The sequence below is a fragment of the Poecile atricapillus genome, chromosome 1 (assembly GCF_030490865.1).
Source record: "Poecile atricapillus isolate bPoeAtr1 chromosome 1, bPoeAtr1.hap1, whole genome shotgun sequence".
NCBI classification, from domain to species: Eukaryota; Metazoa; Chordata; class Aves; order Passeriformes; family Paridae; genus Poecile; species Poecile atricapillus.
In genome coordinates, this window is record NC_081249.1 from 122,616,224 (window position 1) to 122,760,402 (window position 144,179).

Here is a 144,179-nt window from a genome sequence, read left to right on the forward strand (position 1 = left end):
GAAAGAGAAGAGATGCTGACAGGAGAGAAATAGAACCTATAAAGGGAAAAACTCAACAAATTATATACTGTCATGGCTGTGCAACTCCAACCTAAAGCCAAATAAAAGCCTCATTTTCCTAAATGAGGGAGGGCATTTACACAACTTGGTATAGTTCAATTATCCTAAGAAACTGTGCCTCTGAATTTAGGTGTTAGAAGTGTAGATGTTAAACATTATTTTAAGCATAAGGAATTTTAATGCTTTCCTATAATTTCTGAGGTACTAATTCTGCTATAACTGGATGATCTTTCCCTGAAGTGTGTCCTGAACAATGCACAGCAGGGCACTACAACTCTTCTAAGCCTATGCTGGAGGCACAATTTTTCAAATCTACAATTGAAATACATTTCAGTATGAAATCTTAGCTAAAAATAACCTTAGCTATTTATATTTAATGTTTGCACGAAAAAAATGTCTATTTAGGGTACATTCTGTTGTCCCAAAGATGACAAGAGTAAGTAATATTATTTGAAGTGGAATGTTTTATTTAAGCAGCATGTATAATGAAGCTAGTGGAAAAATATTGAAATTTCAGGAAAGAATGAAATGTCCATCACCATTTAGCTGTTATTTCAGATTAGTGATAGATGTTATCATCTATAACTATATATAACATATATATATATTATATATTATATATATTAAGATATATAATTATATATAATATATTATATATATTATATATATATAAGAATACATTATATGACTTACCTCTATCAAGGAATTAAACAATATCCAGCTATTTCACTATATTGAATATTAGACAGTGAACCTAAATATCAGCTTGCTTCAATATGACCCAAAAAACTGTGAAGTAATCAACACAAAAGAGGGTTCTTGATGAAAATCAAGTTCAGAATGATCCTGTCAGTTGTTCAGAAGCCAGTGTAGTAGTCACTCAGCTGAGTCAGAAATTGCATTTTTTTTTATTCTACCAACCAAGTTTCAGACATCACAAATGAAATCTTGGTACCAATTTGATTATCTAAATTAAGACTTTTTCCTGAAGAGATGAGTCAGAGGTCAAAGAAGTTGAAACTTATACTATTTTCCATTCATCTGTAGCAGATAAAACTAGGAAACCAGTGGTCTTTTAAGATAAAATATAAACCCCAAAATTAAATTAAATTCATAGTAACTAGAAAAGAAATTATGTTAAATGTTCTACAACCTAGTATAGAACCCAAACAGAAAGGTAGTATTACGAGTTATTCCTAAAATAATTTAATACCTCTTAATAAACCATCACCACCAAAGGAGAATACTTCATAAGACCCACAATACTGCTTTTTTGATGGGTTAATTCTAATTCCATCGACACCTAGAAGTTGTAGTGGATCTATGCACAGAAGTTCTGGTTGCAGGAAGAAATTCGGATGACCAAGTACAAATCTGACTGCTTTACTGCAGTGTCCAAGTGTCAACAGTGGTTTTTAAGAACCCTTTTCTTCTCCCAAGATACATTTATTATTTAAAATCATTAATCATTAAATAACCAGGTGATCACTTATATATATAAGTATAATAAATGCTTATTTTAAAAAAGGTGAGAGTGCATTTAGAAACTCCTGGATAGAACATGGCATACTGATGTCACTTTAGTTAAGAATTAGCTTTTGTCCCATAGGCATTCATCCAAGTTAGCTGGGATACAGAGACATGAATTCTTAGGTTAGTTTAAACTTAATCTAGACTAAACCACACATCTGAATTAGGTATGTGAAATTCACCCCCATAAAAATATGTCTCAATTAGCTACTGAATTTAGACTGTTAATGTCAGGATCTTGAAATTAATCTAAGGGGAATACTCAAATACATCAAACCTGCAATTTTTATAAACTTGGTGTTTTATGCTCTTTTAAAAAAAATATGTCTTTTTTGTATAATTAGTGACACCCACTTATATGCATTTATTTTGCATTTTCATGCTCTATACTACTTCATAATCAAAAAAGAAGCACAAAGGTAAGAGAGAAATATTCTCCAATAACCTTCATTTTATTTTTTCAGTTTGATACTATCTGTCCAGTTAGCATTCTGGAAAACAGAATTTAAGGAAATTATACAATCATGTAATCATGTATTTTGCTTTAGAGTTTAATAGCAGCTCTTAGTTTGGCCGACCTTCCTCTTGGGTTTGTTTGAATATCCTTGGCCTGGGGTGTGAGAACTTTTTTCTGTATCAAAATCCACTTTGAGTTGGATTTTCCATGGGGAGATTCCTGTGCATCTTCTCCTCTGGAGGAATTTTTCAGAGCCTGTCTTATCTTCTGCTTTGAGCCAAGATTGTACTTCTCTGTCATGTCAATTCCATGAAGAAAACGTTTGATAATACGATCTTCCAGCGAATGAAAGGAGAGGGCTACAAGGCGACCTCCTGATTTTAGAAACTTCTCAGCTGTCCTCAGTCCTACGAAGAGTTCATGGAGCTCATCATTTACAAATATTCGCAGGCCTTGGAAAGTTTTAGTAGCCACGTGCACAGGTCTGTGAAGAAGGTCCCTTCGTGCATAGAGTGCTGAGGCTGGAAAAGCACCTGTCATACAATTTAAAAGATGCAGTTAATAGTTAAATAAAAGTTAATAACTCAGTATTTCTGCATCTTGACATCCCCTCATGCAAGATGACTTTGAAGGAAAGCACAGTCAAAACTGGAACTTGAGTAGTGAGCTTACTTCTTTGTAGTATATCTTTATTTTATGTTTTGAATTCACATCTCTGAATGTAAACCCTATTAAACTAAGATGGTTCATGGTTAAGTGTTGGGTTTTTTTCCCTAGAATTCCTTCTCCAAAAGCATCATAAATTTAAACTGAAAAATAATGGCTGAAATCAAGATAAAGAAAGAAAAGATAGGATAGATAAGTCTGACAGCTCAGTGTAATCAATGCCAATTTGGTATTTGTGGCTGTGTTAGGCTTTAAAGGAAAAAAAATAGTATAAAAATAAAAATTAATAAAAATAAAAATTAATAAAAATATAAATAAATACTATAATAAATAAATATATATAGAATATATGCAATATATATAATATATTGTATATATAAATATATATACACACTATATATATATAATATATACAATATATATATATAAAATGGCCACAATTTTACCTCTTGCCTTCCAGATAATTGCATTTCCTCACAGACAGAAATAATTGAAGACAATGTCTGCCTGGTAATAACTACCTTTCAATGAATTACTTGAAGTTTAAAAGAGGTATCCTTGTTTGGGAATAGCAATTGTTGAACACTACACCTGTTTTTCTTCAAATGTTCACAAAAATACCTTGAGAAATTTAAAAAATGCAGCTGTTGTGTTTTCCTGAGTGTACAGCATAATGTGTCAGACCTAAAATCACCACAATAAATATTTTTTATTAGATGCACAAAACTCCCTCTTCCTTTCCCCAAAATTCTTATGAGCCAAACAAGTTTTTGTAGAAACCGAAATTTTGATAGAAATTTTAATATATCAATATTTAATACTTTTCAGGCTTGAACTTTTATTACATGGGTACAGAACAAAAAGCTAGAGAAGCCTTATTTGATGGATCAGAGGGACTACAATGCAAGAATCCTGTAAGATCTGTGAAACCCAAGTAAATTTACAATCTATTATGGAAGTGATCACAGGAGTCTGGGAAAAACAAATAGAATAAATAATGCTAGCACATAACTGGACAATTATTTTTCTACAAAATTGGTATGTATGTATTAGAATGCCCTAATTTCAGTGCTAAGCTATAACATAATGAAGGAAAGAGTTTGAAGTAAATGCAGTTCATAATCAAGTAATTGATATTCTACATAGTGAAGTAAAAGAGGGGAATATTGTACCTCTAAAATTAGTTGTTTAAATTCAAATTTGCATGGTGATTGAAAAAGAATGAATAAATATCATTATCCATAATATGCTTGCACAGAAGAATTGATTAGTAGATTTCTTGGGAGTTTTAAAGGTAAGATTTTTCTTATGTCAAAAAGCCTAAGTGTTCACTAAGTGTATCTCACACACACAAGCAATCTCAGTGCTCAGCAAAGACAGAGAAAAATAATGGGACTTTAAAATCCAATCATTATTAACAAAGCTGTTATCATATATGCTAGGTCCCTAAGATACATTTCTGCATAACTGATTTTCCTAACTACCTTCCCTACCTCCTCTGATCCTCTGATCTCCAAAGCTAACAGCTCCTAAATTCACTGCAGAGACCCATTCTAGCTTTGGCTGCTTCCAATCCTTATAGTCTGAATCCTACAAGACACAAAGTGGCAACAGGATTGACTTCTCCCAACAAATTTGTGGCTTGAAGCTGTTTCACAAAACAGAGGAAACAGATGTAGCCTGCAGGAGATAGGCTTCTCATCATTTACAAACTGTGGAAAAAGCTACACTAGCTAGATAATATAATTTCTGTCCTTGAGAATAGAACCTTCTATATTTACTATTAATCATAAAAAGAATGTATACTCTCATTGTAGAAGTCACAAAGCTCATTTTGATGAGAGACCTCAATTAAAAGGAGAACTAAAAATCACAGAGCATAAGTTATCCCAAGAAACAGACACCAAACTTGTACTAACTGGCACAATATCTGTTTCCATATTTCTTAACTTACCTATAGAAAGATTCTTTGAAAACTGAACCCTTGGAACAGCCACTGAGTGCCAACTGTGTGTGATGGAAACTGTCTCTTAATGTAAATTGTAAATTTACTGTCTCTTAATGTAAATTCCTTCATAACATGAAGGAATTTTATGCTAGGCAAAATAAACACAACTTTCTTTACAGGTCAAGTAACAACTACAAGCACTAGTAGAATGTTCAGAATTACTGAGTGGATTAGAGGTTGGAAGAAATTCTTCCCTTTGAGGGTGGTGAGGCACTGGAACAGGCTGCTCAGAGAAGCTGTAGATTCCCCATTCCTGCAAATGCCCAAGGCCAGGCTGGATGAGGCTTTGAGCAGCTTGGTCCAGTGGAAGGTGTCCCTGTCCATGGCAGGGCAGCTGGAACTGGATGGCCTTTAACGTCCCTTCCAACCCAAACCATTCTAGGAATCTAAATTCAACTTGAAAAGACTTTTTAAAAATGTAAATGGACACAGTATGCTGATATCTGGGCAGATTTTCCCTGGCCTGATCATGAACACTGATATTTTGCAATTGCAATGCTGAATAGATAAATAAAAGAGCAATGACACTGAGGCCATCAGCATGTCTAGGACACTAACAGGTCTTTGAAAAGTTCTTCCACTTATCCTGCCATGGCTATTGAGTGCAGCTTTTTCCTGCAATAACTTTCTATGACAATTACTGTGACATTAATTTATTACTATCAATAATTTATCACTGAAGAAAAATTAATTAAAGCCCAGTAATATTCTGTAAGTATAATACAACCTTACATGCCTCAGTTGAACATGCACAAAGAGCAGTGCAGGTCCTATAACAAAGAACAGAATACTAATATTATAATAATATTATAATATTATATATATATACCATATATTATAGTATAATATAATATACTAATATTATTAATAATACTAATATTCAGGATATTGGTAAATGCAGCCACTTTGCAGTTTTATGCAATAGAACCTCCCAGACTAGAAACAAAACCACACTGTCTACATGTTCCAAGACTTACTGGTCTATTCTCAAAGACTGGGATTAACTAACAAACATAATCTCTGGTAGTTATTTCTGTCACACTAGCCATCAGCTTTTTAGTAGAGGCAATAGATTCTGATCTATGTTCCATGGGTGAAAAAATTCTCCTATCACTCTGACTCCTCTAGTTTAGTTAAATAAAAATCTATTTGTGCTTTCTCCTCAGGCACATCACTTTTCACCCAGGCCCCTCCAGTTACCAAGACATTGAAAGAAAAACTTTCCTGGTAACTGGCTGTTCAATGTACAAAAACATTAAAAAAAAAAATCATCTGTATGGGATGCTTGTGAAATGAATTTCATTCATAAAAAACACCACGCTTCTGGCTAGATGACTGGTTTGAAATCCCAGTGAGAGAAATAACCATTTTTAGTTTTAGGATGCCCTGATGATACTTACACTTTAAAAAAAAATCAAATAGGTTCACATGTTGAAATCTATTGAAATTTTAAAAGCTTGTGAATGAAATTAGCAATGTGCTGTGCCTGTCAATATGAACTATTAAAGTCTCCAGAGTGTAAGAGAGTGGGAGAGTTTAAAAATTAATTCAGATCGTGCACCTGTTTGCAGGAATTCGTCTGTTGAATTAGCACTGCATTTAATAAGTTTCTGTGACGCAACTAATGTCCTTTTGTCTAGGCTCCCTCAGTACAGTGTTAATTCTCACCCATCTGAAACTCAGGCAACATTACAAATTCCAAACTGATAATTAAAGTCTATAAAAGTGAACCAGTCTGAATGAAATTGGCTTTCCCGACTAAAGTGCTTTTTAAACTTTTAAAATTTCTTTAACATGTCATTATCAACTCCTTTCAAGTTGAGGCCAAATGATTACATGATCTCAAAATTATCTGTTAATAGATTATGTATCTAAATAGCGCCCAGAAAAAATAAATTTTGAACAAAAATTAATAGATAAAAAGGTCCATTTCCCCCTGAAAATAACTCAAAATAGACCCTTAGTTGTACAGGAAAAGCATATGAAAATTACATTCCAAAAATTTCACCAATTTTAATGAGTTTTCCTGCACATGCAGTTAGACCTATTGTTTCCAAACAACTCAATGAGATACAACAAAAGACATCAGGAAGTGCTTCTTAATCAACTTTAACACATCTATTCACAACCTTCAGTTGAGAACTACTGATTCTTAGTATTTTCAGAGCATTCAATGCTGCAAATAGCTCTGTGAAAATTATAAATAGTGAGAAGACTTTGACTGTGCCACAGGGAGAGATGCTGTTCCCAAGACTGAACCAAAAACTCCTCCTAATGCAGATTCCATAGCTTGTAGAGATCTCATTTAAACAGATCAGAAACCTTTTGGATAATATTTATAACCACATTTTTTTTAATGTTGTTTTGTTTCCTTAGGTTTTTTTAAACTACATCCTTCACTTTTATCTTCTAATCAATCAGGAACTGCAATACATGTTCTAACCTTTTGGGAGGTGGTAGGAAAGACCAGAAGTCTAGCATTCTATAAAAAGAAATTAAATTTTCCAAGTTCAGGTTAGTCCAGATCTAGATTCAATGTGGTTCTGATTATCAGCTAGACCTTAAGATAAAACCTGGGAGCTCTAGAAAATCTGAAGCCATTGTAATCAATAAGAGGAGAAAGAAATAGAGACACTACACAAACTCTCAGATGCTGACACCCAGCTTCATTGGCTAGATGTTTTTGCTTGTGTTCTGGTTCCTAAACTAGGCAAAAATAATGACCCTGCTCTGGAAGATAATCATCAGGCTTGCAAAGAATCTGCAAAACCTGAAATGCAAGATTTTATAATTCTTATTAATATTTTATGTTTTAAAGGACATAACATTTAACTAATAGGTCATAAATCTGACTCTGGTAAAGTCCTGAATTAGTCAGTGGTTTTTTTTGGGCTGTGCCATCAAGAGGTTCCTGCAGCTGTGGTCTCTGGCACTTTAGCTCTGGTTTATCCCAATAACTTCACCAATATAATTTAATGTAAGAATATATATTAATGATAGATGATAAATGAGTCAGAATATATCACAATTAGGAAAATTTTCCTTCAGGTTTTCTTAATCAGTTCAAAAACCAATAGGATCCACCACAGTGCTTCCTTACTTTCCTTACTTTTAATCAAATTAAAACTGGAAGAAGTTTTATGCAAACAGGGATCAGTGCAACAGCTCTAAAATTGCTATAACTACTAGTGTACTCCAGAAAAAGCACAAAAAAATACATATTTATTCTCTTGGCAGATGTTTGCTGGACTCATTGTTTTTGGCATGTACACCACCTGATGCATTCCTGACTCGTAGATCAAGAAGCTCCTCAAATATAGCAGAGAATTTAGAGTGAGAACAAAAAAATCCTTCTCAGTGTCACAGAAAGTGACCATTAACTGATGACTCACATGCAGCACATTAAACATGAAGGGATCTTCAATCTCTATCTTTTATACACTAGTATTTTCATTTCCTTAGTTTGAGCTACGGCACAAAATTATTTCAGAATTACTGAGTTGCTTGTCTACAACACGTAACATGTTGTATCTTTATCACAGTGACACGTTTTCTTCACACTCAATAGTGGTACACTGTCTTAATCAACAGATTTTTTTTAAAAAAAGTATGAGATAGATTTGACAAAGCCCAAAATTATTATTTCAGAATATTTCTAATGATGATATTAAAAATGTAAGGTTTATAAAAGTCACATAGTGCTTAATCTCTGGGGTTTTTTTATTGCTATATTCACTGTATTTACAGCAGCGGCTTACAACAGCAAGCAGTGTCTTCAGGTCCTTTTATCATATCAGCTAAACTTTGGGCCTTGGTTGACTGGACATTTTGCTAAAGTACCCTGACTTCTACAAACACAAACAATTAATTTCTCCATCGTTAAATTTAAGTGCCTCGGACTTCCAGTTTAAGTAATACAAATCTTTAAGAATATAATAAATTTTTTAATAGTCTTCAGGATACTGATACAAATATTTTACATTCTTCTTTAGCAAATGTTAAATTTGGACTAGAATTTTATAGGTCTCTATTCAAAGTCAGCAGTTTAGACTTATTTGTGACAAGACGTAGTGATTTTCATCATTTGGTTAAAAAAATAAAAACATCCTGATGCCACATATTAGAATACTAATGAGCAGGATTTGTGCCTTGTATTTTTCCTTGAAATTTTTTATTTGAGAACACAAACGTAAAGGTTCTTGATGTAAGCACTGTTCCTGCCTAACTGCATTTTCTTCAAGTTGTTTACAGTGAGGAGCACGGAAGATGAAGTGTTTCAATAGTCTCTTCAGGCTGATCTGTGCACAAGGTGAAGCAAGCCACGTATTGCTTTCTGCTTCCTGATTCTTTAAAAAGACAGAAATTATCTGATTTAACTCATAATTGGAAACTGCCATGGTACCTCCCCTTAAAATATTAAAATACAGAAATTTAAAACTAAGATGTGACATATCTGATACTTGAAAGTTTATCAATAGCCAGGATAAAGAATACCCAAGGCTGCTGTTATTCTGTGGTTCAACTTGGTTGACAAAATGATAAATCACTTCATGTTAAATCTATTATTAAAGTAATTGTCAAACTACAGTACAAAAAATGGGAGCTTATAAAAAAAAAGAAACAGAGAGCTGACATCAGAGCAGAACAGGCAGGATTAGATCCTGCATGATTTCAAGTACAAATAGATCCCTCTGGGACTTTGGGGATTAATTTTTTTTTTTTTTTTTCCCCTCTCTCCTCAGCAGCCACTGTGAAGAATTAATGAGGGTACCTGCAACAATGCTTGCAAGCTGCTGAGTTCTGGTGATGGGGTATATGCTGCGTGCCTGAACGATGGCTGAAGCGATTTTCCTAGCGTGCCTCTCCTCCCCGTACGTTCTCAGGATGGACGCAAGCGCCTGTTGATCTAAAGCGTTCACAACATCAGCAGCAGTGGGCATGTCAGGGTACCTACGCAGGAGAAGAGATAATTAGTTCACTGACGTCAGTTTTCATTGACAAGAGGTGAAGCTTCATGGCGTTGAGACATAAAGTCAAACACACACACACACACACACACTGCATACAAGTGCCTTTGAGGTTTTCGAATAGGAGATGGCAGCTCTGTGAAAACAGCTTGCACCTTTGAAATCCTTTTTCTTGCTGGTCTAAATGGAGTTTGTTCCTTAACTTCAATTACAACAGTTTTAACTTCCAAGTATTACCATAAACTATGCTTAATAGGGTGACAAGAATAAATATATTCCAGTATCGTGCCAGGATGGAAATTATGTGTGACCTTTCTATTTAGCCAGCTTTAGAATATAAACTTGCCTCTTATGGGTTCGTTTTAGCCACCTTGCATCACCTGTTGTTTTTTAGCCAGAATTGATTTCAAAGATCTTTTCTTTCACATCTCCTGCTATGAAACCAATTGCTAATGAAGATAATTAAACATTACTTTTCACTAAAAGGCATAAGAATTTATATATACATACTCTCCTCAGATAATAGAAATTACCTAGTCATATAAATTACAGGACTTACTACAATTTAAACAGTGTAAGTCTTTAATCTATGTATCTCTATCTCTGTCACTTCACTACTGAAATAGCTCAAGGTATTTTATGAACATCATCTATTGTGTTTACTAATCAGAGAAAACATACAAACTACTTAATAAATTCTCTTCTAAATTCTCTTCCTTTCTTTCAGGCATTTTTTACTCCCCTGCAGTATCTTACAGAAGATAACAAACTTAGAGGCAAGTAGTATCATAGCAACAACCATAGTGTAAGGAGTGTAAGGCTTTTGTTATGCCTCAGGTATCCTTTGTTCTTATGCTCCTGTTCTGTGTCTGTTTTCTCATGATGCATCAGACTTAAATATAAGTCTGGAGTTCAGATTCTTGAAATCTGAGGACTGAATCCCAGGAGAATCATGGGAGCATTCTGCACAGAACCAGAAAAAGCAAGTATCATGAAATTTGCTGTTCAGACTTAATATTAATATGGTAAGTGAATTCCTTAGAAATTGAGGCTTCCCATTGGCTCTTGTGAGCAATGAAAGTACAAATGGCCTTTCTTAAGACTCTATGTTCATCAAAACACCAAGAAAAAATTGTCATTCTCTGTCATGTAATGCACCATGCAATTACAGCCTTCATCCATACAAGACAGACCTTTGGCTGCTCACACAAAAAGCAAAATGCTGCAGAAATACATCAGGTTGTCTGAAGATGAAAAATGCTGCATAAGTGGAAATTATCGTTCCATGAGTGATTCTCATGCTCTTGAAAGTACTAAACACCAATTCAAATTTAAATACAGGTGATTAACTCAATAACCATTAAATTGACAATTAAGTAAGCCTGATGTGCCTCCTACACAAAAAGAAAGGAAGCTTATAATTTTGCTAAGTAAAACTTACAACAAATATATGAGCATGGAAGACAACATCATACTAACATGTCAAAAGCAATGTAGCTATCTGATTTAAACTAGCAAATATAATGGGCAGGATTTTATTTATTTATTTTTATTATGTTCCTTTTACAGAGAAGCAACTCTATCAGACGGTCATTGCTCCTTTCCTGAGGGACCCACTGAACCTGCTCAAGTGCAGTTTCCACAAATAGCAAGTGTGGCAGAAAAGGAAAGGGACTGCAGAAAGAAGTTGTGAGCCTCCAGATCAAGTACAGGCAGAGAAAGAGAAATGTTCCTGTGACTGTATACCATACACTCCAAAAATGTTACAATTTAAAGGTACAGTTAATAAAACATGACTGGTTTAATTACTCATCACTGGAACTTTCCTCTTATTTCACAGAAGGCAAAGACAATAACCAGGGCTGAGCACTGATAGAAAAAAGCATTCAGCAAAAGAAAGACAGGATATTCATGCAAAATTAGATGTTGTTTGAGGGTAAGAATTCTTAATTTTAAGAGGAAAGAAAATGCACAGAGGTTGTGAGCAGACAGTTTTTGATGTTCAAGAAGAAATAATCTATTGTAATGTACCTGTCACAGTCCATCCTCATGTCCAAAGGTCCATCCTTCTGCAGGGAAAAACCTCTTTCAGGTGTATCAAACTGCATAGAAGAACAGCCAACATCCAGGAGAACACCATCCAGAGTCCCTTGCTCAATCCCAGAGGAGATTAACAAAGCCTCTAACTGGCTAAACTGTCCTAGAAGAGGTTGAATCTGTTTCCTGTAAGAAAGTAACAAATAAATAGCCTCAAGTTTAATTACAACCATGCCATCTCTCCCCCTTTCATAGCAGAAATTAAATAATAGCACTTAACTTGTCTCAGAAGCAATACAGCTATTCCCCAAGTATTAGTTTATTTATTTTCATATGTCAACATTGAAAACTGGTACAAACCACCCACCCTTCACTAGCTACTCCAGCTTTAACTCTCTACTCCCTTCCTGCTTGAACTTAAAGAAATGGAAAACTGACAGAAATAGGTTTTTTTCAGTATGTCAGAACTCAAGAGGACACCTTCAGCAGGAATGTCCTCATTATCAAAGTACCTGCCCTGCTTAGCAGGGGTTCTTTGTCAACAAGGCCAAGGTGCAGAAAAAAAAAGAATAGATCTTGGACCTAGAGAAGCAGACAAAATGGAACAAGAGTGCACAACCTTGTGGTTAATATTTTCCTGCCAGGAAAAGAATTCCAAGTTCCTGCACTGGACCAAACACATTTTAAGTGGCATTTGTAATTTTAAAAATAACTGGGAGAATGAGGTGCACTGAATCATAAACAGGTAAAACACTTAGTGCATTTTGGATTTAGGCACCTGATCACTGGAGAGAGTAGTTTAACATGCACTTTTGTGCTTACTGTTCTTTCTTCAATTTAAAGTGGTTGTTTGTTAATATTCCCATACAGAGAAGGAAAAGAGGAATGGAAAGGGAGAAGATAACACATCTTCTTCACAGGTTCCAGTGTCCAACCACACAGAGCTCAACCTCACAATTACACAATTTATTTTATCTGTCTCTCAAAATTTCAGTGAATTTCACAGACTTACAAAGATTAATCAACTTATTTCTGCATTTTTAAGTATTACCTGCAAAACAGAACATATTTCTGCCCATACCAGGAAGCCACTGCCTCCACGTGGGGAGAAAAAGCTCCATTAAAAGGAAGACACTTATGAATCCAACCACATGGAAGAACATTCAGCTACACAATGTTCTCCTTGTTAGAGCAGAACAAATCCACCTACTAAACACAGCACAGAACCTGGGAAACAGTGTGAATGAACAATTTCCATGAGGGATATCATGATTGCACAGACAATTTTGAATTGATTTCCGTCTAGCCCACAACTAAATACAACTATTCAGCATAATAAGAACTGACAGTTCCTGAAAAGCACAATGATCCACTAAAGATATTTAAGCCAATTTAAGCTACATAGTTATATAGCTTTGAGATTGTATTTCCTCAATATAATGAGGGAAATTTTCTTGAAAATATGAACCACTTTTTCCAACTGGGCAGTGTCTCTACCTTCATGACTCATGCAAATGAATGAACTTTAAAATTCCATATGTGGGAGATGAGAACAAATGAGACCTGGATAACACTGTAAATTGCCATTGTCCAGTTCCACAGTACACATTAATCCATGTCAATGGCTGTGAAGTACAATCTGAAAAATTACTCTGAACAGAATTTATTTATTGCTAAAGATTTTCTTACATTTCTTTAAACAAGTCATAAATATGTGGATAGCTAAGATGTTTGTGACAGCCTTTGATTTGTGATCTGCCAAACTTTTGTGATTAGAAAAGGTTAATCAAAAAAAGAAGTAAATTTCAAGTAGAAATTTACTCTTTGGTAGAGAGAGATGCTTCAGCTGGAAAACATTCTGGAGTTTGCAAATAAATAATAAAAAAAAAAGATTGAAAAATGATTAGGTTGACATTTGATGTCAGTCTTTCAGCTGTGTGAAATTATAGCTTCTGTTTGTTATGTTTGTTATGCATTGCCTTGTGTGTACCAATGGTGGATATAGACATCTTGTTGAATATAAATTCTCACTAAAACCAGATGCTTTTTATGAGGTTATAATGACTATATTATAATGTTCAGGCCAGTTCTCTGAATTCCTGTTTCTTTGTGGAACAAAAGACACAATTTTAAGCATCTTGGCTATCTCATTCACTTCAATTAATAAAACCGAATACAGAGCAATGGAAGATTTATTACCTTATGAAAGGAAATACAAATATCAACTCTTTTTTTTATACCATAGTAACAATGATGATAATGATGACAAGGACTAATCTATTAGATTATAAGCATGACACATTTATTTAAATATAATATTTTACTGAGGATTCAGAACATTCATTTGAAGATACTCTTCCCTAGTCTATCAGTTTTTATGCCTGTACTCAAATAAAAACTGCCTGTTACACACAGGATTTCTCAAAATATTCTTAATTTACCCACAACTTTCCTTTAACTTCAGGTTTTTATTTACATGATCTCTAACTCCACTTTCCATAAAAATCTCAAATAAATAATAATGAACTGTTAAATAATAAACTGTTAAAAAATTCATTTCCTACAGTCACACATCTTCTGCTCTACCCAGGTATGCAGAATTCTTTCCACTTTCTTTTTCAGTCTTCCAATGTTTTCTTTGGTCAATAGAGGATTTATGTTCTAGGACCATACTTAGCTAGTGTGAAAATCTATTACCCTTTCTGTCTAATATATTGCAAAAACAGTGCTTAGTGGAAAAAGCAGGAAAGGTAAACCAGGGGACATCCGTAAATACCAAGAAAAACAACCAAGCTTATAGTTCTAAGAAACCCGAGATGAGAGAGCATCTCAAAACATTACATAGCAAGGGTGAATGGGGATTTTCATCAGGTCTTGGTGAAACTTCTGAAAGCTGCTAAGACTGCAAAGGGCCATACAGAGATACTGTAATCATTTTAGGCACTCTTAGAAGGTTAAAATTTACAAAACCAAGTTGTCTTGCTTAAGAGAAAATATTTAAACTTAGTACTTGAACAGCATTTTTTATATTCAGATTATTTTGGAAACATTAAAAAAACTACTGAGAGCTTTTAGCTCCTCTCTTTAAAATGGAGAAATAAGACTTGTAGGGTTTAATATTTAATGGCTTGAAGATACCACATAGAAAGCTAATACAATTTCAGAGACTATGTCTGAGGATGTAAAAAAGCTGAAAATAGTCATATTAGCTCTCATTTGGGGGGTGTCTATGGGGTAATAGCATGGTAATTTTTTGATAGATTTACAACTGCTACAGACAAGCCATCTCTATCTTCTCAAAATACTCAACATGTGCACTCCCTCTTTAGTAATCTTGACATTCTGCAAGAAAAACATATATAAGACTTTAAAAAAACGCTGGGAATGTGGACAAACTAGCCTATTTTAAAAAGAATGAGAAGTTATTTACAGCAACTAAGGTTGTGGGGCCTTAATAGATTTTCTTGTCCAACAACTTCAAAAGCTTGCAGAATTCTTGGGAAATAACACAGTTGGAAAATAATACAGAACCTTGGGTTCAAGTCCTTTGTTCAGGTCATAACACAGTATTTTATTATATTATGACACACAGCATAGTAATTCTGCTAGACAGGACTTGATCCGCAATTCTCAACTACATGAAAGAGCAGAATGAGAAAGAGTTCAATGTCTCCTGAAGTATTTCAGGCTCTGCAGGTTTCAGTTAATCTCTGGTATTCTGCAATGCTTTATAAAAATATTTAATTTTTTATTTTACTCAGTTGAGAGGGATTCACACAGGAAAACAAAGTAAAGCACAGCTTCAATAAAATAAATAGAATCTTTTCTCTCATCTAATTTCTCTCAATTGTCACAGACATTGACATGACATCAATCATTCAAGTAATTTGACAGAGATATACAATGATGCCTTGATGGTGCTTCAGCATTTTTTTATGTATACATAATAATACTTGCTCTTGATGTTTCACTGTTGCTCCACTTAAAAATTCTATGTATAAACACATGAAGATCCCTTGTCAGCAGTGAAAACTACATTTTACTCAACCAGAATAAATGGTTTCTTCGGGAGAACAGAAAACAAAGTTTTTCAGCTAACTCTTGGCACTGCACATCAAACAAGGAGCCCAAGCTGGTGCTTTGATTCAGTAACTCCGCTGGGATTGCCATCAGGGGTGCCAAGTAGCACCAGCTGTAATGAGGATAGTGGTACAGACCTGGTTTGACACTGACTCACCTCTCTGAGGTCACTCACAGCTGTCAGATAGCTGCAATTTTCACTCATGGCTGCACTGCTTCAGGCACACCTAGAAGCAAACTATGAAGTTTTCTAGCCATAAATCCCTGGAACTTTCAGTATCCTACCTGGAAACTGTTGTGTGTTACTACGCCCCAGTGTAACATTCCTCTCAAAAAAGGTATTTGAATATTCTGTAAAATTTTTTACATTACCTTTGTCAAATGGAAATTCGGCATGATTTCCATGCTTGCCAAGTGTATTGGTTTTGCATGCCCTGGTTTTTGACAACAGAGGGGGCTCACAGAGGTGGCTTCTGTGAGAAGCTGCTGGAAACTTCCACCATGTCCAGCTCCGATGGCTCACACAATGGACATGCCACTGGCCAAGGCTGGGCCAGTTAGGGATGATGGTAACACCTCTGGGATAACATTTAAGAAGAAATCAAAGTAAAGGTTGCAGTGTAGTTTTAATTCCAGCCAGAGAAGAGGAGGAGGTGAGAACATGTGAGGGAAAGAACATGGAGACACCAAGGGCAGTGGGGAAGGAGGGGCAGGAGGTGCTCCAGGCACCAGAGCTGAGATTCCTCTGCAGGCCGTGGTGAGACCAGGGTGAAGCAGCTGTGCCCCTGCAGCCCATGGACCCATGGGGGATGCAGAGATCCACCCACAGCCCCTGGGGATCCATGGGGGATGCAGAGATCCACCCACAGCCCCTGGGGATCCATGGGGGATGCAGAGATCCACCCACAGCCCCTGGGATCCATGGGGGATGCAGAGATCCACCCACAGCCCCTGGGGATCCATGGGGGATGCAGAGATCCACCCACAGCCCCTGGGGATCCATGGGGGATGCAGAGATCCACCCACAGCCCCTGGGGATCCATGGGGGATGCAGAGATCCACCCACAGCCCCTGGGGATCCATGGGGGATGCAGAGATCCACCCACAGCCCCTGGGGATCCATGGGGGATGCAGAGATCCACCCACAGCCCCTGGGGAAGGTGCCCATGCCAGAGCAGGGGGATGCCTGGAGGAGCTGTGATCTGCTGGGAAACCAGGTGGAGAGAGGGGGCCCTGCTTCCCGGCTGGAGCAGCCTGTCCTTGGGGGACTGCACCCCATGGAAGAGTGACCCCACCACAGCAGGTCTGGGAGGACTGTGTGCCCGTGGGAGGGACTCAGGCTGCAGCAGTTTTGGGAGAAGTGCTGCTGGTGAGATTGGAACATCATTGGAGAAGTTCACAGAGAAATGTCTCCTGTGGGAGGGACCCCACGGTGCAGCAGGGGAATAACAACTCTCTTTGAGCAGTGGGAGAACCCACAGCTGATGGACTGACCAAAACCCCATTCCCTGTCTCCCTGCACTGCTGGGGTAGGTGGTAGAGCTGGGAAGGAGGGAAGGGTGGAAGAAAGGTGTTTTTACAGGATTATTTTATTCCTCATTATCCTCCTCTTATTTTGTTGGTAATGAATTTACTTTGTATCTCTAAGTTGAGCCTGCTCTTGATGGTTGGTATCTGATGAGTGATTTCTCCTGGTTCTTATCTCAATCCATGAGCCTTTTGTAAAATTTTCTCTCCTCTGTCCAGCTGCAGAGAGGAAGGAGTGAGTGAGTGGCTTTTGTGGGTGCCTGGCATCCAGCCAGGGTCAACCCACAACACCAAGAAAAAAAGTAAAACCAAAAATTGTGACATCTATCACCTTATAAACAAACTGTGTCATTATATTTCTAGTTTCATAAAAAAATAGATTTTAGATCTATGAAAAGCCCAGTCTCTACTTGACAACTAACAACTCAGTCTAGGCTGAGTTTTGTGCAATAAAATTACAAACTGAAATCTCAGCTACTGATTAACAAAGACCTGAAAACTGGAAGAAGCAAATGTAAAAAGCAATTTCCGTAGAAACAAGTTAAGCTCTTCAAATTTGAGGGCTATAACAATGACTGTACTCTGTGTGAAGATCACTGAAATGTCATGTTAAGTATTTTTAAATTGGTAAACTTTTATGTGCCATGTATTCCCACTTAACAGCAGAGGACATCTAAAAGGTATGGATACATTTGAAAAGTCAACTACTTCTCTCCATATAACCTGAATACATCACACCAAGAAAACCCCAACCAACCTCCCTTTTTGCATTGACTTGTAGAACACTGAGTATCTTACAATGTCAGAAATGCTATCCCAAGGGTGCCTTTTTCTGCCTCCTCTTGCCAACCGTGTATCTCTCTTATACAAACCCTCGTGGAACTAGTTATTTCGTGCTTCAGTTGTTCTCCTCTAGCCTCCAGTAAAACTTCCTCTTCTCCTAACTCTGCCACATTCTTAAAATGATGCAATCCTTTCCTCCTCCTGTCATTGACACCACGCCCCCAAAACTGTTTCTAACAACCTCTCAAGCATAGCTGCTCAAAACAGATTGCTCACTATTTAAATGTTCATTTTTATTTCTGTATGAAGTATCCACTCCACTATTCTGTCCACTAACACAATTTCAGCAAAATCTACTGGAGAAGACACTGTTTCAACCAAAGGAAAAGATGCAATTTTTAAACCAAAAGCAGAAATATCAAAGACGGTTTTGAGGACATCCAAAATCTTATTAGACGTTTTCCATAGCAGGTATACTTGATCTCATTAAAACAAATATGAAAATTTAAGTTCCTAATGAACAATGTTTCCTGCTGAATTACAGATTGAAAAGGCAAATCTTTTCCCTTTTCTGAGAAAACAAAAGACTAACAGAGTAAGACCAGTGATTGAGGCAAATTTCAAAATTACATCCCACCAAAATTTGAATAAATGTATTTTTTAGTTTTCTAAGTAACACAAAGTTTTTTCTGCATAATAAGAGCAAATTTTATGCAATTGCATCTAGCCATTAAAGCCTTTGCTATAAAATATGTAACATCATTATGCATGACACCTTTATTACATAATATATGTAGAATATGTATATGCTGTCATCATTCAGATGTGCAAAGAAAACCAAGCTGTCAGAATGTCACTAATAAGACATAATAGTTCAGAAGGTAAGACACCACCCTCAGAAAAGTCATAGTTTCTCTGACTTTACACTGCCCCATCTAGGGATTTCATTTGGAGGTATATATATCTTAGTTTTGCCTTAGAGCATGAGACAGGACAAACCAGTCTTACAGTGGACATAAGCAGGGACAGCTGAGTACATTTTTACATCAGGACTTTCAAACATTCATCATGACCCTCAGCTTTATTACCAATTTTAACTGTCCTAGCACAACCAGTAGGTATGTATCACTTATTTCACCTCTCCTAATAAACATTACTATCACTTTAACAATTACTGCAAGAAGTTTGGTTGGATTTTTGTTGGACATTTCTGCTGACCCTTGGCAGAACCACTTTTTAAGGGTGAATGTCCAACTCATCCTTCAAGCTTTAAGATAATTTCTTCACTGTAAGAAAACACAGCAAAGCAAGTTTAGAGTTGATAAATCTTAATAATTATATCCTTATTCCTTTTCTACTAGCATCTTAAAAGACAGCTTGACAAAAACTGCCTCTCCAGTCCACAACAACTCATAAAAATTCACAATTTCATTAAAGACACAGTGGTACTTTACTGAACTCAAAAGAAATGTTGCTACTGGCCACAGAAGGAAGAAAAGATCTGTTTAAATCAGTTGCCAAAAGCCAGTAGAATACAGAAAGAAATTCTGGATATACACCAGCAAGTTGAAAAGTACAAATTAACATCAGGAACACAAAAGCTGCATATGAACAATTTCAGTCTGTGAATATAAGAATACTAAAATCTGTAGCAACAATCATTGTAGACAGAATTTTTTTCAACATGCAGGAAAGGGGCAGATCACGTTTTTCAAGTGTTAACACACAGACTCAGAGGAATCTGAAATTGTACTGCAGACTGGAGACAAGGCATAAAATCAGATTTATCATTCAATCAGCTTTACTGATCAATTACTGATTGTGATCAGGTATGTACAATGACCAAAATACTGTATATAAAATATCACACTTTAAAAAGACAAGAACTTGCCTCTCCTTTGTCTCATTTGTTAAATGAACAAAAGAAAGTGTATTTCTCTAGTACCTACTTTCCCCCACTGCAACATATTGGTTTCTGAATATGTTTCTGTCTAACTTAAATCAGTAATTAACTATTCTATCTTTGACAAACCATTTCCTTGTTTGAAACAGTAGTTAAACTTTAGAACACTGAGGATAAATACATCTGGCATCGAGAATTTATTACAAATGAAACAAGTAACTTTTTCTTCCTTCCTGTTATTCTTTTCTAAGCTATGTCACAGAAGAACACAATTTTACAAATCTACAGTTTTAATTGACTCTCACCTCAAGCATTAAACCCTCTGCCCACCACATGGACAACATCACATCTCCCAGCTTTATGCTCCTTATTGTGGGGAGGAGAAATAAGAGAAGCAGAACACAAGTATGCAAGATAAGGACAAAAGTGAAATAGGGGCATCACTCAGCTACAAGTTACAGTTTGCTCTTCTGTACCTTTGCTCATACCAGGTCTTACACTTTTTGAGACAAGGGAACGTGAACTCTGCATAGAATCAACAATTCAATCATATAACGGGTTTAAAATGCTACTATTCAGTATTTTGTTCTCTATTTATTTCCCAGTAGTTTTTAGCATGCTCTTCTAACCATCAGTGTGCATTAAGTTTCCAAGAACAAGCCCAGTATTTCAGTAGTCACTGGGCAGCTCGTAGCCTACAGAAGTGAACCTAATGTGTTTTGCCACACCACTTAGCACATGTCTTTTCACCTGCTGCCTTGCAAGGCTCTGCTGTTCCCCAGAATAAGATTCATTTTTGCTCTATTAGGTAACATAGCCTAACCAAAAATCAACAGCAATTGTGCCAGCAGTTTACTGGTTTGTTTTGGTAATTTATGAATAACTAAGTTGCATGCTCTATCCACATATCCTTGTGGTACTCCACTGGTGAGCTCACAGCTTTGAAAGGAGATCAGAATGACTCCTATAACCAGGCAAAAAATCTACACCAGAAGATTGCTTTGCTTCTACTACTCACTCTCTACTCAATTTTACTTTGTTAAATAGTACTTGTTACTTCTCTATTTACAAACCCTGAAAATTTGTTCCAAACTATGAAACACTTAAAATCAAAATTAAATCTGTATTTGCTTCTCAGAACATTGCAATCCAATCTTGGAAAGAAAGTAATGTGCTTAATCCCACTGAAGATTATAACACGTATACACACAATTTAAGGCAGAATTTTACTAGTACATCAAATAAAAACCTCAAGAAAGTAATGATTTCCAAATACTGCACTTGCAAAGTTAGGTATATCCCTTAAGAAAATTTTAATTACATTAGGAAGCATTAAATTTTGGAAAACTACTGAGGCTACACAAAAGAATACAATATTACCAATTTTAAGAATGCTTTTGATGTAAAATGCTGCCTTAAAACATAAGCTGGCAGCAATTCACTTTCCCAGTGACCCTGGTCTTTTTTCTACATAAAAAAAATTTAATTTCAGAAAGCAATCATAAAAATAAAACTAGTTTGCTCAGGAACCATGAACATCTTGCTGCTCTTTAGACACCACCAATTAGTATCCATGTAGAATTATACAGACCATTCTATATTAAATTCTAATTCTGTTACTTCATTTATTAAGTGTCTTGTAATAAGAGCTGAGAAATTTAAATGCATTTCACCAGATCTATCCTGACATTGAGTGTTTCCTGTAGTGACATTTTTACTCCATACAAGTCATGAAATGCTGCATTCAAATGAACCTCCTTCCTACAAAGTGAACATACAGAAATTGTGCAAATTTTAAGTAAATTTACTTTTAAGTAAATATCAGAAATAACAATGTTTTTACTGAAATACCCCAGTCTCAATAACATCATTTTTTACTCACAGAGACTACATGCAGTCTAATTACTTGCCACTTCAGATTACAACAAAATCTGAGGCTGTAACTCTTTGGAGAAGTAACAGAACTTTCAATTGAATAATGTTTGCTCCTGAAAGTACACATACTATTTTAAATTATTGCTGTTTTTCTCTCTACTGGGAAAATATATTCAGTTGAGATACACTGAAAAAAAAAAAAAAAAAGCAAAAAAAAAAGCACCCCATTTGGAAAACAAGGCAAAATCCTAAGGTAAAAAAAAAATGCTGTGAGTTAGCTCTAGCAAATATGAAAGTTAATGAAACAGGTACATAATCAACAGTTAAAAAGATACCATATAGAAGAAATAATATGGAAGTACAGAAATGTGGCAGACTGTGAGAATAGAAGCTGTTGCATAACTCCATCTAAAGTATCATGAGACATGATCCTTACAAATCCATAAACAAAAATACCACTTGTAGCAGGTTTCTAACCTAGAAGGGGCAATGTCAAAGGTACATTGTTGCATGTACCCCAGTAAAGGATGGCAAAGTTCCTAAAATATTACCAGAGAGAAATGTGACGAGTTCAAAGCACCATGTGTGAAAATATGTACTAAAGCACCTGAAAAAAACCCTTGCATGAGCTGGAAGCTCATCATCTGGATATAACCATGAAGAAAAGGACCAGGAAGCTTTATTTGACCATATGACCATTTGAACAGTAAACAGAAGCAGGAAACAGCTGTGAAAAGGGAAACAAAACCCTACAATATACAAGTCAGAAGACTTAATTGGAATAGAAAAGTATGAATGCTAAGAACTGTTATCCAGAGTGTGGTATGTCATTATGGGAGCCTTGTCTGAAAGAGAACAACTCAGAGTGGAACTGGCAGAGAGGAGCTAGAACAGGATGAGTAGAAATGAGAGAATATGAGATGAGAGGATAAAAAAAATCCCAGACTTGTTTTGCCTACAAAATAGAAGGTCAAGAATATATGTCAATATTCTAGTGTTTTAAATTCCAAGGAGAGAAAAGAGCTAAGAGATATTAATAAACTATTAGTTAATTTACTTCAATTAAAATTAAATTAGGTAACTACTTTAACTGGAAATTTAAAAAAAAAAGTTTCATTTAATGAAAAATTAGACTCTGGAATAGCTGAAACACTGCATATGGAACTCCTAATTACTTTTAAGATAGAGCACAGTGAAGGAGATTAAATTATGCAGTGGCTTATAATACCATGCAATTGGATTCAGTGATGTAGAAGTCTCTTACAGCATGTTTATATTTGAACAGCTATTGTAATTCCCCATTGAAAAGTTCAACCTGAAAATGTTTATGTAAACTTATCAAGACATATACACATTACACATTTTACATGTGTATAAACATACTCCAACCTAATAACTTACCCCTTAGGTATAAACTATTCCTTTTATTTTTAGAAACCCCTAAACTGAATGCATAAATACAATATTGGCATTGAAAAGGCTTCTTTCTCTTAATTTTTCCCAAAGCAGTTACTGGGGATTTTTTAACCAAACATAACATTGATATTGACTGGCAAGTGCTATTTTCTAATAGCAAACTCAAAAAATACACTGCTCTCAGATAAAATTATTTTTAGCCCTTTTTTATTTCTTAATTCAGAAGACTTCCAAATCCATTTGCTGCCACCAAAGGATAATTAGGAACCCAAGATCAACAACTTAAGATCAGTTTTGAAGGAAAAGTTCAATAGTTCAAAAGTTCAGGTGTCAGCTTTTCCATAGGGTGCAATAAAATAGTCTAAAGGCATTAATTTAATGTGATATAAAACAAGATAAAAATGAAACCCCCAAACAAAACTCAACTTACTTCAGTGCTATTTTTAAGTATAATTCTATCCAACTAGAAGAAGGATGGGCACATCTAAGAACATTTTAACCTTCTGCTCCATGGCTTGGGACTGTATGTTTAAGAGCAGTTTTCCATCTGTTTTGTATATAGTAGCTGATTCCTCAATTAGACAAGTACTTTCTATTAATTTACTAGTTTTTTTAAAAGGTTAAGATCTTATAAATAAAATAGTTCCAGGTAATTTTCACATTAAGATGAATGCTGTTCCTGGTGCTAGAAAATACACAACATGATCTTGACAGCCTTCAGAAAACAACTACAGTCTACTTCAGCATTTCTTTAAACTGAAGTTTTCCCAAACTGGAATTAGGCAAGTATACATTTGATCCAAAAATGCTCAGACTGTTACAGAGAATTTTTTTTTTAAAGAGGCATCTTTTTACCCAGGAACCACAGAATTAGATAACAATTTGCAAAAGAGACCTCCAGAGGTCTTCTAGTCCAAAACTCAGTGCACACCTAATTAGATGGGTTCCTCAAGGCCAGGTCCAGTTGAGCCTTGAACGCCTCCAAAGATACTCCACAAGTTCTCCAGGAAACCTCTACAATCCTTATGGCCATTTTTTTTTCACTGTAACATCTAATTGGAATTTCCTGCCTTTTAATTCGAGTCTCAGAAACTCCAGAAGACTCCAGCTCGATTGCAGCCCTTCAGGTAGGTGAAAAGTTTTCATGCAAATTGCTCATAAAGTTGGCAAAGAGTTTTCAATTACTTAAGTCTTCAAAAATACTACAAGATCACTGATCCTCTTTTTCATTTTTTTTCTAGAATTACCAAGACAAACTTGAAATTAAGATACAGCAACTGTGTATTTTATCAAATAATAAAACAAGAGCAGCTTGACATACCTCTGGAAGATTCATTCTTAGTTGCATTTTGTCACTTAGAAAGCTAAACAGTTACTCCTGAATCATTTACATGTACACTACAAGCAGGCCTCATTTTCCATATCAGGTTACTAATTTATGACGTAAGAGTTTTTGATGTTGGACTCTTGGCAGGATATAAAACAATTGCTCATGGTTACCTGATGACATGAAAAATTTAAGAATCAAGCTCTAAACACAAGCTGGTTTACATCTCAGTATTTTTGCACATTCTCAAAACAGCTGATTTTTCAGATCTATTATGGTTTTCTTTGTAAGTGACAGTAAATTGAATTTCATTGCTCTCCATTTGCTACAATACTCTTTAGTAAAAAATATTCATTATTGAGTAGAATAACTCTCACTGGAAGAAAATCTCATTTTTGTTACTATACAAATGTATTTCATTCACAAGCTGAACTACTGAAATCATTATAAATGCCAATACCAGCACTTCAAGTGAAAAGAATAACCTTTTATTTGGAATAAATGTCCCTTTGTCAATGCATAACCATGGGTAATCCACTAAATTCTTCAAAATACTGTAGATGGCTCCACTGGTGCTCCTACAATGTGCCCTGGTAACATTTCAAATCACCCATGGGAGATGCTAAAGAAACACCTTTCTATTTCATTTTGGCAGTATAATGCCTTACCTAAAGTATCTCTTCCCTAAGGTGGCATACCATGAGAGTAAGCATAATTCCATTTGAAAAACTTCTTTAAAAGAACTTTGGAAGACACCATGTTTTCAATAACAAAATATCAAATAAAATCAAACAGAATTCAATAGATCCATCCACTGGAAGTCGTTAATGTCAGGACAAGCAAACCTTTGGTTCCATTCTGCAAAGCACTGCCATGAACTTGGTGCAGTAAATTTCATCCCCACACACCACCTGCAATACCAATGACTCCTGTGTTATATTCACAGTATGGTTATTAGATTTGTTACAAAGTGTATAGCTCAATTTGATTTATAAAAGTAATCCTCAAGTGATCCCAGAGCTATTGTTCTGTCTTAAAAAAGAATCCAAAAAAGTGTCGCCCAGAAACCTTCCACTGTGAGTCTGATTGCTCAACATTCATGCATTTGTGCTGACTTCTCCACATAAAGCAGTCCTGACATCATAGTCTTTTTCCCCATAAAACGAGTGAATTATCTGATACACAGATTACCACTTTATGGAAGACACTGTCTGCCAAAAAGATTATCAGAGAGTTCTGGTGCTATTAGATGGGGGGATAAAAGGCATGTTCACTTCATTATAGCTGTTTTGCATCACGCATCTTACAAAGAAAGAGCTGAGCCAAACAATTCAGGCAAAGGCTTAAATAATGTCAAAACCACATTGGGGTCTTCTCAAAATATGCAGATCACTCTGACAACTACTCAACTCAAACATCAGGGTTGGTTTGAAATGAAGAAAGAGTAGAATCACACTCTGCACAAAAAGGATCTGGCACAGCTTCTTTATCAATGCATCCACTAGTCTGATAAAAGTCTGATAATCAAAATTAAGAGTCAATTAACTTTGATTTTGAACTAATTAGGTATTATCAGAAGAATTGGGCCAAATCTTACAGCAAGTGCTTTAAAACAAGCAGTCAATAAACTGAAAGAGATCCACAGACCAACAAAAAAGTGGGTAGAAAACGTGAGTCATATGGAAACACTGGAAGTTGTGCTTTGTTTTTCTTTATGAATAAGAAGGCTGGAGGGGATCTGATGGTTATTTCTGTAAGAAGTTATTAAAAAGGCATCAGTATTCAGCCATTCTGCATGCCAAGCCATATTATTTATGCAATTCCTGTTATTATGGAATGTTTCTAGGAAGAGGAAAGGCAAACAGTGTTCAGTAATTCCAAAAGTACATTAGATTCTGTTTTAATTTTACAATTTATTGACAGTGCTTAAACCCCTTGATTCTAACATCCATGATTTATTTTATTTGAATTTTCTTTTGGAAATCATTCAGGGTTGAAGCTGTTTCATTGCTAAGCTTGATCAGGAAAACTGCAGTTAAATTTCAAGTGGGTAACATCTGATTTCACATCTTTGAAGAAGTGACTGATCAAATTTTTGCCTATATCATTCTGGTCTTTCTTCTGTCTTATCTCCTGATACTCCTCTAACTGCATCAGGGGGTTCTTTACCTTACCAGTATTTTATTTCTTTGTACTAGAAATACAGGCAGAATAGTTCTCCTCATGCTTTTTTCCCTGCAGTCAATAGTATCCCAAACAGGACTTCTGAAAGGCAGAGATCATAATGCTGGCTCTGTTCAGTCTATTGCAATTAACTACACAGATTTTGGATATACAAAAACCTTTCTGCTTGAGTCTGCAAAAGTCACCTTTGACATTTCACCTTTCAGTATCGTGAATGCCAGTATCCCTCTAATAAGCTGCAGTTTATATAAAACAAACCATATTTATATAAAAATATATACTTATTATACAAATATTTATATAATATTACTATATTATATAAGGTTCCCTTCCAACCAAAACTGTTTTATGAGTTATTATTAGGGTTTTTTAAAAGAAACAGGCATAATATAGAGAACCCATAATTTCTTTTGGAAATTGAAACTTTTAGCTCAAAGCTGATCATATGAACACAAATGTTACAAAAAAAAAAAAGTGGGTAATTTCCACTCAAGTCTGAAGGCACCAGTGTACACTCAGAAGCATTTTCAGTGATTGATTTCATGCTGAAGTGGACAGAGAGGTGCAAAGCCACAGTACTTTCCATGGCAACTCTAAGACATGCCATATATGCTTTTGTAGAGTAGAAAATGAAGCTAGGCTGAAATGCACAACCATGCACAGTTTTGGTTTTTTCCCCCTCTATACCAAAGACCAAAATCTGTCCTTCACTCAATACATCCACCTTGAACTAGACATCCTGCAGATGTACCCTGAAGGTCATATAAAGCTCTTTTTTGGCTGTCTCTGACTTAACCATAAATTTTAACTGCTGCTGTAGAATGGTCAGCTGTTATTTAATTTGTGTCCTTTGTATTTTGCCTGTCATATTCCATATTTTCATCTCTTCCATTCATTTTATCTCTAACTCATAATATTCCTTTCAATCATGAATTATTCAAACCACTTGTCTTCTTGGAACTTTTCTGATGCTCCATTTTTCTCATCAGAACTTACATATAGCTTTTGTCCTCTAGACTTGCTTTTTACCTTTCAATTGCTGTATTTTCCCAGCTGTCCACATCTTCATTCATTTCCTGCTCTCTTCCATATTTCTCCCCCCTGCTTTTCTACAAGTATCAAGGCAATCCCATAGGTATTCTTGCTACATAATTATTTCCATAGTCTGTGGATATTGAAGAGGTGTTTATCACAGAAAACATCACATAGAAAATGTTTCCTACTTCCTAGGGGTAAGAAATTTTGTCTTTACTTAGGATGCTTATTTCTTGCTATTATTTATCATTTTCCAACATGTAATGCAAATAGTTATGAACAAACAGTGATCAAATTGAATATGTTCATGTTCATTACAAATAAATTCCACCTAAATGTTATGAAATCACCAAAATTTTACAATTCTGCACAAATGAAAAACAACCTCTTAAGCTCATTACACTTATACCAAGTTCTACCAAGCAACAATTGGAGTTAGAGGGCTGAAACACTATCTTGTAAGTATGATTCAGTTCCTCTCAAAAAGCTTTCCACTACAATGCCTCATCAACTGGACTTTAAATAATCACTCGTGAATCTTGCATGTCTAGTTTAATCTAGTTTCTGATTAAACAGCAAATGTTAAGAAAATACAGTCCATCTGAAATTGGTTTGTGTATTATCACTTTCATATACTGCTTTCCTGTTACATACTTTGTTCATTCCTGTGACAATGAGAATACATGGTAGCTGAATTACAGATATTTTCCTATAAAGGGTACTATAGTGTATTGAAAGAGATTAATTTTCTCCAGCATATTAATCTAAAAACCTAGCATTTGTGATAAAAGTACCTGTTGTGGGGAGAGGGGGAAAATAATGAAGGAATGCTGAAAAAAACCCCAGGAATTAAAACTACAGTGAAGCTGTGCAACTATTGCCTGTATTGTAACAACATATGAGAAAGGAAATTACTGGTTTTGGTGGTTTAGGCTTTTCACAAATACATGTTGTACTTACAGGCAGTTCCTGCACTGAAAATTTCTTCAATCAAGAACCTTAGCTCATGATCTAAAAAACTTGCATATTAGGGATATCCACATAGTAGCTATCTAGATTTTGCAGGTTGTAATAGCCTAACTACAAATTAATTTTGAACAGTTACTTCAGAATGTTACAAATAATTACTCTGATTCACTTTTTTATAAAACATTCTCCAACAGATGTTTTCTTTGATTTTTGCATGTGTAGTAACAGGAGAAATTCTACAATCACTATTCAAATATCCAAAAGTTACTGTTCCAAATATTGCCTAAATACCTGTAAGCACTCAGGAAAATGCAGGTAAAGTATTTAATTGTAATCCTAAAACTGGATTAACATAAGAGTGTAATTCTTAAATCTGAGATTTAAAGCAGTTTTTCATCTTTCAGAAGTAGTCAGTCTTGTATTCACATTCCCACTCAGGCACCAAAAGCAGACAGCTAACAGCTTCAAAAGGTGCATATTCCAAGAACCAAAGGCTCTTCATGAAACCCAAAAGCATAAACAAGTGGTGTCTCCACCAGAAAATTTCTTTAAAGAAAATATTGAAAGGATCATACAGAAAGAAAACTTGAGTTTTTTGACGTGACTAACTTTCACATGTCACAGCACTGACTACACAGTGAAGATTTGGACAGATGCAAAACAAATGAGCAGACAGAAGTAACCAACAAGGCCACTCAATTTCTGGAAGACTTAATGTCTCCTTCATAAAATTAGTAGGCAATTAAATCCTGTCTCTCTCTCTCTACTGCCTTCCTGTTTTTCCCACAGAAACTGAAAACACTTCCTGCAGTTTTCCTTCTCTTCTAGAATCAAGCATAGCTTTTCTCCTTTTTGTTTCAATGGTCTCCAAATTCTGTCACCTCCTAGGCAGTCTTCCCATTCAAACAACTCCTTCTTTCTCAAGCCTCACAACTACTTTTTTCTACCTGGCAAGCTTCAATAATTTTCTCAGTCACTACTCTGCAAAAAAAAAAAAGTTTGTCTCCATTGGTAAAGACACTAAAACAGATTGGTAAAAGGCAGCAGAGCCTCTGATGTGCTGCACCCAGAACAAATATCCAAATTACAGGAGATAGCAGTGAGGGATATCAAAGGTTCCACACATGTGAAATACAAGAACTAGAAACAGAATATCCAGAAAGTTTCCCTCTCATGGTTGCTCAAAAAAATGATTGCTCACCTGGAAATCATATTACAACTAAATTACACATAAATGCAGATAGCTGATACTTTAAGATCAAGCAGCTTCTGCTTATATGGAAAATCAGGATGTAGCTGCCAAATTCAGATTGCAGCCACAACCTTTTACGCAACACATTAAAGTCGTCCTATTACAATAAAGATCAGAGCCTTAAAGAGAAGTATTTTTCTGCAGGAAACAACCTATGACAAAAGCTGGCAATATTTTCACTACTGATATAAAGAACACAAAATCATTAATAAAGTGCAGGAATGAAATAATAACTTTATATAAAAGAGCATTCTCTTCAAAACAAATCCACAGTACACTAGTAAAGTAACACGTACAAACAAGCATTTTGTAACTTTTGTTGACAGGCAACTCCAAATTCATGCCTGAATACACAGTGCACATTACCAAGCCCTCAGGAGAAGATCACCAAAAATTACACAGAAGGAAAACATATCTGTTGTAGGTTCTGTTTGTAGACTCTGGCATTTCTTACTGCCAGAATACAGACAGTGAACCAACGAGGAATCACATATTCCTCGGAATTCCATTGCACCCTCTCATGCAGCTGCTCCATCCCACTTTGTACGAGGTGCCTACAAATCTGCACTCCTAAGTCTGGTGTTGCTTAAGGTTAGCTTTTTGAGGAAAAAGGCAGCAAGATAAACCTCCACTGAAATTGCTCACCATTTGTTCTTGACAAGCCCACCCCTCCAGGAAAAGCAAGATTTTCCTCCACACCTCCTTTACCTCCCCAATTCTCTCTACCTGAAGTCACTGGCTCCTCTAACATCCTACTGAAGCTCCCAGGCTGACCTGAGAGGATGACTCAGCTGTAATTACATTAAATTCTAATACAGGCTCATGCATTTGACAAGGCAGCCTAGCTTAACCCCTGCGTCTCAAAGACACGTGTACAGCAAGCAGGCAAGCCAAGGTGTGGCTCAACAGAATGTTTTGGGAACTCTGAGTGCAATAATTTGTATTTTTATTATGTTGTTTCTGGAAAGCTACATTTAGCAAGTTATAAAAAAGATCTCTTCCCTTAATTCTATCTTGAGAAAGAATCCTAATTGGCTAGACCCAGTCATAAAAATTTAACCGTGTTTCCGAAAACACGAGTGCCAAAGGGTAATGCATCGCTAATGGTTGCCAGTGGAATAAATAGCACTTCTGACGTCAAAACTTTGTTACACTCCAATAACTGGCTCACTTGGGGTTTCAGGTACAGCAAGTTACATGTCAGTTTTAAATAAAGTTATAAAAATAGAACACACAGTGAACCATATTGCCACTATGCAGCCTGAAACTACATGATTTATGTCTAATAAAATGTTAACAAAGGTGACAGAGGGTATAAAAATAGTATTTTCTACCTCATGATATCGTTTTACTTAGATTTGAGAGGGCTCAACAAGGCAGAAATAATTTTTCTTTTGTTTTTCAAAACATATGGCCAAAACCAGAGTAAGCAATTCTGAGTGGAAGTGACATTTTAAAAATATTTACAGTACCTTTACCCAAAAGAGAGTATAGTAAAATTCAAGTTGTAAAAATCTGCATTACAATGCATCTCTGAATCCCACTTGAATAAACACATTAAGTAGCAAGAAGCTTTGTCTTTCAATGCCTTCTGTAGTGGAGCTATTAAACAAAATATCTTTTCATTCTGTAAAAGATGAAACCTTGGGCTGTGCTTGTATAACTAAAAGTTTAATGGTTCAGTGATTCAGCCACCCAGATGATGGACAAAACTGTGGTGCATGTATGGAGGTGAACATTTGAATTTAGGAACACATAATGATTAACACTTGAATTTAGGAACATGGTGGACCTGGCAGCACTGGGTTAACACTTGGACTTTGAGTTCTTTTCCAACCTAAGTAATCCCATAATCCTTCCTCTACCAAAAAAAAATAAAAAAATTAGAAGTTTTGGATGTGCAAATATGGCTGCATTCACAAGGAAGGGAAAGGACAATACTCTTAACACAGAGGGCTAGAAAGAAGTTTGAAGAAACAACATTAACTTCAGTGTAGTGTAGGAATAGGGATAATTGTCATTTTGACCTGTAGGCTCTACAGTGTTTAGTTCAAGAATATTAAGACATTTATACCATTACATACAGTTTCCAAAGCAAAGGGAATTCAAAGAGCTTCCAGCACTGCAGATCAAAGATCACATACATGAAATCCCATCCTTATAAAAGGCTGCTGAAGGATTTACAAGTTACCTACACTGTCTAAACTTTGAGCAGGAAAGATTAAAGAATTATAAGAGCCTCTAGAAGGATGGGAGTAAACTGTGGCACCAACTAAAACAATCTATATTATGTAAGTATTAGTGTAGAAAGTCTATGATGAAAATTTTGGAATGAGAATGGAAATTTTCTCACAAGTCTTGTTCAAAAAAAACCATTTGCCTACATATAAGTGAATGCAGTCAAGTAACCTGGAGGGGACTGTGGCAAAAGGAAAAAAAAAAATCCCCTTGTTTCACATTCAACAAAGTTTTGTCGCTTTCAAAGGCACTAGCTATCATTATTTAAATGTTTACTAAAGATTTACTTGTATTTGAAAGGATCACAAGGTTTAAGAGAGAGAGAGACCAGAAGAAACTCTACCCATTAGTCAGAAACCTTCAATAGGTCATAGAAATGGATGAGCTCTTCTAGTCCTGAAATATTTTAAGGTAACTGCTTTCCTGCTGCAATAGCAATCTCCAGAGTGAATTAGAAATAAAAAGAAAAAAGAAAAAAGAAAAAAAGAAAAAAGAAGAAAAAAGGAAAAAAATACTACATAATACTGACATCCCTTTGAGTGAATGTTCTTGAGCAAAAGCAATGCAGTAACATTTGATAAATTGAATAATCATTGCATTAAATATAAAGAGGAAGGTTTAGATTCTACATAAAACTAAACAAAAAAAAATGTTTATTTGAATTGGTTCTTTGTATTCCTTACAAAAAAACAATTTTTTATAGTATTAAGTGCAACCAATGATACTTATTTTCACTTTATAATTTATTTTCTTTGTTCATCAGCATCAACTGCACCACAGCCTCCTGCTGCTTATTGTCCTGGTCAATTTTAAGCCCTCAGGTGACTTGTTAGCAAACAATTTGGAAATAAAAAGTGACACAAAGGCCACGTAAATCCTTATTAATTATTAATTCACTCAACCTCCAAACCACCTGCAGTACCTCCTAAAGTTGATTATGGGGCAGAAAGACGTCAGAAAGCCAAAACAATAAGAACATTGTGGCTCTAGGTAAAAGGAGCACATTCTTTTTCATAAAAACTTTTACTGAAATTGTCACTCAAGATTAAAATATCCAAAGACAAAAATGCTTTAGATATGTATTAAACTTGTAGTAAGTTGTGACTGGGTTGAGCATAGCAGATGAACCTCGTTGACTTAGGATATGAGCTAAACCAGTAAATTAAAATTCTCTTTTCTCTTTAAATCATTTAATTCTAGAATAAAGTCAAATGTAAGTATTGAATCCCCTCTTGGCTTAGGTAAGAGCATATACCAAGACCACGTGCTACTTTTAGAGAGGGGCTTCACTCCCCCTCAGCAATGCTTACTAAGAATCACTGAACCTTGAACCACATCTCTTTTTTTCAAACCTTATCACAGGTAGTGAAGAAACAAACTTCGAAGATGCCATTCACTCTCTGCTTTACTTTTACATGAGAACCTCCCAAAAATCCCCCCAGTGATTCACAGAAAAAAAATCTTATAATCTGTTGTTTGAAAAAATTATTTTCAACTTATAATAAAGTTGCTTATTATTTACAGTACAGGTTTTGTGTTTCATGGGTTTGTTGTTTCTTTTTTCTTTAAAGGGCATATTCAAACAGCTCCAGGTCAGTCATAATTATTAGAAGGTTTGCCAGCATTTATATTCACAATATAACCAATATTTTTAAAAGAAACAGAAGCTAAATCCAACTTCATCTCTAACAAAGTTGTCAGTGACACAACTGACTTAAATTAATCTTGAGAGATCATTTTAGTAATTGATGTGCTATGCAAGTTACGTCTCTCCTCTGCAGTATATTTCAAAGACAAGCAAATAAATTACAACTTCTATTCCTCAAAAGCAATTCAAACTTTTCAGTACTAAGAGTATCAGGAACTATATTCATTTTATAACTTAAAAATGTAATTAAATAAGAAATTAATCAGAAAGGGTCTTTCACATGCATTTATTAACAGAGAACCTACATGCCACAGTGATGCTGGTGAAGGCTCTGAAACAGAGACCTTATCACTCCCTAAAACTGCCTAAAAGGAGGGTGTGGTAAAGTGGGGGTTAGTAGCTTCTTCTAAGCAGTAACCAATAGGATGAAAAGAAATTATCTCCAGTTATGTCAAGGAAGGCTTTTATTGGATATGAAGAATATTTTCTTCACCAAAAGTGTTGTCAAGCACCGGAACCGGCTGCTCAGGGAGGTGGTTGAGTCACCATGCCTGGAGGTGTTTAAAAGACATGTCGATGTGGCACTTAAAACATGGTTTACTGGTGAACTTGGCAGTGTTTGATTTAATGCTTGGAACCAATGATCTTAGAAATCTTTTGCAAACTAAATTATTCTTTTTTGCAACCTAAATGATTCTATGATTTTAACTGCCTTTTGAGAATCAGCAACCCTTCCACAAGGGAAAAAAAAGACAACAAATACAGAAGTACATGAAAACTGGATTAATGCTGTATGTTTACGTAGTAAGAAAGTTCTAGGCCAGTTTAATATAGGACCAGAGGGAATACTTGTTGTAAACTATACAATACCCATAGCAACAAAAATAAAGAATTGGTAAAAACCTTCTGGTATAAGAAACAAATATTCCACAAATATTTGACCTCAGGTGTCACAGCTCCTGACACAGCCTCAGATTTTGGAGGAATAACAGTGAAGGGTGCATTAACAGATGCTTTTTCATGAAAGTAATACAAGCACCTAATAATAATACTTTTCAACACTGATCCTAGATCTAAGCTACTCAGTGTCACTCTGCAGTCTAAGTCTTTAGGCAAAATTGCTGATGATGGTAGCAAAGGAGACAACAAACTAAAAATCACAGGATTCAGGAGACCTCAACCTTTTTAGGGAATGGGTAAACAGGAGGCTCTCCTGACATGAGAAGCAACTCAGGACAACAGGTCAAATCCCATGAACAATTTCTGCAAAGTGCAAGGGAATCCGTACCTGTATGAAAACAGCAAGATGCCAACTTGCTTGAACAGGGAAATACTGACTATGCCAAAGAGAAGAGGGCCAAGAGGAAGAAGCAAGGAGAAATACTGAGCTGTATTGCACTGGGCTAGAATCAAGAATACCTAAATCTGTCTGAAGCAAAAACTGGAAAGGGATATGCCATGAAAACATGGAAGACTGAAGAATGGCACAGGTGACCCAGTAATAAACTTCACTAAAAAGGCTGTGGCAATTAAAGCCTTTGCCTAAGTATTTACTGGTAAAATCTGCCCCAAATTCCCATTGTCACAGACTAGAAGGGAAATGTGCTAACACCACAGTCCAGGAGGATGAAATGGTTATATGGAGCAGGTGGACGTGTACACAGATACGTGATCAGATGGTACATACTGGAATGTGTCCAGCAAATCAGCCAAGAGAGCTGGCTGATGTTACCAGGAAGCTCCTTTGTCAGCTTTAAGGCAACTTCCTGATGACTGTGACAAACTCAATGCCATGATAACTTCAAAAAAATGTCAAGAAGGATTTTCCAGAGAACTACAGGCTGGCAGACCTTCCTTCATCATTATGGAATTTACACATGAAGTCCACATGAAAACTATTACCCAGCCCTTGAAGAGCAAGGTGAGAACAGATAACACAGATTTATTTAAGGTAAAACACTCCTGGATCAACCTCATTTATTTCTAAGACGAAGTATCTGGCTCTGTAGATAACAAGTAAACAGTATATTTCATTTCATTTTAATACAACTTTTGGGTTTTCACTTCTATTACCTTGGCAGGCAATATTAGAGCTATGAACAATTAATAGGCAAGAAACTGGATTCAAGGTTGCAATGGATCAATGTGTGACTTGTACCTGAAAGTCTAGCAGAAGAGAGCTTCCTTCCAGACACAAAAACCTGTCCAACCTGCCAGGGGGATCAAATTTTGTGTAGAAAACTCAGAAGTATTCAGTAATTAAAGGCTTTACACAGCACATCTGAATGCAGAATTGATGCATAAACAATTTTATGTACCATAATTTTATCATGTATTTATCTATTTCTATTAAATGTGCAACACCAAATCATTGAGAAGCTTCCAGACTGGCACCCAAATACTAACATTTCTTCCTGTAGCAATGGTTAGAGATAGGGGAGAACATGACATTTTTAGTTCTGCACACTTCCATTTTTCAATGTTTAGTATCTTATTAATTATGATAATTAAAAATGGAAACATATTCCTTTGAAAGCAAGAAATTCCCCTGATGATACAATGAGATTCAGTTCTTGTTTTAAGCCATGAAGTCATTGCACAAAAGGAGTATTGAGTTTTAAGTTTTTAAAATTCAATAACATTTTAAAATTCATAATTCTTGCTACAATAGATCTGAATTTATAATAAACTAGTATCTCAAATAAAGGGCTATGAAAAAAGACATCAAATTAACATCAAAAGCCTACAGAGATTTCTTTTTCACTCCTTTTTTCATCTGCAAAATATCCAAGGAAACAGAATTCAAGGTTTTCTTCAGACATAGTTTTGGTGCCCTATCCATCAAGTATGTAACCATGCAAAACAAAGAAACAAATGAGACGAAGAAAACCAATGTCTTCCATGTCTGCTGCTTTATTCTGCTAAATTCCCTATCAACCCATAGAAGTCCAAATACCTGGAAAGAGCAAGAAGGAAATAAGCAGTAGATACTGTCTACCTAGACTTGAGCAAAGCTTTCAACAGCCTCTCACAATATCCTCATCAGGAAACTCGGGGAGTGTGGACTGGACGAGCAGCCCTTCCAGTGGATGGAGAAAAGGCTGACCAGCAGATCCCAGAGGGCTGTGACTAGTGGCACAGGGTCCAGCTGGAGGCCTGTCACTGCTGGTGTCCCCCAAGGATTCAGGTTCCAGGATTGTTTAACTCCCTCATCAGGGACTTGGGCAAAGGGACAGATGCCCCCTCAGCAAGTTTGCTGATGACACAAAGATGGGAGAAGTGGCCAGAACCCCAGAGTGCTGTGCATCCCTTCAGAGGGACCTCCACAGGTTGGACAGATGGACAGGGAAGAACTGTCTCAAATTCAACAAAGGGAAATAAATGCAAGGTCCTGCAGCTGGGGGGGAACAACCCCATGCACCAGTACAGGCTGAGGAGTGACCTGCTGGAAAGCAGCTTGGTGGAAAAGGAGCTGGGGGTCCTGGTGGATGACAAATTGTCCATGAGCCAGCAGTGTGCTCTGTGGGCAAGAAGGCCAAGGGTGTCCTGTGGTGCATTTGGGAGAGCATTGCCAGCAGGTCCAGGCCGGTGATCCTGCCCCTCTGCTCAGCCCTGGGGAGGCACATCTGGAGTGCTGGGCCCTGTCCTGGGCTCCACAGCACAGGAGAGACGAGGAGCTCCTGGAACAGATCCAGTGGAGGGTAACAAAGGTGATGAAGGGACTGGAGCATCTCTTATGAGGATGGACTGAGGGAGCTGGGTCTGCTCAGCCTCCAGAAGACAGGACTGAGAGGAGACCCTGCCAGTGTCTGTCAGTATTTGGAGGGAGGTGTCAGAGGATGGAGCCGGGCTCTGCCCGGTGATGTCGAAACAGGACACAAAGCAACGGGCAGAAACTGATGCACAGCAAGTTCCACCAGAATATGAGTAAGAACTTCTTCCCTGTGCAGGTGGCACTGGAACAGATTGTCCAGAGAGGGTGTGGAGTCTCCTCACTGGAGATATTTCAGAACCATCTGGACACAATCCTGTGCAATGACCCTGCATGAGCAGGGAGGTTGGCAGATGACCCACTGTGGTGCCTTCCAACCTGACCTATTCTGTGATTCTGTGGAATTTTCTGTCACAAGAATGACTTGAGACTTCTCATCTACTTTGTTCTATACAGCAAATATTACAACCAGCTCAAAGTCTGGTTTTATGACCAGTCATGTATTTTCTCATTATTACCATCCATTTTAGCCAATATTATTGTTAATCTATTTGAATGTTTATAATGGGTTATTTAGAAGGCTAAAAAGGAAAGTATTTTGAGTTTTACTTTGGGAAATCTAAATATTTTTCATGGCACAGTATGCTTTTCAAACAGGCAGAAGTAAGTTCATTTGAAGTACACAAGTCATACACCACAACACAGAAATTCTACCTTAAGCACACTGTAAAAGTAGACCCATTTGTGGGGTTCCCCCTCAGTACCATGATAAAGAATACCACAATAGCATTAACCTTTGTATTCAGCCTTTCCTTAGCTGCTGGTATTGATGTATATAATTTTAAGGATGTAAATTTCTGCATTAAAAAGTTTCACCTCACATACCCAGATTTTGTTAGCCTGAAATAAGAAGTTGCCCTTTATACTATCGAAGCAGTATCCAAGATGGTCAGTTCACTCAAACTGTTGAGATTTGCTGCAACATAAAACTTAACAAAGTGACAGTATTGATTATTCAAAATTCCACACATTTTTGGTCCTACTAGTTGGAAAAGTAAAAAATTACAAATTGAATTCTCTTGTAACACATCATTTTTACTTATTTGTTGAAAATTAATTTAAATTATTTATTTTTAGAATATGAAAATGTACTAGCATAATTTCATGCATTATCAGTTTTTGGCTTAAACACTACTAAATTGTGGGAGCTGAGCTGCCCAAAGACCTTGGGAAATTGGCTTGTAGTCAGCCAGACCCACACTTAATTTAGGGTGAGCAAGATTCCTGCATCACTGCCTCATGGGAGAAAATATGTTAGTAGAGTTTCCTTGATAAGGTTCCCGTTCTAGAAAGTTCACAGTTCTCTTTATTCCCATTGGTTGTGTTGCCCTTGTAATGCTTTACATATTCCTAATCCCCGCTTTCTATTGGATCCTCACCCTCAGGTTCCACCCTTTACCCTACTCTATAAATATATCCTACCCCATTTTGGGGTCTTTGGAGTGTCCCATTGTGTGGTTCAGCTTTTACTCTGCTATTTTCATCATTAAACCCTTTTCCTTTTCAGACTACTCCATCAACCTGTACTTTTATTTAACACCAATATATCTTTGGCCATCTTGGTGGCAGGTCAGACAGTCACACAAAATACCAGAAGGTCCCATCTTAATATTGCACTCACTAGGTGCTAACATCCACTGCAAAGCAGACTTCAGAATGGATTGAATCCATTTAAATGCTGGATGCCACACACCACTCCAGCCTTATCTAGATTGTATTGCAAGGAACCAAAACTCATTCTAATACTCAGCCAGGTGAATGAGATTTTTGTCTTGCCTTTTGCTGCCAATTACTCTGTTCATTAGGAAGAGATGGTAGTCATGAATAAACTACTACCTTAAACTGATAGAAGATAATGCCAGTACGTGTCATCCAAAAAGGTGGGCAGCGACAATGCAGCAGTGGATTAAACCTGCCCCGACACAGAAAATTTGGGGGTTTTAGCAGCTGGCCTCCAAGCTTTGCAAAAGCACTTCTTAGTTTTTTGGAAAGGCAAAGATGCTGGTTTTCAGGGGAAAAAACAAAAAAGGTGGTTTCCCACAGAAGGCTTGGGGGAAAGGAGGAGTGCTCCTTATCTTCCTCTTTCCTTTCCCAGCCAGGCAGGTGGCATAGATCTTCTTGAAGTTGAATAGCCAATCTAGATATCATTATCAGAAAGAATTTGGTTCTGTTTTTCTAATTTATATTTAAATATTTAAATTGCAGCAGCCTCTGTTTTCTCATGACCGCAGTAGGACTGACAGTATAAACAGTATCAATAATACAGATTGTGCTGCTGAGATATGACACTTGTATTATTTCTTATAAATCTGTGTGTGTCAAGGCCACTTAGTAGTCAACATTGGTCTCAAACCTTTGCACCATTCAGAGGTGACAATGCCACAGGCAATTTCCATTCCAAATTACTTTTTTTTTTTCCACTGAGGTTTTACGCAGAAATTATCTGAAATCTCTCTATCCAAATCTTTCTTGATCAAGCTAAGTCGATGAATTTATCAGGCATCCAAATACAAAGCAGCAATTAACTGCCTGATTTTGCTTTCAGTCCTTTCAATATTCTGTACAATACTTGGCACAGCTGAGTCACAAAGACTAAAATCAAATTAAAATGCAAATTATGTTTATTATCATGACAAGAAAAAAAATAGAATTATGTAGTCAAAGTATTTCATTTTTATGGTCTATGTCACCTATATGCATAATCTTAATGCATCTAAGAATAACAGTATTTGAAGCCCAATGACTCAATCATAAAAATAATCTGAATTTCTCTGTACATTTTTATATTTCATAGTGAAGTGTGAAGCTCAGTTCTGATACAAAAATGTGTTTACAAATATTTTCATTTAGTTACCTGTTTTGCTTTTCATCAAAGTAGAAAAAATAAGATTATGAATCAGAGACTATCAGCTTTTTTTTTGTTTAATTTAGCCACTTAGTAAATTATGTTTATCTTAATTACCAACAAGTCTTGACCTTTTCTTAGTAAGTGACAAGTATCTTTTTGTCTACACATTTATATAATTTCCATCTTCATTGAAAACTGCTAGTGTCTTCTATCCTCAACAATTATCATCTATCTACTGATCAAATAAACTTTCATCTGTATTGTTTGATACAAGGAGTATTTTAATACAGTTTATGCCAGCTTGATTTGTGCAGAGAGCCTTAATGTAAATGTAAGTGCCCCATTGTAAATGTGAACAAAAATTAGCTAAATATACAGCCTAGTACAAACTTGCTATGGAATATGAAAATACTATCCTCTTATCAAGACAAAAAAGATCTGTAGACAACCAGCTACAAGGTACAAAAACCTTCTGATTAGAAATTACTATATTCCCCTCCTCCTTCTCATCAGAAGGAGTTGTTATTATGAAAAACTAGATTTTAGAAAATATATTATCCTGTATCATTATCCTTTATGAAACACCGATTATTTTTTAAAAATCAAACTGCAAGCTCTTGTTACTGTAATGAAAATATACCCAGACCTCTACTGTTCATCTGCAAAAAAAAAAAACTTTAACTGTTTATAAAAGATATTTCTAAGTATTTTTGAAACATACTTTATAAAAAGCTAATAATTAGAATTTAAGTTCTACAATCATTTATATGCAATTTAGTAATGAGATGGTTACAAAAGCGATATGAAAGTCCTTAAGTCATCTAAACACCCGTAAGAAACTTTATCATCAAAACCAAGAAGGAAAACTGGCTGAAAGAAAAAGCTGATGTCTCCTTAACAGATAATAAAAGTTCAAAGATTATTTCAGTATGAGAATTATTTACTTGATGGGTATTGAAACATTATTTTCCTTTTAGAAAAAAAAAATCTACAACCCAAACTAAGCTTCAAAGCTTAATTCTTAGAAATACTCTTTGTTTAAAAACTGTAACAGTAAACTTTAAAGATATTCTGAGCACTTTTACACCACACTGATATAGATGAATTTTAAAAAGAGTAAGAACATAATTAACATGTCTGAAACTACTACTGATTAAAGTAACACTTGATATTGCGTTCCATGAAATTGAGCTAACAGGTCCTTAAAAATAAATTAAGGATCTGGACTGTTGGAGTCTGAGATACAGACTGTGTGCCCTTGCTTTTAATATTTAGTTCCAGGATTCAAAGAAACACTGAATTTCATATAATATGAAATTCATGTGCATGTTTTCATGGTGATACATGAAAACAAATGTTAAAGTTAGATAGGAAATGTGTAAATGTGTAGATTAGAAAGTTTCTTAAATCACTGGGTGAAAAAGTAGTTTAGAGAACAGGAGACAAGATGGAGGATTTAGGGTGTTGTCTCTTGTCCTTCTTCTTTCTTCTTCATCTTCTCCTCCTAGGGGTTTTTAGGTAGTAGTAGGTGATTGGGTAGAAAATATCACAGTGCAGCACACAAGTGTTGGGTCATTGGGTCACTAAGAAAAATAATTTAGTTGGCATCTGTTAATTGGGTAAATGGACATATAAAAGACCTTGAAGAAGATCTTTGTTAGCCATTTTACCCCTTTTCTATCATAGTGCACATAGCTCCTTGTACCTTGTAATGCTGATAAGAAAAAATAAACAACTGAGACCGAACGAGAGAAAAAACCGCCTCCCTCTCATCAATCTTCAGTTCAAAGGGAAAAAGAACCCAAATCAAAAAGTCCATAAACGGACACTGGACATTTGTATTAAAAAGGAATTCAAATCACCCACATTCAGCTCCATCTCCTTAACCAATACATAGGCGGGTTTGCACTTGTTTGAAATTATTTCAGAAGCTTCTTATCCCTCTCTATCAACTTAAATGATGGTCCTCTCATTCTGTAAGGAGTTAGCATTTTAGAATATTCCTAGAAACACTGATGGAAAACTGTGATAGAAGAAAGCCAACACAGCTGGCCAACACAGCCAACAGAAGTGTCTTTGTTTCTTGATCTGCATCTATGGTCTAAAAGGTGTAGCTTCTTCAGCCAGAAAGGAATTAAGGTGCTTAACCTACACTTCCATTGTCTAAGGATGTCTAAAGTTGTCTAAGATAATTCATATACATGAGTAGATGGATAATACTGACTGTCTGATATGTTTGAAGGCATCCTGAGATCTCTTACAATGGGAATGTTTTAAATATTGTGTCACAGTTTGGGAATGGTACTCCCCGGTGTTCCAAACCACGTACCGGTTGCTTACTTCCCCTTCTGCCACTCCCTCCCCCTGCAGTGGGATGGAAAGGAGAACTGGAGGCACAAAAGATAAAATTCACAGGTTGAGATAAAAACAATTTACCGGAAATAGCAAATTAAATAAGAAAACAAACAGCAGTAGCAGAATATTAGTAACAGAGCATACAAGAGAGGTGAACAATTCACACACAAGTGCTCATCATGAGGAACTGAACACTATCATGACCACCCATCCACGCCCAGCACAACTGGAGGAGACCCCTTCCCCCCAGCCCCTGCCCATGATGTGGTGTGGTACAGAATAACATCCAGGTCCTGGCCATGCCCCTCATGGCTACTGTAAAAATTAACCATCCTGGTTAACCAAGATATATTGTAAGAGAAACTGCCTAAACCAAAACTAATTTCAAAACTGATAAATGTCAGTTATCCACAAAATGCTAAACTTCATTTAATGTAGAATATATCTCTTCTAGGATCTTCCTACTAAAATAATATGATTAAGCAGTTTATTCAAGAGCACTCAGATCAAAATTACATCACTTTGATTTCCTAACTTGTAAAAGGGATGTCCTCTCTGATTTGTCTGTAAATTTTATTAAATCTGGAGAACTGATTACTATTTAATCCTTGTCCAAATGTATCTACTGCTATAGAAAAGCTTTACTGGGAATGTCAGCATAACCACACGCCTTGAAATTAATACTATCATGTATATAAAGGCCATATTCCAGCACAGTGTCTTGAAATACACTTTACTACTTCTAGATCTAAACAGTGCTTAAATTATTACAATTATTATTGTAATTATAGTGCTATTATATCCCATCACTGGGGTAATTAAGGTTCCTGTTCAAAGATTCTCTGGGGTGGATGAGGGGGCAATGACACTGAATGACTGTGTTTATATATATATGTATGTATCTCTCTATAAAGGAAGGGGAAGGGGAAGGGGAAGGGGAAGGGGAAAGGGAAGGGAAAGGGAAAGGGAAAGGGAAAGGGAAAGGGAAAGGGAAAGGGAAAGGGAAAGGGAAAGGGAAAGGGAAAGGGAAAGGGAAAGGGAAAGGGAAAGGGAAAGGGAAAGGGAAAGGGAAAGGGAAAGGGAAAGGGAAAGGGAAAGGGAAAGGGAAAGGGAAAGGGAAAGGGAAAGGGAAAGAAAGAAGGAAGTTAGTTCACCACCATGGATTCAGCTACAAGACTTGATTGTTGAAATTCAGATGTGTGTTGGTTGAAATGATGGTCCCTGTCTTGCTCTGTCATGGTGGGGGAAGCCCATGAAACAGAGTTCAACAGGTTAATACATGTTCAGGTTGAGGTGGGAATGCCCAAGTACCTCCCCTGTGGGGTTGTTTTAACACTGTGGATCATGCACAGTCCTCTGATGGAATCCCACAGAAATGAATCTGGGGGTATTTTGGTGGTCACTGATGGCCACAGATGCCATCTGTCCCTTAACTTGGGGTGATCTTGTTTGACTGGTGATATGTGTATGAGCAGTTGCTTCCTTTCCTAGTTTGCCACAGTGGGAATTTTTGTCTGGATGCATTAACCAGGATATGCTAACCAGATCTCACCTCCACCAGGGCTGGAATTAGCACCTTCCTGTCAAAAATTACTCCCTTCTGTGCTTATCCCAAGTTCCTGCTGTGGTGGCTCTGTGGCTTTGACACTGTTTGAGACAGGCAACTCTACCCTTTAAGTTATTTTAAGTGCAAATGAGGACTTGTCTATTATGTAACCAGTATACGAAAAGTAAACTCAACTAATATTGGAAACGGTCTGTAGTCATCCCAATACAAAGTGGTAGAAACACTTTCTGAACTTGAACTTACTAGACTACAGGCTACAGGTAAAGATTTTGCAGCCCACACAACGAATCAAAATTCATTAAATCTGCAATGAAAAGAAAATTAAGACGTGCACATACAAATTATTCAATTACAGTTTCAAACGATGTAATGTTGGAGTGAAATTTCTGTAATTATGCTATGTAGGAGAAGCCTGATACTCAAATCAGCATCAGTTAGGTTGGAAAAAACCTCTAAGATGGAGTCCAACCATTAGCTCAGCACAGCCAAGTTCACCACTAAACCATGTCACAAATCCCTCCAGGTATGACGAGTTCACCACCTCATTGGTGGAATGGACAGCCCATTTCAGTGCTTGACAGCTCTTTCCATGACAAAATTTTTCCTAATATCCAATCTAAATCTCTGCTGGTGCAACTTGAGGCTCTTTACACTTGTCCTATGGTTATTACCTGGGAAAACAGATTGACACAACTTCAGACAGTTGTAGAAAGGAAGAAGGTCCTCTCTTAGTCTCCTTTTCTCTAGGCTGAACACCCCCATCTCTCTTTGCCACTCCTCATAGGATTTTCTCTCTAGATCCCTCCCCAGCTCCATCCCCTTCTCTGGACATGATTCATCACCTCAATGTCTTTGTTGTAGTGAGGGGCCCAAAACTGACCTGAGGTGCAGCTTCATCAGTGCCGAATGTGGCGGGACAATCGCTTCCCAGGTTCTGCTGACCACGCAATTTCTGGATGTGCAACCAGCGCCGGAGCCAAGGCTGAACACTAAGACCTCTGCCCCTTGTAAGAGGAGATCAAAGAACTACTCCCTTCCTAAGAAGAAAATCAAAAACTGGAAGAGACTGAACAAAAAAACCTTTATGTTCTTATTAACTACCACCACTGCTTGATTTTCCCAGTTGCCGGCCGAGTCCTAAGTGTGTCTTTGGTTTTGTTCCTTTTGTGTTTGTTTGCTTAATGTGTTTTGTTGTTGGGTGCTAGTGTTTTTGGTGTCCCACAGGTGCTTTGTGGGGAGCTTAGGTTTTCCACTGTGTACATTTTAGAAACATTCTAAGTTCCTAATCAAAGTTTCATTTTAAAAAGGGGCAGTTGTGAGGTGCCCCCGCACAGGGAGGCAAAGATTTAGTTTCAGATAAGCATTGTTCAAGTGAGAGGCATGACTTTAAAGCCAGGGAAGTGCAAACTCCATCCCTCTGCCCCAGGGGATGTGCCCTGTGAGCTCAGGAAGAGTTGTCCCACCCCGGACCCTCCCGGGGTGGCAGCCCAGGGTATTGGGATCGCGTTAGAGCCTCTGGGGTTTCTCCCTTGCTGTGTCCCTATTAGACTCTGACCTTAAACTGTCCCATAAAACCCAACCCCCTGCTCCTGTTTGGGGCTCTCTCTCTCTCTCTGGATCTGAGTTTGTTCCTGTGTTGAATAAATGGTTTCCTGAGCAGAAGCCCATCTTGTTGGAGTCCCATGCTGGTCACCAGTAACTGCAGCCTCCCTGGCCATGATCCTGCAACCCCAGAACGCTACACCCCAGAGCATACAATGCACAGCTGATCTATCGCGTTTTTTCTGCAAACTTTGTGTAACTCTGAAAGCAAAATCCACAAGCACCCCCACACCTCAAAATCACTTTAAAACTATAATAAAATGGTATTTAAATTGTATGAGGAATTCTACACTATTTATCCATACTCTTGGGGTACAATTTCTTATTCTGCTCAGAGAATTACAAAGCATTTATTTTTTCCTCTACATTGGCTTTGCATGAGTTTCTCATACTTAAAATTTTCCATGATATTGCTTAATTAATAACAGATTTCAGCCACCTCTCTACCCTCTTCCCTTCAGTGGGTGTGAAAGGGTTTACTTGTAATATATATTGCTACTGACTGAATTTTATCTTGTTCTCCTGGATTCTCAGCAGCAATTCCCAAGTTAGTGGCTTCCCCAGAAAGCACGTCAAAGGATTCCCACCCACACACTGAATATCTAACAGACCCTGACCCATTTTCTCCTTATTAAAGCAGCACTACATATTTTTAAAAATAAAAATAATAAACAGCGAAACTAAATGAATGTGAGAGCTGCAGCTGGAACTCTATCCTCTTCAGATTTCTGATAAAATTGTTATCAAAAAATAGAGACACATTTAAAATACAAACATCAAATGTATTTTTCCTCAGTTTTCTCCTCCAGTGACTTATTACTGCAGCTATCTTTCAGTTAAATACATGGAGGATTTCATTTATAAGATCTGAATATAGAAAAATTCTTTCATTTAGCCATATTTATCTCCTCTTGCCACAATATCTTTGGGCACATTTCACAGAATCACAGAATTGTTAGGGTTAGATGGACCTCTGGAGATTTAATTTATAAGTTCTGAATATACAACTTACATAGCTTAACTTAGCCATATTTATCTCCTCTTCCCACAGTACCTTTGGGCATATTTCACAGAATTGTTAGGGTTGGAGGGACCTCTGGAGATCATCCAGTTCAACTGCCCTGCCAAGACAGGGTCACCTGAAGCAGGTGTTACAGGAACTCATCCATGCATATTTTGAATGTCTCCAGAGGGAGACTCCAAGACTTCCCTGGGCAATCTGTTGCAGTGCTCTGCCACCCTTAACACAAAGAAGTTCTTCCTCATGTTGAAGTGGAACTTTCTGTGGTTTAGTTTATGGCCATTGCTCCTTGTCTGGTCACTGGCCACCACTGAAAAATCTGGCACCACCCTCCTCACACCTGCATATTTACATGCATTGATGAAATCACCTCTCAGTCTTCCCTAGACCTCACAGGCCCAGCTCCCAGTGTCTTTCCTGGGCACCTGGGCTGTTACCACAGATATCATCAGCAAAGCACCTACTAACTCCACAAATGGCCGATTGTTTTGACTCATTCACCACTAACATTTTAGTCCCTCACACAACCCGTGTGAAACTTCATATGATTGGTGATTGCCCAGCTCTAATTTGTCCAGGTTTCTCTGCAGAGCCTCTCTGCCTTCCAGGGAATCAGCAGCTCCTTCCAGTTTTGCATCATCTGCAAAATTATTTAGTATCCTGTCAAGTCCTGCACCCAAGCCCTTCACCAAGATGCTGAAGACCAGAGGGCTGAAGATGGAGCCCTGTGGAGCCCCTCTATTGACCATTCTCCAGTCTGATGTCACCCTATTCAGCTTAGCTCCTTGTCCCCAACCTGTGAACCTGTTGCTCACCCACAATGCACAATGATGTGTTTGTCCAGCTGTGGAATGGGCATTTTGTCCAGAAGAATATGGAAAGAGACAGAATCAAAAATTTTTCTGAAATCCAGAAAGATTACATTAAAAAACAAAGCCACATCGTGGCTTTATCAGAACTATATCATTTATCAGAACTATATCTTTATCAGAACTATATGACTTTACTATTATTGTCATCTAACCAGAATAAGCAGTAACAATTAACACATGTGGTATTCTAGTTTAAGTAGGAAAAAAATGGCAACAGAAAATTCAGTTGAAGTATGACTTTCAGTTTGCCCATTGCATTCAGAGTCTCAGACAGTGGAAATCAGGTTTTAATGGTTATGAATGCACAACAGCCTCTTCCCCAACTCTGTGCAGCTGCCTCCAAAGCAAATGAACCACTTCAGCAAGTCAAATAACCTCTCCCTAAACAGCAGTGCTAAACAGAAGACATGGGGAAAACCTAGAACAGAAAAAATTGGAGGATGTTTATCCTTCTGTATTGCAGTTACTCAGCGAGGTACATCTAAGGCTGTGCTTCTTACAGAAGGGATAGCCCTACATTTCTCTTAGACTGCAACTGCATGCTGCCACTGCCATTTTTAAGATAGAACAACTATTTCTGTGGCTCCCTGGTCAGCCAGGCAACTGTTTAATCTGAGAATAGATCTGCCCAGATACAGATGTCAACTGGATGAATTTCCTGAGCTTTTGATGCCTACACAGATTTGAATTGAACTGATACAAGGCTTATTTCTAACACAGTGCAGGAAATAGACAATAAAATCCCATAATTTTAGACCAACTATCTTTTAATGAATACTGAAAAAAAAATCCGTTTATGAAAGCTCCATATCTCGGAAGTAAATCCCTTATACTCAACTGATTTGTAAGCAAACACTAGTGTTACCTGTTTATAAATTACATCCTTATACTTCCTTTCTCCTTTAAATTTGACAATGGTTTATGCAACTGACTTCCAGGAAAATCAGATTAATAATTAGCACATATAGAACATTCTTTTGCCATAAATTTTAACATAAACTATTATAAGAAAAGATAATATTTATCTTGTGAAAACGGACTCACCTGTTCTTTCTAATAGGAAAGACAGGAAATGAAGGAAAACACCAGAGCAAATAAGAATATGGCTCTGTATCCTACAATACAAATCCAGGTGATGCAATCATCTTTCAATGATTGAGACTTTTCACCAACAACACTATGTTATTTAAGGATCCACTTCATTCTAAGGATAACTTGCATCCACAAATGTAGACACCACTATCAAAAATAAGAACTAGGAGACCTCCTTTGTCTCTTAAACCATAATAAGTTACATCAACTGCTATACAAAGTTCATCTTTTCTAAACAAGCAGAAAATTATTGATGTCAATTATTGGCAGAAGAGCAGCCAGCACTTGTAGAATCTCTTAATCTATCTGGAAAATAAACTTTTCACATCCAGGTTTGCACAGGATACTTTCAGATAAACTTACATTGATTCAGACTGTTCATTGTTGTTTTATGTTGTGTGAATGTTTCTAAAAGACTGGGTTTTTTCTATGACACAAAGAACAAAAGACTTTACAGCTCCCCTGACATTTGGCAGAATGTGTTTGCAGGCTTTGTTTAAAAGAAAATGGACTTTCCTTGACAATATTCTTCAGAGCATTCTATCAAAAAGAGCATTCTCTGGAGAAGTAACAGTGGAGAGAGGAATTCCACAAATTTGTAAGTATACATTGCATGTCACTTCAGCCCAAAAAGAACTGAAAATTTAAAGAAAAATATGTAAGTGGTCTTGCAGAGTAGAAACTTAGCTATGTTATCTTGACATACGCTTGCATTTCTCCCACTGGCTCTCTGTCAAACACACATGAAGACAGGAATGCACAGTCTAGCCTTTTATCTTAGAAAACTTGAGGAACACCTTCTGCATTGCTTGAGTATTACTGCTGCCTTAGAACTTTGTTTTATGGGGGAAAACATGACAGAACAACCAGGTGTTTTTTCATCCGCCTCTTCCAGATTTCTTCTTACTAGAAATAATTGCTTTTATTCATGTTAAAGCTCTTTTGAAATAATGTTTTCAACCTGACAGAGAGTATCTCCTCACTACCTTACCTAAATTTCTTAAGTCTTGATTACTTTGTATTATTTTATTTTGTATCTACATATTTTTACTTCTTGGTCAGATCTGAAAATTCGACTTTCTGAACAGCTCATATTCAACTCTATAAATTTCACACTTTTGCATGAATGCACTGATGTTCTGACTGGGTTCCTTCTTGAATTAAATAAAGCAACAAGAACTCTGCACAACTAAAAAAGATGTAAAAATTTGCACTTAGCAATTGTTCATTTAGGAAATTCAGCACCCTTATTTAAAAAGAAAATTGAAGTATAAGCTATACACAGAAACCGTAGCTTATTAAATTGTTCAGTAGTTTTTGAAGCCAGTGGCAACACTTAGCAAACCTAATAATGAATTACAATTATTTTGGGTTTTTTTAATTAAAATATTCATAATCCATATTTAAGTTACCTAATTATTTTAAAACATATTATTCCATAATTTTTTGTGAAATAAGTACCACAAAGATATGTTTTTGTAGTCCTTTGCAATCTGAATCATCTCAGGGCAAGCAGAACACATGAATCTTTTTTAAATCTATTTTTAAATACAAAATTAACTACTTGATGCACACTTAAAATTAGAACTACAAAATACACATTTAACTCCAAAAACCTAAGAAGCAGCTGCATGCAAATACTCATAAACAAGCTGAACTGGATCTCCTGTTCAACAGGGCACATACAGCATAGAATGCTATTCCACAATAAGATATTAAAAACCATAGAAATACATTAGATTATGTATAAAATACCTGAGTACCAACCTTATTGTAACCATATGTAAGACAGGAGGAGACAACTTACGGGTAAGCTTCTGAAAGCTGCTGAGCTATTTTATAAGCTGTGGGATCCCTGTCCAGTGCATACACGGTGATGTTGTTGGCTTTCTCCAGAAGAGCTGTTGTGTGACCGCCGGCTCCAAATGTCATATCAAGGAAGCGCTGTTGAGTGAAAACACAAACACCTTTTACCTCACAGCAGTGATAAACTGATGGTTGATTTAAAACTTATTTTTATAATCCCCCTCGTGTACTAGAGGAAAATTTACCACTGCCTTTTTGGAAATATTTTTTGTATTTTGTGAAGAATTGCAATTATGTCAGAATAATCTTTTACTGGCCCCCTCCCCCCCTCAAAAAAAGAGCCAAGCAAAAAACGAACACTCACAAACAAACAAATAAAAACACCAAACCAAACAACACCAAAACAACAAAAAAATCATTGTCTCATATTTGGGAAGGGTGATTGTGACATCAAACTTGATATTGAGATAAAGTGACTGGAAAAGGCTGCTGACTCCCAGCCACATCATGGAGGAGAATGCCTGGAATAAACAGTTTATCTGCAAAGACAGGAGACTAAGGAACTGAGCAGGTTCCAATTGGTCCCAGCTTGAGTGAGAAAGCAACAAGAAGAAAGGCAGCTGAGACTGTGGAAAGGTGAACACTGCTCTCCTGACAGCTCTGCAGTTTCTGTAGATTCATTCTAGAGAGGTTTCTGAGTCAGCATCTGTATGACCAACAGGCTGACCAGGAGGCTTTGCTCCTGAGACCTTCCAAAGAAACAGTGACTTGGGACACACCCACCTTAGATCAGGACAGGTTGGGCTACAAAATTAGTAGAACTTCATGCCGTGTCAAGTCTTCTTTCACCTATAAACAAGCAGTAGTGCTTCTAGGAGCTGCCCTATGCCCCTTCTTTCTTTAATCTAACATTGGTACTTGACTGACTAAAATTCAGGAACTATTTTTGTTGACAGAAATACCTGTCTCTTCACTTAGCAATGCAGTGCTTGTACAATTGCAATTCCACTTAGGAAATACTTTCTTTTCAAATTACTAAGTAACTATCTATAATTCTACAGTCTAGGGAAAGCATACTGGAGCAGAGAAAGAAAAGGATTTTTATTGCTTTTTTTGACAATGTATCTAAACCAAAGTACAAAACGTGAATTACTCTCTGTATCTTGGTATTCCATAGGTCTTTTCTCTCAGCTGATTGAACTGACCTCTGTTGACTGGGGGAAACTCAAACTAAACTCAATAAACAAATTCTCCATTTACTTCCATATTAATATCTGCATGGGGGCTTTTTCCCACTTCTCAGATTATCTTTTACGTGAAAGAGGTTTTGAAGACTACTTATCAGCTACAATCGTATTAAACAGAAATTAATATGAACTAAACTTATTCTCACAAATTATACATCCCAAGGGTAAGCACATTTTAAGTGAAATTTTTCAGTTTAACTCTTTAAAGAACTAAGATTCAACCAGAAATTGCTTTGGATTAGAACAGAAATTCAGAAGCAATGAAGACCTGAACATTTTTCAAGAAACATTTTTTAGAAAACATAAAGACTTACATATGAAAATCCCCTAAAAAATAAAACAAAAAAAACCCAAACACCCAAAGAAACAAAAAAATCACATTTAATAATACACAGACTAATAATATAACTCTACTTGGGCTAAAAGTAAGAGCAAATATCTTTTAAGATCTTTAGGCTGCATTATTTAACACAATTTCTTTGTGCTATACTATCATGTTTCCTAAATTTATGCTCTAGAAGCGAAAGTTTCCTACAATATTTTACAAAGTTAATGAAGGAAACAGAATTTAGTTGGGTGATCATCCAATATTAAATTGCATAACTCATATGAAAAAATAAAGCACCGACCCAGAATTATTTTGTAAGCAGTATCTAGAAGACAAAATTGTTACAAAGGTCATACCATCCATGGTATATAAATGCTCCTACAATCTATTTAAGCATTCTGATTTATCTTCCACCCTAACAAAAATAAAAGTATACTCACTGAAACCAATTTATAAACACAAAACTGAAACAGTTAAAAAATGTGTTTGTTTCTTTTACACAACTGAACATAAGAATTTAGCTAGATTGCAAATATACTTGCATATGCTGAAAATTCCAAGCATGTTCTCTCTAAGTTCTCACATGCCACTAAGATTCAGAGAAGCTCCCTTATGACAAAAATTCCAATCCATTTAGGTTTTCTTTGCATTGTACTGTTACTTCCACTACGCCTGTAAAAATCTATAAAAACAACTGGCTATTGAGTGGGATATTAAACTAATTAGCTACTTTTTTATTATCTCTTCAATGAAAATTATTAATATAAAAATGTAATTTTTAACTCTGCATTTAGCTTAGAAACTTGCAAAAATGAACATGAATTCTAGAAAGGATACAAATCCTCCTAAATTACTTTTAAAATTTCCAGGGTATATCTGTTATGCTTTGATTTCCACTCAGGTTATTTCCATATAATCTTTACCAGCAATAATGTACATAAGCAATAAACAGACCTCTAACTTTTATATTCTAGTTCTGTAGGCAAATCCATTTAGAAAAATCCCTTTAGAAATATGTGGAGGAGCAACAGAAAATTAAAACCACCTTTTTCTTTTTACTGCATAAGATTAACCCACTCAGAAATGCACTCAAAAAACTTAATCACAGGAGTCCCAAGTGTGATTTAGGATTGCACTTATTCTACAGCAACACATTACAGTCAAAACCAATCCAAATTACATCATAATTCCTCTTGGAAAAAAAAAAAGTTTAATCAGCATGAGTCACGTCTTCATGGTTGGGTTTGGTTGTTTTGTTTTGTTTAAAAAACAAACAAATGCTCTTATTGTTTATCATAGCTAGAAAATTAGGATGAAAATTTTCAAAAACATCAGTACTGTCTTTCCTGAAACAGACTTACAATGCTGGCAGGAAGAATCATGGAAGGTATAGGAAGCATCAGAAGAGCTACTTCTATCCTTAAAATACTTTGCAAAAATAATTTTATTCCACTTAAACTCATTAATAACATGAATTTCCAGAAAATAGTCTTTTCCCACTAATATGTTTAACTACTTGTTTATTTCTAGTATGCCTCTTTGTCTTCTAAACATCTAGACACCTAACATGTCTTCTTTGGTCATCTCCAGAAAGTACTGAACAGATTTGATCCTTATTTCACCAACACTTCTGTCTTACAGAGAATGTCCTTTGTTTCATCACATTTGAACAGCAAAATACGGAAAGATAAATTAGGTACCTTTTTGCCAAATCCAGACAATTTTGCTTTATTAAGCAAAACCTCGGTAACCCTGAGGTTTTTATTTCCAGATGAATTTTTGAAGATCTTATAGCTCATTCAAGAATACTTATGTTTTAACAGTTCCACCTTTCCTCATGGATATCTCCTTCTGCTTTCATTCATTTTAAATTTGATAAAACTTTTAGCTTGACAAGCCCCTTATACATGCTGCTTATTAATACAGAAGATCTTAAAAATAAACCAAAAATAAATATTAGCAATGCAAAGCAGAGGAGATAAAGGATAGGGGTCATTGTACCGTGACAAAGTGGCAAACTCTCAATATTGTGACAGCACTGAAAAGCTTTAGTTCAGAATCCATGCAAGCACCTACTGTGAATGAACACATGCCCACTGAATTCCACTGCCCTTTCTGAAAGAACCAACACAGACCAAACAAACTTCTAAGCAACAGTAGACATGATCTGTAATCTGAGAGCACTAGATACAGGAGGATACAGCTCTGATTCAATTCACATTCAATTCCTCATTATCTAGCTGTTCCACTCAAAAGCTACACCTTGCATCTAGAACCTAAAAAAAAAAACACCTATTACCTTACGTTATCAAATAGAATGATTATGATATTAACATGACCATTTTGGAGCATTGATCAGATTTGAAATTAATCACTGTAATATCCTGCTTTATAATATACTTATTTATATATTCCATCCATCTTTCACGTCTGAAATAAAAGATGCTTCACCTTTTTCTTCCTCTTTCTCTCTTGCCTACTAGTTTTTAATCAAATAAAATTAAATGACATTTTATCCTCCCGGTCCTATAAATACTGGAAAAGATTATTACATTAATTCTCCTGCAGTGACTCACCATTCCATTGTTATGATAGTCACATCAGAGTCCACTTGGGAATTTTATAATCAGTTTGTGACTGTATGTTTTAGAAACCATTTGGCTCTTTCATGACATACAGATAGCAACAAACAAAAATTTCACAGCTTTCATTTTACAACTAGCTCTAGTACAGTTAGAGAGACACAAAGAGTTTGAGTTTATCACTTTAGTATACAAGACTTTTTACTGAAAAGCCCTCATATAAATACCTTTTAAGCATTTCATTTTCCTATCACTGATCCATAATTCCACTATTGTTCCACATGTAATAAAGTTTACTCCACAACATTTAACAGTCTTCATAATTGTTTTTCCTTTGCTGTGTAACAAAATGAGATTGCAGAACTTACACAACATTGAAACTCAAAAATGACACATAAATTGAAACTACATAATAATTATTTTTAAAAACTCACTATTCCAGTATTTTCCACTTTCCTCTTTCTTTTTTAAAGGCAGGAGCTTTATACCCTTTTTTAAGTAATCTGATCCTTTAGATGTACAACTTTATTTTCCCCTACTAACCTCAATTATTTCAAGAACTCCATCAGATGATCTTCCAAAAAATGTTTTTTTTCTTCCTCTCACAACCCTGGTATTGTCTGAAAAAGGACTTCAACATATTGGACAACGGCTGCAAGGGACTTTGGCAAATTGTACAAAATATCTAAGACATACTGAGTTGGAATAGAGGACACGAAGATTTATGCCAAAAAAATCTTCTATCCTGGGTATCAGTATTTCATGAGCAATCCCTCTCTTTTCCATTGCTGACCATGTGACAAACTCCTGCCATTTACCTTTTTGTCTAGACAAACTGTCTCAACTTGTTCACACTTACATCATACCAAAAGATCATTAATGTTATGATAAACTTGCACACATAAGGCATTTTCCTGACTCTTTCCAACACATAAAATTAATTTCTTCTAAAAACAGAAAGATTGTTATTCCGGCGAAAAGTGACCTTGCACTGCATAATTATTTAATCAATCCCCAGTCCTATTTATCCATTTTTTCTGTTTACAAAAAAAAAAAATTAAAAATCTGAATCATTGATAATGACCATCTTGCATGTCTTCAGCAAGTGTAATCACCTAAACCATCTTACCTCCAAGTTCTCTGGTTAAAAATAAAATAAAAATCAGCCTCAAAACAACCTTCCCAGGAAAAAGCTGTTCCTTCCCCCAGTCCTGTTTTGCACTTCCTTCAATGATTTAATACACAACCACACAATTATTCCCTTCTGATACCCTTGTATCCTGTTGTTGGCATTTGTTCCCTTCTTGTCTAAAGAAACTTTTCATTGAATGGCATCCATTCAAGTATAGCAAGCAGAACATTTTTGCAGTACTCCTTCCAAATTAAATGCTCATAAGAATCATCAAACTTAGAAGGTAATGAAGACAGCTTTCATGTCATGGAACAAAACTTACACTACATAAATTATATTGCATGATCTCTATATAATGTAAAACTCATTAAATTTTGCCATTTGCAGTCTTATGTGTTAAAATCAGTCCAGATGTAGTTTTTAGAGGAAAATGTTACTCAAAGCCTACTTAATAGCCAAAAAAAGGAAAAAGAATCCTCCCTAATCAGTTACCTCTTTTACCTAATGGGAAAGACATACTTCCTGAGGTGCAAAAAAACAAGTAATGCTGTTTTCAGAATAGAAAAATAATACGAATGACAAGTTTAAAACATGAGCAGAAGAAAAATTAACTTGTAGAAATCACACACTTTGCCAGTACCACAGCAATACTATATATAACATTTTAACAGTGATACATGCCTAATGGAGGAGTTTCCACCCAAAACCGGGTTTCACAAATGATGAACTAGAATCACAGAACTTTCCTGTGGGAGAAAGGAAATAGATCCACAAACCCTGCTGCAACAGCCAAGAACACAGCCCCAATACCTCACAATTCAAGTTTCATCTTCCGTAAGATAAAAAAAAGTTACAAAGAATTACAAAATTAGTATATTTTCAGTTTTATCAATTATGATGTTAGAATATTTTTAAGAAACTTGTGTAACACATTTGTTTTGAAAATGGCACTCTTTCCACTTTTTACAGGCTTGGGGAGAAAAAAAAACCAACAAAACATACTACAATGAAAAACTGAAGAACAGCTACCCAGCATCCAAGCTACGCTGCCTAACATTTTAGCCCACTAGAAGAAAAGGAAACACCTGGAAACCACTGCCTGAAGAAAGAAAAATAAAATGGAGACTCTTTCATGTAATTGACATTCATGCAAATGTCAAAGTAACAATATTTTTTCTTAGAGTATTATTATACTGAATAGTCTAACAAAACTAAGTTCACAAAAATGAATGGTTACATGATGAGAATATGGTTACATGATGAGAGAAATAGGTTCTGTAATAATTCTGTAATATTAAAACCACCGTCAACTAGTATATTCCAAGCCAATCAAAGCTAGATCACAGCAGTTCTCTCCGTTTTTACTAATCTTTCTCAGAGGGATGTCAAGCCAACATTTTTCACAATAAGATTTTTCATACTTGAAGTGAGAGTTAGCATTTGCTTGAAAATGCAAAGAAGGTCAAAATACTAGGATGTTTGTTAAAGCTAACAATAAATATTTATTACTGCATTGCCAGGCACTGTTGGCCTGTATCAAAGTATTTATTCTCATTTTATTTGTATCTATTCCATCTTTTTGTGGGGAAAAGAAAAATCCTGAGAACAGAAAAGTAATATAAACAAAATAATCAACACATTGCAAGATGCTTTTTGCTACTTCATTCTTCTGGTATTGTTATTCACAACAGAAAATGTTCATTGTCACAACAGAACTTGTTTTCCACTTTGCTTTATTTTTCAAATATCAACTCTTAGTGCAATAAAATACATCTGACCTCTTGTTCAAACACCTTGAATTTTCTACAGCTTATTATTTTAAGACACTCAACTAATTAATATACACTAAGTAGAACAAGCTGAACTGAAGTGGGGAGCAGTGACAACAAATTCTATAGGAATCTTTTTCTAGCAGTGATATTTTTTTTTTCCCCAAAACACAAGTGATCCGCTTTATCCTTTTATTACCACATCTTTCACAGTTAATCACTGCAAAAGTATGAATAGAGACATTTTAAAAATAGTTACTGTTGTCAGTGTTTGTTGAATGAAGTACAGACTCTTGCTTGAGCACATATTTTGAAGTCCATTGTGAGAAAAGACCATCTCTTCGTAGTTCCACAGTATTTTGTTTTCCTTCTGCAAATCTCAAAATTGAGAATTAATGTTTACAGAATTAATTAATGAGTTAATTAATTAATGAATTAAAACCAACCTCACGGAATTATATTTTCAATAAACAGATAAAATTCAAGAGAAGGACAAACAAAATCTCTAATAATTTCCGTCCAAAAGGAAGGAAAAATACGTCCGAACTTCAAACTTATTTTTTTCCAATCATCCTAATACAGGGATTCTGTTAAACAACAACATGAAACAAAACTTATACCACAGGGCACCACCAAACAGACTTCCAAACCTATTCCAGCCAACAGGCGGGACTTACAACACCCAAAATCCTAAACAGGCATCTGGTAGGAGATACTGGCAAACACTGCTTTAAGAAGGAAATCTTCCCAAAATCACAGTTAGCTCCACAACCAGTCTCCACACAGAATTACAAATGGTAAGACTGATATGCATGGAAAAGAAAGGAAAACCTCAGGGAGGAAATACACCAGGTTTGACACCACCAGACTACCAGTAAGAACTCAGCTAGTGCATGCATAAATTCACACAAATGCACAAAATATTACTAGCTGGAAAAACTACCCTTTGAAAAAGTTAGTGCTTAAAAAAACAAACTTAACAACCTAGAATTGTTCTGATTTGCTGCCTCCTTCTTCCCAGCTAGCAGTAGTAATTAAGGACAATAAAAAATATGTCTCATGATATTCTGACTAGTTTTCTGAATATCAGTAGAAGACCAATTACAACATCGGTGGATGAGCAAGGATTTGAAAAGAAAATGCATCTGGTTTATATGGCAGAAGATAGGAAAGTAAGTTTTGTTGCTTTAAAATCCATAATATTTATCCAAATTAAGTTACTAACATTTAATTCAGTCCCAACAGCTATTTAGACATTCTCTGGGATACAGACAAAGGTACCAAGATTTGTATATTTTTGAGGTTTTTTCTTTAATTACACTCCTTTATTACTTCATCAAAATGCATTGAATTCACCATGATTCCCCTTAAAAATCAGGAATCTATGGAGATATTGAAGAGCTTTAATTTTAAGGTAATTGTCCAAGTGGACAGAGAAACAAAAATGTTTTCAGAAAAAAACTTCCCATATCACAGCATGCAACAACATGCTGCACGGTAATTCCAGGAAGAGAAAAATATAATTATTTTATTTTTTATTACTATTTTTAATGCACAAGGAAACTATAGATCTATAATTCCATTCTGTACATGCAAACCAATGAACACTAAAATCATCGTATTTCAGTAACTTTACTATATAATACTAGGCAATGATACTACTAGCTTTCTGTAACAAACAAAAAGTAGACAGAACCATTTTGCCAAATTATTACAATCTCCAAAAACTGAAGTTAACGTTTTCTGACACAGTGCTGGAGTCCCAGGCTAGCTCACCACCACCACAGCACCATGCGGAGAGTGGGACACACTCCAGGAGCAGCATGACCTGGAGTGCAGTTCAGAGCTATTGCTCCACAGCACGTCCTGAGAGCTGGCACTGTGTGTGGAGACACGGATTGAGGAGGGGGCTCTTTGTACGGGTTCCAGGAACAGGTTTATTGTCCAAAGGAGTCAGGGACAAAGAGCAGGGAACAAGCGTGTGCAAGGTTCTTATACTGGGAAGGATCAGGGGGAGGTTACAATCTCTTAGCTAATCAGGGAAAACTAGGGGAGGATCAGAGGGCGGGAGTCACGAAGTTCCAACAAATGGGGACACACAAGGAAGGGACACAAACTGACAAGCAGGTGAACAATCCACTGGGGTGTCCTGGTTTAGGGGAATTCCAAGGCAGGGGTTGGCACAAGGACAGGGAACTCACTGGAACAGGGGCAGGGATCAGGGTGGATTGACACTCAAGGGGGAAGCCATAACACAGGATTGACACCCCAGGGGGGAGGGACAGAGAACATTCTGGATGAGGAGGAGGGGCTGTGACAGGGAGGAGGCACAACCTGGGGCAAAGTGACTGAACTGAGGGTGACAGGACATACCAACAGAACATAATATCTACAACACAACGAGCATAGATGCACTGCAACAGCTTTTCACTAACATTAAACTGTACATATATGCATCATATGCTGTACAATGAAAATTAATTCAGGCTGCAGAAGCTGGACAACCAAGTACCATGGAGCTCTAAAATTTATTTCATCCCAGTGCTTTAACGTGGCAAGGTGTTAGTTCCATGTGACAGCAGAAATAGGTGTTAATATCTTCACAAATGACTCAGTCTGAAAGGACCAGTTGGGCCCTGGAAGATCAGCTGTGGGGGTCTTTATGAACATGGAGCCAAGCAAGTTTCTTGCAGAGCCCAGCACCCTGAATTTCTGAACTTTAGGGAGAAAGTGCACAGGTTTAATAGACTCATGAATATTAACTTCTCTGCTGAGGGTGGGCTGAAAGCTCATTTTAATGGTCACACAATGCACCATGTGTGGAGGATACATGTTCAAGGGGGAATAACTGGTAGGCAGTTCGGGAAGGTTTCACCTTCCCAGTCCCTCAGCCAACAGGGAAAGGAGGAGAGCAACATGTGGCTGGGAGCTTAGGATAAAAGGAGATGTGTCCTCCAAAATCTTGAGAGAGACCCCACAGGGTTATTGCCTCTCTCACTTTATTTGGATAAAGTTGACTTGCAGGACTCCTTCGTCTCCTTTCTGGACACTGGCCTTTCACAGTGTGATTCTCCATACTCAGATAAGCCAGTTAAGCTGTTTCTGAGACCAACATGATTTAAAGCATTCTCACACTACCTGCTCCAGAAAATGGATTTTAATTAACAGAAAATATAACTATTCTGAGAGGATGTTATGCTTTAATGCAAATGCTTTTGTAAAAAACTGAATGAAAGGAAAACAACCTGTTCTGTAGCAAAGTGAAAATGAAAGCAAAAGTGTTGGTTTATGTATTTTCACCATAATATCTGATCTAAACCTCATTTACTGCTGAAATCGTTGTCCAACAAAATAAACACGACCTTTCTCCTACCCTCTTTCTCCAGGCCACCTCCAAGGCATGCACAACTCAAGCCTACAATCAAGATTTCCACAAACTGTTGATTTTGAATCAAATTATGTCAGTATAGATTATCCCCTGGAGCTCTCTAACATGGCAAACATATTAAAAGTATTGTTTAGATATGCTGAAAACAGTAATTGAAAAGCCAAGCCTTTTACATAAAAAAAAAAAAAAAAAATTGCCCAAACACTTACCATGTATTCAATATTTGCATTTCTTACAGCACTATATATGCACTACATATAATTCTGTCAAAAATTTCCCATTAAAGCACGCAATCACTATTTCATCATTTCATCTTCTTTCTGACATGGACTATAAGCTTTTTCAAAGAAATTTTACTATTAGTTTTTGCAAGGTACAGCAAAACATATGAGTCTAAAATTATTATGTGAGATATATGCAGAAAATCTTTGTTCTGCAGCTCATCCCTTTTGAAGCCATGTGTCTTGGAGCAGTTTGGACAGATCATGACCAAATATACCAGAAAAGAAAAAAAAAACTTAGAACTATCTTTTCTTAACACACATTCTGAACAACAAGTCCAGAAGATGACAATAACCAACAGGAAGCTAAATTATAATTCTGTAATAATTTTAAAGGCACTGTTTAGGTATAATTTTGTCAGAGATAAAAAGGAAATAATTCCAAATCTCTTTACACAGAATCTATTTCAGGCATCATTTTGCATTTTAATTTGCTTACAATTATTTCTGAACAAACTATGATGGTCACTGTGTGCAGCAAATAAAATAATGTAATACAAAAGGAACTTTGAACCATTCTCCTTAGGTCACTGTGAACATATTTAGGTAGGAATAAAAATAAAAAGCACTTCTTTAAAAACTTACATAAATGAACATTCACAAACCAAAAAAAACCCCAAACCTATTAATTGCAGTGCCAGTACAAAGTCACGCGCAGGTAAAGTCACTTTCACCAGCTCAGTTACACAGAATAATCCAAAAGGTCGGTGTTGACTTTGGAACATCTTATGGTAACAAACAATCTATTTAAAAGAGACTAATGGAAGTAGGATCACTTTTCGTCTGAAAGACATATGGAGTCTTTTTTCTGTCAACTGAAGTTCATGGCTGGACTCAGCTTACAATTCTGATCTGACTAGAATGCTTAAAACCCTACAGTGTGTAGAAATCTCACAAATATTCTCCTGTCAATAGCTGAAAATTATCTGCATAACATTATAAATAATACTTATTGATAGCAGTCCTTTCTTCTAATTGTACATTTGCAGACAAGTAACAATGTAAATATATGCTCAATTAACATACCAGAGTAATAAAACAAAACCCCAACCAATTAAAAAAAAAAAAATCAGAAACAAACACACAAAAAAAAACCAACCAACACCCATGTCTCTCTCCAGAAAAAGAAAATTTCCCTGAAAAAGTATACGTTTTTATTATTCATCTTTGGGTGAAGTATAAATCCAAGACCATAAGTTGTACAAAGTTACAATTACACTATGAATGAAAGTTGCTGTTAAGAGTAATTTACCATCAACATCAAAAAATCTACTCATCCAAACATTTTAAACAGTTTTCTTTTAGTAATATTATTTCACTTAACATTCCCTACTGATTAACTAACAGCTATTAAAAAGAAAAAAAAAAAAATAAAACCTCAATAGATTTTCAAATAAATTCCAAATACATTATTCTTCCATAAGAGGAAGTCAAAAGGCAGTCATCTGGGAATAATCTCCAATTTGGTTTTAACATCATTCACACAATAAGTTTAGTAACTGTTTTCCAGTAACCAGCTCAGCAAATTCTCTTTTCTCTCTACTTATTTTCATTCTTTGTAACTCATATATGAACATATTAAAAATAGGCTTCTGAATCTCACCATCCAAAGGTGAAAGTTTTAATTATACATGCAGAAACCCAAAGTAACGTGGGACTTGTCATCTTTCTGGAAACATTAGCCTCCAAACAACATGAAGTATCACTTTTTCTTTGAAGTATGCAACAGAAATGCCTTTTCATAAGAAAGTTATCATGTAATTAAAGTCTTTGTCATAGTATGAATTCAGAAAAGACAATGTTTTTCCTTAGGAAGATCAAGTATAAAATAACAAGGGAAGAAGAGACACTGTAACCAAAAATGCAGGTTACGTTAGTCCTCTTTTCAAAAAATTAATAGAATATCTTTGGACCATGTTAGAATTCAGCCATGTATTTATGAAATACAAAAAAATATTTTCAAATACTTTATTTTTTAGTTTTACATTAAAATATCTCAAAATAATTTACAATTACTTTTAATTTTTTTTTCAATTTTGTAGTATATTTTACAGAAATTGTTTGCCATATTTTTAAAAAACCCTATAATTTTACTGATAAAGTAACTCTAACTGTAGCTAAACACAGTCACACTCTAAAACAAGTAGCAACATAGTTCATTTTTCAGTATTTAGAAATGCAGTGCTACTAAACTTCATTGAACAGAGAAGATTTAATGACCTCCAATACACTGTAACTGGAGATGCTCATATTCTCATCTAGTATGCAGATACAATACACTAATACATAATTAAAGAACAGGCAGTTACTGATTTATATTTATGTGAGATCAGCTTTACAAAAAGGAACATACTTCAGACTCACAGGCAATTAAAACCAGATTAATTTCCTACCACAAATATGAGTTCAAACTCCTAGTGAGAACAGCATGACTTGTAATTTACTTTTATACTCTTCATTACATAAATACAGCAATCAAAACAAAAATTGTCATTCACCACCGACAAAAATAATGAGCATAAAAACCTTGTAGAACTATACAGTTTTCATATGATCTATTGATTAGAGAAGGGACCTACTTGGCTCTTCAGAGCATAAAATCGAACACCAGGAATTCCCAGCCTCTTGTGGAAACTGTACAGGTAGTTTGATAATAGCATAAGAAGAACAGCAAAAAATGTTGTTTTCACAGCATGTAATTACAGTAATAAAATATCTTTAAAGTTGATATAAGTCAGTGAAAAAGAACATGCATGCACAATCTGCCATCTGAACAAGGATCCCTTTACTTCCACTTTAAAGCAAAAACATTCTCAATTCTGTCACCTGTGTACTTTAATATAGAATGCTGTGGTGGAAATATCACAGAATACAATGGCATGACTAAATTAGGCAAAGTTTTAGGGTGCGGGTTTTATTTTTTTAAAAAATAAGATGCTCAGCTACTAATTACAAAAGAATAAAAAGAATAAACAAGTAGAAAAAAAATAAAAAGAATAAAAGAATAAACAAGTAGATTAAGAACATAATAAATCACATTTACACTGACGTTGTTGAACTAATTGGTTGCATTTCAACATAACAGTATAGATACTATCATAAACCAAGAGCTGGAAAGAGGCAACATACCAAACTTCACTTTCTGATAACGCTCTTTGTTTACCAACAAAATACTGCCTGTGGCAACATGTTGCACAAGGAGGAGCTCGTTTGGCTCTCATCTCTTAGTTCTTAGTGGCTGAAACAAGAAGCGTAGAGCAACTACGTCTAACTTAATTACACAGATTAGATACAGACAGTAGTTTAATCAACCACTTCTAACACAGGATTGCTTGAAAACACAACAAACGAGCCTGATGATACTTAACAGCCTATTGTTTTTAAAATCTCTACAAATACACAGAAAATAAGACAGCTTTTACTACGAGAAGAGTACAAATACAGTAAGCTTTCTTGCTCCCCTTGTCTATTATTTATTGCCTGCAAACAAATTGTTTTACTCAGTTTTGTTCAGTGATGCTTGTATGCCATGATCCTTCATTAGAGACCAAAGGAATTACCACTAGCAAAACTGTCTTGCTTTATGATCTGTACATGCATACAATACAGTTATTTTCAAACAAACCTGTTATCTAACTCAAGATCAAACAAACTAATATGACAGAATAGGACAGACCATACAGATAACAGTACCAATTCCATGTAATTACAGATAAGCAGTCATCTCCCTCAGAGCAAAGCAATTAAACGTGTTTATCTTCAGACATAGTTCAGCTGTCTTGGAATCAACATACACAACTAGATGGCTCTGTGAGTTTTGTAACGTTTAGCTTTACCCTGTATTTTCATGCAAAAGTTAGTTGCACAAGAAAAATTAAAAAGCAATTATAGTTTTAAATCATCCTTCAACAAGCAGAATCTGAGCCACCAAGTGTGGTCTAATCCATGTTAGACATTTAATAGCTCAAATAGGATACAGGAATAAAAGTTTATCTTAGTGGTATACATTTTTTCCTAATGAACTCTTACATAATTCCTTATGTTATTAAGATGCATATGAGACCATTCTTCTGTTTTGAATACACACTATATTTACCCACACAATTTCCTCATCCATGTGGATGCACCCAGTTACTCTGCCTATACAAACAAGATACAAATGAGAGCACATTAGAGATGTTGCTGACCAATCTGAACTGTCTTCCATTTTCTTCCAATAGTGGAAACACTCAAGAATAGTAATGTCTACTCTAAATACCATAGGCATGTCATCATCCTAAAAAAATCACTATATGGAAAAGTTAAATACCTTAATGTAAACCTTAGCACCATTATTTCTTTTCTGTCCATGATAAATCATTCACTATCTTGCAGATGTTATTCAGTAGCAAGTAATAAAATGACAACATACCAGAGTTACAGAGGAGGGCAACAGCACAACTTGGAATTACCAATAGCTCAGAAATTGTACCAAAATTCATGCAAAAAAATGGCAAAGTCAAGTACCACTGATAAAACAGAGAGGAGGGGCGGGGAGGTCACAAAAATCAGATAAGAGCAGTTGGACAAATCTAAAGGAAAATTAGAACTCAATAAAGGTTCATTGAACAAAAAACAACCAATTCCTAATACCTTGTATCAGTTTAAGCTTTCCTAAAAGCAACACACAAGGCAGCCATGACCTCCAATTTATACATGAAACTTATTTTCCATAAACATAATGTATATGTTTCCCACTCTTCCTGGTAGTATAACATTATATATATGTATCACTGAGGAATGGAATTACGTCCACAAGAATCTGAAGTGTATGCTTCACTGAGTCCACTTTGACAAACTCTTACATTACCAAAACTTCAGCTGACCCTGTTAATCAGCATTTCCTCTTACAAGCATTTGGAAAAAATGACTGTGTAAGATTTTTAAATTCCTTAAAAAAAAGCCTACTTCAAAAAGAAGTTTTTTCCTGTGCTCCAGTCCCATTCTGCTTCCTAAAAAAAGCTGAAGTACAAATTTACCAACAGAAAATAGTTTGAAGTTGAATTTTAATATAATGCCTGCACTACAGACATTTTCCTCCAGAAACCATTAAATAACATTTAATTCAAAAAATTGGCATAAAGACTAGAGGACTGGTTTCCTGTTGCTATGTTCCAGTTGCTCAGGTTTAAAATGAAACAAACCAGAAGATATCAGGTATGAAAACTGGATCAAGTCTCACTATCAGCATTCTTTACAGGATGCAGCATGGGAGGGAAGCTTGTCGGTATCACATATACATCTACAGTACAAGGAATTATTACTGGCAATTCCTCTTAGGAGGTCACATCCCATTACCAAAAAATCTATATCCCTTATCACCCCAGACTCTGCAAATTACTTTTGACAGCATCAGTGATCATAAATTTCATTCTCAAGGATCAGCAAAAACAGAAGACAGAAAATTTCACCCTACTCTATGCAACAGATACTTCTACTCAAAAAAGTAGCGTGGCACATTGCAGAATATGAACCTACAAAGATCCTCTAGAAAATCCAAGCAATTTGATGTAGCTTCTGGTGAAGAAAACAGGGAAATTAACTCATTTTGAAACTTGTATAAAAACAAAGACTGCAAATGTCCACACTGCACAACACAGAAAACGTGCCTCACTTTGATAAGGAGACAACTCTTACACAGGCATTGCAAAATTAAGTATCATGTGTGGAACAGACCAGTAGGTCCCTCAAATAACAGATAAGCACAAATACATTCTCCAGCTGTTCTGGTCAAGATGTACAGGCATTTTATATCTTTGAAATTAGGACTATAAATGGTAAATATAAATGGTAAAAACTGTCTAAACATAATGTAAACATCACACACAGAATCACAAAAAAACCCCACACACCACACAAATGCTAATTACCACCAAATTATGAATAAAGTTCAGATATTGAAAGCATTGAATGCATCAGATATTTACAACAAAACTTTTCAGCAGACAAATACGTTGAATGTGACCAATAAAATTAAGAAACAAAAGACAAAATGTATTTACCGAGTGAATTTGCCTGAAAAGGAACATTACTTTTAGTATTTCTGCTCTTTCAGCATTAATACTTGCTCTAATCTAACTGCAGCTATGAAAATCTACACAGCTCCAGAAATGAGATTTAATGGTTGCTTCCAAAAGGAATCAAATAGAACATGTTTCATAAACACCACAATGCCACCGGTATTGCAAAGGAATCACAGAGATCACTAAACTTTCAAAACAAGTTGTTTTTCCACCCCTGGGGCAGTCAGTTCCAGGTGTACTGGACACCCCTCCAGGTGAAAACAAACTGTGCCCTGTACTCTGCTGCCAGACGAATGGAGAAAAACACATCAGCAGTGTCAATGGTGGGACCACTTTTCTTCCCTGAACCCCAGGTTGTACTGAAGCTCCAAGCACGTCCAGCACAGCAGCACTTGGTGATGCTGTGACTTCATTCAGGCCACAACAGTCTACAGTCAGTCTCCACCCTCCACTGGACTGGGGCACTGGCAATTTAGGACTTTTAAAGCATAAGAGAATCTTGCTGACCGCTCTGGCTCTGCAGTTCATGAAAAATCCCCTGGTGGGGGTTACAGGGTCCCGGTTGGTGCAGTGCTGTCGATGGTGCACTGCTGTGGTAGCAATTGGTGCCTGCTGTTCTTCCACCCTCAACAATCTCACAGCAGAAGGGCCCTCTGAGATACCACATAAGGTATTAATTCAGTTGTCTAATTCCCTCTGTCTACACAGCAGCTATTCCAAAAGCCCAGCAATGCCCTTCTAGGTCCTTGAAATACCCTCTCCTCAGATAATCTATGCCAAGGATGCACAGGGCCTCTGGGACAGTCACAATGGAATGTTTTGCCATTCACTCCCAACCAGGATCACTTCAACTTCCAATACAGGCAGCTGTTGGGATCCCCCTGTCACCCCAGGAAGAGAAATGGATTCTGCCCCTAGGTATCCTGATGGCATCAGAGGACATTGTGTGCCAGTGTCAGCTCAAGCCTTACACTCTTGTAGTTCTGATTTGCGAAACCATTGGATCCACACAGTCCAATAGATCTGAGTTCCCTTTTCCCCACCTGGCTGGAGGCAGGGTCTCTCTAGTTCTGGTCATAACTCATTGCTCACTTCTTGTAGGTATGAACTGGACATCCTTTTGAGAGGATCAGAAGTAACATCATCAGCCCTTTTATTCTGCCTGAGGACCTGAGGACTTGCCCCATGTAAACTGGAGCAGCATTTATCCTTGAAGAATTTCCTGCAGTGATTGTTCCTCCTTTCAACTCATGTACCCATGCTGCTGGGGCAGAGGCAGGTTTTCCAACCCATTCCTCTCCATGGTCAGGCAGGTAAATCCACAGGTTACCTCTTGGTGTGTATCCTCTCTCTTGAGCAGGGGGTGCTTCCTCCCAATAGCAGAGATTCTGGTCTGTACCAGTAGGGCATGGGACACTTCTAAATTGCTGGGAGTCCTCTTTAAGTTGCTAGAAGTCCTTTGACAGTCTTTCCACAGATGAGACACAAGGTCTGTAGAGGGAAAGAGAGACATTCTCCATATAGCTAGAGTTTGGTAACCAAATTGTCCACACATTGTTGTTCTTCCCATGACATCAGTGCCAATCAGTCAGCATATGGATATGATGCACTCCACAGGAACATCTGCTACGTGATTTATTTACACTGGACTTCATCTGGATTTACAGGCTCATTATTTGAATCCTTACAGAGTACCTCCAGCACAATTTATTCTCTCAGGTACTGGATACCCTTCTCCATCATGTTCAGCTTGTCTCAGTGCACTGGTAGATCATCTTTGAAAAGATACATTTCCTTCACACTTGACAGGAGTCACCTCCAAAGGCTGAGTTTCTGTCCTCCTCCCAATCCCCCTGTCAATAACTGGATCCCAGTTGCTTAGCTACCATCTACTTTCATATTTTGGATTGTTATCCCAGCATTGGAGCAGCCAGGCCACCAGGGTCTCACGTGACGGCAGCTGAAATCTTTTTGCATATCTTGGAGTTCACCTGGGGATAGGAATCAGAATTATTCCTGGCCTTGCCTTTTCCCAAGGACCTTGTTTCCTCTTCATCCCCCCCTAGGCAAACTGATATGGTCTTGGTTTTCTTTTTCTGTATGGGTGCAACTGCTGCTGGCAGAGGTTGTTACTGTGGTTCAGCTGCAGTTTGAATGGCCACGGTCCCCGTTGCTCTGCTTTCCTCCTCCTCCCAGAGGATGCTGTCTAGTATCAGGCAGTGTCTGATAAATAGCAGCCAGGGCTCAGCACCTTGCAGAACTCTGCACCTCTCTGCAACTGGCACAGAATTTTTCCTTCATATATTTTATCACTTTAACAGGATCCTGTAGTTGTTCAGGGGTGAACTTCCAAACCACTGGAGCAGAATAACCCTTCAAAAAATTACCCATTTTCTTCCACACTCCATTCCACACATGTTTATCCACTCTTGGGGCAGATCTCCCTTGAAATCTCTTTCATGACTAAACATGGTGGGGACCCCACTGAGGAGACCTGGAAGACTTAGGAACAAGAAAATGCTTTCCTTAACATCCAGAGGGATTTCAAGTCTCAAAAGCTGTTGTAGCAGGCCTGAAGGAGGAACAGGGGGTAAAAGGCTGGGGAAAATCATCCTCCCCTGTTCCCTGCACAGACTGGATATGATTATTAATGGAATCCCAAAGGTAGTACACAAAGGTAGGTAAGAGGGAAGCACTGCATCCACATCCCAAAATACCTTCACTGCCCTTGATGTCATGTCATAAACTGATATTCCATAGTAAAGCACAGCATTCCTGATCCCTCTCCCTGCTCTGACAGAGAGCACCATGGTGGGCACACAGTGCATGTATGGAAAGATGTACAGGGTTAGGTGCCACACCGACAGACCAAGCGACATTGTGACCAGTGGCACCAGACCTGGGACAGCAAATACTTAGATCAAACTTGTTTCCAACCTGCTCTGGGCAGATCTGTTGTTATCTCAACCCTTCATGACCCACACTGGGCACCAAATACAGCTGTTGTGGTTTAGGAATGGTACACCCATATTCAGTACCTATACTGAGATTCTCCAAAATCACACATGGCTCTCTCTCACTTCCCCTCCCCTCCGCGGCCGGATGGAATTGAGAATTGAAGGCTCAAGAGGTAAAGATCACAGGTTGAGGTAAGAACAATTTACTGGAAACAGCAATGATATAAGAAAACAAACATTAACAGCAACAATATTAATAACAAAAGCTGTAAAAAACTATTTACATGGACAAACTTCCCCAGTAACAGAGATTACCAGACGGTTCCCTCCACCATGCTTTCTCCTTCCAGAAGAGATTGAGTCCCTTCTGCTCCCCCCAACAGTGACATGAGGTGGTACAGAATAATCTCCAAGTTCTAATCATGCTTCTTCCTGGATACTGCAGAAATTAACACTGTTCTGGCCAGAACCAGGGCAGTATTTTTAAACTTAGCTTGATATATGGTAACTAGCAACTGTGAGCTCTTGCTTCTAAAAAATCGGTATAGGTATACATTGATTAGAGTAATAATCACTGTTTTGTACAACTTCTAATGTTTGCTTAAAAATAATGTCATTGTTGTTTTTGATAACTTGACCCTTGTATTCCACTCTTTTGCTTTCAGCATGTATATATTTTAATATACTATTCAAATAGAAAACTAGCAACCTGACTTGCTGAGCAAAAATAATGGCATTCCTAAAATGTATAGCAAAAAATGTTTTTTACGCAACCATAAAAAAATACAGGACTAAGAATATTCTTCCAAGTGTATTTACTGGACTGTTTGTTAAATTATTTTTAACTGTTACAGTCTTTGATTTACAGTATTCTAAAGTTGGTACCTTCATTGTTTCTTGCCCTAGTAGGTGTTAAAATTTATCTTCTGGATTTTCCAAATGCCAGCTCTAACAAGTTCTGAGGACTTATTCGTGCCCACTCAGAGACAGGTCAACAAAACAGAATTTTTTATAATTTTTCTTGAAATAAAGTCTTGAGTCTCTAATTATCCTCTCTACCAGCAGATAAAAGACTAACAAATACTTCCAAGACTAGTGCTACTGATGCCACTTAGTGATTCTCATTTTTTTTTTTTTTAATTTATTTTTTTCCTGGCTGGAAGAACAAACAAATCCACTAGGAATTTTATGCAACATTTGTAAAAGCAATCCATTTACCACAGCAAGGCAAAACCATTGGCTGTAACATGCAGTATGTCAGTGTACACAGAAGACAACCTCTAAACACTTAAGTGTTCTACTAAGTATATTATCATCATTATTTATTTGCATGTGTTATGAAGAAAACATTGTCCCACACAATTCAGAAAGCATGATTTTTAATTAGTGCATGTAAACACTTCCTCTACCTAAAGCAAATTAAAATCCCACTATTGGTGAGACTTTCCAGACTTTTATACTGAGATACAAAAATCCCATTAACAGGTGAGGAATCTTGTTTCTTCATCTTCAGTACTCTAACTCAGAACAGACTGATTCTGCCAAGCAATAACCTAATCCAAATAATTTTGAAGTGATAAAACCCCAAAAATATCTGTGCTAATGGTGTGTGAGAAATGGGATGAGAATAAATAGGAAATTATCACCACTTTTAACTCTATAACCAGGATTATATGACTATTACTATACTAAATTATTACTATTACTAAATATTTAATTACTAAATTATTACTATTATTACTATTAATATACTATTAGTATATTACTATACTAATCAACTTTATAATCAAAACTACTGCTGTAGCTTGTACTACTGTACTAACCACAATACAGTTCCAAATTACTAAGTTTGAACTCCAAGCTACAGGTTTCCACCACAGAAATCTTTTCTTAAATCTCCTGCACAGAGCAAGAAAAAAAACCTTCTATTTCAGCTAAACTTATCTGATTTTATCTAGAAACAGAATACTTCCAAGTAGAGCTTTATTCTTCTCAGTGACTCTAAGGTGGGTGAAAGCTTTGCTTTAAATCTTACTGCTTCCTTCAAATTGAAAAAGATGCTTTGAAATATGCTGCATTTTACTCTTAAAGAACTAATTTTATTGCTAATCTCTAGGATAAATATGATTTTGATGACCATACTCCAAACATCTAAGCATCTTCACAAACTGATGAAATGGAACAAATACCTACATAAAAGAGTTACAGCCATACACCTACTTAAAAATCTAGTTTTGAAAATTTAGATAACATGTAAAACCAAAATAATAAACACTGATGGAGAATAAGAGTAAACTGGGGAAACATAAAAAACTGTTAGAAAAGGAGCAAAACCAGATAAAACCAAGACAAAGGAAAAATGCATGAAGGAGGAAATCCTTTAGAAAGGAAGGAGCCTGAAAAAGAACTGCATCAGCAAGCCTTGCATTCCTAGGGAAGTTGGTATGGGGGAAATCTACAGTCCAGAAAAACAATAAAATCACATTCAAAGAACAAATTTCAGAGCCAACTGATCATTTCAGAAGAGAACAGAACACCTTCCATCACTACTGGTTTATATGAAACTGGGCTTAGATGAGGACAAGAAAATAGGAAATGTGGAAAAGGATTCCCTTAGGACACATCTCTCTGGTCCAATAAAACATCCGAAGGCTCCAGCAGTTTTCTGTGGAGGACTATTAAAATTGTTTTTATACAGCTGTAGCAGATGGTATGATTCACTTATCTCAAAATACAAGAGCTCAGGGAACTTGATGATATTATCAAGCATCAAGTTAGAACAAATAAAAAAGTGCCTTTCATGCAAATATTGCAACTATGAGTAACGTTGTGGGGAGAGGTCTAGTATTTAACACATTTTTTAGAGAGAGAGATGGAACTTGAAAAAAACATCATGCCAATATTATATAAATACAGCCCTCAACTTTCCCCCTGCAAGGGAGTCCTTCAATTACTGTTGTCAGGTGAAGGTACTACAACATAGAAAATAATCATTCTCTCCCTTCCTCTTCTTTTAGGCTTCCATTAGCTCCTGCTGTTTGGCACTGCCAGAGACTGGACACCTGGTCAGGTACACTCCTGATGTGAACTAGTGCTGTATTACTGATGGTCTTGTGATTTAGCAGTATCTTTCCATCTAAAGAGCTTCAGTGAGAAGAAAAACTGTACAAGACAGAAATAATACACAATCAAAGAATCTTCTACTTCCTCCAATCTCCGAAAAGATGTTTGTTCACCATCCCACCTTCAGTATTCATCACATATGGAAGTAGCATAGACCTTTCTTAAAGTTCAAAATTGCTGTCTCAGTAGTTTTTAGAAATAAGAAACTAAGTTGCAACCATCTATTCAAGTTTTCACTCCTCTCTTCTCAGTAGGAACAAGCAGGAGTCCTGAACAAAGCCAGCAAAGTTTGTTTTCTCTAATCATGGAAAAGACAAAAAAAATAAATCAAACCTTGCTTTTCTCCCAACACTTTGTTTTATTTTCCTTAATGAAAGAGACAGCTTCAAGACATGTCCTGCTCTTCCATGTCCCCCATACAGTCCTTTACCCCAAGCTACATGATGCTAAGAAACACACACACTGAAGAACAGGAGAAAGAAAGGCTCCAGTGACACTGGAAAACACTGCTAATTACCTGGAGATGATTGGCATGCACTTGGACAAAGAAAAGTTATTTATTATTATAACATAGGGCACAACACAAGATGAATATCAGAAGTGAAAACTAGCAAAACTGAAAAACGTAATCTGCAAGGCAACACAAAAAATGTATTTATTTTTAAGTCTGAATATTAAAAAGCTTTGAATGATGCTTTAAAGAGTTTAGGAATAGTGAAAAAACATTAATCAGCACTAACAGCACAGTTCTTAATCACAAAAACTTTAAAAAGTCCTCAAAGGACTCTAAACACCTGTAAATGCACAGGCATGGTAAAAAGCTTAATTACTGAATATGTGACCTAACAGAGGGAAAAAATTCAAACTGAGTACTATAAAAATCAGGGAGGATAGTAAAAGATAATGGTAATGGCAGGTCTATTCAACAGAAACGACATCTTAAAACACACAAATTTTAACAGCAAAGAACAATTAATCTAACTTGCTAAAAACAAAATACTTCAGTGGGATGTCAGTCAGTAACACAGAGCTGACAACTGTGCTTTAATTACATTTGAGACTGTTACCAATTAGTTAGTCTACAGCACTACAGGCTTCATGCTACCTATGACTCAGTGCACTGAGTCATTCACTAAAACTTTTCCTACAGAACTACCCAGGCACCCACAAGGATGCAAGATCAAAAGGAAAGTAGTTACATTGACCTTTTTGGCAAAAGTCTTGTTTTAAATTTAGATGACCAAAAGAGTAGACTGACACAACAGCTCAAGTAGGCTTTTTGAAGGGGAGACTTTCAGGAGTGCCTGTTTTAACAGCATTTCAGATAAACATCTCAAAAAATCAAAATACAAATAATGCTCTGTACAGTTTGAAGCTGAAGCAGCACATTTTAAATCTGTTTGGTTTTTTTTACAAGCTGCTCAAGTAGCATTATTTACTATTAATAAAAATAGCTACCATTGAAAAATCCTGTTTTCTTCCACTTAAGAGTCCTGGCTGATTTTAACAATTGAAGGCTGAAATTTTTTCTGTGTCAGAAGTAAAGTCACCAGCTGATGGAAGGGTGTGGGAAAGAGTGACAAAATGTCTTCAGCCATTTCCCTGCTTCAGGGGAAAAAAAATACCTTTGGTTAGATTTTTGAATTATAACAATTCTACCATTGCACTAAGCAGTAATAGCATTTTCAAGTTTTGCAGTGAAAACAATAGGAAGACAATGGGTGAAAGATTCTTCTATTGAACTTCTCATGGACCTCCAAAAATATGTCAGATTTCAAAGACTTCTGTCCCAGTTGTTCTTTCTGAATGGTCAGGCTATGATGCCAAAGCTGGAAGTGCAGAATCCTGGAAAAGGAAAGCTGTGTTAATTGTTCTCATGTTCACAGATGGTGCCAACACAGTGCAAGCAATTAAAGAGGTGTCCAGGATGAGATGATGAAGATGAGAGGTGTCCAGACTCAAGACAGACAACTTGTTGAGAAGCCCTTCAGTTTACATGCAGCAGCTGATGTAAACAGCTCATTTTTTCTGAAAGCAGCTGGCTGCTCACTATCATCTTCAGCTCTGGTCACTGCACATTGGCCCTGTTCTCACAGGTTCAGCTTATTCACCTGCAAACAAGGTGCAAGATAAAGGATAGTTTTGCTGTGAGCTCATTCCATGGCTGCACAACCAGAAGAGCAAGAGGAAGCATGGATGTGTATCCAGAGACCAGCGTGTCCAGTGCACTTGGCAATGTGTTACGCCATTCACACATTAGAACTTAGGAGTTTTATTTTAGACCTGGAGGAAATGGGAGGAACAGGTAAGGCTCTTGAGGGTTAAAATAAGCATGTATATTGCAATTAAGAAAAAATTTTTAATTAAAGCAAGTTTTCTCCAGAACTATACTAGAACCTACAAATTTCAGTATTTAACATTAATTTTCAGCAAGTGAAAAAGCTGTAACTCAGAACAGACATACATCATCTTCTCACAGTGAAGACAAAGATTGGTACAAGACCAATCAACCAGACTACTAAGTCACACAAGACATTAAGTGTTAGGTGTAGGAGTAATTAGGCATTTTCTCATATGTATTTTCCCTCTTGTATTAATTTCTCTGAGCACAGGTGTTTACTATGTACTTCCATAAGTCAATTAAAATTAGCAATATGGCCCAGAAAACTGAAACAAGGAAAAGCTGCATTATTTTCTGACACGTTAGTGTGTTTAATTGATTTGCAGAAGTCAGGGAGGAACAGGAGCTTAAGGAGATGGTGATATGGGGGGAGCAGGGATCCTGCTCCCCTTCAGTAGCATCACAACATTTCAGTGGCTTTGTGTTCAGCCTGGCTCTTCCAGCAAATCCTAAAGAACAAATCAATCACTTCCATTCGAGTTTTCTTTCCAGAAGTGAACACTGGAAACTGCAATATCCAACACAGTAACTGAGAAATGCACCCAGCTGACAGATGGACATTGGAACTTTGGCCACCCACCTCCTGTGATTCTCAGGAGGTCACTACACCAAGCAGGTAGGTCACATTGTTTCTCATTTCTCTGTCTTTAAAACTCAGAAACTCTAGATCTGCTTCCTAGACACGCTGTGACCTCAACAGCTCCAAGTGGATGTCCCTCCAATGTGCTGCTAAGCTCTAAATGAAAATGATAACCTCTTCAAAAAACCAGGAAAAGAGGCATTTCTGCTTGGGCACCCAAAACAGAATTTCAGTATTGTTGCCTCTAAATTCTGCAAAGTAGAAGCAGTAATATTGTGCTACTTTATGAGAGCTGTAAACATAAATTCTGTGAAATTAATTTGAATTAATGAATCTATAATCTGTGAATGATTCACAGGTTGTAGGGATGTAATTCAAGAGACAAAAAAATCTAAATTCAAAGCAAAGTTTAAATAATAAACAGCATATACGACATGCCCATAAACAAAATATTTAGTTTATTTCCCTGGCACTGTGTGGCTGTATTTGTCTGAATAGGACAGGGGAAGGAGATTCTCAAAGGACAGAATCATTTTGTTTGGGACCCTACACAAAGGCCATCAGCTTCTACTCCAGCTCATTTCCCAAGGTAATTTTCTTTTCTTAATATTGTCCCTAGATAACAGTTTGCTTACAAATTCAATGCCAGCAGAGGTCAGCATTCAATCCTGATGAACAATTACCCATGCAAAAAATTTTTCATTAAAAAAAAAGAAGTCCTCTCTCTTCAAACAAAATATACACTATGTATGCTCACTTCCAAACTCACAATAGCAATTCTGCTGGTTTTAGATAATGACATCTATCAAAACTTAAACTATTTAATCAGATCATTTTTCTAGAACTGTTCTAAATCTAGAGCTACTTTTGCTAAAGCAGAAATATTGATTAGAAGATTTAGCAATTGGAGATCTTTTTTCTCCTTGTTAGCATTTCATACTCCAAAGGGAGAAAACAAAGTTTCCTTGAAACTTTCTCCTCTAGAAAGTTTCTCCTCTGCTGTAAGTCACCTTTGTTGCATGAACCATAACTCACAAACTGAAATAACTGCAGCTTCTCAAAGACATTTAACAAGGACTTCAGACTAAACCTTCAAAGTCAAAGTCTGCCTATCCCTGATCAAATCATGTATCTACAAATTTCCATTAGCTTCTCCATTCTAAACACTGTTTCTTTGGTTGACTCAAGATGTGACCTAAAATGGATAAGTATCCTGTATCCTCCCAGTTTATCTCAAAACTATTTATTGCATCTACCACTATGTCCTACCTAATACATGCATAGACCAACCATGTAGAGAAAGGTTTATATTTTCATTTTTACAACACAACCCAAGAACTTCCCTCAATTCCAATTAAATATACAAGAATTAATGTCTGACAACAGGTGGTGTTTTTAAAATTAGATTAACTAAACTGTTAAAAACCACTGGCATTGTGAGACATGATATATAAGTTACTTGTGAGATCACAACAAAGATTTGTTAGTAGAGAAATGTATTTTTAGAGAAATGCTAAAAGAGTTCTACTGTTTCTCTAAATGAACTACGCACAAAGTCAAAGAAAACATTAATAAAAAATACACTTTGCTGCTACTCACATGCCAATGAGAAAAACTATTCTAGAACTAAGAAAATAAGAGGTCAATGAGACCAATATATTCTTGCATTTTTAAACTATTTTATTCAAATTTAGTCAGAAGCAATATTTAGGCCTTAGCATGCTAATAACCTTTGCTCTTATGAGAATTCAAAATATTTTGCAAGTAAGTACTGTAAAGAAAATCAGACATAGTTGTTTTTAAACTAGAGTGCTTTGATTTTTAATCATCTTTTCAAAATCATTGCCTCACAAAGGGAAAATAATATTACAAATCCAGTGAATCACACACAGTCCACAGAAACCTAGCTATGCTATACTCCCATCCTGAAAAGTTGCAATTTTCATTTGCATTCTGTAACTTCTGTAAGAACTCTAAAAATGAAAGGTGATTTACTATACAACTGTATGTTCTGATGTCATCTCAACATCAACCAGTAATAAAATACTGCCATGTTGTAACATAAAATAACAACAAACAGGAATAAAAAGGAACAAAAAATGAACTTCTGGAAAATAAAAACATCTGTGGGAAAAAGTGGTTAAGGTTACCCTGTACAAATCTACAGACCCAGTACCAATAAAACGCTACTGATGACACCACTGTGAAAATTATGAGCAGCTACTGATCTATACAGGTATAATTCCCATCCAAAGCTTGCTCAAGTATACAAGAGCTGAACTTGTTAGTGAAAATATTATAAAGGGATTAAAAGGTATTATGCAGGATGACATGACCTGCCAGAAAATAAAGCTGACAAAAAAAGTGAAAATTTACAGTTCTGTACTTTTGCTAATGGTAATACATTATACCTTAAAACCTGTTTTTTTCTGGCATCTACTAAAAAGAGAAGATCAAATTAAGTATATAGCAAAGAAGAATTTTGGTTGCAAACAAAAGATATCTCCCATCAGTTCTATATAGTACATGTCTTTCATCTATGTAAAAAGTTATCACTTGTAATTTAAAAAAAATAAGGACTGATAGGTAAAACATAACTGGACTAATTTTTTCCAAAAGTACTTTTGACAGAATATGAAATGATAAAAAAGTTGTTTACACACCAAGTCTAACAATCTACATCACAAAGAGAATATAAATTAATAGTTTGCATTTTGTAGGAAAACAACCTTCTCAGATCACATATTAAGTACAATATAAAATGATTTTCCAGTATTGGTCTATTCAACAATTCAACATAATGCAACCATTATTTCCCACTTTTCACATTCATTGCATTGGCACACTAACAGAGTATGCTGATAAATTATACTAGTATGCACTTGAAATATCTCTAAAATCACTAAATTTGCGTATCCAAGAATTTCAGTAACTTGCACTATCAACCACCTCTTCATCATTTCACACAGAGGAGAAAAAAGATTGCTATGAACATATTTTGAAGCACCCATCAACCATCATCACTTAACTCCTCAAAATAATTTCCAATGTATTTTCTTCACAAGGGTTCAATTTTCTGATTACAGCTAAATACAAAACAACATACGAACAAAAATGAACAGGTTTTGTATGAAAACATACAAAAAGGCATTTTACCTTTGCTTTGCACTCCTCACTTATATTCTAAAGCCTCATACCTTAATTTGTGGTCTCGATTCCACAGAGCATGCTAGAATACATCACCTGAAGACATCTACAATTTATCTTAAAGTACATGATAACTTTTCAGTCATCAATTGTAGGTTCATCTCAGAAGCTTGGCCAAAGTCCAGTCACTGGCAAACCACTCTAGTCCTCACACATCCAGAAGCAAAGGGAGCCATGTCCCAGACCCTCTCATCTATGCTGAGTGTCATTCCTTGCCTTGTGTGAGACCTGCAGCCAAACACTGCACTTCACACAGCTGAGGGAAACATCCAGAAAGATTGGAAAGATTACTGGGAGCAAGATTTTTCAACGCAAGAAAACACAGATGAGCCTTTTCCCCCTTCGTTCTTGCATAAGAGGTAAGAGAAACAAAAACCACCAACACCTGCCTTTGTCACCTGCTTTTAGACAGCACTGGCAGACCTTGCTTCACTATGCATTATTTACTTCACTCATTTTCCTAAGAGTAATGTTGTCTGGAATTAGATTTAATGACATTATGACTCAAGCACACCATTATTAACATTTCCATAGGAAATTAAAATTTCAGTGTCTGAATGAATTCAGCTAATCATCAGACTTAACAAGAAAAAGCTGACTTCCTCTGCTACCTCAGAAAAAACTTCTTTCCTCAATTATAACTGAGGATATATTTAAGATGCAATGAAAATTTTACAAAGGCTCAAGTTAAAATCTAATTTATTAATGGTTAGCCAACCCCAAAAAGGCCATGGACGTGTTTTTGATAAGCCTTGGCTGCCAGGTTGCTACAGAAATTTGACTTTAAATAATACCATTTTGATACAGAGTGAGCCTGAAACAATATTCATCTATTTCAGTGACATTATTAAAACAGAAGAATTTGTCATTTATTAAAACACAGTTATTAGAAAAGTGTTTTTCCAAGGTGCTGAGCATCAGCAAACATCACTGGAATGAAAATAAAATGCTTAAAAAGTCTGGGAAAAATAAAAAATATTAAAAAAAAAAAAAAAAAAAAAAAAAAAAAAAACAGACCATACGTTTGCATGACTTCAGATACCTGTTTAAACAACTAATTTAGTATCTTAACCTTTTAATCATCTCTTAACCCAGATTAATTCTGTGCAAAACTAGTCCCAACAGTATAAAGCACAAAATAAGAAAACAAAACCTGCAGATATGTCCCATACTCCAACTGTGATCTTCAATTGCTAGTAATATTTTGTGTGATAGAAAAAAGTCTGCATTTCTGTTTGCAAACTCAAATTCAAATATTTAATAAGAAAGCTTAGCCAAAAGGCTGACTAAAGACACACAGTACTAGATGAGAAGGAAATGAGTAGCTACATATATTAATTATCACCCTTTCTGAGAACACAGGCTCACTCAAGTTAAAATTTAAAGGGCTTAGATTACTTTCTGGTGAATTTTATTAGTTTTCCCCAAGAGGTGCAAAGACTAATGCTGTCACAACAGAAAAGGAGAGCATATACAGCGTCATTAAGCTGAGTCACCCAAAAGCACTGAATCTTGCTTTATTATAACACAGCATCTTAAATAGTCTCCTGAAGCGCTATCATTTGTTATGTGATAGAACGGTAACAGCAAACTAACCCAGTATCACCAGAAAACAAAATCTGCACATCTGCAGCTGTTTGCAGTAGGCAGACCCTGTTCCCTTGCTGGTCTCTTTGGAATGAGCAGCTGCAGGCTTTCCTTGCTCTATTGCAATAGAGAAAGATGCAGAACAAAGGTGGTGCAAAGTCTTCTACTTGTGACTGCTGGTAACATTTAGGTATACCTTCAGAGAGCCATGATGCAGGTGGGAAGATGAGGTGGTCAGGCAGATGTGCAAGAACTACAACCTGAAGATTCTTTCCTGTGAAACTCTAGCCATCAACTTACTCTTCCTCTCATCCAAGTGTTCCAGTTATTTTCTCTCTAAAGACCTAATTTTTGAAGGATAAAAAAAGTAAAATCTGAAGCGACTTCTTTACCATGACTCATTCATATCCTGCCATCACTCAGATCCAAATCCACAGATATTTTTCATTTCCTGCTAGCACAGTCTAATCACCAAGCTGTAACACGCTGGGCCAGGATGGTCTGGCTGGGTGTTACCTCGGGACTCTCCATGAGGGGTCCTCAAAAGGATGGTGAATAAATGAGGGATGGGCACAATTCAATAACCAAAAAAAAGAATAGTTTAATAGGGAAAACAACAAACACATAATCTGAACAACAATCTGCACCAAGAAGGCAGGGGTCCAGGGTGTGACAGTAACTTATATAAAATAGGTTAGGGGCAGAGTCCAAGGGAAAGGGTCCAATAACAAATGGAAATTAGGAATATGTAAAATACTGCAGCAAACTCTAACCATTGATAACAAAGAAACTATAGAACTTTCCAGCAACATTAACATATAACTTCTCAGGGGGCATTGTGGGTGAACTTTTGCTCACCCTAACTATAGGAGATCCTTCTTCCCAGGGCCTGGGGCAAAGTCCCTGACGGACTCCAATACCCAGCAGTACCAACTTCAAAACAGAGAACAGTTATGCAGTGCTCTCAAATAAATCGCTTGTGGTTTAAGTCATCTATCAATTTGGAATTTAAGATCCCTGTATTTTTGGAGAGCCCACTACAGAAGTCAGCAAAACAAGAAGACAATTGAAGAGTGTGACTTGCTCTTCCTCCTCCACTGGTAAACTGTTCAGGAATATCACCTCCTGTCCTGTTTTCTTCCCAGTCCCCTTCTTCCCTCTCATCTTGTGATGGAACTCACACAGATGCAGATACCATAAAAGACATATGACATTTGTCAGCATCACACTGTTAAATCATACTCCTTCTACCTTACTATATTTTATTTCAACTGCATGTCATAGCACAGAGCAGTTGGTTGTAAGTCAAGGAACGTAAGCAAATGGGGTCTGCTTTTCTAAATCTGCATATATACAGTACCATTGTAAAACTGGACAATATTATTATTTAAAATAATAATAAATACTTGAAGTACTGTCTTTAGCATATCTTAGTCAAAACTGTTGTAATAAATGGAATTTATTCATGCCAACTAAATCATAACTATTTGGAAAGTTATAATTAGAAGCAATTAAAAGAATCAGTGTTACGAGGCAGATGCACCCCTTTGTGTTACATGTTAAAATTGAGGTATTGAGGATGTAGTTTGGAAGATAAGTGATGTCCCAAGACAAAAACGACCTGGAGATGGACAAAATTAGAACGACTTTAGGCGTAGGGCCTAAAAATTCATTAAATGTAAGACTAATTAGTAGATTAACATAACACAACATTTAGTATGCACGCACAAACCTGTGAGGGCATCCAGAGGACAGCGAGGATGAGTGTGAGCCTTCGTCAAAAGACCCCCAAAAGAAGACTGGAGACCCCCTAACAACAAGTGAAGCATGCACCATGAAAAACAGTGATGTAAAGTCAGAAAAATCAGAAATAGGAGGAAACTTACAGGAAACATTAATGAATATGTATAAGCAAACAGTATATAAGTTTAGCTTGAAGTGCTTTGTTTGGTACATGAGGTGGGGTAAGAAACCCCCTCCATATCCTGATCAGTTTTGCTTATGCTTTAATTGTACTTAATTACTGGCAAATTATATATATAAATTGTATTTTTTTGCTAAATTTTATTATTTTACTACATTGTATTCTTTTATACCAAATTACTATTCAATTAACTAAATTGTATTATTTTATACCAAATTATTATACAATTTACTAAATGGTATTCATTTTTAATTAAACTGTTATTAACTCAAGGGACCTAGTTTTCTGAAATTCTAATTTCATTTATAACAATTGTTTTGAAAGTGTTTTCCTTTTTCATGCACTAACTTCAAAGGCTAACTCCACTAAAAACATCCCTTTTAAAGTATGATTTTAGACAAGTATTTTAAACAGTGTTATCTGATGAGAATCCATTTAACTAGTTTCCTAGTAGATACATCCAAAAATAAATATACTTCACATATATACACATTCAATGCACATTTTATTACAAACTTCCACACACAGCTGTGATCTGAAGCCTGGCTAGCCTCTTCCTGATATTTACAATATCTGCAGCCAGGACATCAGGCAAGATCAGAGTGACAGAAAAAATACACAGGAACTACATGGTCAACTGAAACAACTCTCAATATGCCCCAGAACACTCAAGTACCATGGGGAAAAAACTGTGTTCTGTAATTCCTGGAGTATTTTCAGAATGACTCTACATTCATTTATTGACTCTTGCAAGTTTCTGTATCTTCTTTTTTACAACAATCACTACAAATCTCATTGTGCTGCTGACAGAGAAAAATTAGCCATAAAATTTGCATATGGAAAGATATTTTCAGAATGCTTCCCACAAAAATAATAGTTGTTTCTATAATAAAGAACATTATGCAAATCAATTGCTTTACGTCACCTTATTCATTTTACAAATCCAGTGAAAAACAGGCTAAAAAACTTATTACTATGTCCATGTGTGTGTAGTGCTTTTCCAGAACAATTATTTCATCATTTATCTCATGATGCAAGTAATATTCCCTTCCAAACTTGGTATTTTGGCTGCATTTTACAAAAAAACTCAAACAATTTTAAAAGCCAGAATTAATTTTTCCACATCCCTTTTCAATTCCTCTTTATTTTGGACACCTGGCAGAAAACTTCAGTTTGGAGAACCTCTAGTATGAACGAGTCACTCCAGTTATAAATGATTTGCAGATGGGTTTGGAGGTACTATGGTAAGAACCCTGGTCACCAGCACAGTCATGTAACTATTTATATACAACAATACTTGGCAACCTTTGTCACAAGACAGAAGTCTCCTCTGCAGGGTGCTGTACAGAAAAAGGTTATTTTTGCCTTAAAGCATTTATAGTCAGAAAGATGATACTGATGTATGGACAAGAATACACAGAAACTAAGACAACCATTGCAGAACTGACTCTGCTTTCTCATGCCAGAAGTCTGCCTCAGCTTCCTTCCAGTGTCATCTATCACTCGACTAACGAGCTCTGTAGAAGAGGAAGGAAACAACCATGCTCCAGAACAACATCCAACAGTAGCAACAGAACCTCCAGGAAGTGAAAAGCTACTGTCTTCAAACTTGAACCCCAGAACTCAAGTAGCACTTCACTCACAACAAAACAATGTCTGAGTGTCAGCAATGTCTTATACTTCCTTCCTGTTATTTCAGAAGTCCATGCTCACACTCCTCCTGAAAAAGAATCATTTGATGTTTGGAGGCATGAAAATAGTAACTATCCTGAAAACAAAGCAATATGTACATGAAAGAGCAAAAGGAAAGGTCATGGCAAAGCTGCATGTTTTCAGGAATTACTTTTCTCTGTCTAGAAACTAAGTATAACACATGATTTCCAAGACAAAAAGGATACCTCCTTCAATGAATGCCAAGTAGTAAAAAAAATCTGAATAACATTATGGAAAATCAAAAGGGAAATACCCACACTAAGCCCCGGCTAACTCAAGATGATGACAGACGAGATCTCTTTGGGGAAAATAACTGCCTTCTTTCTTTCTATACAAATTAACATAATGACATAAAAAAATCATCTACTATTAACTGCTTCTGATAAACCACTTAAACACTGGAGAAAATGGAAAGGTCTCACTCTTTATTCCTCACCTCAAGTTTGACCACCTACCATTTAATTTTCAGATACTGAAAATGGAAAGGTCTCACTCTTTATTCCTCACCTCAAGTTTGACCACCTACCATTTAATTTACAGATACTGAAAAAAAAAAAAAGGCTTCTAGAACTATCATAAACCTAATAGTACTAGCACAGCTTCTAGTATCTTCATTATGGTCTCTTCTAGATCATACTCAGCCATAGGTAAAATCAGTCATATAAAACCATAGATATCATCAGATTACAGGCTTCCCCATATAATCTGAGTATGGCATAATATTTGCTTTTCTTCTAGTTGGAGTTAAAATATTATGTATAGAAGTATTTGTTGGTGCTGGAGCACTATCATTTCCTAGAGCTTTGCAACTGAAAAACTTTGAAGATTCTCATAAGAGCAGTTAAAATTTCATCCTCTGGCATTCATACTAGAACTCACTGCTATTGTAATTCTTTTATTTAACATTATAGCCACAGTATGTGGAAAAGATCCACATCTCTAGTTAAAAGACAAGTGATAATTGAAAAGGAAAAAAATAGGAAAAAGTAGCAGGGGAAACCTGCTTCTGGATGTCCAAACACTGATTTAAAATATGTTTGGTTCTTTAAGAGAATTGTCCAGACAACTGTAAAAACATTGGTCAGGTATTTGCAAACAACACTCCTGGACTGAGAAGATTAAAATGTGATCAATACAGTAAACCTAAAGAGGAAATTATGTGTGGACTTATTTCAACAGACTTTTCATTGAGAAGTCAGGTAGCTTGGTTGTAGTCTTTGCTTCAAAGACAGGACTACTACAGGGAATTTTGCGAAACAAGGCAATAAAAGAAGATTCAAAGATAAATGGAAGTATTATTGCTCAAACTCCTGAAAAACAGATTCCCCAAAGGAGACAATCAACAAGAATATTCAGTGGGAGGGCACTAACATCTTTATCTCAGCGGTGACTCACTCTTAAGTAACACTTATTTTCGTAAGATCCTCTATAAGTAAAATGAAAATCCCCTTCAAGTGACCATAACGATAGGGAGAACATCATCTTTCTAATTAGATTTTCTTTATATTGGTAATTCCTTGTCTTAGGACACAGGAAGAAATAGAGGCCCAAATCAGCTATTTTATAACAAAGAGTATAACTCTATTAAAGCCGAGTACAGGAAATCTCTGTGCGCGTAGGAGAGAATAAAGCAGAGAAACTAAATTCAAGATCAGAGCACCACCTTTCCTGCCCACAAAATAAAGTGTTTATAGACTTCCTGTCATGACTATAATCCTAAAAATGTAAATTTATATGACATTCCCAGTTGACATCCATGTTCATACAAACTGATTACCACCACTCTCAACCCATGTTCAAAATATTAATTTACACGATCAAAACTCAGTTGACACATTGCATCCTTTTGCACACTACTTATTTTTCAAGGCTTCACAAAGTGCTGCAAATACATACAGAAAAAGAAAAATGTAATTGCTGAACAGTTTCCAGTTTCAATCATGCTGAACAGGTTAGCAGTATTATAAATGCTTCTGTTTGAGGTAAACACACTTGGGCTCTCATAGCAGTCATTAGCAGTTCACTACTAGCTTAGGAATTTGAAAAACTATGTATACACAGACCTGAAAAAATCCCACCCCAATAATAAGCTATTTTACATCAATAAATATTTAAATTAGAAAGTCTTCGGGGCAGTAATAGTTACTCTCCACAGTTCAGAACCTTGAATAGTTTCTTTTACAAGTTCTGTTGCCAAGTAAGGTTTTCTACATCAACAAAGAGAGTTTAATGAATGCTGACTTTATCAGGCTCTTCTTATCTAAGTAAAAACTTAAACAACTGGAAAAAATATTTCACATAGTGTATCACAGTTTATATGTTCATTTACTACGTGAAAATGTCATCATAGTTCTGACATCAGAATAAAATCTGAACTCAAAGTTCCTTATGTATTTCTCTAATTTTGGTATCTTCAACAGTAAAACACATGCAAGAGCAATGTGTATGCTAATATGTATCAACACTATTTGCATTTTCACTGCTTCTTCAAAGATTTAAAGTGATACACAGGGCAACACAACAAGATTTGACTGCAAATTTTTGATCACTGAATCCACCTCAAATTTGCTATATCACTTTGCCACTGTTGGATCATGCTGTTCTCAAATATAAATAAAAACATACACACACCTTTCTACTTCTTTACCTATTGTTTCAGTCTTTGTAGTAAAACCACACACAGATAAGCCTAAATTAGTGAGATTCTATGGAGCTGACATAAACACTAAAATCACAGGTGAAAGTATCTGAAATGCAAAAAATCTGAAAACATTATTTAAGAGTTTACATTATTTAAAAAATCCTTTCAAGTTAAGACCACCCAGCCAAAAAACATTTCACTGTGCTTTCATGTTTTTCAAGGAGGTGTGTAACCATATACTTGGTAGTCCACATGCAATGTAGAGAGATCAATACAGCAGTGCAGAGTCCTGAACTTCCCCAGACACCAAAAGCAGAACTACTCACAGTACCATACCCAAATAAGAAGGTTTGAACTAGTTCCATGCTAATGAGGCTAAACAATTTTTAAAACCTACATACTTACTACCTCTTATACAAGAGGAAGAGGGTTTTTAAGAAACTGATGAGATAACCATTCATAAGAACTCCCCACTACTATGAGTAATTAACATAACCTGAAGAATACACAAGTGCAATTCAAAAAGACAAGCACAAAAGCAACAGAATAGTCAAATATGAGAGTTTTAATAAATACCACCTACTGGGGATTCGGGCACACAGACACCAGAATTTTATTAGGTAATTAATACAGAGTCTTAATTTGAACTTCAAAACAACTTAGAACGTTTAAAAAGTGTAACTGATTGTTTAAGAGCATCCCTTTATTCCTCTGACCAAAAGTTATCCTTACACTCCACAAATTTTTCTGCTGGACTGGTAATGGATGACAAATGTTAATTAATCATTTAACTCACCTGACCAGGCTGAGGGGCTAAACAATTAACAACCTCCTCCAGCATCACTGGTATGTGCAATCTTCCAAAATTACTGTTTTCTGTACTTTGAGGCATCTCTTCAGTTTCACATTTCTGGACAGTTTGTTCCTGTGACTCACAGTCAGAAAGCTTTTCTGATGAAGAATGGATCCTTCTGGCCAAATCAGCCACATTTACTGAATTCAGTTTCAAGTTATGCAGAAACAAACATTTGCAAACTTGGCGCAGATTTTGAGATAACATTTTGGAGTTGATCAACCTAGAAGAGCAGTAGATGTTGGGAATTACTTTCAAATACTTGAAATAGCGTATTTGTTTAAATAACAAAGCAGAAATGCTATAGGCAAAGCTATACACATCCCAAGTTGGGCAGCTTTATAGATACGTCATGTCAGCAAAAAGTTTTCAGAACTTCCAAGATTTTCTACAGTTCAATCATGTTCAAGCAATAAGCAGCTTCTTTTCACTATCAGATTTTAATACATGCTTTTCTTGAATTTACCTTCCCAGAGGCTACCAATATTTTGCCTGTATAAGAATAAGCTGAGAAAGTTACTCTCCTTATGATTTCAGCTTCAGCTGGAAATTCCCCCACCTTAAAAGCATGTATCGCTCTAACTTTGAATAGGCACACAGATGTGAGGTTTTTCAGCAAACCATAGTGTGTCTACAGAAAACATGTATTACCATGGTATGCCGTGCTGGTTTTGTCTGGGGTGAAGTCGATTTTCCTCACAGTGGCTAATGTAGGGCTGTGTTTTGGATTTCTGCTGAACACAGTAGGGAGGAGACACAGCTGGGCCAGGTGACCCAAAAGCACTGAAGGGATATTCCAGACCAAATGACATCATGCTCCATACAGAACGTGGGGAGAAGAAGATGTTTGGAGTGATGGCACTTGTCTTCCCAAGTGACCATTACCTGCCATGGGGCCCTTTGGAGATGGCTGAGCTCCTGCCTGCCCGTGGGAAGTAGCGAGTTAACTCCTTTGTCTGCACAGCTTCTGATTTACCTATGAAACTCTCTTTATCTCAGCCCGCAAGTTTTCTACCTTTTTACCCTTCCCTTTCCCACCGCAGTCCCACTGGCGAGGGAGTGAGGAGCGGCTCGCTGGGCTAAACCACTGTGTGCCATCATCTTACTCACACTGACCGACACTGGTACGAGTGGTCAACACGAGGCTCACGCTTTGCTTACAACCACCCTCGTTCTACACCACTGGAGGTATTTTTCTGAGAAGTGAGCAAGAATTGTGCTTTATAACAGCGCACGCCTTAAGGGGCTACTCGGGCACAACTGCAGGCTGCCGCCCCAAGATCGAGACTCGTACTAAAGCAGAAAGAAAAGGCAGCGGGGATAAAAATCCCACTCCTCAACACTTTTTATCAGAGGCGACCGCTAAAGCGTCAGCAGCCCGCACGCCGCTCCGCGCCAGGCCCCGCACCGGGGTGCGGGAGGAAGAGGCTGGGGATGTGCCTGCCCGAGCCGGGCTGGCGGGACACGCGGAGCCAGAGGCCGCTGGCTGGCTGGCTGGCTGGCTGGCTCTCCCTCTCTCCCTTCCGTCTGTCCGTCTGCCCCGGCCGTGTCCCCCGCCTTTCCCTCCCTCACGGCCGCCGCGCGCCCGTCAGCCCCGCGCACTTACCGCTGGCGCCGGCGCTCTGCTGACGTCACGGGGGCCAGCCAATAAGGAGGCGAGGAGGGCGGCCTGCTTGTGTTTGAATTCGGTGGCCGGTGGATGGCGGTTGGCGTGGCCGCGGCCCGCGGGTGAGTCCGGGGAGCGAGCCCGGGGACGGGCACGGCCCGGGGGCCAGCCCGGGGAGCGAGCCCGGGGACGGGCACGGCCCGGGGGCCAGCCCGGGGAGCGAGCCCGGGGACGGGCACGGCCCGGGGGCCAGCCCGGGGACGGCTGAGGGCACAGAGAGCGGGGAGGGCGCGGCGCGGCCCGGACGATGAGTGCCGGGATTGGCGTCTCCGCGGCAGGCACGGGGGAATTCTCTGGCCGGCGGGCCGGGCCTGGAGGTGTGCCCGAGAAAGAGCTGTCTGCGGTGGGGTAAGGAGCGGGTCTGGGAGGCGGCTCGGCTGAGAGAGGGCGAGCTGGCCCTGGAGCGGCAAAAGCTTCACTGATAGCCTTTACTGTCCGCTTTTAAGGGCTGAACTCTTAAGAGCCCGCTGTTAACGCCAAAAATGGGTTATTTAATGGCAATTCCGTTTTGGTACCGGTTACTACATCCCCCATGAGAGGCACGTTAACGTAAATCCCTGTTAAATTCTCTTTAAATCTATGAGCAGCGTGACTATATCGATCCAGGGACAGCAACATAGGCAGCTTTTATTTGTGCTGAAGAACAAAAAAAAAAACCCTACTCGCTTTAGTCTACAGAAATGTGATATCTCATCTGAAGGTTTGGTGGAGGAAAGGAAAGCCTGTAGGTCATTTAGAAGTTTGAATTCTAGAATAAACTTAAGAATTTACTGTGGAAGTGCTGGTTGGCTTTCTGAAAGCTGTGCTGAAATAAGTCATCTTTGGAGGCCAGTTACAGTGTTTCCCAAAGTCTCACTGCCTCTGGGACAGTCCATTGACAAGTGGTGGGTGGATCCAGCATAGGTGCCTGATTAAATTTGTGAACTGTTGGAAAGAGTGAAAGGCGTTGTGTTGCAAATAAAACCTGTCTCGTCTATTGCAGGAAAGATTCAGCTGCTCGATCTGAAAGAGTGTTGGAAGTGAAGCTGGAGAGCAGAAGAGATGACTCCTGCCAAGGAAGATGTCTGTAGTCATGTGAAAGTGGTAGTCCGTGTCCGTCCAGAGACCCAAAAGGAAAAACAAGGCAGCTTTAGCAGGGTTGTCCGTGTTATTGACCAGCATGTGTTGGTCTTTGATCCAAAGGAGGAAGAAGTTAGCTTTTTTAACAGGAAGAGGGTGACCCACAGGGATATTAACAAAAGACAAAGGAAAGATCTTAAATTTATGTTTGATGCCATTTTTGATGACAATTCATCCCAGCTGGAAGTTTTTGAGCATACTACCAAAACTCTAATCGATGGCTTCCTAAATGGATATAACTGTACAGGTAACTTTGCTACTTATCTTCTTTAATTAAAAAACATAAGTGAATGTTTCAAAGTTTCTACCGTTCTGTCCAATGGCTGCAGAGGCATGAAAAAAGGCTGAGATAGAAATGAAACATTGTGGTTTAATTCACAGATGTGAATGGCTGACTTTTTAGCACATGGAAGTTAGGATAGCTCTACTCTATTTAAAAAAAACCAACTTGTGTTAAGGTTATAATAGACTTGGGAATTTTATCTGAAGTATATGTGCTAATGGGAGTCCTCTAGATTTCTTCAAGCAGAAGCAGTTGTGTCACTAAGTGTGTGGTAAGCTGCTTTATGAACTCTTTAAGATCTTGGAGTTTTTTAATTAGCTACTGGAATATAGTGAGGAGATGAAATGTCTGTCAGCAATAAGCTGATGGCTTAAGGTTATGAGAGTAAGTAAATAATATTTTCATGCAATGTGTGAATGAGTTTTGAACTGAAAATTCAAAGATGTTATTTTGAAACATCTCTAATTAAGAAATTTCATCTATTTATGAAGCAGTTGTGCAGAATGACAGAGGTCTATGAATGTTCATTTGCCTTTTGTGTTCCTGAGTGGCTTACAAATAAATGACGAATTTTCGCTTTGTTGTGTTTTTTGGGGAAAATTCAGTGCTTGCATATGGTGCAACAGGAGCTGGAAAGACTCACACAATGTTGGGTTCTCCTGAAGATCCTGGAGTCATGTATTTAACTATGATGACACTCTATAAACGCATGGATCAAATAAAAGAAGATAAAACATGTGATGTTGCTGTCTCTTATTTAGAGGTGAGTTTCTGCATTTGGTATGTTGCTTTTAATAAGTCATACTTTATAAATAAAGACAAGCTGGTTTTGCTTTCCTCTGGTCCTTTCTGGGGCTTGACAAAATCTGTCCTTATAGGAGTGGAACTCTCCAAATTGGAGTGTGCTCTCCAAAACTTGGTGCTCATAGGCTGCTGTCACTGTTTTATAGAAGGCTGCCCAAAAACAACAACTGCTTTTAATACATTTTCTGAATACTCATGATTTGTGTCTTGCTGATCAGTTATGTGCCTCTGAACATCTGTTGATTTGTACAAGAAAATATCATTTTGTTTGTACAAGAAAATATCATTTCAGGGTAACATTTTAGGACTTCACAGTAACATCCCATAAGCACTGTGAAGAAGCACTACAAAATGATGTTCTGTTTTTACAAGTAAATATTTTGGCACTGCTGCTGAGTGGTGCCAGTAAAATGGTTATCTTTTTAGCTCCCTCAAAGTCTTAATGGACTCCAGTTGGTATTTGGGAGGGGTGGAAGGAGGTGGGGAAGGTTTGCATTGCCATATGCTTTCACAGACCAAGAAATAAGATATTTAAAAATTCTAACAGAAGTAGGCTTGAACTAAAAAATATCGCTGAAGTATGGATAGTGATGTACTGGTTTTTGTAAAAAAAAGGTAATTTGCTTTCAAAAAACAATGATGATTATTTAGTAGAAAGAATTATTTCTGAAATCTAAAAAAAAAAAATGTGAATTGAATATTTTAAGCTCAGTATAGGAAAAATGTAAAAAAATTACAGCATGAATTCACTGCTTTATCTTAAAGGGGTATTAAAAAAGACCAGTGATTTCTGTTCATTTAATTCTGTCAGCTATGGATATTTTAATAAAATCTTCTAAATTCCCTTTCGAAGGTTTACAATGAACAGATACGTGATCTGCTGGTCAAATCTGGACCTCTGGCTGTTCGTGAAGATGGCCAGCAAGGGGTGGTGGTTCACGGTCTGACATTGCATCAGGTGTGTAAATATCTATAGAAACTTAAAATGTGCTTGAAATAGTTGAGAAACATCCCCATTGTTCTGAGAGTTGTATGGAATTTGGTAATTTCCTAGTGGGCTTTTTTCTGGCCATAAGCACCAGTAACTTGCAAATCTATTAGTTAGTTAAAATTAACATTGTGGAAAAAAACCTGCTAGTCTTATTGAATGCAAATATAGATGCATTCAGTCATTGTTATCAAAAGGGTGTCATTGGCTTGATGCTCGCCCAGCAGATTTTGGAAAATTTCGTTTTTGGCTAAAATATCTGCCTTCATTAACATCTTGGAGTGATCAACACTGCTGTGCAGTCTAAAGGTTGTTTTTGTTTGTAAATAACCATGTTTGGAAAGTTCTGTGTTGCATTACTTCTCCAGGCCAGCACAGAAATTCTTTGGTAAGATCAGTGATAGAACTTAGTTTTCCGATCTGAAAATCAATTCCTGTGGACCTATTTTATTGCAGCTTTCTTGTGTATGTTATTACATGCTGCAACAGGAAACAATATGCTAAGTTTGGCTAGCTCTGTGAACATCCTTCTTCCCAAACCTTGACTCTTGTGAGGAAAAAACTTGTACTAATGCAATAAATACTAATTTATGTCCAGACATTCTTAACAGAGGCTGATTATGACTATGGAGAATCTTTCAGATTTGTTTAAATTCTTTACTAAAAATATTTTCTGATTTAAGTTGCTGCACTTAAGTGCTTTCTTTTCATAACTTACTGCTTTCTAGCTGAGAATGTTTGAAGTGCTTCAATTTCTCTTACTTCTAGGTAGCTAGAATTTTAAGGGTTTTTTTTTAAGGTGAATGTTAATGTAAATGTATTTTAGAATCAGCGTATTCCTATAGTTGATAGAAAAGAGAAAAAAACTTGTATTTGTCTTGTGCCCTATTCTTTAAGCCTAAATCAGCAGAGGAAATCCTTCAGATGTTGGATTATGGAAATAAAAATAGAACTCAGCATCCCACAGATGTGAATGCTTCCTCTTCCAGATCCCATGCTGTCTTTCAGGTAAGGTGATACAGCCAATAAATAGTGGTCATTACTGTGAATTGCAGTTTTTATTTAAAGTTGGATACAAAGTAAGCTTTTACTTTTAAACTGTGCTGAACCTTAGTTTGGGGAAGAGAGGATTGAAGTTTTTCAGTTTTCTTTTTTCTCCTCATTCCTTGGAAATATGTAATGGTCCTTAGTTTTTATGTTTGAAAAAAATTAATTTAATGAAAATATCTCTAATTCCAGTTGTTTGAACTTATTACATATAAAATATATACTTATACTTTCTTAATTTATATTCCTTAGAAGAAATAATTTTTATGTAAAATGGTAATTTAAAGCTTTAATATATTTCCATATTGTAATCTTATAAATGTTTTTTTTTTTTAATGCTTTCTGGTTTCATGATGCTTGGAATAACGCTGGGAAAAATAATTTACAGAATGCTGTTATGTCTGACTATAAACTAGGAATCTCAAGTAGTACTTTATTATTTTACTTTCTTGGTTAATGTTAATTTTTACAATAAAGAGATTTCATAATATCCTGGTATGGATCAGGTTTTAGAAAATTGAAATGATGATTCTTAGTTTTCAGAAATTAGGTTTGAATGAGTTGTGCAAATACTCAAAGATTTTTGGTGTTGGCTCCACTGTCTTATTCTTCTAACTTCTCTTTTTAAATACAACCTGTGGCATTTAAAAACTGGTCCTGTTTTTAACTTGTCCATCAACAATGTCGTTTTGTTTTGTTTTTTCCCTGTTTGCTGTTACATACTGCAAAGCAGTATCTTGACTTATTTATTTGTTCTGCTCTGGGTTGAAAAACATTAAAATACATTTGATTCTGGTCCTTGAATTAGAGCACTTAACTGTTGGGAAGTTCTTAACAGTATCTGTAGATTTAGACAATGCTAAATAACAATAGCAAATTTTTAAAAAACACAGAACAAAAGCCATTGCCACTCTAAAAGCTTCTGTTTTCCTGTATACCTTAAATTTATGTATCAAGTTGCCCTTCCTGTTTTTAATTTCCCTTGAGGTCTGCCCTTGTGGTTTGTACATGATTGCACAAAGACTTGTTTGGAAGTAGTTTGGGTTGAGAGCTGCATTGTCATGTATGTGTGCTGCCTTTGGAAAGGCTCAAGGTAGGATGCTACAGACACATCAGAGTGAACTGCTGATTTGTTTGTTTACTTCCTGGGCTGGGATGTCTTACCTCCCTCACCTCTACTTAGGAAAAAGCTCTGGATTTTATTATCTAGCAGGCTTTTTCTCAGTACTTTTCAAAAAGTGGCAAGCAATTAAATAAATCACTTCAGTTTCTCATATATTTCAACAAATCTGTGGCATTCTGCATAACAGAATTGTGTCTTTATTTCCAGAGATGTAAGTGATGAGAAATCCCCAGTGCTGTCGTGATTGCTCTTTATTTTTAATGTTTCAATTATTTTAAGAGTTGCTTTTTTGTAGAGATGTGTTATTTTTGGCTTTTCTTGTTAACTTTATGGGTGCAGGATATTTTTTGAAACTGACTCAGAAATTCGTAAGTCTTGGCCCAGGACATTCTGAGCTGATTTTAGAGATGCAAGTTTTGCCTTACTGTACCATATGTCTTAGGTTTGAAATATCTATCTGGGTCAGGCAATTACTGCATCTGAGAGGAAAATCTGAATTGCCACACTGTTCTATTGAGAGTGTTCTGCTTTGGGGCATTTCCTGTATCTTTTGAATTTTTACAAAAGCTTGAGTCATGCAATGTAGTTTGGCTGTCACTCTACCTTTCCTTGCTTCATTAATGATAGTTGCAGTGTTGTTCTGGTATTGAGTTCCCAGCCTGAGGTTCTTTTTTTTTTGTCTATTATACTGGAAACAGTTAAACTGAACTTAGTTGTACTGTTTGATATAGAAACATATCTATTTGAAATAGAGTTAGATTTCATGGCAACTCATAAGAATTTTATTTTATTCATTGACAATACTTGTCGATCTGTTTTCTGCTACAAGGTACTATGATGATTTTATTTCTCATGCACAAAGCTTAAAGCTACAGAAGTACTGAGATACTGTCTTTACAAGTTACATGGGAGCTCTTTCCTAATTCACTGTCCAGAAGGGTATCCATGAATGTGTCAGTAACCATTAGCCATATTAACAAATGGCAAAGAACTCAACACAAAAAAGAGGAAATATCTTTAGATGGTTTTGTACTTTTCCAGTATAACTTTGGTACTTACTGACTGTATGCTTTGCCAGCTTCCTTATATACCTGAAGAAGATACCTTCTCCAGCAGAAGCATTTAGTTCTTTGTACATCTTTGTACTGTGAAAATTTCAATAAAGACGGGATTAAGGGGAACCAGGGGCTTCAGGAGGAATCACATTTGAAAAGATCCTATAGTGTATTTTCAGAGCAGTAAATGAGTATTGTTTCCTATTAATGGAAGATACAATTAAATGTAAATCACTGAAAGTTCAGCCTTTTCCTGGTTTATCCCTATACATCTCTTTATGGTGTACTCCTAAATGTGCATTTAAAAAAGGAACACCTATTTCAATTTAAAGTTCAGGAATGCTGAACTTTAGTGCAGAAGAATCAAGAGCTGTGAAATTCATTTTCCCTGTAAAAAAAATCACTTATCTTTGCTGCAGGCTGTGAGCATGGGCCAGTTGGTCACTTAATCCTCCGCAGCAGGATGGGAGAGAGTATCAGAAGCAAGAGGAGGAGGTGCCTTGTAGTTCACTTAAACAAAGGGAACGTGGCAATGGGGCAGTTACTTGCCACCATCAGACCAGTGCCCACCTATTCCTCATGGAATGGCTACTCAGAGCAACCTTCAGTCAGTTGGGGTCAGCTGTTTGCTTGCAACCTCTTGCCCCCTGCCTTGACACCATACAACTGCTGTTCAGCTAAAGCTAATCACCAATGTGTGTTACCAGCACTGTCTGGGTCCCAGTACATGGGCTGCTGCACAGAAAATTAACTCCACCTCAGTCAAACTCCCTGCAGCTATACTCTGCTTCTTTCCTTACTAATAGATGAAATAAGGGACTTTAAAAGGTGTCAGAAATGGTTTCACTATTTTTCATTGGACTGAGCTGCCTCTTGACATTAGCTTTGTGCTAAAAGGTTTGACTTGGATTATGATAATGATTCCAATATAAATGCCTTAAAACAGTTGTTAAACTATGAAATTAATTTACTGCTTAGATTGGTTAGTGGTTACTTTTTAATTATTTTCTTTTTTCTTTTTTTTTAATTGTAGATTTACCTACGGCAGCAAGATAAAACAGCTAGTATAAATCAAAATATTCGTATTGCCAAAATGTCTCTCATTGACCTGGCAGGATCTGAACGTGCCAATGCAACAAGTGCCAAGGGGGCTCGTTTTGTAGAAGGAACAAATATTAACCGGTCCCTGCTTGCTCTTGGAAATGTCATTAATGCACTGGCAGATCCAAAGGTATGTTCTGCTTTCCCATGCAGTCTTTGCCTCCTAAAGTTCTGAAAACATTTTAAAAAGTGCAATGTTGATTGAATACTGTTGTTTACATTGTTGATGCTACTCACATCATCATATAAGAATGATAATATAAGAATATAAGAATGTCTTAAGGGTTTCCACCATCATATCTGTGATAGCTGAGAGACAGTCCCAATGAGAGAGAATTATCGAAAATGATGTGCAGCTGCCTAAGGATAGTGTCAAAGATGAGAGGCACCTGCTTTGCTTACCTACCTTCTTCAAAATCAAGCATATATAGAGAAGCTTGCATGAGTACATGAATAAGCTTACTATCAACCTTTAATCTTAGGGGGAAGCAGCTTTTATAGGATAAACCAGCACCTCTTCCAAGTTGTTCTGTTGGGATCTCACATCCATCCATGCACACACGTCCCTGCTTAAAGCAGTGAGTCACTCTCCTGATCTGGCTCACCATCTCAAGGCAAGGAAGGGGTACAATTGTGTAGGACAATGACAAAACCTCCTGAACATTTCCATAGGTAAAGTCCATTGTCTACCATAAAACTGTTTTTGCCCTTCTGCTCAACTACCACATTCCTCCTTCAAATATACCAGGAGAAAATCAGATTTAATTTTTCTTCCTGATGCTGCGTGTCCTCATTACCATCTTGTTGGAGGGGAAGGTGGAGTTTAAAATCTGTATCACAGACATACGAAACAATCACGTTTATTTGATGTGGGATTGGGTTCCTAGTGATCAAAGTTAGTATCGTAAAATGAAAAATCTGTAGCTTCACAATGCAGAGTATGTGTTCCCTGGAAAGTTGTGAAATCTACATCCTTGGAGGTAATCAAAACTGCTGGGCACAGTCCTTGCCGTCTTTACTCCAGCTGACCCTGCTTTGAGCAGAGAGACTGAACTAGAGCAATTTTAGAGGCCCTTCCCAATCTGGATGATTTTGTAGACTGAAAGTAGTTTAATGTAACAGTTTTTCTGTTTGTTGCCCATCACAAAAATAGGAGTTAGAAATCCAGACATCAGTAAGTAACCTAGCTAATACATGTGTTGTAAAAGTGTTGAACAGTTCCAGGAGGCTTAAACTATTTAAGATATATAGATACTTCAAAGAAAAATTACTTGTGTCAAAGAAAAGTTTCATTTTGTGTTACTGTTGAAATTCTAAGCAGACTTTAAGCTACACTTAACTAAATCATAAAAATATGTATCACTCTTTTAGAGCAAGAAACACATTCCTTATCGAAACAGCAAGCTTACTCGTTTATTGAAGGATTCTCTTGGAGGAAATTGCCGAACAATAATGATAGCTGCTATTAGCCCATCTTCTTTGTTTTATGATGATACCTATAATACTCTTAAGTATGCAAACCGAGCAAAGGATATCAAGTCTTCTGTGAGTATATTGGTATTTATTGATCTCTTGTCCAAGTACAATAACGTAGTATTAAAAGAAATTTCTTTTGGAATAGTATATTTTCCTTTTGCCTCAAAATTTTGTTCTGTTGCATTTTCTTTCTTTACAGTCAGCTTTTCTTTATCTGATGGGTGTACTAGATACATAGTAGATCCTAGATCTGGCCTAAAAGCAACATAGCTTCATTAATGAGATGATGCTGCCAGTTTGAAACAGGTTGTTTTGTGAACATGCAGTTTAGAAATAATCCTCAGCTGGTAGAATTCATGTCCTTTTTTAGTATCTTGCTATTACTTTCTCAGAGAACTGTCAAGAATATTAAAGAAATTTCTGAACAGTTGTACAAGAGCCAGTCCAGGTTTATACAGGTAGAATTCAGCCAGAGTCAAGAAGCTATGTGGGATTGTCTTGATGAATGAAAAGCTGGAATGTTCTGTTTCTGCTCTCTACTGTTTAATTTTATTTTTCATATTCTTTTTTATTACAGCTCCTAATTCTTTTTATGTAATACAGGGTTCACTGTAGTTTCCATTTGTTGCTTACTTAAAGGTAGCTTTTATAATGAAATGCACAAGATAGACATTTAAATAGTAAAACTAATCTGAATAAATGAAAAACATGCTTGCATATATAAATGTAATTATTCTTGGTTTGTTGAGGGAAATGTCCTGGCCATGGGTGTGCAACTGATGGCAGCAAAAGCTGACAGTCATATACTCGCTGTGCAAGTCAGGATTTTATTAATCTCTTTCCTCATAATATACTGTATCTCTAATTGTGTAGTACATATACACAGTGTGTTTATTATGCGTGAAAATATGATGGAGCTGCCTTTAAATTCTAAATTGTTTCTTTACAGTTGAAGAGCAATGTTGTTAGTTTGGACAGTCACATAAGCCAGTATGCTAAAATTTGCAATGAACAAAAGAAAGAGGTACGTAAAAAATCTGTTGGTAAGAGTTTGGTGGATTAACTGTTAATTTTGAGTATAAAAAATAGTTTATGAGATTGAATCTATAGGGTTATATGGTTCTAATGTATTTTGAAGTAAAAAAAAATTTGTCTTCTGAGAGGAATATCACCTGCTGCCATTTGTAAAGCTGTTGAGTACAGAATGGTAATTTGGGGAAAAATAACCAAAAACCATAGTTCAACTAAAAGGTACCTTTTTTTTTTTGGTTTAGATCCTAATGTTGAAGGAGAAACTGAGAGAATATGAAGAAAGGCAAGCAAGCATTCCTGAAAACCATAATACTGCAGAGCTTTCAAACAATCAGCAAGTAGAAATAGAAAGGTAAATGAATCACATGGTGAGCTTGCTTCCAAGCTGGAGTTTGTCTAACTTGCAAAAGCATTTGTAAAACAAACCTACTCTTTTTCAGTATTGGTTTCCTCATTTTAACATTGCTTTACTTCTGTCTAGGTATGGCTTTGCCTGACATGTTGTTTCTTTCTAGAACAACTTGGTGGTGGTTTTAAAAAGAAAAGGGGGGATGTAGGAAATTACATGTGACAGGAAGGAGCATATGAATGCTGGCTTCCAGCAAAGCTTCTTAACAGGTTGTGTTTGTGGGTAGGCAGAATGTAGTTTGCATAAATGACAGCAGCTCTTGCGACTGTTGGCGGGCACTAATTCAAGTAGTATCTTTACTGCAAGGTTTGGGAGAGACAAAACCTGGAAGTTTTTCTACAGAGAGTTCACTTTATGTTTGTAGATTCCTTATTTTCTATTGCTTTAATGTTTCTTTGCCTCTTTTTCTTCTTGGTAGTGTTCCTGTCTATCTTTTCTCTTGTGACAGTCTGATGAGAGAACATAAAATGTAACAAACTAAAACATGAAGTATCAATTTGTTGTAGAAGCCATTGTATTCTATGAAGAGGGTAGCTTTTGGAGCAAAAGGCTTTCTGGATATGTCTCTGCATATCTCATATTTCTGACAATTACTCACCTAAGTTGATTCAACTATATTTTTTTTTCTTTTTTTGGCCCTTCGAATGTGCTATTTTTTAACCTGGGAAGCTTTCTGAGATATAGTAAAAAACCATTCAAAGCATGATGTTCTCTAATTGTGCTTTACTTTAGTGACATTCCAGACATTTCAATAAACCCTTTCATTCAAGTTATTTAAATTTAATTTTCAAAAGAAGTGTGGGCTTCTAAGTCATGTTGGTAGTTCTGACAGTTTTCCTGCATATTTTTGCACTGTATGTCTTTAAGATTGATTTAATTTCCTGTGATTTGCCCTTTATTTCATTCTTTGTGTGTAGGAAGAGTCAGTCAAGGGCAAGGTCTCTAAAATATCTTTTCAAAATGCTGGACATATTCTGTGCCAAGATTTGCTGGTCAGAGAATGCTTGTTTGCATGTTATTGTTATGGAAAAATCCAAAGGGCCACATGTAAACTTATCCCAGTCCCTTTGGATGTCAGAAATTATGTGGATGTCTCATTCTTTTCTTTCTCATGAATATACTGCCAGGTTCATCACAGTGATGTGTGGGTAAGGAGTTGATTTCTCCCGTTTGTTTACAGGTTTTGAAGGTATTGTGCTGTCTTCTCTCCCTTTTAGTTGGGACAGGGAAGAGAGCCTTATCCATGATATTGTTTCAGCCCAACTACCCATGATTTTTGCATCACTGTTATCTGAAAGACTCAAGAAGTACACAATTTGCTTCTTCAATCCTAAAAGTCATTCCTCCTTCTGCTAAAGCTTGGAGATGCGTTGTCTGCCAACCCTTGTTGGCCAACATCAAGTCTTGAGCCTGTTGGGGGTAGACAGTGAACACTGGCTCAAGAACCACAACCAGCAGGTCCTGGAGCTCTTTGACACTAGGTAGTATATATAGAGGATTTGTACCCTGGATATGCTTACAGGGTAACTTTGTAATTGTCAAGTTAAGACCAGAGGGTAAAGGGAACTCGCTAAGAGCAGAAATGTGCTTATTGAAAGATGCTATCCACAAAAGCTCCTGTGCTTCGTGCTGTATTTGGAACACTGGTGAATAGAAGTACACAAGAGGTTGGTTTGCCAGTAATGGCTCCTCATAAGGAAGGGTACACAGCATCAGAATCTCCACCCTCATCTGATTTATACCCAGCTTTTTACTGTGATGGAAACTGAGAGGTTTCACTTGGATTTTCTTATTGCTGTGTTTTCCAAGCAGCTGGGAGGAATCATGTTTCTATGCATGTTGTGGAGGACAAAAATTCTCCAAGAGTTGTGAAATCAATAGTGTAATTGTATAGATAGGAGCAGATAGGGTAAGAACTCTGATTTATAGAGTCTTTTAGGTTAGAAAATACCTCAAAGATAGACTGCAACCATTAATCTATTATTGTTCCTTAAAGAAACAATACCTACAAATTGTGTTTTAGTACACATTTTTACCTAGATATGATAGCATCCTCTAGACACTCAGTGAAAACCTCTTGTATTTTTAAGATAATTATTTTCTTAATTGTTTCTTTTTAAAAGGCAAGTAATAAAACACTTAGAACACAATAAAAGACTCAGTTATTCAAGCTTTAGACTGTGAGTTAGAACTGCTACTTCTGAAACACTGGCAAGAAGTCACTTGCATGACAAGAATGTTTCTTTAACTTGTTCTGGAGTTGAACCTGAGGTTTTTAGCATTTTTACAGTTTTTAATTTTATGGGGCTTTTTAATACTAAAAACTGTATAACCTCAAATGTTGCTTATCTTTAGAACACTTGCATGTTAAATTTTGCTTTTATTTTTATGAAAAGTTCTAACAGCATAGGATGTAATAAAATACTTTAACAGGTTGGTTATTATTAAGATGTGTAGTATCTTTTTGGCCATTCTGTACTGAAGCATTTTCAGTACTCAGAAGTGAAGTACTACCAGTGAAAGTTTTATTGCAGTATGGAAATTCTTCTAGGTCTTATTCTTGTTATTCTGATTTGTGTTGCAGACCAGATAACTGGTTACTGAATAACTCCATGAGTACCATCTACCATTAGTTTGGTTTCCCTCCCATTAGCCTAGTATGTGTTAAAACATGATGAATGTTCTGATTTTTGTCATCCATTAGTGATGAAAATTGTACAGCTACTTCAAGGAAAGGAAGTATCTGAAGACTTTTGTGGTTTTCCATTTTTTTTGAGGATAGCTAGCAGGTTTCTGAAGACCTGGTGTGTCTATGGCAGCAGTAGTGTGATCTGTTAAATAAATTGATGCAAGAAGTAGAGACTGTAGGTATTTAGCATCTTTTGGAGTTAGAGAAGGGCATCTGAAGCTTCTTCACATAAGTCTTTTAAATCCCAGTGTTGTCTTCATAATTATGATAAGATTTCTTTTTAGTGATTCCTTCAAAATTTCACATCCCATTTTCAGTTCAATTACCTAAAATGTACGGATCTACTGGCATTTTATTTAGTGCCTATCTATAATAGGCCTTAATAATTTCCTTTTAATTTCTTTATATTTATTTTATTAATTTGGAATTGAAAATTCCCCTACCAAAGGAGATGGTCATAAAAAGTCTTCAATAAATACTTATTATTCTTTGGTTTTAGATACAAAGAAGTACTTAAAAATATCTTTGCAAACCGTGAGGAAATCAGAAAAGAATACCTCAAGGTGGAAAAGAAACTGAAAGAAAATACACTAAAGAAATATTACCAGAATCAATGTCATGAACAAATTCAACTGATATGTTCTGAAGAAAGAGTAGAAAAGGTGAGTTTTCTGTAATGTAGTGGAGGGCATAATCTCTTCATTTTGGTATATATAATTGTGTAAATTTTTTGCTTAAGTAATTATGTAATGAATTAATGCATGAATATCTAATTAAAATGGGACACACAGATTATCACTCCTCTATGACTATTGATATAATTACCTAATTTTTGAGGTAAACAGCAGAGTATAGTTGTCTTCTAAATAGAAAAGAGTATCCTTTGCCTTGGTAGGACACTACCTTGCCTATATCCAACTTGCCATTGCTGCTTTTGGGCCTTTTAGTTGTCTTATTTCAGAAACAGTACAAACATCAGAAGAGTTTAATGTTTGAAGATAGAGGATTTTCCTTGTATACAATGCTTTATCCTTTAGCAGGCTTTTTGTAGGAGATAACTGCATAAAGAAAATGGAAAAACTGCTTATTCTTATTCATTCTTGAGTTACTAGGAATTATTTGGTTATGGTATATAAAAATAAGGAAAAAGATCTTTATAATAAAGAAAATTTGGTGAACATAATTTGAAGGTTTCCACCTTAAATGCTGATTATTTTGGGGGGGGATTTTTTTTTTTTAGGCCACTTGCAAGCGGGATCTAAGGCTTTCAGCACTTAATAGCCACTATTTATACATGCAGAAGAAAAAAGACGAGCAGACCAATCTTTTTGAGGAAAATACCAAATGGCTGCACCGTGTTGAAAATGAAATGCGGCTTCTGGGTCAGGATGGGCGTATCCCAAAAGTAAAATGCCTTTCACTTTGTCATGGTTGGGGATGGGGAGGAGAATTGGAAAAAGGGTAAAAACCTCTGAGTTAAGGACAGTTTGGTAATTGAAATAAAGTAAAATATATGGAGAGAGTATACAGAAAGAGGAAAACATATTTGGGCATACATAGATAAGCATCCATGTGTGCCTGTTGGATTTTTAATGCTAATTGCAGCACACACACTATTGGTCAAAGGAATCTACAAAGTTATTTTTATGCATGTAAATAAAAATCAAATAATTCATACTTTTCCACAATAAAACTTTATAATAATAATATAGCTCCACTCATCTTTACTTTTCAACATATCCTGATCTAATATTATTTTTAGTTTATGTTTTAGTTTTGTCCCACAAGTTTGATATACAGCTGTTTGATTTTCATTTTTATTCCTAATTTCCCAAAGGAACTTTGTCAAGATCTGCAGTACTGCCATTTAAACCTAGAAGTTCATGCCCTTAAAGCCCAGATTGAACACATGTTGTCTCTGGTGTCCCTTCAAGATCAGTATAATAAGCAAACAGAAAAGTAAGTATGGTTTCATGGCAAGTGGGATAAGACTTGCATTCTGACACTTGTAACTTGAGAAGACCTATTTAGAGAATTTAGTTTTAATTGAAACAGCAAGATTGTTATGAAACTTTTGTTTTCTGGGTTAAAATTGTGTCTTCTTAAGCAAACTTGTCTCGCCTCTTGCTGTTTTACAGAGTATTAAATACTGCACTTCCAGTTCTTCGCAAGCAATACCTGATTTTGAAAGAAGCTGGGTTGACTAATGACTCAAGTGAGACTGAATATGCAGAGGTTGAGCAGCTGATTCAAAGACAAAAGTCAGTAGCTTGGGCTGACCAGGCTGAAGAAAAGAATCAAGATCAAAACCATGAAGTAGAAATGTCAGCTATCTTTTCATTCCCACAGCTTGTGAGCAGACCAAACACCCCATGCCGTAAGTATATCATTAATTTTTTCTCTGTTGGAAATACTTTTAAATATCTCCTGCAACAGTCAGATATCATCCATAAACACAGATGTGCACTTCTGCAGATACTGAAGCCAAATGTAAAATTGAGTCTCAGACACACTTTCTATAAATTTTACACCATTCTTAATCGGATATAGGAAAGAAATTTACTTTTTCACCAGCTAGACATGCACTGCAACAGATAAATTCATCCTCTTCTTGTTATAACATACCCCATGTATATTGATACATAGATCCTGTGAGTGCTATTAAAAACTGCATTTGAATCTTTCATGTGACATTTCATGTGGGAAAGGCATCATAGTTAGTTGGTTATAATTCTGTTAAAGTGACTTGAAATGTTAAGCAGGTATAGTTTTGCGTGGTTTCTAATAATAGCCTTGAGGGAGATGAGATTTACTATTAATTACGGGTTCACTTGGAATCAATATGCTACAATATTTTAGAAGTTTGTTTCCAAGAGTCAAAGGATTCACCATATCTACCAGGGAACTGACTGTTTTGCTGTATCCTGATGGCCCCATTTTTCCCCCATGGTTCTATATTGCTGGCTTTTCTTCTTTAGCTGTAAAGTGAGCTGCCCTGGAGCATAGTCTGGGTAAAAAGGGATGAAGAATCCTCATAGACAGTGCTGTTCTGATGGATTATATGCGAAATTTCATCCTGATAGTGCAACTGCTGTGGGGCCCATGCTTGTGTTTTGTGCTGTGGATAGGGAGCACTCAACACCCTGAGGCTTTCTCATTGCTGCTAATAATCCTTAACTGACAGACATCCATAGGTAACAAGGGAAAAAAAAGAGATCAACATTGCTTCAAAAAGTACTTCAGCTTCTCAAAAGCAGCATTGACCCCAGTGGACTATGAAATGAGTTCCTTCCTTTTGACAGCTTTCTTCCATACAGCTTGAGAATTATTTTAGCAAAACCATGTATTGCTCCTCTTCACATAAAGAATGTGTGTGATTTTTGGCATATGTTTGTGTTGATGGTACCAAATAGTTGATACACAGTGTTACATTGTCTGCAATGTGAACTTCAGATTATATTGGCAGTGGGATGGAGTTTCTTCATTTGGTTTGTTTTTTGGTTGATTTGGGTTTTTTTTCATGAGTGGCATTGGTTTGCTTTTAGTTTGGATTGGTTTTTCTTTTTAGTGTGCGTTTGCTTTTGTTTCTACAGAGAGGAGGAAAAGAAAGTTACCAGATTTGCATGCTTACACTTCTTATTCTGCCCATGTTAGGGATTCAGCAAGGTTGAAAGCTGGTGTTTATTTTAAATCACAGGGATATGTTTTTAGGTACTGGGGGTTTTTGTGTAGAGGTACTTTTTTTTTTCTGGCAGAATGGGTAGGGACACTAATCCAGAAGTTCTATAATATCCTTTTTAATGAAATATTGATTGTAATGATTCTGTCTTGTCATATGTAGGTTATCATTGTTGTGAATTTCAGTTTCTGATGACAATAAGCTTTGTTAGAGTTCTTGATTAATCTACTTTTCTACTTTTTTTGAGGTTTTGTGTTGTAAGAGGCCTTGGTTGGTTCTTAGTGAAATTAATACTAAAATGAGCATTATTTAAATTCCATATGAACTATTAAAACAAAAATTTCATTTTATTCAAATCATTAGACATTATTCAAGGGGTTTTCTTGTGTATGTTTTCCATTTATTCTCTTATCCTAAATGTTAAGTTTTATGTTCAAGTAAGTAAATGGGCACCATTTTCAGTTTTCAGTTAAGACAGACTTTTTTTCAGTTGTAAATGGTGTCTTTACCTGAAGATTACCACAAAAATATTTGGTAGTATTTTTATAATTTTTATTTGGCTTTTGATCTTTGGAAGAGAAAATAAAGGGGTATTACTGTCACATTAGATGCAAAATAAAACATGATAGGAAGCAACTGTCCTCCAAATTTTGCCATCTTTAGGGAAAGATTACCTAAAATATTAATGGTGTTGACAATCACTTCAGTACAGGTGGGGAGGAAAAAAACTAATCCACCTACTGGTGCTTGAATTTTGTTTTCTGTTCAGCACACAAACACAACTAAGTACCTCTTCTTCAATTGTTTGTTTGAATTCACATTTAAAATAATTGGACTGTTAAATGATACTGTTATGGAAATCCATTTCTCTTGTGCAGAATGTTTGCAACATACTAATAAGAAAAAATTATTAATCAGAAAAAATGCATTAGCATGGGAAAACGTGAAGTAGTTCAAGGGGCAGCATCCCAACCAAAAATGGGGAAAATGTAGTAATTTTCTTTTTATCTTTAAAGATGAAATAAGTTATTCAAGAATCTACTTCCTGCTTCCTAAAGTTATCTCAGGAGATCTTAGTGAAAAAATTTTAAAAAATAATTTTAAACAAACTCCCTTGCACCTTTGATGCATTGATATTTTATTATCTATAATCGGTTCAAGGTATTGGGAAGGAAGTAGTATTTTGCTCCAAGGTGGAAAAAACAAAAGAACCAAAAAATGCAGTGGTTGTTATTCCTTATATAAAACTTCATATTACACGTTTAACATATTTGGACTGCATTTTGTCATCAGGAAAGACCAGTGTATTTCAGTCCTTGTGATTTAGCTCTTATTTTTATTTTGAGAAACGTATTTTTTTTTAATATCCCATTTAATATAAATGTATGTTGCCTTATTTTGAAAGTTTGCTCTCTAAATAAGAGGAGAAGGTAAAAAAGTTAATTGATGGCAATGCAATGATTCCTTTATATGAAATGTAAGTCTGGAGCATTTAGATTGAGGAAGAGAGTATACTAGGTCTGCTAGTAACAAATCTCAGGTATTGCTTTGAACTAAGTTAACACATTTGAAAGACAATTTTTTGAGGTAAAATCCCTCTTCAAAGATGATACAGCATTCGTTTATAAAATACAAAGAATTATGAGAAAAATACTCATTTCTCTTCAGTGTAGGCTTACAAAATAAATAATTGTATCCCTTGTTGAACTCAGCAGTACCTAGGGATGTGTGCATCCCTTATTCCATCCCTTATCCATATTTGGAAGTTTTAGTCATTAATAAACTACTGGTCCCCCTTTAGTTACTATGGGTTTAAATTGGTAGTGATGCAGGAAGCCAGCTGTATTTAAAGACAGTGCTGAATTCTGTGTGTTGCAGAACATGAGGTAGTAATCATTACAGAAACATTTTTAATGACACAAACTTTTGCTTGTGGTTCTTTGAGGGAAGGATGACAATGTTCAAATGCAAAGTAATTGTTATTGGATGTTTTCACATAAAAATTAAAGTATTTTAAGTCATATAAATAACTTTTCTGATTACAAGCACTGTCTCCAAAAGGTCAAAGCAGTTATATCATTTCTGCAGAACAGGTAAAACTATGAAAGCAGGACCTTAATGTCTTGTGTGTTTCTTTGCAATTAAATACATTTGCTAACTGGTCCTGAAGAAGAAAGTCAAACTAGTAATTGGTTAGGATAAAAAATCTAAAAACTGTAAAGAAAAGGATAGCAAAGGGGAAAGGGTAGGGGGATTTATTCTAGGTTTTGTTAAAAAAAATCCTCTACAGAAATAAGTTCTTGGAATAAAATTCTAAATATCCTTACTTTATGATTTGAATTGATTTTGATATTATCTTGTTATTAGGTCCTTCTTCCTATTAGGAATTTCAAAATAGCAAAGAATTTCAGCTGATTTGCAGTAATGCTCAAGTCTTTGCTTCTAATGAAGTTTTTTTTTTTCCTTGGAAAGGGTCTCTTATATATTAAAGATTATAAAGTCATAGTATGGGAGGAAAAGATAAAGATGTTTTCTGACCATTCATTCAATGTCTGTTTCTATGGTCAAATTATCGTGGTAGTCAATTTTTGTGAATCAACTCTTGATTTCTAGTGAAAGCTAGTTAAAGTTCACATGCTTTGCCAAAGCACGTGTAGCGCTTCACTACAAGAGTTGACCTCCTTCTATCTTGTTTTTCCTTTAGCCTTTGAAATCTTTAAACACCTTTTGTGAAGTTCTGGCCTTAATTATGTTACATTTGTGCTTTTTACAGAAAATGGTAGCTTTCCAGTATCTTCTCTTTTATTTGACACATACATTAAAAATTTAGATTAAGCTTGTGTATGCTTAATGTAACCATAAATTTGCAGTGTCATGAACAATTTAACTGTTCATCTCAAAGAAAGCTCAGGCTGTAGAAACAAGTTCATTAAAGACTGGATTTGGGCACCCATTCTTAAGTGTTCATTACCAGGGAGCCATACAGTATTCAGAATTCAGAGTGATGGGTGGAGAGCTCTGACTGGTACTTGCAAGTGTTTCTTTGAATGAGGAAGTTGTTGGCGCTGTTTCAAGCATCCCATTTCCAGAAGCCTTACTGTAGGTTACCACCGAGAGAATGGAATTGATTTGTAGGAAAAAAAAAAGGAATCCGTTGCCTCCCCTTGTCACAAACATTCTGATCTGAAAAGTCAATTTTTTTATCTTGTATGGCAAGAAAAATTTGGGTATAGTTGTACATAGTAAAAGATTTAATTAAAAATAGGAGAAGTATGCGTCTTGAATAGGAGTGATTTGTGTTATTAAGCAGCTCTTTCATATGTCTTATGTGACTTCTAAGTATTTTTTCTCATGCTGTGTAAAACAGTACACCTGATCACTGGGACTTGCAAGAATGCAGCCTGGATTTGAGCCTTTTTTAGTTCACAGCTGTTATTTGTGAACCTATTGAGAAACTTGCCATCACAGTGATGATGCCTTTGGGTCATAGGAATATTAAATAATTGAAATGCATTGACTAGACCTCATTTGCAATTTGGAATTCCATGAGTCAGTTGTTAAAAGAATGAAAACGTATGATTAGAATTGTAATTTGATCAATCAGTGGTAGCCCAGAAATGTTTATTGAAATGAATACATTAATATTTAATTTCACTTTAGCAGAACAACCTGGTAGACTTAATTTAGCACAGTTTCCAGAAATAATCCCCTTATGCATGTATTAGCATGAGTTCCAGAAGAAGACAAGTCTTGGCCATTATTTTGTCCATAATGTCAATTAGAACTAACTCAATTCATCAGAGTTGTTTTGCCATGAGCTCTGCTCACTTTTCCTGTGACTCATGTTTCACACATAGTGCATTCTGCTTCTCATATTAATGCACAGGGCTATAAATATCTGAGATTGCTATGTTTCTTGTCAAGATAAATCGGTACTTCTGAGTAGTCTTTTTGGGGCAAATGATACAGCAAACTAAGGACCAAAAGCACCCCATATCACTGGATGGGGGTGGCTGATCAATGGATGATGGCTTTTATGTTTAATTTCTGAGTGAGCTTTTAAACAATATCTTAAAGAATTTTGACAATTATCTTTTTATAAACATCAGCCTGAAGTTAAGGATCAGCAAATATGTGATTTCTTCTCTAAAATATATTTGGAATAATGTTTTTTTTTTTAAGAGAGACATTGTAGCTGGAAGTACTAGTTAAGGAAATTAAACTTCCAAATTTTTTGTTTTAAACTCCATCAAGTTAACTGCAGCTGTTCTGGAAAGTATATAAGTGATTAATTCTTGTATATGAAGTAAAAAATATTACTGAATTATGGTGATGATGCTATTGATGCAAAAGATTGAAGTAGCTATAAACATGAAGCAAATATAGCCTATAAACATAATTTCCCTGCCTTATTATGGAATGTGTTTGAAAATTAAATATTTTTTTATAGTTGGAGCATGTTGTTTATCTTTCAGTAGGAAAATAATGGCAATACTTAATGATTACTATTAGACATCCATTCAGGAACTGCTTGAATTTTTTCTTTAAGGAAATATAAATAGCCCTACTTGGTTCTCCACTGTATCATCTTCAGTACCATGTATTTGGAAATTTATGGAAGTAGTAGAATTTCTGTAGCAACTTCTGTTCTGAGTCCCTTTTATATAAACTTCTCAATAGTAGTTATCAAAAGCACTTGCGAAAAGTTAGCAATTAGCTTCTGTATCTTGCTTCCTTAAAAAGATGGAAATAGAAACACTGGAAATTCTTTATTTTGTAGGTCCAAATGTTTTTCTTGCTGTATTTTTAATTACCTGAGATCATAACTGTTTGGAGCTATATACAGTAGAACAACAAGCTAAAATGGAATTAAGATTTTGGAGTTGTTTTTGTCACGTAATATTTGGTTTGTGTTATTTAGCGAAGTTAAATGTGATATTGCTGGTGATGTTTGTTTACCTGTTTAATGTGTTAGGAGCAACCTAATATTTTCACCAAAAGGTATGGGAAAGGACACTTCCTTAAGTATTTGATATTATTTCCAACACTTTAATGACAAGAAAAGCTTGTTGTGTTTTAACTTAGTTTTACAATGAGTTTTATTCCAGAAATAAATAGATTTTTAAAATGGGTTTTTGTTTTTACTAACAGCTTATATTTGCCTTATGTAGAATTCCTGCAACTATCGTTATTAGTTTGCTTGTATTACAGTATAAAATGCTCTCCATTATGATGGAATTCATCAAATTATTTATGTTGGCAGTACTTTTGTGTTCTTTACGTATTTAATTAATGATTTAAATGGTAGTATTTACAGTTAATTTAAAAATGCTTCCAATACTTAGGCCTGTAGAAGCTTCTGAACCTTGGCACTCCCACCAAAATGTTTCTCCATCAGACTTCCTTCTAGTAACTTTAGGACATTAGCAAAACCTCAGTGTCTTACAGTAAGCAAACTTTCTGAAACTGAAACCTCCCTCTCCTAATGTAACAATGGACTAATAGAATTCTAACCATTATTTTTCCTGAAACAGGCATTCAGATGTATGTAAGTAGAAATTAATAAATGAATATTTTAAATGTGCCCTGAGGCGTTTAATGGATAGTTAATTCAAGCACTAGATTATATAAACCTTATGCTTGTATTTAAGAATATAAGATGTCAAAAGTCCTTTTAAAAAAGGTTTGGATTCAATTTTTGGTTGTGAGGACTAGATTTTTATTTTTTTTTTAGATTTGTAAATCTGTTACACTGAGGCACATACTGTACTTATTTAAACAAAATAAAAGAGCATGATGACGCATAGCATTGTTGATAGTGTCGGAGAGTAGATGTTTTAAATTGTTCATAAATAAGTTTCTTGTTTGTTACTGAATCCAACCAAGTCTTGTAGAAATGTCTTTATCACAGTGGGACTATTTTCTTTTGGGTGGAGGTAAAGATTATTTGGGGAACACTCAGGCATGTTTTACTATTGTTTTCCGTTCCACTACTCATGGGGAATATCCTGACTTAGCACAGTGTTTAGATTACAGCCAAGGCACTGCATTTCAGCAACCTGCTGCATTTCACCTGGTGAAAGCTGGCTGGGGATTAGATGTGGTACAAGATAATATATTTTTAATTTTAACAAAAAAAATCCTTTAAATACATAAAGTGAACTGTACATAAGAGCACACAAATAGACAAATTCACAATTCAGTTATTTCATGTCAGGTAGTCCTCTCAGGCCCAAGTTTTCCATGTATGTGTTTCTTCAAAGCTGGAAGCAACATAATAGAATTGTAATTGTTCGTGTAATTGTCCACACCACTTTTCCCATAAGCAGTTTAAACATTGCTCATTCTGACACTGAGCCCCTGAGTGATGAATAAATGTTTGCTTTTTTTTTTTTTTCCCAATGGTTTCATTATTGAATGAAGTTGTGGCAACATAGAATAGACTCGTGGCCTATATCTAATTATCTAATTTATTTGCTACTTGTACACACTTTGATACTGTAAATTCTAACCTCCTGGAGCAGGTTTAGGTCTCATTGTGGTCTTTAAATCCTTGGCTGCCCCTTGTAGCTCTATTTTGTATCTTCTAAGGGGCATCATCTCATGTAGCTGGGTCTCCAGTCACATGGCATGTCCAGAACCAAAGTGTGTGGGCAGAAACAGAGCTGAGATCATCCCTCATTGGCTTCTCTTCAGTGAGGCTCTTACTTGGGCCTTTTCTCCAAGATACCTGATTTCTGGGGGTACTTGGGCAATTGGGTTTTTAAGCATCTTAGCAAATTGGTTTGCAGCTGGGCAATGAGGTCAAAATTAAATGGGGCCTGAGAAATGGTAAGCAGAGAAAAAGCTGCAACTATTTAAGCCATGCTTTCCGTAACAAATCAAGCTTGTGGAGGTGAAATAATACAATACATACATGTTTTTAATCAGTCTTTGTCCTGTTCAAAGAATGTTTTTGGAGCAGTTAAAATGCCCTAAGTGTTAACACATGAGAGAGAACTATAGAAGCATTCAGACTGAGGAGTTCAAACTAGCTTTCTTAGTCTGAGGCAAAAATAGAATGAAATTTAGAAGAAATAAATATTTATCAACACTGTTCTAAGAATACCATAGCTAATTCCTGAGTAACTTGCATCAATTTAAAAAGCAGGAGTTCTTTTTTGTAGTTTACTTGCTCATAGGCATGAAGGAGGCAATGCAGAAAGGAGAAGTATAAATCTGTGGCTGCCAGCTGAAAGGGATCCAATCCATAGGCATTTTAAGGATACTAGGCTTCATTTCTTAAATTTGCACTGGAAGTTAAATATAGAAGCACTTGGGGTTTTGACAGCCCTTTCCTGATCTTGATTTGTTTAAAAAAGAAATTCCATATTTTTTTTTCTTATTAACTGTGTAAGTCACCAGTTGCCTACCTAATTTGAACAGTGAGCTGTCTTAAAATGATCTTCCTTCACTGAAAGCTTGAGTAAAAGAAGGGCCTTTTCTTTGGAGATTAGCTTTTATTACCACTTGCTCGAAAATAAAAACATTATGACACTGTAAGAAGAATAGTTTAAATCGGGATCAATGAGAATGGCCAATTAGACTGTATTGCTTGCTTTAGTTTTGAGCGTGGGGAGAGTTGTTAGTCAAGAGCTTTCCTCCCCACAGCTGATAGAGTAGGATGACAGAGTCTCAGTTACTTCTTTGTTTCCCCCTTTGCAAAACTCTGCTTGCTCATTTGCAGTGTCAAAGAATTTTGTCCTTCTAAATGTTTGTGTCATTCCTTTTTCAGCAGTCTCTCGTTATTCTGCATACTTGCTGGGGGAAAAAAATGGCTGTGATCAGGAGTCACCTCTAGATTACTGTGATTGTACCACCTTAAAATATGAGTTTTATCATGGTAGTGCAATAGTTTTCAATGCTGTTACTCTTTCATTCCCTCTTGTCATATGTCAGATTTTAGTTGTGATTATTTCTGTAACCTCTGGGATTAACTATTCCAACAAATTCATGTTTATAATACTTTGAGTGTTGCAGAGCAAATACCATCTAAGACAATGCTGCAATAGAAATAATTTCACTTATTTGATCAAGTTGATATGTATATTAAATAAATAGTATTTTTAATAATTTCTGCTAATGTCTCCTTTGGGAAGAGGAGGGTAAAAGCAAGATTAAAGTTGTATGTGCAGTTAGAGGTGCTGAGCATTGTTACTTATGTTTCACAGGCACCTCTTTTGGTACACCATCACAAGAAAAGAATAAAAATACCCAAGTATTAGAATATACAGAACCACCACAGAAGAGGACTAGGAGGAAGTTACTGGACTCTCCACTCAGAGCTCCAAGTCTATCTGCCAACAACCAGTGCAGCTTGCAGCATCTGGAGGATTCTCTTGCCAAGGAAGTCTACCCTATAATCTATACCCCAGACTCTTGCAGGAAGCCAGAACAAAGCTTCTGTGCTCAGACTGTGAAGGCTTTGCACCTTGCAGGCTTGGGGGAAGTCAGTACATGTAGTACAGACATGCCAGTCAAAAAGGCCAGTATCATGGACACTACTTGTGATGTCATCCCAGAGTGTGATGAAGCTGTCATGAACTCAACAATAATTCTCTATGAAGGTACAGATGAAACAAATGAATTATCTGCTTACTCATCTGTGAAGGAGTCACAGCCATGCAGCAATAGCATTGTGCAAAGGTATTTTCCTTTTAATGGCAAGTAATTTAATCCTGTCTATCCTTACAGCTGGATTTTTCCATTTATATCCATTTTGTAAATAAACCAAACATTTTGAGAACCTTAATTTTGATCAACATCAAATTCAATTCTGCCATTATTTGAAAACAGTAGTATGTTAGTGATAACAAATGAAGTTGAAAGATTATCCTGTTTTATAAGATTCGTACCAAAAAGAAAATACAGCATTTTCAAAATTGATTGTGATGCCTCAGGCAAGTTACTTTCTCTAAGCCTTATGTTTTCTGTCTGTAAAATGGATACTTAACCTCTCCACATTGGGAAATGCCATGCTTAAAGCTTCTGTGCATGTCTGAAGTCGACAAAGCTACCTCAAATAACATTAATGAAATTAATTTCCAGTTTTGGTTTTCAACTTACCAACAAAACAACAGTTTTGTTTACTGTTAAGAACAAATTTACTTGCCTTTTACCAAGAATGTTTTACAAAAATGTAATCCTTTTATTTCAGACTTGATCTTTCTTCCTTAAGAAAAAACAGTTCTGCTCCAGTATTTGAGAAGCCCTCATATATGGCAATGACTTCAGCTGCTCAGAGAAAAAGAAAGGCATTAAGGTAAGACTAAACTAACCCTTCTATGCAAAATGAGTTTTCATTTCTTATGTTCTTACTTCATTTTCATTATTCTATTTCAAATCTGCAAACATCTTACACACATCATTTGGGCCTGCATATGACATGTTCTGATTCAAATATGTTTGAATTCAATTAATTTTTGTTTGTTTTTCTGGGTAACTTCAGTAGATTTTTTTATTTAGTCTCAGTTCAAGAACCTCTGTTTTAATAATTGCGAATTAATATTATGTCTTGTGTAGCTGCTGTCTACGCAAAACAGAAAGATGGCACATAATTCTGAAAAGAGAAATTTCATTATCAATTAAAAATCTTAAGTTTTTTGAAAATGTTCTGCCTTTGTTGGAGCACATTAGAAACTGCCAAAATAGAAAGCAGGGGGAAAAATAAACATGACAATACTTCCATGATCAACTTTGATTTTCTGATAATTCATTTTCAGTCTCGTATATTGTGACTTAATTTTTGCAATCTGCTCTAGGAAGAGCTTTTGTATCAGTGCTTCTGGTTTATGTCCCTAAAAGAGGATTGTTAGTAGGAGCACCAGCAAAGCTGAAACTAAGTAGACAACAAGCTGGATTGTGATTTTTTTTTTGTGTATTTCTTTGGTTCGTTTGGTTTGGGTTTTTTTTTTAGTGTATTTAAAATCTGATGAGCTATGAAACAGCTGATCTTTTTTTTTTTTTTTTACTATTTCCAAAAGCAAAAATTGATACAACCTTTTTTAAAATCGTGTTAGGAATGACCTGTTGCTAGGCAGTGAGTGGAGCTACCACCACACAGGTCTTAGGAAGAATATCTCAAGACTGTTGGAACAAGCTTATAGATAGACCACAGGACATGGAAGAAACTTAAGAAACTTCAGTGCCTTTTTGTTTATTAGCATCTTTAAAGTAGAGAATTATCCTAGAAGATCAGATTCATCTGGTCTAGCTTCATGTTACTCTTCTGATTGTTATCAATTACTGTTCTAAACTGTCTTGCTAGGATGAGGAATAAACTCTTTTGCTCAAGGATGGGGAAAGAGGCACTGCTCACGTTTTCAAATAGCTGATCATGAATTTAGCAAAATAAATCACCTGTTCTCTGAAACCAAGCTAGTTTTTTCTACATTCTCTCTAGGGAGGGATATGGGAACTTTTGGAGCCTGATTTATCTAGTTTTAAGGTAAAAGTTCTCAGGCAGGCCTTTTTTTTTTTTTTGTGATAACTGTGTAATAATTCTAATACATATATATACATACATATATATGCTTTTCTTCCCAAAAGACTAGCTCTTTCTGCTTATCTTTTGTCTCAAACATATTTCCCAGTACACTACAGAAAAATCCCATAACTTCTATTTCTTTTATAGAGATCATTCTGCCTCAGTAACTTATCTGTAGATTGAAATTCTTTATGGTTTTGTCTAGCAGTTGGTGATGAAAAGAAGGAGTGAAAACACATTTGTGAAGGAGAAAAGGAACATGCTCTTACTCTTCAGAGAGTGCCTTTGTTCCATTCCCTCTTTTCTTTCCCATAATTTCCCTGATTGAAGAGTGGCTCACTCCAGTCATTCATCTCCTACTGATGTTAGAATAAAAATATAAATTTCAGTCATATTTTCCAGACTAGAAGTACAATTTGAAACAGTTGGATTTTGAGGATAAGGAATTAAAGGCAAGTCAGTCATAAGAGAAACTATTTTACCAAATAATGTTGCATTTTTATTGGCATAAGTTCTCTTGCAAGAAGCTTGCATGAGTAGATTTTTAGGACTGGCGCAGGGAAAGTCTTAGTCTTTGCTGCTTGCAATATATTTTCATTTAGGCAGAAAATTATTATTAAGAAAGTGTGAGTTAGGGGACTATAAAGTGGAAATAGAACAATATTTATTACAGGAATAGGAAAAGCATAGGAACTTGGGACATAAATGTGATTAGCTTGTTTATGAGGCTGTCTTGCAGAGTGGAACTGAGGAAGGTTGTAAGGCAATTGCAAGAGGGTGAGATCAGATGGGTTCATAATTTTCACTATAGACCTTAAGTCCATCACATAAAGTGCTACTGATAAAATATAGAGGTTTTCTTATCATGAATTTGAAGCTGTAACAATTTTCTTGCAGCTTAGTTAAAAAGTATTGTCTGCTATGAAGCCACCGCCTCCAGCTGTGTTGGAGGCTGTAGAAAAGTTATTGTAGCAATAAAAAAATGTGATTTGTTCAATAAACACAACTTGGTCATTTCAAGGATTTTGTAACATGCCTTAAGATTATTTCTTCATATAATTTATATGTGATGGCCATCAAACTGACTTGTGTGGTTTCAGAAAAAACTGTGACATATTATCCTTCCTTTTAATACAAGTGCCAACATTAGCTCTTATTTTCACAGTTGAAGCAGTCTTGTAAATTTTTTAAAAGGAAAAAGGGGAATAATATCCATAAATATACATAATAAATTAGTTTATTCTTTGCACTCTGTTGTGATTCTATGAACACTGGATAATATTTAAAAGTATTTCTACATTGCAAGGCTTAAACCACTGTTAGTAGTGACTGTTCTGAAAGTAAACTCCTTTCTGGCAACTTTTCCAGCTGTCCATCCAACACTGTGTTGGGCAACCTGCAAGACCCAGTTTCTGCCAAGCGAGTTCGACAGGACGTCTTGCTGAGCCACGCAGCCTTGAGAGTACCCCAGGCAGCTGGTGAGTGTCAGAGAATGGAAATAGATGGTGTAATCAATAATCAATATTATTGCAAAGTTGTTGGCAAAACCTTTTCCCCAAGAGCCAAGGTCTTCCACCTAAAGTAGTTCATGTACGTGATGAGTAATTTGGTGAACTTTATTAGCAGTTTTGTCTTTGCCCAAGTGTGCTTTATCAAGAAATCAAATTCTCTAATAATTTCCATATCTGTTTTTAATTCTTTGCACCACCACACTGATTTTTTTTTTTTTAACAGATTTTTTCAGAGATTTATTGGTCTTAAAATTTGGAGCTATTTGGGCAAAAACAAAAACTAAGGAAAAAGTATTTTTCTTCTAACATACTGCTGATAATAATATCAAATTCTATTGCGTGAAAGTTTTCCTCAATTATATGGCTTCTCTCTGAGGTGCATAAGTCTTTTCTGTAATAAAAGCAGTCACAAATAATTTTTTCAGCAAATGTTCACAAATGTTTTCACAATTTTATAAAAACCTCTGCCTTTTCCAGTACCTGGCACTAAGTTGCTTGGCACCCACAACAGATTTTAATATGCTAAATCTGTACAATTTTCCTTCATCTCTACCCAATTGCCTCCTTTTTTCTCTCTATCTTAAGGAAAAAAGATACACTTAACGATCTTCTTGGGCTATTTAGAGGAGATCAAATATTAGTTTTAAAATTTTAGTCTGCTATGGAAAAGCAATGTGAAAAAACATTTCCACTGTGAAGCTTTTTCCAATGGTATGAGCAATACACCGATTTTACAGCACATACATTTTTTTAAGTAAAAATTTGTTGTGAGCGAGCAAATACGTATGAAAATGTCTTATTCTGAATTCATGAGAAATGTTGAGGTTTTACAAGAAGCTTTCTGGAAACTGAGTATCTGAGTCTAAACTCTGTCTAACCAAGTTACTTATTTGGCAAATTGCATACAGGGTTACATCAGTATCAATGTCTGCTACAACAGACCAGGTTATGAAGTTACCACGGTTCAATCACTACTCTGGAATTAAGAAGCTCTGTAATGCAGTAGCATGTTTTGAAATGAGAATAAATTTTTGATTCTTCAATATTTAGCTGAATATGAAGTAGACTATTTTCAAGAGTGTGCATTACAAGAGCAGAATAAACCTTAACCAAATACCTGAGATGAAGAGTTGTTTTCAGATTAAAAAGACAAAACTTTCTATAATGGCAGTGTTGATTTTTCAATGCTATTCTACAATAAGAATGATAAATAACACTTTTATATTTCTACATCTTTGTATAGACTGTTGTCCTTTTTAATAGCACCTTGTGTCACTTGAGGGTCTAATCATGGGACATTATAGACAATTAAAACACTGCATTTCTGAGCTAAGAGTGATTACATTTTTGCATATTAAAATCAGGCTGTCAGTGAAAGGAAGAAATGTGTAAAAATTCTTAGACATATTCGGAAAAGGAGGTCCATGTAGGCTAAATTCTACTTACATTTACTGAATGAGTGTCTCCCTATTTCTAATAACATTTCTTTCTTCACTAGGAATTAAAAGGAAGAGCAGGAAGCAAGAACAAAATATGTCAAGAAACTTTGTTAGAAGCTTTTCTCAAGGAAATATCCCACTGGATGTTAAATCAAGGACATCAAAAAATCTTTTCCCTTGTGTTTCCAAGAAGAAAAATAGGATTTAGTTCTGAGTTCATCCATATTTCAAACAGGATTGATGGATAGCAAATGAGAATAGGGTGAATTGTGTTTTCCTTTTGTGAATAGTTTTGAGAGTCTTGTGATGGAAATATTAAAATTATTTTGACCCTCTAAATTATTTTCATTGGAGTGGCTTCATTGTGTTAAAATCCTTATTCATTTGCAAGCAAGTTAAGCAGATGCTAATATTAGAACATGTTCATGCTTAGCATTATGATGCTTTAGATGTTCTTAGATTGCATCTAATGATGACATATGGAGCTCCAAGAGACAGAAAAATATTTCCAAAATTGGGGATTTTTTATTTTTTTTTGTCTTTCTGGTTTTTAGTCTGTTACTTGGTTGTAAATGTTCCTGTTCTCCTTTTTCAATTTAATTCAGCTGTAAATAACGTCTTTTGTTAATTACTTCAAATAAATTTTAATTTTAAGAGCAATATAATGTGAAATGCATTTCTAGCAAAAATGATCCTTTTTTTCTCCTACAAAGAATGTCTAAATCAATTTTGACAACTATTGTTATAAGTACATGTTGTTTATAATGTCTTCTAGCAAATTATCGATATTCAGAGACAGAGCAATTGATGTGTAGTTGTACTGTAACCTTGACAGCCTGCCCAGCCTACAGAACATCATTCTAGTGTGAATGATGCAAATGCAAGCATGTGAATTTCTCCAATCTAGTGAGAGCCAGAGGAGGAAGTCCAGAGGAAGAGGCCCAGTGAGTAGTTTCAGTGGTGCCAACTGTCTGGAGCAAGGAGCTTCCAACCTGATCAGTTCAATAATATGAAGTATGCGGCAGAATTTATTTTTGACACATTGGAGGAGCATTTTTCAGAAGCTTCTGAAGAAGGAAACAGGAGCTGCCTGCAGCAGCTTTTCCAGGACCACTTGTGGTGGAAGCAGCTGACAATGTTGCAGAAGTGGTCTTCTTTGGGGAATTTCAAAGAGGAGGGCATAATTTTGTTAAGAAATAGGCATTACTAGTTAAAAATACTAGGACAAGAGAAATTGAGTCCTCCCAGCATTCTAAAAGGACTGTAGGTGACAAAGTTGTGGTGAGCCTGGGATCTTGTAGTGTAATGAGAACTGAGAAAATATTGGCCGTGGAAAAGGCTTGTGTGAAGCCTAAAAACTAGAATTTGGGGTGTGTCCACAAAGCAAGGTGATGTTATATGAGTAGAATGAAGAGAGAAGGTCATTTTAATATTTCACTATCATGATGAACAGCAAGGTCTTGGAATTAATTTTGTGATTTTGCACCTGATACAGCTTAAGTTGTAAAGACTTATTTTTGATTTATGGGAATTTTTTTCAAATTCTCAGTGTTTAATGTAAAATGTACACAGAGAGCTTCTTTTGTTGATATAATGAGTACAAGAGACATGTTGGGTTTTGCTTGTAAATATAGTTGTAACTTTCAGTGCTCTTGTGGCATGTAAAACTTAGACATAGATGTCCATAGCAATCTTGAAAAGTTTTTAGACAAGCTTGTGCATGCACCATTTTGATAGTCAGAATATAAAACTGATAAATCTCATGTTTTCTTAATGACTTTTGCATACCCTTGAGTGGAATTGGTTCAATTGCAACACTTGCAGGGACTAAAAAAAATTGAGAAAATTAAAATCTGACATGAGAATTTGATTATAGATTTGCTAGCTAGGTATGTATTTACCACTTATAATGAGCATAAATTAAGTGTTTCCAGAGATAGCAGATTGAAGTGGGATTTTTGTATTTCAGATTGCTATTGAGTAATATTCTGCTCTATCAATTGCATGTACTTTTGTTTTCCTACATACTGTGAACACATCTAGACTTTATAAGCATTAAGTGCTTCACAGCACATTCCACATATATTACTGGCACAAAACTTTTCATAACTTTTCATTTCCTAATAAGTTTTTTTGTCAGATTGCCAGTTAGTTAGAAAGCAAAGTGGTTTTGGGAACAGTAGAGGTAAGATACAGCCCATTTCATTTTCTTGCCAATCTATTTTGACTGCTACGTGCTGGGTTGTCTTTACAAACTGATTTAAGTAATAGCATTTATCTCAAGTACACATTTCATTGATATCACTGTTGTACCATGCAGAGTTAAATTGTCTCAGTGTTGCAAGTGTGAAAAGGATGTTAAAGATCTTGTTCCACTGGGAAATTCTTAGGAAAACATGTAAAGGCTGCAGGGTGTAGTTTGTATTACTCATTCACTTGCTTATTCTAACAACATTCAATCAACATAAAATGCTTCTTGGATCATTAACTTGGCCCATTCAACTTAGCAAACTTTAAGCCTATTTGATTTTTAGTTACTCAAGAGGTTCCAAGAGGGAATTAGAAGACAGAAAAGCACACACATAACTACCCATTTCTGTATTCAGATGGATACTCCAAGATGAGGGCAGGGTCAAGATGAAAACTTTACCTCATCTTTGGCCTTAAATCCCCCTGTGCCTTTCCCCCAGGTGGGACTTCTGGTCATTTGGCCACTCAGGAGCTGGGTTAGGGCAGGGTGGAGCATTGTCCTTGGTGTGCCTGTGATTGGCACCACTGCCAGGCTGGGATACAGGCTCCAGGGGCTGTGGAGCACTTCACTGCCTCACCATGGCAAGGAATTTGACTGGATTAGTAGAAAAAGTCATTCATGGTGGGAGAAGTTTCCATAGCAGTCTGAAGGTACTGAGGCATCTGCTCACTGGAATAAATGTTTTGGGATATCCTCTGCTGAAGCATCTTGTAAGTTTGGGTACTTTGGCTGCAGAAGACAGCAGATACTATTTGGAAGCCTGACAACATAATGCAAAAATAGATTTATGTTAGCAAAGTGGTCCACTGTGAGAATCATTTGGACTTCTCATTAGTTTTCTATCACTTAGATTGGATTTTTGAAAATGTGAGTCTGTAAACAGGCATGAGGAAATCAGTTTTAATAACTAGAGAAAGTAAACATCCTTAGAAAATTCATCCACTGGAGGTGTAAAATATGTACTATTCCCTGCAGGAAATTCCAAGAGCTGAATTAATAGAGAATAGATATAATGGTAAATTGCCTGTTTAATTTTTCTATTATGGTAGTGCTCTTGGAAAAACTTTTTTTTTTATTTCCCTCTTGTTTTTAATTGTGCTATATGCATTAGGTCTAAAGGTTTTATGTAGCATAACTTTTGTATATCTAAGATCTACAAGCGAGCAAATGAATTCAACAGAATAAATCATGCTTTAAAAGAGTTTAACTAAAACAATTTTCATTTTGTGTTTGAATTTCAGTTCACTACACTGCAGGCATTATTTTTAACTGAAGTCTTGTAGTTATATGTCACAAAATATTAAAGTAAGATGGTGAAAATGCTGTTTTCACTGCTAGCTGGCACATGCACACAGAGCCTACTGTACCTTGCATTTTAGTAAAGCAGTTGGTTCATTGAAGATGTCTCCAAAAGTAAAAGATATTCAGCTAGACTAGCTTTAGATACAACAGCAGTTCTGTATTCTGAAGGAGACTGGGAAACCTGTGATTGAGTTAATGATATGATTAACATGAAACATACTGGTATTGAAATTAAGTAGCTTAATTCCTGTTGTTCATCCCAAACTGCATCAAGACAGTGACCTAAGGGAAAACAGTCTTTAAAAATTAAAAAACACCATTGTAATTAGAGGCTTAATCATGTGTAGATCCAATAGTCCTATCCTGACACAGTGATGCAGGCTACATTTCTAGATACCAAAACTGACTGAGCAGCACATGGGTGATGCCTTGAAGTTTATACATCACTCTCTTAATCTATTCACATGCAGCAGCTTTTGTAAGCTGGGATGGGGGACAGGAGGAAGGAAGACCAGAAAAGCCACTGGAGTATTTAACCTGTGGGGGGGAGGGGAAACTATAACTAAAAATGGTTAAAAATAATCTGTAAGGGGAAAATAAATGCTTCCCGTTCACTTGAAGTATCTATCAAATCATTTCTTTGTGGGGAATGAAACAAATACTTAAAAAGACAAAAAAAAGGAGAAAGAAGTCAAAATCTGTGTCTTTCAATATTGGAAGTAAAAACATGGAATCTATTGATATAAGGAAAATCAAAAATAATTTAAAATAAAAATTTTAAATAATTTGTTGAAAGTGAGAGTTAGTAATTAAATAATTCACCTGTCTAAGAGCAGGTGCATAGTGGTTTGGTAAACAAGTAGTCAAAAGGCCATGATAGAGATCTTAAAGGATCTGAAAGGAATTCTTGAGATATGTTGAATGAGACTGGTCAGAACTTCTCTTGGCAAGAGATAGATAAATTTATCATTTGGGGTTGAAGACACCAAAAGCACCTTTATCAATTTGGCAGGGGTCACCAAGATGGGGGTGGGAGGTGCCCCTGATCTGCTCCAGGGCAGGGCTGCCATTTGGAGCTAAAGGAAATAAGAAAAAAACCTTTGCAGAAACCTTTGCTACAATTGTGGTGCAGGGTTGGAGTGCAAGACAGAGGCTGAGGGAGCAGGGTTTGATTTTAACTTGGCTGCCACCAGCAGCATAGATCAGAGGGGTTTGAGGAGACAGGGTAATACTCTGTGCATGGTGGAAGATCAAGGAGTGGTCCTAAATTGAGATGGAGTTGTTTCTAATGGTAAAGATAACCAATCACTGGAACAAGTTGCCCATGTGGCTGTCAAATCTCTATCCTTTGAGGTGTCAAGAAAGAACTGGACAAATTCCTGTGGGACTCAATCAGTGCTGACCCTAGCTTTTTGAGCATTGAAAGTCTTTGAGGCTGAGCTAGACAAACCTTACAAGCTTTCTTCCAACTTGAATCATTCTGTTTTTCAAAAGACAGGAAAGAATTCTCAGACTGAAGATCAAATAGAAGATATAGACAATTTTTGTAAGAAGTACTAAAACAGCTGTCTCACCAGCCAAAAGCACTAAAGGTCAAATTTAGAATAGATGGATAACTACTATATAAAAGCTATTGCTTCAGTTGCTCTTAGTATCAATGACTTGTAAATAGGCAGCATTGTTCTTTTGGTTTGGTTTGTCCGTTGGGTTCTTTAGAAACTATTATTCTATACAAGAAATAAAGAATGTAATAAGAAATCTGTTAGAAAACATTTCTAATGGTCTTGTTTATTAGAGGGAAATGTAGGCGGGGGGATCCATGTTAAAGTTAATTTGTGTTTCAGAATCAAAACCAAAGGGTTGGAATACATATTCCACTTTTAGAACAGGGGAAAGAGGACTGGTGCAGTCCAACTAAGTGTGCTAGATCCACAGGGTTTAATACATTCACAAATTATTTCAAAAAGGGGTTCTAAGGTGAACTGACCAAAAAAAAATTGAAATTGAATTATTCAGTTAGATGAAACAAAAGCTAACTATGAAGGGGTGGAGGAGCTTGTCAGTTGCTGAAGGAGTGGGTAATAAAATAACAAATGAAACTCAGTGTCAATGAATGCAAAATAATGCACAAGAAGGAAAACAGCCCAAACTGTACAAACGTGGCAGTAAGTTCTCAATTAGATATTATCACTCAGGAAAAAGACCTTGGAGTTATTATAAAAATGCCATGAAAACATCGTCTCTGTGGTCAAAATAGCACAAAAATGGATGGAGAACAAACCATTGTATAAATTCCTTGCCTGAATCTTGGCATTTCAAATAAATATAGTTGAATTACAAAGGGTATAAAAATGGATGAGAGAATCAATTAAAGCACTGAACAACCTGAATACAGGTAATGTGGTTTAGGAGCACTTCACCCTGGAAGTGAGGAGTTATGTTCAAGATACATGAAATAACAGGTCATGGAAAAAGGGACTAGGCAACAATTATTCACTGTTTCTTACTGTAGGAGAGCTAAATGGCAGGTTCAAAATGCACAACATTTCTTCCCTGAATAGCATGTTTGATGACAAAGTCTGGAATTTAAAATGTGATGGATGTCAGAAGAGTTGAGTTCAAAACTGATTACTCAAATCTGCGGAAGAAAAGGTTATGGGGAGTTGTTGGATACAGAGAGACTGGTTCTGCAGGTGCTCAGAGCAGTGAAAAATGAGGGAGGCAGGAGAGAATGCTCAGTGTCATTCTTGTCTTTGGTTCTGGTGTTTCCTTTCGTGTCTGCTAATGGGTGTTAGTAAAGAGAGGAGAAAGGGCTTCCTGGACTTTTAACTCTAGTATGTATATTCTGGGAATTTCCTTAATATCTTAGTGCTAGTATCAGGAGGGGAGTCTCCCTGACATCCTGTGTAGCCAACAGAGAAAATGAGGGAGGAAGAGACTCTCTTCCAGAAGGCAGTTCAGGATGGGAAGCTGGCTTGGATTCTTTTGGCAATACATTCACCTGGCAGGTAAGTCTTGTTCCTAGAGGACTTTCAAGTTTGGCATTCCGGATACCTCCTCTCAAATGAATTTTATGTTTACTCTCCATATACTGGGTGAGTTTATAATCATGCACCCTAATGAAGAATAGATTAAGGTTTCTGACCTTTCAGCCTGCTTGGGGCATCTTTCTGAGATTGGAAGTCTTGAATGGGAGACTACCCTAGTTGAGATGAAGAGAAACCATAATAGGCACCAAATGCTAGTTTTTTATCTCAGCAGGGTAGTGCCTTCATGTAAATTGGGAGTTCCCATTTTGGAGAGTGACAGAAAAAAGCTACAATAAACTAAAACAAACCACAAACAAACAAACCAGAATTCACATATATTCCAATATAGCTATAAAACTTGGAAATAGTGATTTTCATCTTTTCATCTTGCATCATAACCTTATTGCGTAGTCTGGCTTTGCTTTTTCATCTGGTTCACAGTTTGTCTTCCTCCCAGCTGACCTTTAAATCGTGCATTTCCTAGTCTTCCCAACATTCTGTGATACTCTTCTGTTCTTGTTCCCATAGAAGAGAAAATATATGTTGAACATTCTGAAAGATTCAGGGGGATTAATTTTGTGATTTCTTTAGGATATTTCATTTGAGACTCATTGAAGTGTTAGAGATTAAGAAATTTTTAAGCACTGAAGATCCCACTGGAAAGCTCTAAAAGCTGTATTGCTTTCACACAATTCATGCATCCAGAATTTAAAGGTGCTATGGAAACTTACAGAAATATATACTGAATATGATAAAATATATTGAAATTACAGAATATTTTCCTAATGAATCAATTCCCATTCCTCAGTTCCTAGTCTAAGACTTTTCAGAGATGATCAGAATGTTCATGCAGGATAATTTGTGTCTCTCTAAGTCTTCCCCTTTGCATACAGACATCTTACTTAGTTTCCGGTTTAAACAGATAAGATTCATATTTTTTTCTTCAATATCTAGCCCTTTGGATGGAATTGCTTTGGTCATGATGTGGAGTCATTTAGTGAAGAGGATAGAGCTCTACACAAAATCTCATTCCTTGAGTGAAATGGAAGTAATCTTGGGAAAGACTCAAAGGGAAAGAATGCTGTTCCAGAGTGATGGTTCCTTTAAGGAGATGGGCTCACCATTCACAACAAACTTTTTCAGGTTCCTCTGTTTTGAGTGCTTGTTTTGAGACAGCAGAAGCTTGACACCAAATAATGTTGAACATCTGCAACATTTTGCATTCACTGGTGGAATCAGGCTCTTTGCTCTGAACATATAAAAAGGCTTTAAAAAACTCTTAGCTTTTGGAAAACTCAGAACCTTAGACTTTCAAAATTGGCAAACAAAATTAGCTGACACTCTGAACATTTTGGCTTTTATCTTAAATATTCCATTCCCCTTGTGTAAAATAGTGATAAAAATATCTTTCTAACTTCAAAAGGATGTTGGGAGGATCAGTTCATTAATGTTTTCAAAGAATTCAGATGCTGTAGTGAAATCACCATACAAAATCCCATAAGGAAATTAATAATTCTGTATTCATTGTAGGCTTTGGGTTATGGTAAGTCAATAACACATAAGATTATATACTGTATGAAAGGGGTAGCAAAATAATCTTTTTTTTGGGGGGGAAGTAGTCTTCCTTCTGTAAGTGCTGTCCACTCAAGGCACTCTGTGTCAGGAGCAGTACAGAAAGCAATGTTGAAGCCATGGGGAAGGGCACCTGTACTGCAGGAATGGACACTCAGAAGCACATTCAAATTGGACCGGCGCCCTTAAAATTGTGATTTTGATGTGACAGTCAAGAATTCTCTTAGTATAAAATTTAGCTAGTGCTGTTAATATGTGTTCAAGTAACTGAAATGTATTTTTTAATCACCCACTGAGAGAATCCTGCTAATCGGGTTTAAAAGCAGCCCTACGCTTTTTGAACCTCACACATCGTATTTCAAGCACCTGTCAGAGAGCTTTGCACAGCACACAGTGATTGCAGGGAATGAAGATTTCTAGAAACAGCTTGGGAAGTTCATTGTAATTGGTGTCATGAACCTGAGGATCCCATTATATCAGATAATCTGGGGATTTACAGATTGGGCAACACCAAACTTCTTTGTTTCATAGAGCAAAAATAAATAAGCCACTCAGAATTGCTCAAACTATTCAGAGCTGTAAGAGCTGTAAGCATTTAAGCAGAAACTCCAGTTAACAGCTGTGCTGATTCCAGTCCAGCTGCTGTGAGGGAAGATGAAGTCAGAAGGCTGATGGAAACCTAGAAGTGGATGGAACAAAGCTGCACAGTTTCCACAACTTTATTCAACATCTCCCTGTGTGCATTTAAAGAGTGAAGAATGGAAGAAAACATTAAAATTAGTGCAATCTAGTAGGTTTTATTAATGCATGTGGTCAGCACATTGCTCTGAAGGAGGAAGTGTGAAGAAGTTGATGCAAGCTCAATTTGGCACGAAGTAGAGGCAGAAAGGGCAGGTGGGGGAGCAGAACCCTCTGGGGGAAGAATGAGATGTTCAAGGCAATGGTGACAACTGTTGAGGAAGTTGAGAGCTGTTCAGAAAGCATGTTTACTAGTGGAAAGTCAGATGACTAAATGTGTGCTACAATAACTGGCCCATATGGGGACATTCTGGGCTATGGATAGGTAAAGACGCTGAGAGTCCATCTAAAAATAACCAACCAAACAAATGAAATCAACAAATAAGCAAAAAGAAACCCACAAAACACATTATAATATATTAATATAATTATAGTATCATTTGGCAATTATACAAAGATGTCAAAACATCCATTCATATAGAAATTTAGGTTAATTTCTTGAATGATTGCATTAGTCAATCTAGCCAATTAGATGCTGAAAACTGGAGAATTTAAGGAATATAAATTTACTGGGCAAATTCTGAGAGGTTCAAGTTCTGTTTTGTGTTTCTGAGCACTGTCAGCTGTCAGAAGGAAGAAGATTCTATGTTGTAGCAGAACAAGTGGCTTTTTCATCTGTAAGGGAGGCACTAAGGATTGTGAAGAATGGCATTTGCACCTGCCAATTTTCACTAATAGAGATGTCAAAAAAAAAAAAATAAGGGGGAAAAGAGAAGGATAAATTTGAAAGGGGGTTTTGTTGCAATAATTATTTCTCAATGATTCAAGTTTTTTTCTTGTAAGTCAAAATATTTGTTCCTTTAAATTGTACACTCAACAGGAGTAATAGCTGTATAATGGATCCCTGCCAAAAGATACCACTGAATCCAGGACTGAAAGAGTAAAATCGAGAGTCCAAGTGTCCTAATTTAATTTTTCTCTTTGGGGGCTTAAATTTTTATTTAAGCTTTACTAAATTATGTTATAAAAAGATTAGCCAAAAAAAAAGCTCAACTTTTTCAGTTCCTAAGGGGAACCTGAAACAGAAAAGGGAATATGCTTTCTAGATGCTGTTCACTTTTAGGAAGAGAATTAGATCATGTAAGACATTGCCCCTACAGATTCATGCACAATTACTCTTTTTGCTCTCAGCATCATCATTGTTATTTTCTAAAAGTGTTTTAGTGTTTGTTTCTGCACTCTAGACAATCTCAGTTACCCAGAAATTATTTTAAGATGGCCTTTACTTGAATTATGTAAATTATGTCACACTCATCAACAAACAAGCACTAAAATATAACACCAAATATATTAATTTTTTAAAGGTAATTGAATTAGTCATAAAAGTTAACAAAGGGAGAATTAATTTGTATTCTTTAACGTGTGCAATAAATTAGTGGCTATCCATGGCTAGGCATTTCTGGAAATGTTTTGATACAACTTTAGGAGTGGATTTGGAACAATGACAATTTTCTTCTAAAATTTACTTGATTACTTGATTCAATTATGTCCACAAGGTAATGAAGCAAGAGATGAAAAAAAAAAAAGGCTGTCAGACTATCACAAGATATTTTTTTTTTCAGCACACATATTTTTTAAGAAAATTGCCGTGTGGAAAAACAAAGAACTAGCACGAGCTGTTGGACTGGGCTTCTGGGGAGAATAAAGGTGATAAAAGGCACAACTGTTCCTACAGCCACACTGTGTACACTGCCACTAACAATGTGACTGCTGTTGGCAGATATTAGTCCGAGAAGGTGTTAATGCTTTCAGATATATGCTAAGCTATTTACCCATGTTTCTTCCTCTTTATCACTCAGAAATCCATAGGAAACACGGATCTGCAAGAAAACCTGCTTTCTTCTTTAATCAGACTTTAATTTTTTCCTTCTTTGAAAACATATCAATTGTTACGGGGAGAAAACACCTTAAATTCCTGCTCTCGCTGAACTCAGGAGCGCGCAAAGACCTTCTGTCAAGTCTTCATTTTGCTTTTTGGGAGGCTTCATGGAAGCAATGAGGAGTCCTCAGCTGCTCTGCTGCTCCTGGTTTTTCTCTGCAGGCAGGAGCTGGCAGAGGTTAGCTCAGGCCACCGCACAGCTTTCTGCTCGTGGCCCTTGCGCTGTGTGTTGGACCATGAGTGATGCTGTACTCTGATCTCTGCTATGTCTAGACAGATATTCATAATGAAATAGATGTCTGGATAATGAAGCAGACTTTCACAGTCCTAATGGGATTGATGCCTACAGAGGCTGGAAAAAGAGCAACTTGCATTGCACCCTCCTGGGCTGCTGGATTTCACAGGTAAGATGAGCATGGGCAGTCAGGGTGGCTTTGCTTTTAACCTCACCTTCTCCCCACCTGCTCAGCCTCACTTGACCTGGTTTGGGCTCTCAAGGCTCAGCTCTGTGGAGGGTTGCACAAGCATGTTGACTGAAACTATCAAGAGAACCTTATACAATACTTAATTCCTCCAAAATTCTCCAGAATACAGGGTTTTTTTCAGACTCAAATTTCAGTTTTTAAGTACTGTGTGCAGACATGATCTTCTAGTGGACCATATGTTTACTTGCATATTTTTATGCTTCTTGGCATGTGGAAATCCTTCCCAACTAAAATAAGCATGTAGCTCCCTAAGGCTACCCTTTTATGCTTCAGGAGTTCCTTGAAACATTAGGTCAGGCTGGAAGATGTTAGTGTGAGTGTTAGTAGTGGCAAGAAGCAGGGGAGAGAGTGCAGGCAATTAGATTTTTGTTCTTAACAGAATTGGACACCAAAGGAGAGCGCATCCCTAATGTCAGGAGCAAGCTACAGGGCGTTCTCATAATCAGAGTATAAAAAAAATGCTGTGGAGCAGAATTACAGCGAGGCAGCAGAAGTCATGGTCGTTTCATCCTCATTCTCATCTATGAGATATGTATCAACAGTATGGGATATGTAGAATGGTTCCTTGGTTCCTTCTGTGTTAAGAAAACCCGAAAAATTCAGGAGCTGGGAAATTTTTGCAATCATGATGGAAATATTTGGGCATTTCTCTAGTGGTCTTTTCAGTGTGTGGCATTAGAGAACTTTGGGGTTCATTTTCATTGGCTCCTCTCGAGAGGAGCCCAGATTCCCACTGGACCTAACCCTGCCTGTGCTGAATTCGACCTCCAAGTCAAGAGACCTCCCAGTAACTCCCCAAACTTAAACAACGTTCACGGGTCACTCACGTAATTTTTCCAGGTTCCCCTGCTTGCTGTTGCCAGAGCAGATACAGAGTCAGTGTGGAGAACTTGCAAATGTATTCAGTAGGCAGTTATACATTATGCAGTTTCCCTTGTAACTGATGACCTTTCATAACATACCTGTGTGTTGGGCATTCATCAGCTGTAACGTGATATGGAACTCATGTAAGTGTATCTCTACAAAACCCATTAAATAATATATGGACCTATTGAAAAAAGTATAACAAAAGGAGGGGGTATAGATTAATAGCCTCCGTTTCCATTTTTGTCTATGAAGGTAAAATTATAATTTTCAAATATTAATTTCTGAAATTCTTTTGAAATTCATTTGCCTGAAAGTACATTTTCAATATGCCAAAGTCTATAAACATATTTTGTAATATTCATAAACACATGTGTAGATTGAAAAGGTTAAAAATTAATATATTTAATTTTTTAAAGGTTTAAAAATTAAGGCAACAACAAAAGAGAATGCAAAAATTTCAGACCCTTTGTGTTTAAACAGTTTTTCAGAAATTAATTTTTGAGGGGTTTTTGATCTTGGTGTACACATGTAAAAGAAAATGCACTGTGCATTTCTCACAGCATTTACCATAATCATGTGCTTAAAGACAGGAACCTCTTTGGAATCTGCAACATACTAATAGCATTTCAATCGATAGAACTGTTTACACTGGATGAAATATTCCCTGTGATTAATAGGCCATCCACTGACATGAATTTGCTGATAAGATATATCACTAAAAAACATATGAAACAATATTTACATTTTGGATGACTTTTAGAGGCAGGAAAATGTTTCATCTTGGGCAGGTAGGCATGAATAACATGCATTCAGCTTTAGGAAAGAATACTGCAGAAAAACCTAAGTATTGATATTAACAGTCTTTTAACCCTTTACTGTGATTTTTTCTGCTCTTTGGTATACCAAATTCTATATACAGAGGAGTTGTTATGAACCTTTATGGTCTGGGTTTTTTTTTCTGAAATTCTACATATTTTATCACAGTATGCTTGCATAATGAACTGAATTATATGTTTTGGGGATTCAGCAATCTGTAAGTCATTTGAAGATATCACAGACTTGAAAAATGACATAGTGACATCACTGGCAGAATGTTAATTCATTAACACTAATTAAAAGGACTATATTTAGTTCATTTTGTGGAGAATAGAAGAACCTTGAAGGAAATCTGTCAGTTAAAACTTCTAATTCTTTATAAATTCAGAACTGTGCTTTGCAATACACGGCAGAAAAACGAGGATAAGCTAAGCAGGAAGCATAACCCTTGGAAGAAGGGTAAATTTTAACTGCTGCATAGTGGAAACCATGGCAAACTCAGCTGATTTAAGCTCAGCTGCATCTGGACTGATGTTTCCAGTGTTGTAAAGGTAAAACTGCTTGTCTCTATGTTAACAACCTCTCTACATCGGTGTGCAGGGTTATCTTCTTGTAAATTCAGTATTTGATAGCATTAATTTGTGAGCCAGTGGCTCATCCTACTCCACTGAAACTTCTATGAACTTCTTTCATTATTTTAACTAGAGAAAATAGTGTCCACTCTCAACAGGGAAGTTATTTTGGCTGTGTGGAATAACTGCAGCAAGCAGAATTAAAACAAACAAACAAACAAAAAAAGTTTTCAAAATGCAACATGTGTATGGCCCCCTCTTGGGTTTGTTCACCTGGTTTTCTTATAAAGAAAGTATTTTTCATTGTCATTAACAAAGCTGTCATAAAACAGGTCTCTTATGTGCGTCATCATTAAAATAAATGTTTCTTTCAAAATCTACTTCAATGTCAAAATTAATTTTTCATTAGTACTGCAATCTCTTTATTTGGCCATAATGAAAAAATACTTTTAAAAACAGCTAAATTGTTATTAAGTTTTGATGTAGTTAAATCTTTTCAATGAGGATTGCTTAACTTCTGTCTTCTTATCCCATACTGGGAGGTATTTCAGAGGATGCTCCAATTTTCTAATCTTGATTCCTGAAGCAAACACTGTTTGTCTGGAATTTTACCATCTTGTTATACCATATTTTTTGGTTTCCTCTTAAAAAAGGGGCTGATTTCTTTTCTTGGCTGCTTGTCTTGGTATACTTGTTAGCGGCCAATACTGTTAAAGTATGATGCTTCTGTGCAGTCTAATAGCATTCTTGGTCTTCTTTAATCAGAATATTTTATAATCATCAATAAATGTTTGATAATGTGTCAATAAGACTGACGCCTCCCTTTATCTGTAGTGTAAAAAATATTCATATAGATAAACACTAATTTTTAACAGCATATTGGGTCAGCCCTAGTTATTTTTAACCTGGATGTGGAATTCCAGACTCAATTTAAGAACGAAGAGGGATTTATACCTGCTGGTTTTGCTGGGAGATGGGCAGTGGATGCCATTGATTTCACCCTTTGTTCTTGTCAGAGGGATACAGCACATGCACTCTTTACTGAGTAAATTTCCCTTTGTTGAAATAAGTGCATCACAGGCTGCTATAATTTTCTAATAATGGTTCTATTTTGGAACTTGCTAAGAAACCAGTTTTTAAATTTCAAATTTTTAATGGTTGAATGATTTAATCTCTTTGGTCAGCATCAGCTGTGATCTTGCCTGATAGGATTTCTCTTTCCATCTCTTGTTTGAGTGTGACTTTGGGACAAATAACATCACTTACTATTGCCATACATTCACTAATGGCTTTCTGCCTTTGTGTTTGGCTTTTTTATTTGGAGGAAGAGGAGGAGAGCACTGGCTGCCTGTTTCTGAGGCTGATAAATTCTACACCCCAAAGTCTATTCTAGCCCATAAACTTCTTACTAAAATGAAATAAGTTTTTTGTTTTCATGTGTGGAGACCTTATTAATGCAAAGTGAAATTGAATATATGTATGTTACTTCTGGGGGTGAAACATTGTTTGGCTAAGCTAGCAAAAGTCTGAAGAAGACAAGACCTTTAATGTATCCATGATGTATTTTCCTAATTTGTTATAAGTACCAGTCCTTGTCTCCCAGAAGTAGGAAGAGCTCTGTAAGAAGGAGATCTTCACAAATGGCCAAACAGATGTAGGGTTTTGTAACATCTTTTATAATGCCAAAGTTAGAATATGGGATGCATTAAGGGAGAAGAGAAAATTGATAGAAAGAAAGTGAAATGTGTCAAGACTTCCTGTATTTCAAAAGATGTGATGAAGTCCTGGTAGGAGGATAAGGCTTTCTAGGCAATGCCTTTGTTGTGTCTTTTACCACAGTATTCACTTTACTCATACTCAAATTTAGTATATATTCCAGAATACCAAATGTATAAGTTTGGGTTTTAAACTATCTATAATCTGTAAATAGTGCCAGTGTACTGGACAGCTGTGCCAGCTGTCTTTGCAATTTGGTGTTCATCAGAACTCAACTTACACTGCCTAGCTGTTGTATGCCTATTTTTCTTTTTTTTTTTTTCCTTATTTAGGCAAATATTCTACACATGTATTTATTGCATATAATTCTTTTCAGAATAAAAGTAAAAATTACTGCATCTCTAAACTGACAATTAGGAGGCAAGACTGAGAAACATCTGAGCTGAGGGAAATCTGCTCTTTTCTTTTTTTAGGATGCCTTTTTACCGCTGGGAAAGGTATACTCAGCTTTGAGTTTGGAGATATAAATTCGGTCTTTTTAACCTGTGTAAGACAGCTAAAACAGGCCTGCTTACCCTCAAATTTATCATGCATCACAGAGATGTGTAAAACCTAAGTCTTTGTCTCAAGCAGTATGTGTGGGAGCACTATACAGATGACCCTTAATTTCCAGTATCCCAATTAATAATTAAGTAGCTTGCTGAAGGGCTAATCCAGTATATTACATGTTTACTGTGAACTTCAATTCAGCAGCCAAATAAAGACTGTTGAAAATGTCCTGACACCCTCATTTGGACATTGGAATTCTAGGACATTCATTTTATCTGTTGTCTCTAAATGGCCAAAGGAAGAACAATTGAAGCATTTGAAGATCTTTGCTCACCAGAAGAATGACCAACAGAGATTCAAAACATTAACTGGCATGTTGTCTAGGTTTGAAAAGACAGGTGTCTGCTCAGGAAGGCAGGAACCTCCCTTGAAATGGAAAAATGTAAACCACCCCACCCTCCAAATTATTATAATCTTGAAATCAAGGGGCTCTCAGGCAAAGATATGGGAATAGGAATAATAGCTCTTTATTAGGAAAATTAAAAATGCAGTAAAAAAAAAACACTGACAGAGTCAGAACACAGCCTGGCACCCTGTTGGTCAACAATTAAATGGTGGCTGCAATCCTCCTGGGGTGACAGATGTGGTTCTGTTGAAGCAAAGATTCTGTAGAAGGATGAGTTTTTCTCTGAAGGTCCTGTGGTGTAGATGGGTCTGGTCTTTCCTCTGGGGATCCAGTGGAGAAAGGCTGCTGTGGTGTTCCAAATCTCTGATTATATCCATGCAGGAATGCTTGGCTCCTCCCCCTGGCTGGAGCATCTCACAATGGGATGATGTCATTTTATCAGTCCTGCAGTGAGACTCAGTGGCCCATTAACAGAAGAGATCCCCCTGGAGGGAGAGATAAAGAACATTGCCACACCTGGTTTAACAGCTGGCAATTATTAATTATAGAATATTAACAGAAGATATCCCCCAGTTATGAGGGATGGGTCCTGGAAGAGATAAAGAACACTGCCCCACTTTTGGTTACATCTTGCATTGCAGCCCAAACACGTGTGACAATTGAAACCATGCACAGGTAATTAACAGTCGTGAAACAGAGAAAAACAAAAGTGCAACAATTGGTAAAATAAATCTTTTGTGACTTTGAATTACTGAATGCATTCCTACTAAAATGTAACCAATGTGAACTTTTTTATTTAGCATTCCTAACCATAAGCAATGTCTTTTGTTAAGCCATTTATTTTTGTGGTTTCTTTGTGTAAGATGATGTTATTCTGTAATGAACAGGCATAACTAAAGATTATTTTTTATTGGTTATTTTTCATTTTTAATACTTAGACTGGACATGTGTTATTGCAGAAATAACTGGTACTTATTTTCAAGAGTTGACTTTTCCTAAGGCTTGAGGACAGGCCTTTCTCATTGTTTCAGGAGGAGATGATATCACTCCTCTGAGTGATGTCTAACACATTTCGTTATTTAAACTGAGTCACAAGTTCAGATTTCTGATGTCACATGTATCAGGTCACTATGTACACCTGAATATCTGGCCATAATTATTTGTGTAGACTTTAATAGTTTCAGTGGCTTTTTAGTACAATTAAATCTAAGGGTAGAAGTCTGATCCTTCCACAGGTCACAGTTTCATGTTGTTAGGAGGGCATGATATTATGACTAAATGATGGCAGTGATATGACATATGTGAACAGACTTTCTGGTCTTTACCTAACATCTTTCAGTGACTCAGTAGCCAACAGACTTGTCCCTTCCTCCCTTGCCAGGATAGTTGACTGATCCTGCTGTTATCCAGAGAAGGGAGTAAAGAAAAAACTTGTGATTGCCAAGTTGGCAGACAACTGGACAGCTCTGGATCAGAACTGACACCTGAACTGAACCTGCTTCGTTGTGATTTCAAGTGAATGTACCAACACTTCAGCTGTGAACAGGAATTCTAGCTTGGAAGGCCATTTTTCCAGAAAGCCATGAAGGTGCAAGAGAGGCAAAAGATTTCCACAAGGACTCAACAACTTGAGTTCTGAGGACAGCTTTAGGACATCCAAGATAGAATAAGATTTAGAGGCCTTTATTCTGCACAGAAAGCTTCCCCCTCACTTTGTTTCTGCTTGATTTTTTTAAGGGAAAAATAGTATCTCTGTAGACTTTGATGGTTTTTACTTTCATTGAAGATATTTTTCTGTCTCTCAGTCTGAATTTTCTTTGGACCTTAAAGCTCTCCCCTATGGAATGAGAAGGAAACACTGTATAAGTTAGGGATGTATTATTCCTCTTTTGAAGATGGAAAAACTCTGAAGTCTCAGAGTAGATCTGGCAACACCCAAAATATAAATTAAAGTATTTTATGCTGAAAACACAAGACCTTGCTTCCACTACCACGTCACCTTTCTCATTATTTTCTGATGCTGCACATGGATACCAAAAATATGACCCTTGAAGATGGAGGTTGCTTGAATAGGCTTGCTAGAACTAATGAAGAGTGAGTATGTGTGTATATATACATATATGTATGTATACATATATGTATGTATATATATATATGTATATATATATACAGGTAGTGCTCAAAAGTCACTCATGTTGTTGCCTTACTTTGCAAACATACTTATTTTATAAAACCATTATGCTAAGGGCAATTGTTGATGTCTAAATGCTGCTTAGAGTGTTCAAAATCATTTACTTTTTGTTAATTCATATTGAAAAACAAATGATCAGATTTAGGTTACTGGATTTAGTTTTGTTCCTATCAAATAACAGGTATGGGTTGTAAGTTACAACAGATTAGCATCTAATATTCTTAATATGGCTAAAGAAGCATTATCTCCATTCTTTAAGGGTTAGTATTCAAGAGTATATTTACTTTCTTTTTTAATGCAGACAAGGTGAATGTGTGCTAACCAGCAAGATACCAAGAGCCAGAAAGGAATTCTTAAAAAGGTAATAGGCAAAATAATACTGAAATAATGTTGGTGTGAAGCTTTTGGGCATGTCATCTGTCTGATAAGCACTGGGTGACTGCCTTTCCCCACTACAGACACCCTTTCTTGTGGAGCCCAGTTTCTCAGTGCCAGCAGACCAACTCTCTGCTGGTATCAGAGCAGTGCCTGAAGGTTCCTGCTCTATGCTTGGTTGGCCTCAGAAAAATGATCTTCCTGTTGGCCTAAAGGAAGATCTTTATTCCTATTTTCATGAAGTGCAAGGGTTTCTGCCCAAGCTATCCTTATTCTCCTGAAGGAAAACAATGAAAAACAGCTCTGGAACAGGCTTGATTTAGTGTGTGTGGACAAGGGAGAAGCAGGAGCTTCGGAGCATCTGGGAAGCATGTCTAGGGTCCACGACATCTCAGGGAGAAATACCAGGGAACTTCAGCCACTAAGGAACTGCTGTGCAAGAATGTGCTTTAAAATTGTGTTTGTTTTCCTGATGATATATCTCACTTCATGGCGAGGATTTTGCTTTTAGCACTGATCCGTAACATCAGAGCATCACTGTGTAGGAGTCTGATGGCAGAGCAAAAGCAGAGGGCAGAAATATTTCTCAGCATTAGGCTCTTGTTTGTATGAGATGTTCAGTTCATTAAATACTTTCAGGTGACCTGTGACCTGTCCATCTGCTTCACATTTCTTCTCCTCCCGTTCCTGAGCTCAGATGGGTCTGTAATTGGAGCCTGGAGTCACAGGGACACAAGTGTTTTCGGGCTGTGCTGGCTTTGGCAGAGGGTGAAAGCTGCACGTTTGGTTGTGCAATAGCTTTGCTCAACAGCTTTCAGATGTCACTCTTGTCCAGTGTGAGGAAAGTGAGCCAAGATCCCCATGACTGGGAAGAGGGTCTGGTTGTCCACACAATGCAGGCACGCCTGCTTCTTGGTGTCCTATTTCAAAACAGCAAATGCCTTTTGCTGCTCTCAGGCACACACAGCCCAGCTCGCTGACAGGAGCTCCCCCAACACTCCTGTGGTTCCTTCTCTTTGTACCATACCATGAGACAACAAATCCATGAGACAGGAGGGATGTGCTCATGCTGCACCTGCTGCTCTCCTTGCTGGACTGATCCTGAGGCAGCATTCCCCTGTATTAATCTGCTGGGTGCTGCCCTTCCCTGTGCCAGCAAGAAAAGCCCTGCCTATGGTGTTGTGGTGTTGTGGGCTGCAGTCCTGCTGCCACTGGACCATTTGCCATGGTTTTCTTAAATGCAGTCATCATGTAACATCAAAGGAACAATGAAACATTATCTGCCAGCATCTCTCTGTCTGCCTCTTAGGGAACATTTTGGATGAGTCTTGAGGATGTTGAGATGAGACAGACTCAGATTAGGTGCTGCTTTGTACTCCTTCAAGTTCAGGCCTTGAATTCCTCAAATTTTGTTGGGTTTTTTTTTCCCTTGTAGGTTGAGCCTTTGTAAATAATGAAAGTGAGAGAAACATGATCTGGTAAACTAATAATTGAACACTTTAGGTAATATAACATGAAAGCAGCAGTACAAGACAAGATTACTTGTACAGCTCAATCATTAGGTGATTGTCTAGGGCAAATTGTGCAGGCACAAAAGTGTTTCAGATTTGGGGTTTGCTGTCAAAAGTGTCAGAACAGACTATTTCAGTGGTCTGGGCCATGATTTGACCTCTGCTCAGTGGCGCTGACTAAATTATTTGCAAAACATTTTATCCTCTGATAAAATCATTGAATTCATCATATGGGAAATGAGGGAATATGACTTCACTAACACTTAGTCTAGGGAAGTAGAATGTCTCTGGAAATCTTGTGTGAATAGAAGAAAGGTCTCTATGAGATTAGAAGTGAGGCCATTGTAAGGAAATTGAGGATATGAGGATATTGCAAGGAATGAGAATATGACAAGAGAAACAGTTGAGGTCAAACACCTTCAATAGTGCCAACACAAGCTCTCTGGAAATGGAGATAAAAGATGTGGTTTGATTGAAATGGCTTACTCTTACTCCTGCCGTTTAGAGGTACAATGCTGTAGACCAGATTGGAGTGGGAACATAATTCCATATAGATGTAGGGCTTGAGTATCTGCATATATGCACTTATAGCTGCAGGTAGAGAAAGAGGGGAATGTAAATAAAAGACATGAGGAACTAAAATGACTGCTCTGTGTCTGTTATTCTATGACTTATAAGTTTGATAGAATTTATTACACTATTTCATTTGGAAGAGACATTCAATGCTCCTCTAGTGCAACTCCATAGCACTTGTGGGCTGACCAAAAGTCACAGCATATGATGAAGGGCATTGTCCAAATGCCTCTAAACCGTGCCAGGCCTGGGGCATCACCTGCCCCTCTAGGAAGCAGCTCCAGCACTTGACCACCTCTCCATGAAGAAATGCCTCCTCATATCCAGTCTGAACTTACCCCAGCACAGCTTTGAGCCATTTCTACTCATCACTGGATCCCAGGGAGAAGAGATTGCCATTGTCTCCTCTTACCTTCCCCAGGAAACTGTGAGGAGCAATGAAGTCACCCCTCAGCCTCCCTTTCTCCAAACCAGACAAGCCCAAACTCCTTAGTGGCCCCTCACAGCACACCCTTTCCAGCCTTTCACAAGCTTTGTTGCTCTTCTCCTTGCATTCAAGGACCTTCCCATCAGATCTGTGGGGCCCGCTGCACAAAGCCCTCGAGGTGAGGCCCCACCAGGGCTGGACTCAGCAGGATCATCAGCTTTTGTGCTGGGCTGGCTGAGCTGTGTTTGATGCCCCAGGATGGAGTTTGCCCTCCAGGCTGCCAGGGCACACTGCTGGATTCTACCCCCAGATCCCTGTCTGCAGGGCCAACTCCAGACTCTCCTCTCCCAGTTCACTCCTGTGCCTGGTGTCACTCCATCCCAGATGGAGAATCCAGCATTTGGACTTGCTAAAATTCCATCACACTGATCTTCCTCCAATGGTGCTGTCTATCTAGATCCATCTGGAAGGGATCAATACGATGTCTCTCCATGAGAAACTTCTGTTATGTCCTAATGTGGGATTAATTTTTGTCCTCAATTATAGGAAACTATGTGAGGAAACTGTGAGTGTGGCTACACATTGGCTGCCTTTCTCAAAATATGAATGACTCTTGTTTTTCAGGAGCTGTGTTCTTCCTCTGGCTTTCTGCCTAACATGCCTGATGGAGCCTGAAGCCACCTAGGGCAGAATTGTGCTTTGTCTGCTGGATGACAGGCAGGCACTGGCACACTCTGCAGCCCGTTTGCAGGGTATCCTCACTCCTCACACTTGTGATGTCCACATCCTCTCCATCTCAAGCATTCAGCATTGCCACAAGCCCACATTCTTCTCTCACCTTGCCTGTGAGTACAGGCTCCAACACTCCAATCCTTTTATCCACTAAAGCTTCCCAAAATATTCTCTGACACAGGCACTGATGAGTAGGAGAAGTGATTTAGTGCAGACAGGTGTGTGTAGTGACAATTCTGCTCCATGCAGTGAGCAGAGGCTGTGGTTTCCTCACCTCACTCCGAACACAACCTGCTGAATGTCCTGCTTTCCATGAAGGACAGTGTTAATTTTTTGCAGTGGCTAAGGGGGGTGTGTCCAGACTCCAGTGTTATTTGATAACACCCCACATCATTGATGGGGACAAGGGACTTCCTACTGATAAGAAGGGCAGAGTTTCCATTTGACACAGTGTGGAAGGGAAGCCACATCTGCCATTTGTTCATTGTCACCCAGAGGTCTCAGTGAGCATGTTTCCATGTCAATCGCCCTCTCTTTTGTATACTTTTGTCATTAATATTGTTGTTGTTGCTGTTCTGTTTCTTATCTCATTACTGTTTCCAGTAAATTGTTCTTATCTCAACCCATGATCCTTCTGTGCCTCCCATTGGAGAGCAGTGGAGAGGAGAGCTTTCTACTGATCTTTTTGCTAGGATTGGGAAATACCATTCCTAAACCATGACACTGCTTTACCTGAGCCAGGGGAGGATACAACATCACATCCATGAACACTGTGCACATCCATTCAAAGATTATACACACACATTTTTAATATGTGCTTCATTTATCTGCTCGGTACCTTGAGCAAATTACTTGGCACAGCATCCTACACTTCTCTCCTTTCAAATTTAATTTGCCCTAACTAGATTAAGTAAAGCTTCATCACAATATCATCATCACAGCATTGCTCAAGCTCCAATTTGGCACAGCAGAAGAAAGAAGCTCAACAAGAAGTTCCATCCTAGGAGAAATTACACTCTGAGGTAAATGTGTTTCCAGTGGAAATAATTTTCAGCCTTGGACCTCGAATCTTAACTAACTCTGTAATCCCAGAGTTCAAACATCTCAGAAATATGATGAATGTTTAAAACCTAAATGTAAGATAAGGAGTTAAAGATCAGCCTGAGTGCTCAGTCTTAAGAACTTTGTAACTTCACCTTCTGCTTTTTGTAGCTTTGTAGCTACTTGAAGTAGTGGAGTCGATTTTATAAGCTTCAAAGTATCAAAAAAGGTTAAGGTGTAAATGCAGTATAAGGTTATTTTCATCTCCTGGAAAGACAAGTAAATTTAAGAACAAAGGACTTTGCTGCAATTAAAACTTTCAATGCTTTGGTGCCTGCTAGCTTTGGTCTTGTCACAAAAAACATGTGTTTCTTTATCAATGTAAAGGATTTTTTGTATTTTTTTTCCTCCTATTAATGACTATGAAAAATCCTCTGAGGAAAAAGAATCAGATGCAACAGCAGACTTC

At 36.6% G+C, this 144,179-nt stretch overlaps 2 protein-coding genes across 4 annotated transcripts; one reads left to right on the forward strand and one right to left on the reverse strand.

Annotated features, from left to right (window-relative positions):
- Positions 1 to 2,021: 2,021 nt before the first annotated feature.
- On the reverse strand, positions 2,022 to 90,403 carry METTL15 (methyltransferase 15, mitochondrial 12S rRNA N4-cytidine). Of its 3 annotated transcripts, XM_058829102.1 has the most exons (7): positions 90,006 to 90,101; positions 89,324 to 89,587; positions 88,616 to 88,895; positions 50,899 to 51,035; positions 11,720 to 11,911; positions 9,493 to 9,671; positions 2,022 to 2,580 (listed from the first exon to the last, which is right to left on the reverse strand). In XM_058829102.1, the coding sequence occupies exons 2-7, from the start codon at positions 89,485 to 89,487 to the stop codon at positions 2,135 to 2,137; spliced, it is 1,398 nt and encodes a 465-aa protein (XP_058685085.1). In that variant the 5' UTR covers positions 89,488 to 89,587; positions 90,006 to 90,101; the 3' UTR covers positions 2,022 to 2,134. The 3 variants fall into 3 exon arrangements, with proteins under 3 accessions (XP_058685085.1, XP_058685087.1, XP_058685086.1); XM_058829104.1 differs by lacking the exons at positions 89,324 to 89,587; positions 90,006 to 90,101 and adding an exon at positions 90,279 to 90,403; XM_058829103.1 differs by lacking the exon at positions 90,006 to 90,101 and having other exon boundaries at positions 89,558 to 89,577.
- Positions 90,404 to 91,322: 919 nt separating this feature from the next.
- On the forward strand, positions 91,323 to 121,218 carry KIF18A (kinesin family member 18A). Its single transcript, XM_058851004.1, has 16 exons — positions 91,323 to 91,704; positions 92,346 to 92,503; positions 93,398 to 93,502; positions 94,430 to 94,540; positions 97,791 to 97,988; positions 99,230 to 99,403; positions 100,284 to 100,358; positions 100,609 to 100,718; positions 103,964 to 104,126; positions 104,705 to 104,869; positions 105,302 to 105,423; positions 105,603 to 105,841; positions 115,354 to 115,828; positions 116,340 to 116,444; positions 119,037 to 119,146; positions 120,678 to 121,218. The coding sequence occupies exons 1-16, from the start codon at positions 91,380 to 91,382 to the stop codon at positions 120,824 to 120,826; spliced, it is 2,784 nt and encodes a 927-aa protein (XP_058706987.1). The 5' UTR covers positions 91,323 to 91,379; the 3' UTR covers positions 120,827 to 121,218.
- The last annotated feature ends 22,961 nt before the right edge of the window (positions 121,219 to 144,179 follow it).

Bases quoted from the DNA above. Each gene is read 5' to 3' on its own strand.
- METTL15 (XM_058829102.1), bottom strand. From the start codon at position 89,487: ATGATGTCATTTGGTCTGGAATATCCCTTCAGTGCTTTTGGGTCACCT. The intron at 88,896-89,323 runs GTAATACATGTT...CTGCTCTTCTAG, and splicing joins AACCAGCACGGCATACCATG to GTTGATCAACTCCAAAATGT. The intron at 11,912-50,898 runs GTAAGTTGTCTC...ACTTTCTTACAG, and splicing joins CAGCTTTCAGAAGCTTACCC to GAAACAGATTCAACCTCTTC.
- KIF18A (XM_058851004.1), top strand. From the start codon at position 91,380: ATGACTCCTGCCAAGGAAGATGTCTGTAGTCATGTGAAAGTGGTAGTC. The intron at 92,504-93,397 runs GTGAGTTTCTGC...TCCCTTTCGAAG, and splicing joins TTGCTGTCTCTTATTTAGAG to GTTTACAATGAACAGATACG. The intron at 93,503-94,429 runs GTGTGTAAATAT...CTATTCTTTAAG, and splicing joins ACGGTCTGACATTGCATCAG to CCTAAATCAGCAGAGGAAAT.